A 144,179-nucleotide genomic window follows, 5' to 3' on the forward strand; every position below is an offset into this window, starting at 1 on the left:
GCTAGCAGCGGCTACATCCGAGGCTAGCAGCGGCTACATCCGTGGCTGGCGGCGGAGGCATCGGTGGAGGCGGTTCATCCAGGCCGAGGCATCGGTGGCGGCGATACATCCAGGCCCGAGGCGTCGGCTACATCCGAGGTTAACAGCGGCTACGTCCGAGGCTAGCAGCGGAGGCATCGGTGGAGGCGGTTCATTCAGGCCCGAGGCATCGGTGGCGGCGATACATCCAGGCCCGAGGCGTCGGCTACATCCGCGGCTAGCAGCGGCTACATCCAGGGCTGGCGGCGGCTACGACCGTGGCTGGGGCGGCTGTGAACGAGGTTAGCAACGGGGAGGGTTGGGGTGCGGCTACCGGACCTGTGGTGGTGGAGGCTACTGGTGAGAATTGTTTTTGTAATCAATAGTGGCCATACTGAGCCACGACAGTCGGCATGGCACCACCCAGGAAAACAGATAAACTCGAGGAAGATATAGAGGAGATAAAGACCTCATTAAACCATATATCAAAAGACATGTCTAATCTAGACAAACTGATGGTGGAAATTAAAGAACTCCAAAATCTGGTTAAAGAGAAGGACAAGATCATTAAGAAACTTGAGCAACGTGTAGATGAACTTGAACAATTTACTAGAAAAGATGACGTTATAATATCTGGACTAGAAACAAGGCATCGGACATATGCAAGGGTGGTGGATTCTGGTGGAGCCAGTGGGGAGGATGCACCACCTGAAGAAAGACAATCATTGGAACAACAAGTTACAAACTTTTATATCAATAAGGTGTTGTCATCCATCAAGACACAATATCAGACTGTTATACTATTCCAACTAAAGATAGAAAAAATAAACTATCTAACATTGTTATACGATTTACAAGCAGAAAATATAAATATGAGTTATTAAGACAGGCAAAGAATTTGAAAGGAACGAGTGTCTATATAAATGAGCATCTAACAAAAAAAAATGCAGATATTGCTAGGGAAGCAAGACTACTAAGAAAAAAAACATATTGTTGCTACATGGGTCAGAAATTGTAGGGTGTGGATTAGAGTGAAAGAAGGAACAAACGGTATACAAATCAAAAACATGGAGGACCTTACGAAATACAGACCTGAATAGACAATCAAATATAACATCTGTTGGTAATTGGACCAACAAAAATCAGATCAAACATGGAAACAGAGGATAAAATATATGACATAGACACTAATATTGATGAAAGTATATTGACTTAAAAACGATTGGTTGTGAGTATTATACGGTAGAACAGCTGAATAGTGAAAAAATTGCAGAAGATACCCTGTCACTCATACATATAAACAGTCGAAGCTTGTATTGTAAAATGTCACAAATAAAAGATTATTTAAATCAGTTTAAAAATAGATTTAGTATTGTTGCAATCACTGAATCTTGGCTTAAAGATGATCTCATGGATGAAGTTCAAATGGAGGGATATGAGCTGTATTTTGTAAACAGAAGATATAAAAAAGGCGGTGGTGGTGGTATTGCTCTGTGTACAAAAACAGATCTGATGTGTACAATTGTTGAAGAAATGACAATTATGAATGATGTCATAGAAATTGTAACAGTGGAACTTGTACATGAAACATCTAAGAATTTTAATTAGTTGTGTATACAGAGCACCAGATTTTTGTGTGTGAAATTTACAGATAAAATAATTGAATTATTCCATCAAATTAAAAACAAAACGCTTTTTATGTGGGGACTTTATATTAACATAGAAAGCTCCAGCTGCCAAAGATTAAGTGATTTTGTGAATACAATGTATAGTTTGGGGTTATTCCCCTTGATAACAAAACCAACCAGAATTACATCGCAAAGTGCAACGGTAATTGATAATATATTTACAAACAGAACAGATGAAATTATCAAGAATGGGATCTTCATGACAGATATTAGCGACCATTTACCAATTTTTTCAATATTTAAATATAAAAATAGGTACAACAAAAAACTGATATAAACTTTAAAAGAGATAAGTCAGTAAAAGCCTTAGAGGCATTAAAATATGACCTTAAAAATCAAAACTGGGAAGAAGTTTATGTCAGTGATGTTAATGTAGCATATAACTCATTTATGAAAATATTGATGAAATCATACAATAAAAATTGTAAATTAATTGAAATTAGTAGAAAAGAGTAAATAAACCATGGCTGACAAAGGGAAAAAAAATGCTTGTGCAAAGAAAAACTATTTATACAGGTGCTTTTTAAAATTGCAAACAAAGGAATCAGAACATAAATACAAAAAATATAAAAATAAACTATTAACAATAATTAGGAAACAAAAAAAAGATTATTACAGTGAAAAACTAAATAAGAGTAAAGATAATATGAGGGTAACATGGGGAATTATAAAAAGTGTGATTGATAGTGATGGAACGAAAGAAACTATTCCAAATTACTTTAAGGAAAATAAAGAGATATATGATAAAGAAGTTGCAAATGGGTTTAATGATTATTTTTCAAATGTAGGGTCAAGTCTGGTGGGAAATAAACCAATAATAGAAGATAAATTATGTACATTGGTAAATACGGTCAATAGTATTTTCCTGGACAATGTGGAAAAAGATGAAATAAGAAATATTGTAAAAAACTGTGTAAGCAAAAGATCAACTGACCATGAAGATTTAGACATGATGACTGTAAAAAGTATAATAGAAATTGTTATTGAACCATTTACTTATATTTGTAATCTGTCTCTGTCAACTGGGGTTTTTCCAGATGAAATGAAAATTGCTAAGGTAGTCCCATTATATAAAAATGGAGACAAACATAATTTTTCTAATTACAGGCCAGTATCATTGCTTCCACAGTTTTCTAAAAGTATGGAAAAAGTTTTTGTAACAAGATTGGATACATTTATTGAGAAACATCATATTTTAAATAATGCTCAGTATGGATTCAGAACAAAACATTCGACAGCTATGGCAATTATGGAACTAATAGAGAAAATATCAACAACAATAGATAATAAGGATTATTTTGTAAGTATTTTTATTGACCTGAAAAAGGCTTTTGATGTTATAGACCACTCAAGATTGCTCCACAAGTTACAACAATATGGAATAAGAGGTGTTGCACATCAGTTTGTAAAAAGCTACTTAGAAAATAGAAAACAGTTTGTTCAGATAAATAATACCAAATCAGAATTGTGTAACATTATTTATGGAGTACCACAAGGATCGGTACTTGGACCCAAACTGTTTATTTTGTATATCAATGATTTTGTGAATGTATCCAATGTGCTTGGCAGCATTTTATTTGCTGATGATACAACGCTGTTTTACTCTGGATCAGATATACAGGAAGTAGCACAAGTGATAAATACAGAGTTGGAAAAAGTTAAACATTGGTTTGATATAAACAGATTGTCACTAAATATTAATAAGACAAATTTCATATTGTTTAATGATAGAGCGAAAGAAAATAATGTGTCATTACAAATAGATGGAATGGATATACAAAGGGTAAAAAGAAATTGAAATTGTTAGGAGTCAGATGATGAAGATCTTACATGGAAGTCACACATAAATTACATAAAAGGAAAAATAGCGAAAGCCATTGCTGTTTTGCATAAAGTAAAATATTCATTAAAGTAGTATGGTTTATTAACATGTACAATTCATTGATTGTCCCATATTTAACTTACTGTGTAGAAATCTGGGGATCAACATATACAACCTCATACAACCTTTATTTATTTTGCAGAAAAGAGCTTTTAAAAGTGATTAGTAACAGTGGTTTTAGAGATCCCATCTAATCCATTGTTTATTAGTATAGGGGTACTTAATATTCATGATTTAGTTGATTTGAAAATATTACAACGATTTGTACCAAGTTAATAAAAATACTTTACCAACAAACATTCAAATATGTTTTGAAAAAAGAGTAAGTAGTTATAAATTGAAAGGAATAGAAGGTCTTTAAAAACCAAGATTTAGAACCAAAGTAAAGGAAAGGAGTATTGCAGTAAATGGTGTCAAATTATGGAACAATCTTAATAAGAAATTAAAGAATTAGGTCACTTAAATTATTTAAAAAACATATAAATTAGATGTATTAAGTAAGTATGAAACTATGAAGTAAGTCAGTGGGCCTGCAAGAAAGTCAAAAAAAAAAAAAGTAAACTGTTAATAATGTTTGGAGTGTCTTAAGTTTAAATATAACCTGTCAGTGATGTAATCTATTAATTAATGGTCATAATTATGGAAATGGGTCCAGTGGTATGTGACAAGTTAAAGAAATGCAATCTGTTAAATAATGTTGACTATGATGCTGTATATTGAAAGATTGTATTGTTAAAAGGGGCAGAAATCATAAGACTTGTTCTTCTTTCTGCTCCTTTTCATTCTGGTATTGTGGTGCTTTTGTTTTTTGCTTTTTTTTGCTTTTTGTTTTTTTTTTTTTTTTTTTTGCTTTTCTGTTTTTCTTTTAAATGAATGAAATAAATATTAAAAAGAAAAAAAAAAAAGAAAAGAATTAAACCTTACGTACCGGCCTATGTTCTGCATTCTCAGGAGGAAGGATTATTATGTGTTCCTAAGGTTAAACAAAAGTCTGCAGGTCATAAAGCTTTCTCCTACCATCTGCCTGTTCTGTGGAAAAGTCAACCTGCTGAAATAAAACAGTCTGACTCTCTGGAGTCATTCAAGTCCAGATTAAACACCCATCAGTTTTCCCTTCCATAGGAATAATATACAGTGCATCCAGAAATGATTCACAGTGCTTCACTTATCCCACATTTTATCTTATAGCCTTATTCCAAAATGGAGTAAATTCATTTCTTCCCTCAAAATTCTACTCACAACACCCTGTAACGACATGATATACAAGGTCTGTTAGAAAAGTATCGGACCTTTTTTTTTTTCAAAAACCTGATGGATTTGAATCACGTGTGCTTGCATGAGCCAACCTTGAACCTTTGTGCGCATGCGTGAATTTTTTCACGCCTGTCAATTGCGTCATTTGCTGGCAAGCAGCCTTTGTGTGAGGTCATGTGTAGTGCTCTCGTTGGATTTTCATTGCAAGGAAAATGACGGAAGGACTGGAGCAGTGCCACATCAAATTTTGCCAGAAACTGGGCGACAGCCAGGTGGAAACCATTCGGAAGATTCAGACGGCTTTCGGTGACTTTTCAGTTGTGTGACTATCCGAGAAATTGTGGAAGAGGTGGGCATGTCACAGCATGTCCTGTGAGACTTCAACACAAAGGTGCTTTTGCTCCGCCGTCAGCAGCTTCGGCACGACTTTCACTGTCACTCTTTTCATGGCCAAATCTTCTGTCACAGTGGAATGTGCCAAAAAAGTGCTGATGTCCACCTCTTCTGCAATTTCTTGGATAGTCTCACAACGGTCCCGCATCATCACAGCGTTCACTTTGGAAATTATCTGGTCATTTCTGCATGTTGATGGACGACCGGAGAGCGGCCACTCTCCACCGTTGCGCGGCCGTCTTTAAACCGTTGTACCACTCCTTAATCTGTTTGATGCCCATAGGATCATCACCGAAATTTTGGCAAATAATAAACTAAAAAATCATATGTACATAACGGTATTCACACCATTGCTCAATATTTTGTTGGCAGCAATTACAGCCTCAAGTCATCTTGAACATGATACCACAAGCTTGGCACATCTGTCTTTGAGCAGGTTTACCCATCCTCTTTGCAGAACTTTCAAGCTCATCAGTTGGATGGGGAGTGTTAAGGACCCGGATCATTGTTAAACTTTAACTAGTGCCATTGCCATGGGCATCGATGGGCTGTAGTTTGGGTAGTGGTTTTTTAAAATAGGGAGCTGACACTTTTCAATGGTGGTAATAAATTATGCAAAATTCTATGATTTGGAATGCCATGTGAGTCCAGAATGTAATTATCAACGCCCATTTTTCCATGTTATGTAATTTCTCAAAACCATTAGTCCCATCAATGTTCCATTTTGGCAGTGTTCATCCTTGGACCCAAAATACAAAAGAATACCAAATGGCAAATGTCAGCTCTCCCAGTATGTCCCATGTTAGAAGGTACGCACATGCGCACACACACACACACACACACACACACACACACACCACACACACACACACACACACACACACACACACACACATGCATACAAGTGCACAGAAGCAAAATGGCTTTTAACATATATTGATGATTTACTGTCCCCCACTGGAATGGTGTGTGTTTCCAGAATGTAATTTTCAACGTCCATTGTTCACTGTTGTTAGCTAATATCCATAGTTTCTCAAAAATGCTTGTCGTATCAACTTTCAACTTGATGTGCTGCCAAATGGCTGACTGGACTGTGCTGTGATCAAACACAGGAAGTAGCGTGGCAGTGCTGAGATTCAACAGAGTTCTCATTTTGACTCAGAGGGGAATAACTCCAAAGTCTGCTTTTAAACATTCTTTACAAGACATTAAATGTGTGATGCTAGATTTATTGCTCTGGTTTGCCTGAAATTAAGTGCATGCCCAGGGCACCATGTCCCAGTAACAACTGATTTTTGGAGTGAACAGTGTTTTGGTTTATGTTTTTTCAAAATACCTCTTACACATGATATTAAAGGACAAGGTACTATATATATATTATATATATATATTATATAATATATATATTATATATATATCTATATATATATATAAAACTTCAGTCATATTGAAGCACTATTAATAATTAAGCCTCTGTGTGCCATATTTAGCTTTGAGGAGAGTAATAAATAATTTTTGGAAAAGTTAGTTTTGGAAATGAATCTAGGTATGAGCATGAGCATAACAGCCATTCTGGTAGGTAAAAAAAATGCACTGCATATTCAAAATAGAATCAAAATTATGCTAAAACTGACTTTGTAATCATCAGTATATTACTGGTACATAACATCCAAAAAATCAGACCAGCATGGTGTATTTTATTTTATTTATGTGTGTTATTTCTACCTGGTTCTTTTTTTTATGTAAAATTCTGCCCCTTACCAAAACCCAAACCATTGAATTCCTCATTTTGAGTTTATTCAAGGTCACATTAGAAACCAGGCCCAGGACCCTCAAAGACAGCATCCATCTTGTGAAAAGGCCCCTAAAATGAGTCATACAACACTTTTTATACCTTGTGGGTGTTAACATAGGTGTGGTTTAGTCTCACATTTCTAATGTTACTGGCTCTCACCAACAGGGGGAGCTCTCCCTGTGTCTGAAACTTGGACAGATGATAGAGTAAAACTTAACATATTTCTCAGAACTTCCAAACAAATAACACAAATACTTAATAGCTAACATAAAACAAAGAATTAGCACAGATTTTATCTAGCATGTGTTTATTTTTTCAAACATACCAAATTTCATCAATCTGCTTCAAAGATACTTGCGGTCAGCATGTTTGCTGTGGATATCATGCATAGTAACTTGTCATGATATAATGTCAGAATGTCACAAACAATGTATGTTTTAAGTAATAAATAACATGCAAGAACATATAATGTATACATGCATACACTATGCAGCTTTAAGATTCCTGTAGACCTCTTTGAGTTCAATTCTCACAGGTGAACAGAGCAGTCAGATGCTTGATTCATAGCATGTACAAAGAAAAACTGTGCAAAAGTGTGTTACGAGTCTCAGATTAGACACTTTGGGTGTCTTGTCAGTTGTCTCAGTCTCTGCTCTTACTGCGGTGAGTGATGTCCCTATGAAGGAGACTTTTTACTCGCAGCTTCCCTCTGTGATTGATGACTGCCCCAGAGGCAACACTCCTTTGGTCATGGGTGATTTAAATGGGATCACACACACTGACAGGGCTGGTTAAGACACTCGTATTGATCCCTACAGATCTGGAAACCATGGTTAAAATGGCTCAGTGCTATTTGACTCTGCAAAATGTTAGGGGCAATGGACAGCTGGATGCTAGTTTCAGCATACAGAGTGGCACTGGCACATGATATTCCAACATTGATGGTGTAGCTAAGGAGATCAGTCATGTTCTTGTTGGAAAATGCTTGAAATTCCTCCAAAAATGCAATGTGTATGTATGTGCAAGGTTTTGTGAACTCTCACCACAAACTTGTATCTTCTCTGATGATTCGCTTTTGCAAACAAGAGCCTGAAAGGTGGCAGGGATTACACAAGTGTCCACAATCACAGAAGGAGATGTTTCTTCTTAGAGAACATTCGGAATATCATCTAAAGAGGTCATAGGGCATGACTTGGTGAAAACTCCAGGGTGTATAGTGAGTTGCAAAATCAGACTGTGATTACGCTGAGGGTAGCTCTGCAATCTATGGACCTTATAATCCTACAAACTAATCAAGGTTATATTAATTTCAATTTAATTTATTTACTTTATATAGCACCAAATCACAACAAAGCTCCTCAAGGTGCTTCACACAAGTAAGGTCTAACCTTACCAACCCTTAGAGCAAGCACACAGGCGACAGTGGTAAGGAAAAACTCCCTCTGATGATATGAGGAAGAAACCTCAAGCAGACCAGACTCAAAGGGGTGGCCCACTGCTTAGGCCATTCTACCAAAAAGATTTAAAAATTGTTGTGTTCTGTATTATAAAGAATTATAATATATTGGGGGTTATTGAGCCACTCGTTGGATCTGTTTGCTACAGCAGAGTCTGTCCCGTGTCCGCCACAGAAATCATCCAATCCAGCACATGATCTAGCCGCATCTCGGACAGAGAGATGCAACTATTATTTTTAAATAGACGTATGGAAATAAAGTAGACATTATAATGGACTTGTTTGATAAAATGGAAAAGTAGGAGGAAATTCAGCATAAAAGGTTTCAGCCAAGATATATTTAAATTGTGTCTGCAACTGTATACAAATGAATTATTTTACAGTATTTCTGACTGCACAGAGAGGATCCTAGTGGTTGTTTATTCCACCTGACAGCAAAAAGTACTGCAGACAATGGGAGCACCTTTATTTGTCTACTGTGACAGTCAAATTTATGACTGTGACAGATTGAGGTGTTTCACTCAAAATTCATTGTGCATGATAACACTGGTCTAGCTGACAGTTAAACAAGCATATACATTACCCCTCAGACTATGGTAAACATTAACTGTTCATGAAGCAATATGGAAAATTTCTACAGTAAGATTGACCTTTGATTGTCTTTCTTGTTATTACTTTTGATAAACTACAAAACAACTTTGGTAACAATTAGGTACATAACATAAATGTTAGTGTGCTCACAAGCAGATCTTATGTCAAAAATAGTAATAGCTTTTAGTAACCTTGACCTTTAACCTTCTGACTCTACACTGAATGCAAAGTAAGTAAAAAAACACAACAAACTTTGTTGCCTTGACCTTTTAAGTTTGTGACCACCCAATCGGTGGCACTCATGGAGTCAGACTAGCTAACATATGGCAACTTGTGTAATAACCGGTTATGTACAGCACAGATTAATGCATTGGAGTGGTGCTGCATACCCTGCACACACATAACACTGCACTATAAGAAATGATACACTGTTAATCAGTTCCTAATGGGTGACAATTTACAGATTGTTTTTTTTTTGTTTGTTTGTTTGTTTGTTTTTAAGTACAGTGATGTTATTTCAAAATGTTTTAGTAATGTCTTTATGTGGTACAAATAACATGATAAAGACAAATGAGTATCTGTCTGGTTAATAGAAGCTTTGGATTGCTTATCTGGCCCTATTGGTTGCAAATGTGTTTTCTGACTACATCTGGACTTGCTGTATCTGTTTTAAAAATGAACCATTTTGATACACTCACCCAAGGACTATCCTAACCAATGTGGTGAAACTGATCATTTCTGTATATTGTACAATGGCACGCAGACACAAACACACAATTAAGATATGCTGTTGCCTCAGGTAACTATCACACTCATGCACACTTTTGGTAAAGTAAAGAAATACTTCCAGTGACCATGAGTTTTGATTTTCTGAGCCCAAATTGATGAGTCCTTGATGCTAAGATAACCCATATATATATATATATATATATATATATATATATATATATTCTGAAATTTGCGATGGAAATGGTCAACCTGTTTGTTTGTTTTTTGTTGCTGTTGCTGTTGTTGTTGTTTTTTTTGTGTTTTGGGAATGCAGGGATGTTACCTAAAATAGAGAACAGGTGGGCAGAGGGTGCACAAGATGGCACAGTGGCAGATCTTGATAGAAGGGTGTTTTGCTGAACAACCCAGGATGGGACGTTGGAGGGGGCAGCATGAAGCACCAAAAAAACCAAAACAAAACAACAAAAACAAAAGCAGCTGCTATAATTTGTTGTTTTCAATCATTCATTCGCATGTCAAGTTCATCCAGATTATGTCATGGTGTATGGAGTGGGTGTACTTTTTGCACACACCTCTGCTTGCTGCTGACTGAGAAGGCATCATCTATGGTGGCTACTCATTGAGGATGCGCTTCACAGAAACATTCCTGGGGAAAAGGGAGAGAAAATATGCACAGCTAATCTCCTGTTGGCAACTGCAATGCACCATTTTCAAGTTGTGCCACCATCTTGAAACTGAGGCTTCCGGTGAGGGAGCCTCTCGCTCGTGTGTTTAGTGTCACTAGAAACAGCTTGTTATGATGCCTCACGGAGTGGCTGACCGATCGAAGCTGGACGCCAGTTAAACGATGTCACCGAAAGTAAACGTAAGTCCATATTCCTTATTTTGTTTTGGCTTCAGTGTCCTTCGTTAGTACCGTGTGACCGGGGCTTTACATTCGTTGCTAGGAAAGTTCAATGACCAAAATACCAACATTCTGGGCGCAAAGAACATGTTTTCAATATTATTTGATTTCTTTGTGCGAATGACATCATTATTCAAGCATTCAAAAGCCTATTCCTACCTCCACACAACTCCAAACATCGATGAGAAAGTTTCTTGGCAGTTCTTGTTGTTGAATGAAACTGCATCTCCCTAACCGGAAAGAGTTGTGACATCATCACACATGCACGTAGGCGCTGCTCTAGCGATAACTTGAAAATCATACATTGCGAGTGCCATAGTTGCCGAGGTTGGGGACAGGCCGGTAGATCTACCTCATATTTTATGTGCAGAATATGAGAACAGATGTCACGTGCTATGTTTTCTATACTTTTAAATTGTCCGCACATCAGCAGCGCACCAAAGGTTTTGCCATTTTTAATTATTCTGATGCAAGTACAAAGTGCAATCATCTTTCCCTCAATCCTGACTAGTCTCCCAGTTCCTGCTGCTAAAAAACATCCCCACAGCATGATGCTGCCACCACTATGCTTCATCCAAACATGACGCCTGGCATTCACACCAAAGAGTTCAATCTTTTTTCCAAAGAGTTCAATCCTTTTTTCTCATCAGACAGGAAAACTTTGTATTTCATGGTCTGAAAGTTTTCACCTTTTGGCAAATTCCAGGTGGGCTGTCATGTGCATTTTACTAAGGAGTGGCTTCTGTGTGGCCACTCTACCATACAGGCATGATTGGTAGATTGCTACACAGATGGTTTTCCTTCTGGAAAGTTCTCCTTTATCCACTTAGGAATGCTGGAGCTCTGACAGAGTAACCATTGGGTACTTGGTCACCTCCCTGACTAAGACCCTTCTCCCTGATCACGCAGTTTAGATGGGCGACCAACTCTAGGAAGAGTCCTGGTGGATCTGAACATTTTCCATTTAGGAATGATGGAGGCCACTGTGCTCATCTGGACATTCAAAACAGTAGAAGTGTGTCTGTACCCTTCCTTGGATTTGTGCCTTGAGAAAATCCTGTCTTGGAGGTCAACAGACAATTCCTTTGACTTCATGCTTGGTTTGTGCTCTGATTTACATTGTCAGCTGTGGGACATTATATGTAGACAGGTGTGTACCTTTCCAAATCATGTTCAAATCAACTGCATTTACCCCAGGTGGACTCCATTTCAGCTTTTGAAACATCTCAAGATGATCAGTGGAAACAGGATGCACCTGAGCTCAATTTTGAGCTTCATGGCAAAGGCTGTGGATATTTATGTACATGTGATTTCTTAGGTTTGTATTATTATTATTATTAGTACTAGTAGTATCATTGTTATTATTAATCACTATTATTATTAATATTAATAACAATAAGAATAAATTCGCTAAATTCTCAAACTTTTTTCACATTTTCTTTATGGGGTGTTATGTGGAGAATTGTGAGGAAAAAAAATAATTTCATTCATTTTGGAATAAGGCTGTAACAAAACTAAATGTCAAAAAAGTGAAATGCAGTAAATACTTTTCGGATGCACTGTACATATATGTGTGTGTGTGTGTGTGTGTGTGTGTGTGTGTGTGTGTGTGTGTGTGTGTGTGTGTGTGTGTGTGTGTGTGTGTGTGTGTGTGTGTGTGTGTGATGGGGGTGTTCGCCCAGGGCATCATCCAAGCTACAATCACCTCTGTGATGGCAATATGCCTGTAGCGTTCCTTGAAAAGGGATGTGTGCAGTCTGAATACATACTGTATGAAAGTACAAATCCATTTTATATACAAAGAATGAATTTGATTCCACTGGCATCCTGTCCAGGGTCTACCCCACTTCTTGCCCATTGAGCGCTGGGATAGACTCCAGCTCCCTTGTAACCCTTAAGTACATCCGCCAAGGACGTAATAAAATCATTGGCAATTATCTGTCTGTCTGTTAGCAAAAAGTAAGTCCCTTCGGCTGCTCCCTTGTTTGCACTCGGGGTCGCCACAGCAAATCCAAGGTGGATCTGCATGTTGAATTGGCACAGGTTTTACGCCGGATGCCCTTCCTGATGCAACTCCACATTACATGGAGAAATGTGGCAGGGGTGGGATTTGAGCCCGGAGCCTTCTGAACTGAAACCAAGCGCATTAACCACTTGGCCACCACCCCTGTTAGCAAGATTACATCAAAACTACTGCATGAATTTTGACAAAATTTTCAACACAAATACAGTAGATATTAGGCAATGGAAGCCTCCCTTAAATTTTGGAGGTGATCCAGATCTGGATTCTGGATCTAGTTTCACTTTGTATAGGCTTTGAAGGATTATGTCAAAAGTACTTCACTGATTCTCATCAAATTTTCACCAAGCATAAATATTAGGGCATAGAACATTCCATTCAGTTTTGGAGATGATCCAGTTCCAAATCCAGATTCTTGATCAGGATTTCGCTTCATATATGCACTGAAGGATTACGTCAAAACTACTTCATGGTCAGGGAAGATAGTATAAGGTCATGTGTTGTGAAATTTCCACTAAGATGTTAATATGGTTTTTATTGATTATGTATTTGTATTTTAATTTTGATATATTATGCGGTTGTTTTTTATGCATGGGTGGTACAGTATGTGTCAGATGTGTTGTTGTGTAGCAGGCAAATTTCTCCTTAGGCAGACAAAGACACTTTGACTTTGGAATTCTCACCAGATTTGCACCACAGATAGATATTAGGGCATGGAAGACTCCACTGAATTTTGGAGGTGATCCGGATCTGGATTCGGATTCTGGATCAAGATTTCCCTTTTTATAGGCTGTGGGAGCATTTCTTCAAAATTACTTCATGGATTCTCACCAAATTTTCACCACATATTAGGCATGGAAGACTCATGTGAATTCTGGAGGTAATCTGGATCCAGATTCTGGATCAAGATTTCACTTTATATAGGCTTTGAAGGATTACATCAAAACTACTTCACAGATTCTCACCAAATTTGCACGGCAGATATACATTAGGATATGGAAGACTCCACTGCAGAAATCTCTGACTGCGCTTTTTGGAATAAGTGAGTATCAACAATGAATGAATGAATGACTTTGAATCAATTTCAACAATTCATTCACATCCACAGAAAACCTAAGCAAGGCTTTTGTATCCAGATAAGATAGACTAATAATAATAATAATAATAATAATAAAATAACAGAAAGGACGAGTTGAGCAATAAACACTGCTGAGCAGCTGTGGCTTCAGAGCCAGGCAGTATCACAGATTTAACTTACAAATTATAGGAGACTTAGTCCAAAGGGGCAAGAAGGGCAAGTGCAAATCAAGCTTCACTGCAGGAAGTGAAGGGAAAAGTCCGGCCTGGGTTTCTCCTCTCTTGCTATCGCCTGTTTTTTTTTGTTTTTTTTTTTGCCAGAGGGAAGCCCTGCCTTCTGTCCCCTATGAGACACAGAGTGGTCTATAGTGACCTCTTCATCAAGGAGCAGCACTGACCTAACCGCCAGCTAAAGATGTCCCAGACTGCACAGCCTCACACAGGGAGGGAATCTCCAACTGAGTGATGTCAGTCTGAAAATGAAGATGTCCTTACATGCGTGTTTAAACGCTCACACAAAATGATCTGCAGGGTGAACACATTCCATTTTAAACATCAAAAGCATAAGCATCAAAGCCCACATGTATTTCATTGATGACCCCAAAAAGTGTTTATTAGTTTATTGATACTTTTATGCTATGAAATATTGATTTGAGATGATTTTATTTTTGTTATTATTATTATTATTATGATTATTATTAATTTCTTTTGGAAACCTATTTGGACAAGTTGTTCTCATTGTATGACACTGTCATATGGGCATAAAAGTCCAGCCAGCCCAGTCTCATCCATAATGTACTTTTCGACAAACTGCTGTGAGACTGGGTTGGTCCAGCTCCATCCTCTGTGACACGCTGTACAAGTTATAATTCACCCTCAGACTTTCATAGAGATATTGTATAGACACCTCTCACATAAATACAGTCTCCTCTTGCATACCTATGCTGCAGCTTTATGGTGGAGTCACATGCATATATTACTCTCTCATATTGATACATTCCTCTCTCACATGCATATTATTTTCTCTCATAGATCCAGTGAAGTGGGGCTGTTCTTTAACCCAGATTTGTTCATCTCCTCAGTAGCCTGCAATAACCTGTGATGGAATGGTGTCCCATCTAGGAGTAGACTCATCCGCACCATGCACTGCTCCACATGGGACACCAGTGTCATCACAGTAAACCGCAATAGACTGGTGACCCATCTAGGGGGAGTTATAGACTCTCATACACTTCACACTACGGTATGAGGGTATAAGCACAGGCACCAGTGGGCCTCAGGATCTATGAAGAGCTACTTCTTATTCTCTCTCTCTTTTTATGTGTTTATTTATTACATTTTGTTAGTCTGATTATCAGAAGAATGCCCCTTAGAGACATGAATACTTTCCATGTAGTGTGAAGTCACATTCATAAAATGTGCCAAATCAACATGCAGATCAGATATGGCTCTGCTGTAATGCCCCCTAGTTAAAAAGGGGGAAGTCAAAAGAACATAGTATCTCTTAGGAACATAAATGGTTTTAAAAAATAGGCGGAGAATAAGACTGGGAAAATAAAGGAATACAAAGGAATAAGAATAGGAAGAATGCAAGGAGAAGTGTTGCAGTCTTTGAGTGACATTTCTCTTGCAATATGGGGACGTATGACCCATGAAGCATGTGTACATGCACATCTCAGCCCCATCATCCCACCTTAAGATAAAATGATGTTAATTTTTCTGTAAACCACGTCTCTTATTTGATTACTTGTGGAACTGGGGGGGAGGGGGGGGGGGGGAATGAGCTTAAATACGATTATGGAAAAAAAATACTGTTGGAATTTATTATCAATAAATAAGGAACACGTTTTTATTTCTGCTTAACTTCCTTATGGTATTCAAGGACAAACGCCCCCAATAGTACACACACATACACACTTTTTGCACATTTACTTTAGCGCAAAGAATGTCTGAAAGATTACAATGTCTGTTGTTCACTTATTGTTTTTTGGCAAAAAAAATGACTTTGGGGAAGTCGGGCGTTTAATATAAAATTCCCTGCACTTGGCACTTTGTGAATAAGACAGTGACAGGCACACGGGGGGAAGGGCTCACACTCATTGATTCCGTCTCCGTCAATGTGCACATTTCTTACCCAAATTACCGTCATCTAGCTCACTCCGTTTACGCGCGGCGCGCGCCGTCACCTGTTTGATCCGGAAACAACGTTCCTCTGGACCAGGTGTGCGAACCAAATCCGTGACTGAGCAGAAACGTATGAATACGTGAGACGAAGCCCCTCTCTCGGTTTGTGCGCGTCGGCACGTGTTGGCTACGCGTGCCTGAAGAGAGAAAGATGCTCAGCGCGCACGGGAGATAATGGGAAGAGAGAGTGTGTGTGCGTTTCTTTCAAACGTAATAAACACCTGCAGCGTGAGAGACGGAGTACCCCCAAATAGATATACTTGAATATGGGCTAAACCCACGTGATCCACATTACTAATCGCGCACATTTGCTTCCATCACGCGTGAGGAGAGAACGCATCCACGCGGCGGGGGAAACGTTACACTGCAGACTAGAGTGACGTGATTCTGCTCATTCTGGCTGCTCTGCTCTGAAAATAAACCCCCACCCCCTTAAAAAAAACAACTCCTGGTAGATATACTCCGAAATCAACAGCTGGATTTTATCACCCCCCCCCCTTTTTTTTTGGGGGGGTGGGGGGGTGGGGAACATTTAATCACGCTTTGCAGTAATCAGTCATAAAAGAACGCCCTTCTTTCCGCTCCTGTCCATCCCGCTGACGCTGAAAATGTCCTCTGATTTGTAGTTGAAGTCAAAATACGCATCTGACCACGAAGATATACGGCTATCATCACACACACACACACACACACACACACACACACACACACACACACACACACACACACACACACACACACACACACACACACACACACACACACACACCCCGCCCACCTCCCCATCCGATCTCCCCCCCTCCCCCCCTTGCAGATGCACGCAGCTCCGCGCTCCTCGGCGTTCTGCGCGCAGTCTGAAGTAGCACGGCTGTAAGCGGCGCAATATTTGGCTCCAAAACAGGGACACGGCGCTGCTGTCTCCATGCGAAACGTGGGCATTTAAGAGACGGTGAGCCACTCCGGCGGGATTTGATCGCAGAGATGATGCTTTTTTTCCATCCATTTTTGGACGTATCTTCCAGTAGTTAGGTCGTTTTGTGCGTTTCTCTCTCTCTCTCTCTCTCTCTCTCTCTCTCTCTGTCGCTCCAGCGTGAGTATTTACAGCGCGTTTAATCGTCCTACAGCCGCGTCGATGTCACTAAATAGCAGGCAGGAATCTGAAGAGGGTGGGGGGGAAAAGAGGTTGAAAATACAAGCGCTTTTTTTCTTCTTCTTCTTTTCCAGAGAGGATTAGGGTGACAGCAAAGGAAGTTAAATTGTGCTGCATATAAAATGGGCGGGCTGCTCGTTCTATCAGACTGACCATTTTTTAAACGGAACGCTGCGCGCTTCAGAGAAACGCATCCTGCACCGTTACAAAAAAAAAAAAAAAAAAAAGCGATTGGATTGCCATTTTATAACGCGCAGGTCACATGAGTTAGTTTAGATTTTTCGATGCTGGCGGACTGAGAGAGTTCCACTCGCCACATCACCGCAAGTGGAGAGAGAGAAGGAGAGATCGAGAGGAGAAAGAGAGCGAGAGAGGGAGAGGGAGAGAGACCTGCGCATATCGTCAGCAGCCGCTTCTTTTGCCTCCAGCGAAAATTCGTCAGATCTGAGATCACACAGGATTTTTTTCCTCATTCAGCCCGCCTAGAGGAAAAAAATATATATATTGTTAGGAGGAGAAAAAAAAAGTTTGAGGATAAAGGCGGTGGAGATCGAATATTCGTTGGCGCAGCTGCTGTAAGTAATTTTCTCCATCATTTCCTCGCCTTAAAAAAAGGAGGGGGGGTAACAACGCGGTTTCGACAGGGTTGCTTTCTGTTGCTGGACACCGCTAGAATCGTAGATGAGTTTTATATGAGAGGCGGGGAGGTTTGCCATCGAAATTAGGAGCGATTTTCGGTTATTTTCCAGCGGATAGGAACAGCCGTACGGTTTCAGGACCGCGGACAGCGCTCTCTTGTTAAAGCGGCGTTCACCGCGCACGGATCGGACGCCTGTTCTAAGAGCTTGTCAGGTGCATGATATCTTTTTTATTTTAATGTAAACCACTCTAAATATAATCACGGAGGGTTTGGGGTGACATTTCCACTGACTAACTTAAAAAGTGTGCTCGTGCTGGATTTTCTTCTCCATTCGTTAATCTGCAGCATCCCAGCTTGATCAAATCCGTGTCAAGCGGAGGATTTCATTTTATTCCAAACACAGCGTTCGTCCTCTGCACACAGTGCACCTTGGGAACACACCAGCAAGTAGCAGAGGGATCTGTTCTTTGTAAGATGCATGCTTTTATCCTTAAAAAATAGTAATACTCATAAAATTATGCTTTTCACAAAGTAATTCTTCCACAAGGGGAAATTAATAAAATGCACCATGAGGATTTTGGTTTGCATTGTCATACTTTATGGCCCGGTTGACATCATAGCTGGATGGAGTGATTGCTCTTCTTCTATTCGGGGGATTTGGTGTGATCTTGCGGGTGCAGCCACATCTCACATTGCAGGGATTTGGAGAGGAGGTTGTGCACAGGTGCTCCAAGCCAGCACAGGTTGTTACGCGATGATGCTTCTTTGCTTCATCATTTCTTGCACATTTGGCCTTGTGTGTCATTTCAATCTGCCTATTTCGCAGTTATGTTTGCTCTTCTTCTATTCGGGGGATTTGGTGTGATCTTGCGGGTGCAGCCACATGTCACATTGCAGGGATTTGGAGAGGAGGTGGTGCACAGGTGCTCCAAGCCAGTACAGGTTGTTACGCGATGATGCTTCTTTGCTTCATCATTTCTTGCACATTTGGCCTTGTGTGTCATTTCAATCTGCCTATTTCGCAGTTATGTTTCCGATAATGTGACACCACTCACAATGATGATGTAAAATCTTTAAAGGGGTGTGTGTGTGTGTCAGCTGACATATGTGCAGGGAAGGGCCATTTGCTTTAATGCATGATTTCCCACTGAATGTGATGGATGTGTGAAAGAGCTGAACCTTTGCTCTGGCTCACGCCACTTTCACCCCACACATGTTGACACTGGAGGTGGAGATGTACAATGCAGAGACACTAACTATGATTTGATAATAATCTCCATTCTCTTTTTTGTGACCTCCAGCGGTGAAAGGTCCTCATATTGCAGCTATGTGTGGACGGAGCAGGACGGCCTTTCTGTGTCTGTGGGCTTACTTGCTTGTCACCAGCTGTGTATATGGTGCGAAAAGGTGAGAATAAACTATATAAGTGCATTTGTGCACTCCAAAACAAGAATGTACTACTCATTTTAAAATTTAATGTAGCAATTTGCATGGATCTTTTTAAAACTAATTCCAACTCAGCCACTACTGAGTAAATGTCAAGACAATTATCGTCAGACTCAAATTTAGCACAGCATTTATTTAAGTGGTCAAAGCACTTGATTTGCTTTGTCCTCTACAAGGTTATTTAAGTTCAACCAAATTAATTAAAGAGTTTTGATGTTATTTGATAGCCAAAGTACTTGCTTATATGTTATTCTAACTTCTTTATTTTACATCCTTTCTTTTCAGAAATGTCCATGCAATTTGTTACCATAGTTTTGTGATTTTTATTTTATTTTTGTTAATTTTACTTCTATTACATCAGAAACAAGTACATATTGCAATTCCAGGTTTCTGTTTATTTAAAACCCATTTCCAACCTATGTCCAACTGTTTTTTCAAAAATAATTCAAGTTATAAAATGGAACCCAATGAAGCACCTTTTTTAGAGAGCGAATGGATAGCGTGGATGGATATGTTCACAAAACATGAACACACATTTTGTTTTACACGTGTGTGTGGTAGTGTGAGCATAAAAATTGCAGTTGCAGTCAAGGTGAAATGGTATAAGACAACAAATACATGTTTCACACATTTTTTGGAAAAAAAAAATGCTGATTAAACCCCCCCCCCCAAAAAAAACCCCTCAAAAATACATTTGAATCTTTTATGCATTTTTGCTGAAAAAGGACTATTTAATTTCTCATTGCTTGCCACCTACTTGATCAGCAGGTTAGCAAATGTAAATCAGCAAGGCAGCAGAGCAGCCGAAGGGCCCACCCAGATGTACACCACCTGAGCCACCCGGATATTCTCCCATTTCTTTCCATCTTTTGGAACACTTTGTTTGGTTGCACAGAGCCTGTCCACGGAGATTCTAAGTGGGCTGTCCCACCATAACACCTCAGCACTTGCAATTGCTCAGACGTAAAAAAAAAAAAAAAAAGTGCAGCACGCAGAGGAAATAAGGAGCCAAAGTCGCCACCATCCAATGTACTAGAGTGCCACTTGGGCAGCACAGTGGCTTAGTGCTTAACACTGTTACCTCACAACGAGAAGGTCATGGGTTTGATTCCCACATGTGACCTTTCTGTGTGGAGTTTGCATGTTCTTCCTGTGTTTTTGTGGGTTTCCTCTGGGTTTTCCAATTTCTTTCCACATTTACAAACATGCAAGTTAGGTGAATTGGAAACTTTATAATTGCCCAGGTCTCCCTTGTAAAAGAGGTCTCAATCTCAATGGGACTAACCTGGTTAAATGAAAAATTGTTTTTGGGTGACTAACCTTGTGGAACAGCACTAAATTAGCATGATATCATTATATCAACTCTCTGTTCTGAGATAATACAGTATTTGCTGCTGCACACACTAACATGTGTTGTGCACTTTGGGGTGTGACCTAAAGAGAAAAGAAGTGGAGCAAAAGAGATGATCACGTGGTTGAGTTGAAGGTCGAAGCAGATATTTGCATACGGCGAAACACCGCAGTCTTTGACACAGAGCCTAAAATATTCAAGCACGTGCACATAAACCACAGCTGCACAGTGCTAAAAGTACAAAGCTGAAGCAGTTTTATACGACACAACACTACTTGAGCTCTCTTCCCCACTATGGTTCTTAAGAGTCTCTGAAGAAAACTAAAGGGATGAAGCTTTTCGGTGCGGCTGAATAATTCAGGAGAACCGTCACATTGCTAGTCGCAGGGGACGGTCAGGCTTTGCTTCTCTCTCGGTGACAGCAGCCGTACTGTACACCACAAAATGTGCATATTGCACGTCCACAAGATGTGTGATGAAAGTCGTTATAATGATGCACCGCACACTCATTTAATTTTACTAATTAGCCATGAGCGGGGCTTCATTTCGTGATGCGCTGATGAGCAAATGGAGGGTTTGAGTTACTGCGTTTCATGTACTGTAAGTTAAAAGAAGTGTAAAAAAAAATACTGATGGCTTCACTGAGGAACTGTCACTACAAGCTGCAAGGCAATTATCATCCAGAGATTTAATGTACACCCCCCCCCCCCCCCCGATGTCAAGCACAGAATGTGCTCCGTCACACGCACCTTGGGGAATTTCAAACGAGATATGGTAATCAGAAAGACCTCGTGCTCCTCTACAGCATGTTTCCAACAAAATAAATTGCCTTATAATTAGATATTCAAGTATGACAAAAAAAATAGAGAGAGAGAGAGAGTGTGAGCGGCACTGTTGCTGTTATGTTGACCTGTAGATGGAGATGGTGCACAATGTTTTATGAGAAAGTGGCCCCGAGCTGATAAACACGTGGATTCTCTCACAGCAGCTTCTCTCTTTCTTCATTTTCTTTCCATAACATTCAGCTGAGAGCCCATCGCATCACTTCCACCCCCTCTGTCTCACCTCACACATTTCCCCACTTCACCCTGAAACTATGCATCAGAACAGATCTGTGTGTTTTACAATAACATCGACTACAATTGAGCATTTAGTCGTTTCCATGCTTTTGTTGCGCCTGCTGATTTGCTTTGGTCTTGTGAGCAAACAGCCACATAAATTAGAAGGTGTGTTGTGCGATGTTTATCCTTTCATTCATTCACATTCACCGGCTTTAACACAGCTTGGACATTCACAGGAGAACATGATCAAATTATTTTAGCAAATTGAGATACGTTTCTACAGGAAATAATGTTGCCTGGATGGTGCAGATCAACACTGAAAGACTACCAAGGTGGAAAAAAAACCAAGTCTGTTTACACTGATAATGGAAAAAACAAACAACCAAAAAAACTGCCAGTAACTGGGAAATAATGTGTTTTGTGCGGTAAAATACATACAAGCAACTTGGAGGCTTATTGTGTGTACAGACCAGGCGTTTGGGTTTTTAAGCAATAGGGCATATGCTGTATTGCTTTTTTTTTCCATTTTTGATGCTCTGTCTGCTTCTTACCCTGTGTGCTGCTATACAATGTTGTTGGAACTTCAATTTCCCTGAGGAAGTCTTCCCAAGGGATCTAATCTAATCTATGAAAATCAGTCAATATTTGGCCATGATAATACCTATACTGAAGAAAAATGAATGACATCATCAAGCTCATATCAACACCAAGCTGTAACTCGATCTGAGCATCTCATCAGTAACATCGGGGCCCCCAGGGAACTCTGCTATCCCCCTTCCTTTTCACAACACTGCAGACTTTAAGTACTGCACTGAGTCCTGCCATCTACAGAGTTTTACTGATGACACATTCAGCATGTGGAAAATGGTCGGGAGGATGAGTGTAGGGACCTGGTTGACCAGTTTTGAAGTAGCATGGAGAGAATCACCTGCATCTGACTGTGGCAAAGGTAAAGTAGATGATGGTAGATTTCAGGAGGAACAAGGCCCCGCCTTCTCCAGTCTTGTATGTGGACATAATCCTATCATAAAAATATCTGAGCATCTACCTTGACAATAAACTGGAGTGGTCTACGAACACAGAGGCCATTTACAAGAAGGGCCTGAGCCAGCTTTACATGAGGAGGCTCAGGTCCTTTAATGTATGTAACAGGATGTGTCCATCCTGTTACATACATTATGCTTGCAACAACAGGAATGTTGCATTATACTTTGCTGTGTTTTGCTGGGGTGCAGGCATCAATGCAAAGGATGCCAGCAGACTGAATAAACTGATCAAAAAAGCAGGATCTGTTGTTGGTTCCAAGCTTGCCAACCTGGAGGAGGTGGTTGAGGACAGTATGCTGGCTAAACTGCTGGCAGTTAAGGACAATGCCTCCCACCCACTCCATAAGACAGTAAGAGCAGTTTCAGCAACATACTCATACAGCTACGCTAAGGGCCCTGTTCCACTGGCGTTTAGGAGGATTTGCGTATGGATTGCACACAAAATTGGCCCATATTCCCCAAACATCCGCAATATCCATGTAACATGCCTGTATGAGTCGGCCGTCATCCGAACACGCCCTTGATCATCCACAGAGGCACGCATGTCCGCAGCCAGGATTTTTGAGCTGTTCAAAAATATGGATGTGGATAATATCCGCCTTACATACTCCATATATACTCAATTCATACACAATACATACTCACTCTATGCGCTGTGTACCTGCCATTAACCGCTGATATCCGCAACTGACGGGGATTTGCGGCTTGGCAGTGGACCGGGACAGTGTGTAAAACAGATATATTGTGTGCCCATCACGTCCACATCACAAACTAAAATATGTTGTAGCGAATGCATACAGATTGGCCACAAATAAAGCATTTTTATTACATCTGCTTTGCAGCTGATTTGCGGACAATCTGTGAATGCATAACAAACACGTCACGTAAACCCAAAGTACTATATGTGGCAGAAAGCGACATACCTGCCAGTCCAGCTGTGTAAATCCACAAAGACGTAATAGCTGCTGCAATCCAGGACTTTTATTTAACACCAACAAAAGGAAGAGTTGCTGTTTAGCCACAACTCATGCTGAAGCCTGTTTTCTGTGACACTCTCAAAAAAAAACCAACAAAAAAAACACTGTCTCACACCCCCAGCGGCTTCCCCCCTCCCACTCCCCAAACTCATGAGCAGTTAACCCTCGCATGACAAAATGAACATTGACTCTGTGATCAACTTGTCCAAGTCCAGCAAATGCTCCAGAGGCTGTATTGTTGGTGTGAATAGTGATGCCGAAAGGCCCGAGTGCGCTTCTTTTATAAGATAAGATAAGAAAAGCCTTTATTCATCCCTCAATGGGGAAATTTCAGTGTCACATCGCAGCATAGAACAGTAGGAATAGACAGAAGGGCATGCAATAAAACAAACAAGTATCTCTTAAAAAACAAGAACTAAAAAAAGCACTGAGTGCCAGTTAAAGCTAAGGCTACCATGACCGCAATGCAGATGCTGTGCACGCACAACACGTGCGTGATGCATTCATAATACACCCATAATACTGCCGTGATAATCTCAATGTGTCGGATCAGTTTCCTCACTACATGCGTTATATAACCGTGATTGTTCATCATATATTCACTATATATTATTAATATATCCATAATTCATAGTGGGACATTTGTCATTTTTTGCCATTTTGTAGCGGATGACAACGAACGCCCGCAATTTGTATACTCAATTCATGCGTAATTAATCCTCTGCCCAGTGGGACAGGGCCCTAAATCTCGTTCGTGCCCGGAGATCGTTCTTGTCCAGTGCCACCAGATTCTTTAATATAGCTGCCTCTGCTAGACCTGTGGTCACTGAAGTGGACTAAAAAGCTTATACTATTTTTCTGTTGCACCCCACATAACGATACCCCTGAATACATGCCTTATAACATCATTGCACCTTAATTAATGTGCACTTTTCAACCATGACATCAGATCCACTGCACTTTCGGTGTGTTTCGGTTTTTCTTATTGTTTGATTTTTTTTTTTTTTTTTTTTTTTGAGGTACCTGGCTGTTATGACAACTAAAATTTCCATTTGGGGATCTATCTATCCATCTATAATTGGACTGCATTTATATAGCACTTTTGCATCTGCATCAGAAGCTCAAAACACTTTACAGTTATGCATCACATTCACCCATTCACACAGACACACTCATACGCCAGTGTTAGGGTGCTGCCATGCAAGACACTCAATACACACCCGGAGCAACTCAGGGATTAAGAACCTTGCCCAAGAGCCCTTAGTGATTTTCTGCTCTGACTGGGTTTTGAACCAAGGATCCTCTGGTCTGAAACCCAACACTTAACCTCTAGACCATCACCTCATCCATCTATCTATCTATCTAACTGTCAATCGGTCTGTCTGTCTGTCTGTGATGCTGGAAGTCTTAGTTTTAGAGTTATTGTGTCTTTAAGCTGTACACCACACTCACGATCACTAAGGTGCCAGAAAAATAAGCCCAATGAATTTGAAGAAGAATTTTCTGCAGCCCTAGATCCATGCAATTTTTTTCTAATATATTTTTTAACCAAGCTTTCAGTCAAACGACCTTCAACAGGGCATTGCACTTAGAGTGAGCACTGGAGAAAAAGAGTTATCATCTGAAAAAAAATGTTGATATACTCACTGACTCAGACTACTGGCGTACAAGCTATGCTAGACACATGGAAGAAGCAAAAGTGAATCAATTTACAATTTAAAATGGGCAACACAGAGGATTAGAGGTTAGCACTGTTGTGTCAGTGCAAGAAGGTCATGGGTTCAATTCCCACCTGTGGCCTTTCTATGTGGAGTTTGCATGTTCTCCCCAGCTAATGATAATGTGGGTTATATATACACATTGTGGTGCATTTATTTTCATATCCAAGTAGGTTTAGTCTTGAGGGCTGGGTTGTTAACTGGACTTGTATAGTTCCTTAAAGACATTTCACCCATCATCCAGATACTTTTCATATGAACGTTTCACGACAATATCTTGAGTGTAGACTGTTAGCTTCAATTCAGGATATTTAGCAGAAATACCACATGAAATATTTAGGAATTACAACCATTTTTATCCACAGTCACCAACCGCAATAAAATATGAACATTTTCAATTGAGTGAATATGTTTTGGACTTCATTTTCATCACTCATTAATAAATACAAACACTGGTACTGTGTGATGAGCAGCCATGGCACTCTGTGCACACCTGATGCCATCAGATCTTATAAGTGAAATGTATGTACAACTGTTTCTGTTGTGGTGGTGCACAAAGGCAGAATTACAAGGAAACAAATGTGTCACTAATTACTTATGGACCAGGCTGCAGTTTGGCTCATTTGAGAAGGTGTGAACATGTATGTGTTCTCTGGTGTGAACTGGACAAATAAACAATTCTCCTGATAAGGTGGAGCCCAGTCAAAATGGAGAATTCAAACCAAAGCATCGGTTCAAATTTCTGACTCAAATGTAAATTACAGACATTGAAAAATAGTCTGCACAGCTTGCTCTGCTATGAAAAAAACACTCAGGAATCATAGTTTGGCATAGGACCATGGTGCAAATTATATATATATATATATATATATATATATATATATATATATATATATATATATATATATATATATATATATATATGTGAAGTGGCTGTTACTTTCTTAGAATGAAAATATTCTAGTAGAAAAAAAATATCAGTTTGCCTCATCTCATTCAGCAATCCATTCTGGAGATATTGCATTAGTCCCAGTTCCAATAGTGCAGCAGATAAGTGAATATTTACTGAAGGATCCTTCAAATGGTGATGCAAGCACCAAATTTGGCACACACACTCCTTAGACATTACTCTTTTAAAAATGCCGGGTACCCACGTGAACTTTCAATAGGCAGCCAAGAAGGGGTCAATTGAAGTATTACACAGGGGTCAAAATTTAAAAATGCTCCAATCATATTGAAACATATTCCATATTATTTGTCTGATCATAACGATTCCAAAAAGGTATAGTTTGGACTATCTGTGAATGAATGTTCCGGAGTTATGGGGTAAAAACAGCAAGAACAGTGACAAAGGTCAATTTCAATTTGTACAGGGGTCAAAAGTTAAAGTTGGTCCAATTTTGGTAAAAAGTGATGCAAATTATTAGTTGGGTGAATACGGTTTTAAAAAGGAATAGTTTACATCATGTATCATGCTTAGTTATCATGTTACAGGGTAGCATATGTCACATGTCATAGAATCCAATGGATGCTGATATTGTTTAAGCTTTACTTTGCAAACCAAGCACGCAGCACAGTCAAAACTATTCAATTTATTAATCCTATTAGCTCAACCAGTAATTTGCACCACTTTTTACCAAAATTGGAGCAACTTTAACTTTTGACCCCTGTACAAACTGAAATTGACCTTTCTCAGTGTTGCTTGCTGTTTTTACCCCATAACTCCAGACCATTCATTCACAGATAGTCCAAACTATACCTTTTTGGAATCTTTATGATCAGACAAATAATATGGAATACCTTTCAATATGATTGGAGCATTTTTAAATTTTGACCCCTGTGTAATACTTCAATTGACCCCTTCTTGGCCACCTATTGAAAGTTCACGTGGGGACCCGGCATTTTTAAAAGAGTAATGTCTAAGGAGTATGTGTGCCAAATTTGGTGCTTGCATCACCATTTGAAGCATTTTTTTTTTCAGTTATCTGCTGCACTGCAAAAAGGACTCAGTTTATAGGAGCAAATGCCTAACCTACAGGGACTTCTATCTTTTCCATTAATTCAAAAGTGAGAAACATGTTGTCCCCATAGCAAATGATATTTAATCATGTGATACTTACATTTTCCAAGCACATCTATACTGGTTTTAGTTACACACACAGTGAGATGGATGTAAATGGGGGTGGGTCACGAAATGTTGCAGGCAAGTCAGACAGTCAAGTATATAGAAATATTTATGTAAGACATAATTTAACAATATTCTATGAGTATGAGAAATGTGTTGTTATATTTACTTTTGCTGGTGCAGGTAAAAAGGGATATGCACATATATTGACTCCCAAAACTTTTATTTTCACCTGTTTTCGGGGATTCTACATCTTAATTAGGGTGTCAGGACCGCAGTGAAATTTGGTCAGATGACCACAACTTTTAACATCTTGCAACAATGAAGAAAAAAAAAGGTGCACCTAGCGACCAGCACCTTACATGTTTGATATCGAGTCATGCAATTTAATGCTTTGCACTTGTGATAAATGAGGCACTGACACTTGATCAAGTCCCTCCAAAACAGAAATGCTTTATCCTTGACATTCACACAACCCTCCGATTATGCTTATTTCACATGAGTTTAAAGAGTAGATGACACCAAATAATGTACACAAATAATCACTAAAAATTATGAAATGATGATTTTAAAATCCTGAACAATAAACATCGATAAGTGCACAGGTGAAGGATAAACAACAGCTGTCTGAAGCCTGCGCTCTATTTCAGCCCTCAGACGCGGCTATATTGTTACTTCATCATCACCAGAATGAAACCTGCTGATTCAAGCCCAGATCAATTGTAAATATGGTGGAGGTTGAGCTGTTTTCAGACATTTTTTTTTCTTAGTGTGGAGGTTTTTTAAAGTCCAGTCTGAAGGTTGTTGTGAAGAAGCTGTCAGGGACACAGCCTCATGGCTTTTAGCCTTAAATAGATGACAATGAGGGAGAGTAAACCTTGGAGCAAGACCTTCAGTCTGACAACAGTGAGTTCAGAACACTGAATGGTGATTATAAAAGAAATCGTTATACTGTATATAATGCAGGTGATTTCGGCATGCAGGTGGAAATGATCTTTTTTTTTTGCCAGCTTTTTGGTCGTAATCAACTGATTAAAAAAAAAGTTTAAGTGATAAGGAAGTGTGGATTTTTTATTTGTTTTTTTTTTTGTTTTTTCTTAGAAACAGGTACAGTACATACATAATCTGAAAAACGACATGAGGGACTGAAAATATCAAGTATTTTTTTAAATAAATCTTGTTTTCTTATCTTCTCCCTATGCTACATTAGTAGTATAACATGTTAATATGAAATATTAAAACCATTCACACAAGGAGTAAATATATAGTCTTACCTGTCTGTTTCAGTGAAATCATCTGCACAGACAGATGAAAGTGTATCCACATTTGGAAAATGGCATCTGAAAATAATTTAATTCCTTGTCCTGGCTGAAGAAAAGTCCATCTGTGACAGCAGCAGCTGGTGTCTTGTTGCTGGTTCGAGTTTCTGCTGTATCAATCTAGTGACGGGTGCAATCCATTGATTTTGGTGTCTGTGGGTGCTGGTTCGAGTCTCTGCTGTGAGCGGAGCCTCATCTTCCTTCATTGTGCCGCTTTGTGCTGCAAGTTGAAAGACACCAGTACCTCACTCATTAACATAAGCATCAGTGGAATTCTCTTAACAAGTGATGAAATTATCTCATGATCCACAAACAAAAAAAGGAAAAATATAATAATGTGAAAATACTCAGTTTTGCCTCCATGTGGAGTGGAGAAGCCGCACAACACCGTGCATGCGCACTCATCAATATAAGTGTTCCACATACCAATCAAAAGGGTTCCAGAATTAACTGTTCTGACACGTATAATATCATGCAGCACCGACCCGACCACTCGGTGGAAACGGGGCTGTCAGTAGCCTGTAAAAATCCATAAATGAATCCATAAGTTCAGGGGGCTGTTAAGATAATGGTTCTCATGCTGATCTTACTTCCTTCTTTTTCTCCAATGTCATGACCTGCCCGGAAGTTCCTGGTTTTTAGTGGCGCACAGTTCAAAATCCATATATTTTTCTCTTCAGTAACTGTGCACCAGGAAAGTTATTAATTTCAAACTGTTTAATTTTAGCTTTAAATACTTAAAAAAACAATACATATCATGTCACCTACACTTTAAAACTGTTTGAATCAAAGAGTTATGACCATGAGTTTGATCTTTCAAGCCATAGGTGTATCATTAAGCATTTCCTCAGAATAGGCATTCTAAGGCCCAATCCCAATGTTCTCCCTATGCGCTACCACTTCTTTTTTCCTTCCATTTTTCACATTCATGTGAATGAAGTACAGTCACATAAATTTGGCCTAAATATCCCCTAGATATAAGCATTGAGCTCAGCAGGGGTGGTGGCCAAGCGGTTAAGTGCAGTTGATTCCATTGTGGAAGGCTCCTGATTCAATCCCACTCTTGCCCACTTTCTGTGTAATATCGAGCAGCATCAGGATGGGCATCTGGTATAAAACACATGCCACATCATCATGCCTATCACATGTGGTGACCCCAAGTGAAACAAGGGGGCAGCCAAAGGGATTTACTGTACAAGGATTGAGCACAGATTTTGAGCTTCACTCTGAATGATTGCCCCAGGTTTATTCTAAATCTGATCAAAATTGTTTGACTTATTTTTTTAACACAAGGTCAGGCAGCTACAGTAGTGTTCAGAATAATAGTAGTGCTATGTGACAAAAAAGATTAATCCAGGTTTTGAGTATATTTCTTAATATTACATGGGAAACAAGGTAGCAGTAGATTCAGTAGATTCTCACAAATCCAACAAGACCAAGCATTCATGATATGCACACTCTTAAGGCTATGAAATTGGGCTATTAGTAAAAAAAAGTAGAAAAGGGGGTGTTCACAATAATAGTAGCATCTGCTGTTGACACTACAAACTCAAAACTATTATGTTCAAACTGCTTTTTTAGCAATACTGTGAATCACTAAACTAGTATTTAGTTGTATAACCACAGTTTTTCATGATTTCTTCACATCTGCGAGGCATTAATTTTGTTGGTTTGGAACCAAGATTTTGCTTGTTTACTAGTGTGCTTGGAGTCATTGTCTTGTTGAAACACCCATTTCAAAGGCATGTCCTCTTCAGCATAAGGCAACATGACCTCTTCAAGTATTTTGACATATCCAAACTGATCCATGATTCCTGGTATGCGATATATAGGCCCAACACCATAGTAGGAGAAACATGCCCATATCATGATGCTTGCACCACCATGCGTCACTGTCTTTACTGTGAACTGTGGCTTGAATTCAGAGTTTGGGGGTCATCTCACAAACTTTCTGCGGCCCTTGGACCCAAAAAGAACAATTTTACTCTCATCAGTCCACAAAATATTCCTCCATTTCTCTTTAGGCCAGTTGATGTGTTCTTTGGCAAATTGTAACCTCTTCTGCATGTCTTTTATTTAACAGACAGCCTTTGCCATTCTGGTTATTCTTCTATCCAGTTTGATGGTTGTTTTCCATTTTCTTCCACGCTTCTCTGGTTTATTTGTCCATTTTAAAGCATTGGAGATCATTATAGATGAACAGCCTATAATTTTTTGCACCTGTGTATAGGTTTTGCCCTCTCCAGTCAACTTTTTAATCAAACTACGCTGTTCTTCTGAACAATGTCTTGAACATCCCATTTTCCTCAGGCTTTCAAAGAGAAAAGCATGTTCAACAAGGTGCTGACTTCATCCTTAAATAGGGAACACCTGATTCAGACCTGTTTGTTCCACAAAATTGACGAACTCACTGACTGAATGCCACACTACTGTTATTGTGAACACCCCTTTTTCTACTTTTTTTTACTAATAGCCCAATTTCATAGCCTTAAGAGTGTGCATATCATGAATGCTTGGTCTTGTTGGATTTGTGTGAATCTACTGAATCTACTGGTACATTGTTTCCCATGTAACAATAAGAAATATACTCAAAACCTGGATTAATCTTTCTAGTCACATAGCACTACTATTATTCTGAACACTACTGTACATGTGCAGAGAAGAGTTTTCACAAGTCTGTAGTATAGCTTCATGTTAAAAAAAAAGAATAAATAAGTATAAAAGATGGTCAGATGGCATCCAGTATTGCTCAGAAATTAATCATATAATGACGTCATCTAAACACCACAAAACTGATGTCAAGTGATGACATCCTAGTGGCATTATGATATAATATCATTTGTGTGTCATTTTGTAAGTAAGTAAGTAAGTAAGCTTTATTTATAAAGCGCCTTTCACAGACCAGGGTCACAAAGCGCTGCACATGGCATACAAAAATAATCTAAAAATAACATACGAAAACAATAAAATACAATATTAGGCTAAAAAGCTAACTTAAAGAAATGCGTCTTTAGTTGCCTTCTAAAAGTATCTATACAATCCAGAGAACGAAGGGCACAGGGCAGCTCATTCCAGAGGCTAGGCGCCACCGCTTTAAAAGATCTGTCCCCGCGAGTTTTAAAACGGGTCCGAGGAACCATCAACAGGTTCTGATTGGACAACCTGAGGCTCCTGGAGGAAGCATAAGGCTGGATCAGGTCCCTGATGTACTCCGGTGCCTGTCCATGCAGAGCTCTAAAAGTCAGTACCAGGATTTTGTAATGAATCCTGTAGGAGACAGGCAGCCAATGCAAAGTATTAAGAATAGGAGTAATATGGTCCCTCCTGCGGGTGCGGGTAAGCAGGCGCGCAGCAGAATTTTGCACAACCTGCAGGCGGGCCAACTCCTTCTTATTCAGGCAGGTGAAGAGACTGTTACAATAATCCAAACGCGATGAGAGGAACGCATGAACAATCATCTCAAGCTCTTTTAAAGTCACCATCTTACGGAGCTTAGAGATGTTCCGAATTTGGAAAAAACAGTTCTTAACCAGGTAATTTGTGTGCTGCCCAAAGACATTCCTCCATCCAAAATGACACCCAGGTTACGCAGGCTGCTTTTGACCGTACAGCTTAGGCTACCGAGATGCTGCTTAATTCCAGGTGCAGCACTATCTGGTGCTACAATCAGAGTCTCAGTCTTATTGGAATTTAACTGCAGACTGTTCTCAGTGAGCCATTCCTTAATTTTGGCCAAACAATTTGTGAGAGAGCAGAGTTTCTGTGGCTCAGTTGTCTTAAAAGAGCAGTCCAGCTGCAGATCATCAGCATACAAATGATAGGACACATCACTGAACTGCTGGATCAGCTTGCTGAGAGGAAGGAGATACAACGAGAACAAAACAGGTCCCAAGACCGATCCCTGTGGCACACCCCACAGAAGATCTGCAGATTCCGACACTGCATTGCCCGCCGTCACACTAAAAGTTCTACCAGTCAGGTAAGAGGTAAACCACTCTAAAACACAACCTGACATTCCAACCAAATCCTGCAATCTGTTTATCAGAATGCCATGGTCAACGGTATCAAACGCTGAAGACAGATCAAACAGAACCAGCACAAAACATTTGCCAGTGTCAGCTGCCATCATCATGTCACTAGACACCTTCAACAGGGCTGTTTCAGTAGAATGAAACTCACGGTACCCAGATTGAAAAGTGTCATGGATGTTGTTAGCCTGCAAAAACAATCTCAATTGAGCACAGACTACCTTTTCCAAGACTTTGGCCAAGAAAGGGGTTTTAGATATTGGCCTAAAGTTCTTGAGCTCTGTAGAATCCAATCCAGCTTTCTTTAACTGTGGTTCCACAATGGCATGTTTAAAATAACAGGGAAACACACCACTCAACAAAGATATATTAAACATTTTAGCAATGTAGGGTCCGATGGAGTCAAATACATTCACAAACAGTTTAAACGGAAGAACATCCAAAATTGTAGATCATGCTGTGATATTCATGCATGACATCCAGCAGGCATCATGAAGATGTTACAAGATTGTTGGTTGTTAGGACATTTTTCAACAAATAAAATGATAGGGCATGGTGAAATGTAGTCTTGGGTGCATCATTCCTGTAGGAATAAAAAAGTTTAAATCAATTGGCAGGAATATTGTAGATACTCTAGATGGGCAAGGATCTATTAATATTAGCCCAGCAAACACAGTGTGTAAAAACAAAGCTGAATGTTAGAAGTGGTGTAACGTTTCTATACAACATTATTCTTTAGGCTCTGAGCAATGTTGCTGCAGAGTTGACCAAGTGTATACCAAAGGTATACATGTTCAGCTAATTATGAACCATCCCTCCCAATCATGAGCTGATGTGGGACAGTGGTAAGAAATTTGACTAATGTGTGCAAGAACCACAGTTCAGGCTTGGGTGGAGATATGGAAACCTCCCTTGACCTTCAAGGTCAGTAAACATGTCTTTCAATATATGTGAGTAAAAACAGTACTTGCTCAGTATTTTCTGGTAAAATATTCATTCCACTTAGTCATCCTGCAGTGCTGTAGCAAGGCTGCTGAGATTCTACAGAATTATGTTGTGACAAAATCACTTTCTGACATACTCGTTACTAAAAATTGATGTTTTGTCAGCATTGAGTTGTTTGCTGGTATAGCCAAATACGGGTCAATGAAGGATTACACAGGAGTAAAAGCAAACATCATGTTGAAAAATATACAACATTATTTGTCTGCTCATTGACAGTCCAAAGAGGTATAGTTTGGTCTATATATGAATTAATTTTCTGGGGTAAATACACAAAATATGGTAATATTGGCTGATTTCATTATACAGGTGCAAAAAATATTAATTGTTCCAATCCTTAGGCTGAGGTAACAGGATAAAAAAAAGAAAAAAGAAAAAAAAATAGTTAGCACCATTTGATTGACGTGATGACATATGTCATGCAATCCAGTAAACATTGATTTTGTTTGTCTGTTACTTTGATGATCAAGCATTTCAAACAAATGTTCTGTTGGATCACTTTTACAAATTTCAAGCAACTTTCAATTTTTACCCCTTTATCAACAAAAATTAGCATTTTTTTTAACCCCATAACTCCAAAACCTTCCATCATAAATAGCCCTAGGTATCAAATTTTGGTAAGGATTTTTTTTTTTTTTTTTTTTTTTACAATCGGTACTTTAATATCAGTCTTTAATATTGTATTGTTGTTAATTATTGGAATGGATTTTGTTTTGAATTGCTTGAAGATAACTGTAAACTTTGGAGCAACACAACTTTTTGTTTCTTTGTTGTGTTCTTTTTTTCAAGCTTAGGCTTGTTGCTTTGGAACTGAATACAGTAAGTAGTTACTGCAAAAAGGAACATGGACAAGACAGAAGGGGGACATTGTTTTTAATTTTCTCCACAATTAACGTCCAGTGGATGCAATTTATGCTTCCTGCCTTTGGATGTAATCCGCTCCCCAGGCTTGAACAAAACAGATTAATTATTGTTTTGAATTTGATTAGGTCTAACCTCGAACGCTTGACATAAAACCCAAATTGCTCACCACAGTTTCTGTGGTTTAAAAGCATTCTGGCAGAGAGAAGAGTGGTTCTGAATTAAAGGAGATGTGCATTAACCCTTTTAACCAAATCCGTGTGTGACGAGGATGGAGCGTCCTGATTCAGAAAGCAAAATGTTTAGCAGCTCACATTCAAAACTCTGTGATCTGAGACAGTCCCATGGCTGTGAAAGCGAACTGTGTCTAAAACTGCTTTATTTATCAGTATCCTCATCATTTCACATTGATGTTCTTCAGCCGTATGCTCTGCTGCCATTATGCCCACCTGCTTGCTGTGTCTTTTCTTGTGTTTTAATGCCTCATAATTGAAGGTCTCAATGATCACTCCCTCTTCTTGCAGCCATTCAGACAACAGAAAAAAAAACCTTACCATTTTTCAAGAACATCTGCCACCAGCATTAAAAAGAGTGAGAGGTTGTGCTCAGTTGTGGTTTTCATGTAATTATTACCAACTCAAACATGAAGTGTGCACATGCTGCAGCCTACATGCATGCACTGGATTCAGTTATGTATGCACACACATCACCTTGACGCACAGTGTAATTAGCCTGTTTCCTTGGGATGTGTTCAGATATTAACACTGGGTCAGGGTTCAAACTATACCCCCATTGGGTTCTTGGTGTATTCCTGAAGTATGGATGGGTCCAGGGGTGGATGCAGGAGTGGTGCCATAGGGGCACTGGCCCCAGTTGCAATCTGATTGGATCCTGAAGGGTCCCTGGCCTCTCAAAGTGGCAATAAATTCTTATGTATTGTAAATTTAATATGTGACTCGCACTCTGGGGCAGGAGGTGGTGGTAATGCATCTGTAAGATGGTTATCAGCCACAGCAAAACAAGACAAAGATCATAATCAGGTACAATATCTGAAATGCACATATGCTGTGTTCCATTTGCCTTGTAAAATGCATTTCATGACTTAGTGATGCCATGCCCATGTTAACTATGTTAAATTTTCCACACAGCACTGTAAGTTAGGGAAAAATGGACACTTGTAAGATATTGGAGTGTCTTGCTACAAAAATATGTGGACATTAGTGTTTTAATTTACTGTTTGGTTTGAAGCCAGTCAGTGCTGCTAACATCTAATAGGTTAGCCAATATTAAAATGGCAGTTGAGAAACAACAAATTCTGTGGTATTACAGACATGAATACACCATAGGAAGATATTCACAGACAGCATTAGCACAGTACTGTGTGTACAATTTAATCAACTGGACACAAAAACAACCAAAGTATAGGAAAAACAGTAAAAACTACAGCTTTCACTACTTTGATGCTCAGAGCAGCCATCTTGGATTGTGACCATGGGGTATGTTGTGTTCAAACCAGTTGATGAGATGGAAGTCCCACCTCAGACTACAACTGGGATGGACCAAGACTTTTTAACACTTCAGCTGATGTTCACATGCTGGCCTGTGTTGTGGGTGTGTATTTAATTAAAAAAAATTTATCTTTGAATAATTGAAGCACTGAACATATTGTTTTCTATGCATCACAGTTGAAATAATTATGAAAATTGTTGACTCTTGATGTAGCATGCTTTATTAAATTGCACAGACTCTTTCAACGATGAACAATTTGCAACATCTATATTATAATAGCCAAGTGCCCTCTGTGTGTGTGTGTGTGTGTGTGTGTGTGTGTGTGTGTGTGTGTGTGTGTGTGTGTGTGTGTGTGTGTGTGTGTGTGTGTGTGTACATGTGTATGACTTTGATCATGGAGAAACTGGGGAGAGCTGACATTTGCCGTTTGGTGTGTTTATGTATTTTGGGTCACGGATGAATGCTGTGGAAACAGAAAGATGATAGGACTAAAATGTTTTGAAAAAAATAGTGATAGGAGCTAACACAGTGAACAATGGACATTGTGCTGCAATGCACCATAGTTCATTTTAAATGTTGTTATTGTGGTTCATGTTAGTTTAACAGTGGTGTTAGTGTTATTGATTTATTGTGTTTTTGTAGTTCAACTGGTTTAGTCAGTTTAGCTGTGTCATGTTGCTGTTACCATGAGTAAGAACTGTAGTGTGTTTGATATCTTTCACCACCGTATCCATTTGTGGGTGTGTAAAAATAAAAGCACCTTCTTGTGACAGAAAAGAGAAAAGCTAAAAAGCTCTGCATGCATGCATGGGTGCCTGTGTGCATATAACTTTGATTATGGACAAAGTGGGGAGAGCTGACATTTTTCGTTTGTTATGCTTACGTATTTTGGGTCAAGGATGAACACCGCCAAAACACAACATTGATAGGACTAATATTTTTTGATAAACTACAGTTATTAGCTAACACTGAAAAATGGACATTGACTCACATGCCATTCCAGAAGAGGGCAGTAAGTCATGTATATATTATAAGTGTGCATGCATGATTTTATTTAGTAAGTTCAATATAAGTATATAATATAATTGTAAATATGTAAAAAAAAAATACATGGATGACACAAGGAATTGAAAACACTTATTTCCATTGACAAAATAGAAGCAATAATAATAATAAAATAATAATAATAGTAGTGTGTGTGTATATGATAACAAGAACCTAAACATTTTTAAAATACATTAAGACAGTAAATTAACATTAAAAAGTACATAATTAACTGGAAATAAAAGGGTTGGGTTCTTCTTCTAAAAACTGTTAAGGTCTAAGGTTCTAAAAACATTCTGGACTCACACGGCATTCCAATTCATTATAGAAACATTGCATAATCTATTACCACCCTTGAAAAATGTCAGATACCTATTGTATAAACACTACCTAATCTAGAGCCTGTGAATCCCCATTGGCAACACACTACTACTCGTATGTCATGTAACAATGTATCTCTTATCAAATCTGAAAGTGCAGCCAATGGCAAAGGAATAACTGATAAAAATTAGAACTGCTTGGATGGATGTTTGATATATTCCTGGCCTCTCTGTGTAAAATGTGGCCCTGTAATCCCCCCCCCCCCCCAACTTTTCAAAATCCGAGATGCACCACTGCTTGGAAGCATTTTGTTTCATATTGTTCAAAGAGCACATTCAGCAATGCCTATGTTGACAAAAAGAACATACAGTGGTTGAAATAATGTACTGTTCTGTTCTCAAACTTGGACTTGCACCTCTCCATGCCTTTATATTTATTGCAGTAGGTGCTCCCTGGCACAGTCGGATGTCACTCCTAACCAGTGGCATGATTATTCATTTTGTAGCATTTTTGTAGCATTTTTCTAAAACCTGGTGGTCATGCAGCATGATTTGTAAATTAGCAACAATGAGAAATGTGTCAGTGTCATTCAGCCTTTGACAGAACTTTATGCAGTTTTCTTATTGTTCTTGCAACATGATTCATCTACACTAACTACAGAGTGCATATTCTCCTTTTATGTCTAATACATGATTCACGGTTCAGTTTGTTCTGCAGGTTTGAGATTGAGCATTGACTCTAAAACTTTTTTTTTTTTTCCCTCACACCAGCTCTGCACAGAATGGAGCACCAGGTGAACAGAAAGATAACACAACAGTGTTCACTAAGATCTTAGACAGTCTTCTGGATGGCTATGACAATCGCCTCAGGCCAGGACTGGGAGGTCAGTAAGTCATTGAACACATTTTGTCTTTTCTTTTTGAATCCTTGTTTGTTGTGCATAAGCAAACAAAATCCAAGTGACTCCTGCAGCAACAACTATTACTTTCAAAGCTGAATAGAAAAAGCAGAATTTTCCTGAATCTTTTGGAGTTGGATTTCCTTTTAATGTGAAGTTTTTGTGTAATGACTTACACCAATTTGTTAGCAGGGATACTTACAAACAAATGCATTGACAAGAGAAGATCTTTATAGGACATTGTGTCTGATATGGCTTGAAATTCCCCCAAAACTTTCTGATTTCAAAGCAAGGGCACAAACTGCTTGGCCCCCAAAAACAGGGGTTGTAACCTAAAATAGGATCTATTCAAATGTGAGGTTGATATTCAAAAATGGTGAACAGGTAGCTGAGGGGATAAGGAGCTGGCCTGCCAATATGTCGACCTGGTTTCAAATCCCACTATTGTTACCTGTCTGTGTCCTGTACAAGACACTTAATCCACATTGTTTCAGTCCACCCAGCAGTAAATGAGTACTGGCCTTGGCTGGGGAAGTAACCTGCATCAGACAGGTGACCAGTATATGGATTCGTGTCCACTTGACACTGCGGAATCCGTAGCTAAGCATGACACCACCTGATCTCAAGGGTATATATGATTTCAAAGGGAGGACATAGGGACAGAAATTGTAAAGAGTGATGCATTGATATGCACTGGAATGAATGTTATTCCAGTTGAAGAAATAATGGCTTTTCTTTACTAGCTGTACTAATGCAATAGTGAATTTTCATGAAATGAGTAGATATAATATGACACTGGATGTCAGAAATGTGAGCTCACACTGATTCTGTCAGGGACTGTTCTTTGAAAATGAGAAAAGAAATACAGTCTGCAGCTTGAAAGAAAGAGACAAGGGGTTTGAGCTGGTTTGTGAAGGACACTGAGGATCACCTTGTGCAATGCATGAGCCGTCAAACAGACAGAAAAGGAAAGTTAAATAACCAAAGGGAAGAAATAATGGATTATGATGGGTATCATTTATAAATCATGCCGTCATATTTCAGTTTGAGACTCACAAAGGATGAAGCCTGTCTGGCTCACACTGTCTGCCAGCCACTGCTTGAAAATGAATCTGCAGTAGACCCATTTTAGCTCGCAGTAGTATCTTAACAGAGTGACATATTTTCATTAATACCACAAATATGCTAATTTATGAAGAGACTGGACCAGTATCCAGGTAATGAGGCAGACGCCGGAGCCAATACTAGCAGAAATGATTACCGACATTCAGAATGGGTGTTTTTCATTGGCTGTTTTTGGTGATGTGTAAGTATGTCTAACTGTTAAAACTAATGGACTGAATGCACCAGAAGCTTCAGCCAGGTGGTCCTGTCTTAACAGGTAGTTAGGGGCTAACGAATGGCACTGATAGTCACTAACTCTGCCAATTTCCTGCTTCAACAGAGCGTGTAACTGAAGTCAAGACTGACATTTTTGTGACTAGTATTGGGCCAGTTTCAGACCATGACATGGTAAGAGTCATTTTTGCTTCTAGAAATGTCAATGGTTTCCCCCATGTCCCTGTCCCTCCACCCCTAGCTGTGTCCTCTAACCTTTCTGGACGCAGCAGTCTCTGAGCAGTAAAACATTTATTAATTTGATGACTTATTCCATTAAATCAGTCTTAATGAAGCTGTCAAATGGGTGCACAGCTCTTAATCCTGTTCTATAAATGCCACTCGCGATTGTGAACGTGAATCTACATTACTGTCATATGGATGCTGACATGTGCAGTGTGCGATAATCCAAATTAGAATTTCAACCTATAAGCATCTTGGAGGAAAAAAAGAACGTCTGAATGTGCACTTTACTTCGTGATCATTCCTCTTACAATTTTTTTTGTGGAAAAAAGAGAAAATGTCAAGAAATTATTTTAATCAATTAAATTAAGTTTGACCAAATAAAACACAAAAACAATTTGGAATAAATATTATGTGTTTAGTTAATATGGATCAACATATTTAATTTGTGTGTTACCACTTGAATCAGTTTGAAGTTCAAATTTTCATGCTCTCTGTTGTAAATGTTCAGTTTTTCCAATGGAAAATATTTGTGCTTCTGACAGTTGTCACTGATTGTGGAAGTGTGCTGCACATTTTTGGAATTGGGATGAGGTTCAAAGCTAATGTCTCAGCTTGCCTTGCACATTGCTTTCTATCAAATGGTTTATGGTTGGGATTTGTGTTCTCTAAAATGCACAAAAAGTCATGAAACTGGAACACCACTTCTGGAATTGTGTGAAATTTCAAGACCTTTTGTGCATTTCAGAGAAGTTACGCCATAACCCTGAATTTGTACACTTCTGGATGTTTTGCAACATTGGGAATATGCTAGGATCCAGACCTTTTGTGATTGTGATACTGTAAGGGGAAGAAATATGAACAACAACAAAAAAAGTAAACTAGTAATTCAAGTTATCTTTGTCTTTTCTAAACATAAAACTTCATAAATGATATTTTCATGAAATGCATAGAGTGAAAAAAGGGCTAGCTCAGGTTATTCTCTGTTTTAATATTGATCTCTGTAATAAAGAAGAGCTCTGGATGTACACTGAGTTGTTTTGGAATATTCATGAAAGCTTTTAATATTCAGTTTGCATCAGTGAAGTAGGAATAATTCAAAACAGTACCATGGATGACCGGTGGCCTCAATCCCAAGACCACCTCACCTACATTTTCTTCTCATAAATGTTAAATAATAGAAGTAAAATTAAACAAAAGTAACTGTTGATATTGTATGTTTTGGTTTGAGGCTGCATTTACACATAAAGACGACAAGTCACGAATGCCACGAAGTACACATTCTTGGCCGCTGATCATGAATATGATGATTCGGGGCAGATGCGTCAGGTGTCCTCAGGAACTGCTGCAAACTGTTACCACATGTTACGATTAATGGCACGTGTTGCCAGTACAACCATTACGCATGGTCAAGAATAGTGTTCAGCGTTGTTGTGCACTATTGTGCATAACAGCATATCGTTAGGTTCTGTCACGTTGTGAACGAGATGAATTGTCTCCACACACACACCCATATTCATCCAACCGAATTCAGATCGCTCCAGTTTTTCAGAAGAACTTTGTGACTGCATGCGTAGTTGGGCTCTGTGCCATGGAGTGGCGCAGAGAGGAGGAGGAGGACAGAGCCAGATGTGTGGCTTCATGCGGCTGTCGTCTCGCGCGTTTTCCCAAACATCAGGCACATGCAGCAGGTGGAACACCTGCAGGAGCGCGCTGAAGACCACTGAAATTAGACTTTTAGCCGACTTGGTGTCAGCAATCAAACTGAATGTGATGCAGCAGGGTTTAATTGTGCACGTGCTTCTTCCTCCGCCAGACTGGAGGAGGTGCAGAGATGTCTGGCTGCACGTGGGTCTCCTCTCACTCCTCTGGTTGCTCACACTCATTCTCCCGCTAATCGATTACAACAGCAGGTGGAACACCTGCAGGAGTCTCCTGAGGAGCTTCAGCGGGAACTGTGGAACGACATTTGGAGCCGAGTTTAATTGTGCGCACGTGACAGAAAACTAATTCGTCGTGGCGCGCAGTGAAATGTGATGCTGCGTTACAAGTCGTGTCAAAACTTGACAGTTTCCGTGTCACTTCGTAATAACGCGTGACAGTTTGGGCTCCAAGAACCATCACAGGAACCACTACGAACGTTGTCACATTCTATTAAGGATCAATACTCATCAAGACGGATCAATACGCTCAATTGCGATCTCCACGACGTGAGACGGAATGAGGGTGCTGTGTGACATTCGTGGAAGATTTTTTGACAGGCAAAAACATGCTCCACGAATATCAAGAATATCACGCACAAACACGCACTATTAAGAAACCTATTCAGATGCGCTAAGTCACATTAAGAATGTCAGGAATGTGTCACGAATGACAGAAAAATGACATTTGTAACGCGTCTTGGTTATGTGTAAACGCACCTTAATATTGGATTAGCAACAAGAAAACAATACATTCAAGCAAAAGTACGTTTACCACTCAAGTGTTTAAAAAAGTCAAATTATGTGCTAAAAATATTTGTTTGCACACACTACCATAGCAGTGGGTTAATCATCTGATCTTTGCATTGTGCACAGAAAGCCAATTAAATTCACTCTAATATTCTCCTTTCCTATATAGCTCTGATTTATATGTTTGTGCTTTCATTGACATCATCTTAGTTAATTGCACTGGCTGACACACAGGTCAGACCTGTTTTGCTCTACCGCAGAGGCAAGAAAGAACAACAGAAGAACATATTCTCCATCTGCAGGCATTCTGTGGCCTCTTCTATTACCTTGAAGGTCTTATTGAGCTCAAACTAATTACTCCATATAGACGGAGACAGAAAATGGACTAAAAACAGATCGAGCTGTAATTTTTTAAGAGACTCTTTTAACTCTGCCAGGCAGCCATGTGGAACCATTAAATTCAGCTTACAGCTACAGTCATTAGCTGGCTTCAGAATCAAATGCCCATGTAATTTTACATCCAGTAATTCATTTTTTTGTGTGTGTGTCCAGTGTAACCAGTGTAATTCTGATTTGAGACTGAAGAAGTTCTTTCACAGTGATTGTTTTACTGTTGAATTTAGTATATATATATATATATATATATATATATATATATATATATATATATATATATATATATATATATATATATATATATATATAAGCCAAAGTGTGACATAACCATCAAAATTTAAAAATGGTCTTTTTTGTGAAATGTTATCATTTTAGGTATGGTTATATATCAGAGTTTCAATATTTCTATTGGTCTCGGTTCAGTCATTGCTAGAAATGATCATTGCATATATACTATAATATGGTTGAGCGTAACGCTTGCGACAACAGTTGGAGGTATCTTCTTTGGTCTACAGAATTTGTTCCTGGTATTATTGAACAAGTAATATAATTATTCTATTGAAGCAGAGTAGGAGATATAGCTAAGGTTTTGACACAAATAAATCAAGGACTTATTCTCAGCGTTACACTTTTGACAGTTTTACCTTGTTTAGAAACATGATGTGTTTTTCTAGGAAATGACATTTCTACCTTTACAAAAATGTATTACTGTGTGTTAGTATGAAGCACAAACAAACAAACTGACAAAATACAAGATTATTTCTTTAACCTTCAACTTTAAATGAAAAAGTGCTATTTTTGGGGGTAAATTTCATGCATATCTCTGGAACCATGCGGAATTTTTCCATGAAATTTTCAGTACCTGTCAAAGAGAATATAGGCAACTCACAGATAAATCTGGATGGTGCTAAATAAAATAATGGCTTGTTCATGACAAATGCAATGCAAATCAGCAGTTAGGCTTCATTATTTTTGAACTATATATTTAACAGTGGCAGAAAAATGCATATCCAACATCTGCTGGATTGCTCAAAGCCTTTAACTTGATGAGACAGTACCCAGAAAGAAAGTGGGCCAGGGCTACCATTAGAAAGAAAGTCAACGTGACACAAGGGAGAGAGGGGAAAAACAAAATGAGAACATAAAAATGGTTAAACAAACTAGGTTATCAGTTTGGATTACTCAGCATGGCTGAGAATAATACATAAAAGAAACGATATACAGTTAGGTGAATTTTTCCTTCATCTTGCTCCCTTCATGATTCTTGTGTTGTTTCTTTCTTTCTGCCGTCTCTTTTATTGTTCTCAACACACTGCCATCCACCTCCAGGAGTACACCATTGATGTTTTCTTCAGACAGAGCTGGAAGGATGAAAGGTTAAAGTTCACAGGCCCCATGGCTGTGCTGCGCCTCAACAACCTGATGGCCAGCAAGATCTGGACCCCTGACACCTTCTTCCACAATGGCAAAAAGTCAGTGGCCCACAACATGACAATGCCAAACAAGCTGCTCCGAATTACAGAGGAGGGCACCCTGCTGTATACCATGAGGTAGGCTGTTATCATGCACAACAGCAGTGCAACAAAAGAAGCAGAGATTAAAAAAATTGTTGAGGCTTAGAGCCCCTTCACACATAACACAAAAGACACAGAAACTGGAAGAAAATCTGCAAACTAAACATGAAATGGGGAACCACAAACCACCCACCTGCTGTCGTGAGGGATGCAGGGTCACACAGGCGGGCAAGACACACTGGCAACAGTTCAGTACACACTCTTACACGTGCACAAACACAGTGTGAGCAGCTGGAATGTGTTGCACCACATCACGCCGGTGATGTGGAGAAAAAAAAAAAACAACAGCTGGAACATGTTGCACCACATCGTGCCACTGATGTGGAGGAAAATAAAATAAAAAACAGCTGTATAATTAGTGAAAAACACTAGGTTGATATAAATAATAAATTAAAAGTAGACACAATACAGAACTCTGCGGTTAAATAACCCTGGTTAAACAAAAAAATAAATGCCGTTCGTAGGATTCGAACCTGCAGTTTACAAAAGCTCAGATTAACAGATGGAAACTTTACCACTGCGCTACAATCACTATCTTATTTTTTATTCTTTTTCCCCCCCGTCTGCATATATAGTAATGGTAAGTGCCACACTGGCAGAACCATTTATGAACATTAATACGCATATATGCAGTTTATTCTTGCAAGACAGAAGGTATGTAGTGCATGAGTGAATGTGGTGTGTGCGTGACCTCCATCTGCCCTTCCCGATCAGCCTACAACATCCTACTCAAAGCCAAACGACAGCTTCTATCAGGAAGGGCCGACCACCAAAACAACACAAAGACAGACAAGAACGAGAGACAAGTGGTGAAGACAACAACTGTGACATGAAACACCAAGGAGATGGGGCCCCAACCATACAACATACCATGACAAACAACCACACATGAACAAACAGTGACAGCAACAGTGTGTGGTCTAATTAGTGAGCATCCATACTCTAATCCAGAACACCGTAGTGTTAATCCTCTTAAGAGCACCCAAAAACCAAATTGTGGTGACGGCCACAAACACGGGACCATCCACACACACAGACCCAGATCACAGCTAAATATCCGACCACTACTGTGGCTGGTGTGTTGGGCCAAGACAAGCGTACAGAACCTTACCATATGACATGGACCACTCTGGCATGTCAGAAGCCACGTGGCCAGCCCCGAGCGATGACAGAAGTGGGTCCAGGACGCAGGGCCCCGGGGGAGCCAGGAGAAAAGGGGCAGCAGAAGGGCCAGGAAAGGCAGCCCCCGTAGCCACCGGGCAGCATAGCAAACCCACAGGGGAGTGGCCCAACGGCACCGGAATGCACCCCCGACACCACCCCCCCACCCCCCCACACAGGTCACAGAGAGCCGCCCCAAACTCGAGGGAAGCAGACAGGGCGCCGGCATGGGCCCACCAATAGGGGGAGCCCCAGAACCACGCCACCCGGGCCACGGCCCCCGAGGGCGGGAGCGAGCAGTGGCAAGGATGGAGAGCAAAGGAGTCACCGCAACCAAATCCAAAGCACAAGATAGGGACCACTGAGTCACAGGAGGGCTGGGGCCAGCCCCCAGACAAGAGACAAAGCGAGGCCCGACCCTGGGGCCAGGAAGACCACAAGGCCCCTAGACAGCCAGGCCCCCCAGCACAGCCAGCAGTGCTCCCCAAGCCCCCCTCACCCCCCAACCTACCTCCACCCTGGATCCCACCCCCGCCACCAAAGCCCATGACCAGGAGACTGCCCTAGCAAGACCCATCCCGCAGAGACCACGAACCCCCATCCCCCCAGCAGCCGCTGGCCACCCAATGCCAACACCCGTGCCTCACCGCCACCACCCACACCCACAACAGGCCAGGGGACCATGGCAGAACCGGTGAGGCAGACCAACCTACCCCAGAGCCCCAGACATCCACAGCCACCCAGGGCCAACCCCATGTGCCACACTCACACTACCTATCAACCCCACCATAGTTGTTACAATTAATCTCCCTTGCTGTGTATGACCCCCTAAGTGTGCAAAGATAAAGTGTTTCATTAAAAGCAGGGCAAGAGACAATCACTATCTTATAACAGGAGCGTAAAATGCCTAAAATCAACAAGGAGATAAACTTTATTTAAAGAGTTAGAAGCACTGTAATAACTGATAAAACGGCATTCATTACGGCATATTTTTGGTGATACGTGACTGAAAGTGGTATATTTTTGGCACTGTTGGCTTTTCATATTGTCATAGTCCTGAGGCAGGCGTGTTTTGCTGGACACGTGTGTTGGGGTGGACACGGGTGACATTCAGACCGCCTGCTGTGTGATCTGACAGTCCATTTCACATGGAGGTGCCTGCCGAGGTGTGCTGTGTGCGGCCGCTGTAGCCCAGCTGTGTTCGCTCAGACGTGGCTTTCTGTAAATACATATCAGCATGTCATGCAAGTGTGCTCTCTCTGTGTTTGTGTGTGTGTGTGTGGGGGGGGCGATACACACACATGGCACGTGTGTTGCTTTGCAACTCCACACCTGTGGGGGCACTTAGACAAATTTCACAGCCAGCTTGAAAGTGATCACCTGCTCTCTATTTTTTTCGCTGACAGCGTGAATGGCCACACATTTTCTAAGTGTTCAGCGAGTGGTGTTGGATGTTCGTGTGTGACAGCTGGAATTTGGCCAACACCTGCCGTGAGAGGGATCGAATGGGCTCTCTGTCTTCCAGCCGCTGGTGTGCGTGAATAGTTGTAGTGACAGGTGTATGAGGTAATGGAGGCAGCTGGGATTTTTCACAAATGGCATGCAATTCCTCCTTTGTGAGCTAGTCAGCTTCAATTGTGTTATGTGTGAAGGGGCCCTTAGAAGAGGTTAAGAAAAGCCCTTTTTACTGATGTGTTTCACTTGTGGAACAGATGAAGTTATATCTTGAATTAAATATTTATTGAGTGATATTTATTGATAACTTCAATGGTCACCTGCTGTGTCCAAATCTCCACATAAATTTAAAGAATGTGTGTGACACAGTGTGTGTGTGTGTACATATATATATATATACACACACACACACACACACACACACACACACACACACACACACACACACACACGGACACCTGCCTTCAGTACAAGAGTGAGAGGCATATAAATAGAGTCATAACAGCTTGGACATCACCTGTGTTAAGAAGATCCATGTCAGTTTTTGGGGAATCAAGACATACATACATGGACAAGGACTGACAAAATGGAAATGTTGGAATGCCACTATGACAGCAAACTCAATGAGAGTGATTACATGCAATGCATGTGGGAACTATGAATTAGCAGAAGACCAACATCTACATTGACACAAAGCACCTCTTAGCTCAGTGTTCTACCATCAGTTGAAGAATGCTGTGACTGAAACTGGAGATCTGGAGGCCACAGCAAATAGAGCAGACCCTGATAGAAGAGAGTTATGCTAAGGAACTGGATGATGCTATGGCTGATGCAACTACTGAGCTGAGGATGAAGATTGTGGGCTATCAGAAGAGATGTGTGCAAATATTAATACTGCTCTACTCACCATCCCCACTATTATATTCATTCTTTTTCTTTACCCACTTACTCCATTTAAGAGTCACTGGGGTGCTAGAGCCTACCCCAACAGACATAGTGGGAGTGGCAGTGTCACATATAGGCAAACAAACTCATTCACACCCATACATACACCTATGGTCCATTTACAGTTACAGTTCACGTATCCTGCATGTCTTTTTGGAAGTGGGAGGAAGCCAGAGCACCTGGAGGGAACCCATGCAAACATGGGGAGAACATGCATACAGTACACATAAGTGCCCAGGTGGGAAGCAATCCCTGAACCTTTTTGCTGTGATGCAACAGTGTTCACCACTCAAGCCATTGTGCTGCCAATCCCCACTACCAGTTTGAAAGGAACCCCTGCCACAGGAATCCTAGAAACATTTGGCTATAACATGAAGAATGTATGCTGAGAGAGCCCCCTTAAGGAGAAGAAGATTGGAAGCCTAAATCAGGAAAGCCTACGAGGATGTTAGATGGCAAACAGAGGTACAGGGTGCCATAATAAGAGAAAAGTCTTGTATGGATAAAAGGTAGAACAAGATGCTCTAGATATGGCCAAACCAAGGTTCCTAGGTCTGGCTACAAGGCTGAAGAGATATGCCAGAGAAGCAGAAGCCAAGCAAAGAAATGTCTGTTATCTAATGACCCATCCAGGGTGCAGTCCCAGTTGTAATTAAAAATTGGTAGCACAACGACAGATCCACCCAGAGCTGAGTCTTAGCAATACTGGAAGAACATCTGGGAGAAAGAGGCATCACACAACAGTAATGCCATTTGGCTGGTGGACATAAGAAGCACATCACAACAACCTCCAAGAACAATAACCAATTGACATCATGAAGGAAGACATCCAACGTGTCTCAGGAATGAAGAGCTGGGCAGCACTGGGACCAGATATGAGTCACACCTACTGGCTGAAGATGCTAACAGCACTCCATGAGCACCTGACAGCACAAATAGTTGGCCTACTAACAGCAGATACTCACACAAACTGACCAACAAAGGGCAGAACAATTCTGATGATAAAGGATCCTCAAAAGGGTACAACACCCTCAAACTACTGGCAAATTATCTGCCTCTCCACCACATGGAGGCTCCTCTCAGGCATCATAGCAACCAAGCTGAGTAGGCACATGAGCAAAACATGAGCACAGATCAGAAGGGCATTGGAAACATACGAGAGCATCAAAGCTACTGGTTGATATAGCAGTATACCAGGACTCTAAGACCAGGCAGACCAACATGAGTATAACCTGGATTGACAACAAGAAAGCCTATCGCACAATGCCCCACTCATGGATACTGGAGTGTGTGTGGCACTGTTCAAGGCAAACAGTGAACTGATAACCTTTATCAGGAACTCAGTGGGACTGTGGGAGTTGTAACTGGAGGCCAACTCCAAGGCAGTTGCACAAGTCACCATCAAGTGTGTAATATACCAAGGTGATGCACGGCCCCTGCTGCTATTCTGCGTAGGCCTCAACCCCCATTGCCCCTTCAACCAGCCAGGTCATCATAAAGAGCAGATGTGGATATCCATTCAGGACTGGAGTAATGATCACCAAGAGTGAGCGAGACATTGATCCACTTCACCAGGAACTACAGTGAAGATACTGGGATGCCATTCAGACTGGATAAGTGTGGCCAAATGGTGGCAAAGAAAGGGAAGGTGAACCAAAATGGGGGATAGAGTTGCCAGACGGCAGGATACCAAACATATTTGACAGCTACAAGTACCTGGTAAATCCCACACGCCAACAGGAATGATGATGAAGATGCAAGGTCAAGCACAGCCAAATACCTTCAGAAGGTAAGACAGGTGCTACAAAGCCAGCTCAATGGTAGGAATATAACATTAATATATGACCAGTCATCAGATAGCCAGCTGGAATAATATGTTGGCCACAGGAGGAGACTGATGCAACTGATGACAAGACACAAAAACTCCTCACAATGCATCCAAAGTCCAGCACCCTGAGGATCTATGAGAAACAGAAGGAGGGAGGGCAAGGATAAGTGAGTGTCACAGCCACAATCCAGGATGAGACAAGGAGCACCCATGAATACATCAGAAAGATTGTTACCAGAGACCAGCTGCAAACTGTGTCTCAGACAGCTTTAGACAGAAGGTAATAACCTTCTGTCTAAAGACAGAAGAAAAAAGGAGGTTTGAGAAAAAGGAGGAGGAGGTATCATGGACCAAGCAACATGCATGCAATGTACCATCTACAGACAGAGGAAGTAGCTGACATTAAGATGTCCAACCAGTGACTAGAAAAGGCCAGCCTCAAGGACACCACAGAGGCTCTGATCATGGCAGCAGAAGAACAAGACCTAAGCACCAGATCCGAAGGAGACAGGAGTCTACCACAGCAAGCAGGACCCAAATTGCAGACTGTGCCCCAGAGATAGTCCAGCACATAGTAGCAAGATGTAAGATAGTAGAAAGATTTATATGTGGTTTGCTTTGGAGATTTAGTTTGGCATTTTTATCTCCCCATTTTTCCTACTTTTATGTTGTTCAGGAAAAATTGCCTTGCTCTCTTTTGATTTATCACTTTGGGGATGTTGGGACACGGTTGCAAGCAGGAACAAAAGGTGTTCGACCTGTATGAGCCATATGGCAGGTTCAACATTTACTTAACAGAGGTCGCATACGAGTTATTCACACTTACGTAATTTATGACAAATCTTGTTATTAATTTAAGATATATCTTGTTACATTACACTTAGTAATAAGTTGTGTTGTGAATAAACATCTGGAGGGTAGGTTGGCAGGGTGCGGCACAGGAGCCAGATTGTTTGCACATTAAAAAAATTCCTGCACACACTGGCATTTATTAATACAAAGAATGTTCTGAGACACTCTACTGTCACACATACCAGTTGAAAGTGTTCAATCAATCAGTCAATCAATCAATTTTTTTATATAGCGCCAAATCACAACAAACAGTTGCCCCAAGGCGCTTTATATTGTAAGGCAAGGCCATACAATAATTATGTAAAACCCCAATGGTCAAAACGACCCCCTGTGAGCAAGCACTTGGCTACAGTGGGAAGGAAAAACTCCCTTTTAACAGGAAGAAACCTCCAGCAGAACCAGGCTCAGGGAGGGGCAGTCTTCTGCTGGGACTGGTTGGGGCTGAGGGAGAGAACCAGGAAAAAGACATGCTGTGGAGGGGAGCAGAGATCGATCACTAATGATTAAATGCAGAGTGATGCATACAGAGCAAAAAGAGAAAGAAACAGTGCATCATGGGAACCCCCCAGCAGTCTACGTCTATAGCAGCATAACTAAGGGATGGTTCAGGGTCACCTGATCCAGCCCTAACTATAAGCTTTAGCAAAAAGGAAAGTTTTAAGCCTAATCTTAAAAGTAGAGAGGGTGTCTGTCTCCCTGATCTGAATTGGGAGCTGGTTCCACAGGAGAGGAGCCTGAAAGCTGAAGGCTCTGCCTCCCATTCTACTCTTACAAACCCTAGGAACTACAAGTAAGCCTGCAGTCTGAGAGCGAAGCGCTCTATTGGGGTGATATGGTACTACGAGGTCCCTAAGATAAGATGGGACCTGATTATTCAAAACCTTATAAGTAAGAAGAAGAATTTTAAATTCTATTCTAGAATTAACAGGAAGCCAATGAAGAGAGGCCAATATGGGTGAGATATGCTCTCTCCTTCTAGTCCCCGTCAGTACTCTAGCTGCAGCATTTTGAATTAACTGAAGGCTTTTTAGGGAACTTTTAGGACAACCTGATAATAATGAATTACAATAGTCCAGCCTAGAGGAAATAAATGCATGAATTAGTTTTTCAGCATCACTCTGAGACAAGACCTTTCTGATTTTAGAGATATTGCGTAAATGCAAAAAAACAGTCCTACATATTTGTTTAATATGCGCTTTGAATGACATATCCTGATCAAAAATGACTCCAACATTTCTCACAGTATTACTAGAGGTCAGGGTAATGCCATCCAGAGTAAGGATCTGGTTAGACACCATGTTTCTAAGATTTGTGGGGCCAAGTACAATAACTTCAGTTTTATCTGAGTTTAAAAGCAGGAAATTAGAGGTCATCCATGTCTTTATGTCTGTAAGACAATCCTGCAGTTTAGCTAATTGGTGTGTGTCCTCTGGCTTCATGGATAGATAAAGCTGGGTATCATCTGCGTAACAATGAAAATTTAAGCAATACCGTCTAATAATACTACCTAAGGGAAGCATGTATAAAGTGAATAAAATTGGTCCTAGCACAGAACCTTGTGGAACTCCATAATTAACTTTAGTCTGTGAAGAAGATTCCCCATTTACATGAACAAATTGTAATCTATTAGACAAATATGATTCAAACCACCGCAGCGCAGTGCCTTTAATACCTATGGCATGCTCTAATCTCTGTAATAAAATTTTATGGTCAACAGTATCAAAAGCAGCACTGAGGTCTAACAGAACAAGCACAGAGATCAGTCCACTGTCCGAGGCCATAAGAAGATCATTTGTAACCTTCACTAATGCTGTTTCTCTACTATGATGAATTCTAAAACCTGACTGAAACTCAAATAGACCATTCCTCTGCAGATGATCAGTTAGCTGTTTTACAACTACCCTTTCAAGAATTTTTGAGAGAAAAGGAAGGTTGGAGATTGGCCTATAATTAGCTAAGATAGCTGGGTCAAATGATGGCTTTATAAGTACTGGTTTAATTACTGCCACCTTACAAGCCTGTGGTACATAGCCAACTAACAAAGATAGATTCCAGTGTTGAGAGTTAATCCAGGGTGATGTAATAAAGAGGAAAATGTAAAAAAAGCAACAGATCCAATCTAGTGTTTTATGTTCCAACAAGTCAGTTTTACTATATTTACTTCCACCAAAGTTGGGCAGAGATTATGTTTTCATCCCTGCTTGTTTGTTTGTCTGTTTGTGAACAGCCTGTAACCCACAATTTTTCATTTATCGTTATGACATTTTTGCAGAGGATTCTTATCCTGACAAGCAAGAACTGATTAAATTTTCAAGGTGATGGGCCAAAGGTCAAAGTCAGGAAAAATCTTAGAATACTGAGAAACACCTAGCCTTTAACACTGAATCATTTTTTAAAAGTTCGTAACTGTCAAAAAAGATTTGTTCATCTCTGACTGTTATGCACAAGTAGGATTGTATCCTTGATCGACTGAAAAGTTTTATCCAGATCTGATCTGGATTACAGATTTTGTGGCCATTTAAATTTAACATTTAACCCCATTTAATGCATATTTAACATTATATCTTAACCAAACATGCCACAATCACACTCATATTTGTACATGAGGTGCAAACTGACACTCGCTATCACATGACAAAGTTTGAGCCTGATCTGATTCGGATTGTGGAGTTTGTGGACATTTTAATTTAATATTGAAATGCCTATTTGGTGTACATTTTGCATTACATCTGAATCAAAAGTGCCGCAATCAATCTAATTTTTTCTCTTATGGATTTATCTACACCACCAAAATTGGATGGAGGTTACAATTTTATGCCTGCTTGTCTATGCATGCGACTGTGTCTTTTGAGCAAGAACACAGTGTGAGTAGCTGCACCACATCACGCCGCTGATGTGGAGAACAATAAAATAAAAACCAGCTGTATAAATTGTGAATATCACTTGGTTAATATAAATAATACATAAAAGTGGATGCAATACAGAACCCCGAGGTTAAAAAAATGTCACTCACGGGATTCGAACCCGTAAGCTCTGATTACCAGATGGAAACTTTACACTGAGCAACCATCGCTGTCCTGTGAAAGGTGTGGGAAAATACCTGATATCAAGAAGGACATTGATGTATTTAAAAAAAATAAAACCACACACCATATAAAAACACTGCATTTCATTGAATCCCTCATATCAAGCGGGCAATACAAGTATGATCTGTCTGTTCCTCTGTAGATGATCCATGTCACAGACGTACAGTCATGAAATGGCATGAATGAGAAGCAGTGTGCTCTTATCATGTCCACATCTAGTGGCGGCGTGTCCAGCCCGACATGCATGTCTTGTGGACGGCCTGCCACAGGACTGACACTGCATCATGTGGAACCGAGCTCACGTGGGTCACATGACATTCAGATCGCCACAGCGCGTTATGATCTGACAGTCCAGATGACCTGGGGTAACCTGTCGATGTGTGCGCGTGCTTGCTGCAGCCCATTGCAACAGCGATATATGTTTTTCATGTATGTCCATGTTATGACAGCAAGCAGACACACGCGCGTCACAGAGGGCAGTTGGTAGTTCATGTCCATCCAAAGACGGTACGTGTTCCCCATCCATGATGTCCAGATCCACAGATCTCCACAGTTGCTCCTGTGTGTGGCCACACCCCCTGTCAGTGGTCACATCTAATTTAGCTTATGAAAAGTGACTTCTAGCAGGACTTTGACCTTGAAGATTTCTTCCAAGCTAAAAATTTTGTGGAAGTGGAAACTAGTGTTCATGGAGGTTTTCACACTATAAGCGTAATGTGCTTTGGCATTTTGTTTGTATCTTTTATTATGAAATGATATGAAGCTTGAGATGAGGTGTAAAAATCATTACAGTGTTTCATGCTGATTGAGCTGCAGTGTCAGTCCTGATGGTCATTGCTGTCACAGATATGCAGAGTTGTTCAGTATTGGCTGAAGTGCAGGACCTTAAGCAGGGAGTGGTGTTGGGTGTTGTTGCCAAAATTATATGTTTTACATGTATTTTTGAAATTATCAGTTGACCTGTCTAAATTCCCCAACTAATCCTAAGAATATGAATAATACCAGATAAATTTTTCAAATGGTTTCCAGGTGCCAGTCTCTAACAGCTTCTGAAAAAATTCTGATGGAAAAAAGTCCAAATCATTCCGCCATTTCCAGACAATGAAAATCCGACGAGGGGGCGGGACCACTCCTTCCACAAGGAGTGCTCACAGGCGAATGATGTCACCGACAGGCGTGGAAAAACTCACGCATGCGCACAAGGGGTCAAGCTTGTCTGACGTAAAAACATATGAATCAAATCCATATAGTTTTAGAAAAAAATAAAAAGGACCGTTACTTTATTGACAGACCTCGTATCTATCTGTGGTGCAAATATGGTGATGAGCTCGGAGTCGAGCCGCTGCTGCTCCACGTCGAAAGGAGTCACTTGAGGTGGCTCAGGCATCTTTTCCGGATGCCCCCTGGACGCCATGTCGGAGAGGTGTTCCGGGCATGTCCCATTAGGAGGAGGCCCCGGGGAAGACCCAGGACACGCTGGAGGGACTACATCTCTCAGCTGGATTGGGAACGCCTTGGGGTTCCCCCGGAGGAGCTGGGGGAGGTGTGTGTGGATCGGGAGGTCTGGGCAGCTTTGCCTGAGCTGCTGCCCCCGCGACCCGACTCCGGATAAAGTGGAAGAAAATGGATGGATGGATGGATAGTTTTGATGTAATCTTTCAAAGCCAATATAAGGTGAAATCTTCATTCAGAATCCCGATCCGGATCTGGATCACCTCCAAAATTCAGTGCAGTCTTCCATGCCCTAATATCTATCTGTTGTGCAAATTTGGTGAGAATCTGCAAAGTAGTTTTGATGTAAGCCTTCAAAGGGTATATAAAGTAAAATCTGGATCCAGATATGGATCACCTCCAAAATTCAGTGGAGTCTTCCATGCCCTAATATCTATCTGTTGTGCAAATTTGGTGAGAATCTGCAAAGTAGTTTTGACGTAAACCTTCAAAGGGTATATAAAGTGAAATCTTGAGCCAGAATCTGGATCCAGATATGGATCACCTCCAAAATTCAGAGGAGTCTTCCACGCCCTAATATCTATTTGTGTGCAAATTTGGTAAGAATCTGTGAAGTAGTTTTGACATAATGCTTAAAAGTCGATAAAGTGAAATCTTGAGCCAGAATCTGGATCTGGATCACCTCCAAAATTCAGTGGAGTCTTCCATGCCCTAATATGTATCTGTGGTGCAAATTTGGTGAGAATCCATGAAGTAGTTTTGACATAATCCTTCAAAACCTATGGAAAATTTAATCTTGATCCAGAATCTGGATCCAGCTTTAGACACACAGATAGACAGACACTGATTTCATTATGTCCTTGGCAGATGTAATAAACTGAATCGAAGTTTAAGAACACACCTTTATGTGCCATGGGCATATTTGTTGAAAAATGAGCTGTGAGTCTGCTCTCTGTACTGAGATGTTGACACATGTTTCTTAAATGGAATGGGAGTTGACAAGCCCATTGGTTGCCTTAATGTTTTGCCTGAAACCAGTTCATAAATAATTAAGATACTAAACACAGCATGTAGCACCGTGGCTTTGTGGTTAGCACTGTTGCCTCACAGTGAGAAGGTCCCAGATTTGCTTCTGACCTGGACCTTAATTTTTGTGGAGTTTGCATGTTCTCCCAGTGTTTGCATGGGTTTCCTCCTGGTGTTTTGCCTTCATCTCACTTCCAAAGATAGGCAGATAAGATGAACTGGAAACTTTTAATTGAACGTAGGTGTGAGTGAAGGTGAATGACCCTGCAATGGACTGGCAGCCTGTCCAGGGCGTATCCTGCCTCTCGCCTAATAAATGCTGAGCTAGGCTCTAGCCCGTCCCTCCGTGACCCTTATTTGGCATAAACAGGAGTAGATGGATGAATGAATGAATAAATCAATAGTAATGTACAGTAATGGAAATAGCAATGTGGAGTTGGAAATCCCCAAAATGATCTTTAGATGCATTGATCAACAAGATATGACCTCCATGGCCACAAGAACACCTTTAACAACTATTCCACCTGACTTAATACAGCATAGGGCAATATTATACAAGATGGTTTACTTTTCTTTTAGCAATTTATAAGGAAATATTGCAATATTACAAGTAGTATTTCAATAAGGCTTAAAATACAATATTTTGTGGTCACAACTGATTACAGATGCACCTGCTGATTTGGACAATGCTCATGATGAGAAAACCTTGGCTCTGTGTCTGCAATAGGTCCTATAAATAGGTGCAGTTTTGCACAGCGATTGTGATGATTACTGTTTGGTACTGTTGGAGCTGAAAATAACAGTCACTAAGTACCTTTGTGATTGCTTGTTGAATTAATGATGCTATAGGTGCATTAAAAAAATCATCTACATGTGTAACTATCATTACTGTGTAAGGATGTCATGAAATTCAGCACAGATGTACTGTATGTATTCTCTTCTGTTCTTTTTGTTGAGCAATTGCTGAAACAAGACAGATGGCTTCAAATGAAATGTTTAAAAAAACGTAATTACATGTGTTTCTACTTCCATACATGCAGTAGGAGTGAAAATCAGGCTCAGAGTATGTGTATATAATTTATGAATGACTAAGGTTTATTAAAAAAGCTGAACTTTTTATATGTACAGTTTTATAAAACTTGAAAAATGTCAGCTACCTTATTTAAAAAAAAAAAAAAACATTACCCAAACTAGAGTCCGTGCATCCCCATGGGCAACACGCTATTTTTTTTTATTTTTTTGCATGTCTTGCTGGCAGGGGGAGGGTGCCGAGGTGGAGCCCATATTGAATGAATGAATGAATGAATGAATGAATTTATTTATTTATTTGGCACACACAGATCCAGAACAAAAAAAAAAAAAAAAAATTACAAAGAAAGAAAGAAAGAATTAAAGAAAGAAAGAAAGAAAATAATCCATCAATGCATATTGTTGTCACAGATGTGCACAATGAGGGATGGATGGGAGATTAGTGTGTCACGGGTGAGTTCACATGTTGTTTTTCACCCAGCTGTCAGAAAATAGAAGCCCAAAGCTCAGGCAAGTGAAGCATTTCTGTTTGTTTGAGGAAAAATTGCACCGTTTTGACAGTGCTCGGGACTGAGATGCCAAAAAAAACTGTCACACCACATGTTCCTCATGTCTCACTGTATTGTTTGTCTGTTTCACTTTTCATTTTCATCCTTTTGTTCTGTTTTTTTCCCCACCACAAAATGTCCATTTCTTTCTGCTGTATTTTTCTTATCCACTATGCTTGTCTGTCTGGATCTTTCTAGGCTTACGGTCAGAGCAGAATGCCCCATGCACCTGGAAGATTTTCCAATGGATGCTCATGCTTGTCCACTCAAGTTTGGCAGCTGTAAGTGGCCTTGTTGCACACACCTGTGCCTGCACACAGACTATGACAAATATATTTCACTCAGTGCTCATGACCAAATTCAAGTGGAAATGCCACCGTTGCAGTGATCCCTGATACGGGGTGACGGTGTGGTACCAGCTGTTCACCCAAAGGATCTGGCCCTTCTAATCCCACATTAAACCCAGCCAAGACCCCTAGTGGGCATGCACAGAGCAGACCTGTGTTTATGTCAGGCAGCAGCCTCTCTGTAATATGTCCAAAGTAGCACAACAGCTCCAGACGACTGATAGCTATTCACCTTTTTCAGCCCCACCCACTTTTACAACAGAGGCATTTCCGTTTTGGCTTAGGAGTGGTGTTTTCAATATAGAAAAAATGGAAGTCATTACATGGGTAGAAACAAAAACCTTTTTGAAAAGCTCAAAGGGATTGACTCTGGCTCACCCATGGGTCATAACAGAGTGGGAAGATGACATGAAAAAGTGGCCCTCGATTATGTATGCTGATATTTTTATTACTTTGTGTTGTCACTCGGCGTGGACGGTTTGGCTATGAGGAACTACGAGCTTCGCGGCGCTTTGCTCGTATTAAAGCAATGAAGCCTATCAGTATCTCCTTGAATCAAGTTAACCCTCTGGGGCCAATGCCGTCATATACAACGGCTGGGAGCAAGCTTTACTAAATTATAAATAATTTTTTTAATGATATGATATAGAAACCTAATTTTTGCTGAAAAGTTAACTCTGCGGACTTTTGATCCACCGTTGGCCATCTTTGTACTCCTCATAGAAGCTGTGTGATGACGTGCACAATGTGAGTGTCCAATCGGAATTGGTTCACCCTCACATGGTTTTCCAAAATCCAATTGTAGGGCAGATTTACCTCACGTGATAAACCAAAGATTGTTTTCAGGAATGATATTTTACTAGTTGGCCCGTTTGAATAGCCCCCTAGCTCCTCCAATGCACCCTGCACCATTACGCACGGCGAAAGTGAAAACAGACGGAGAGCCTCGCATGACAGTCTCACCTGCTCAAACAAAGAATGTGTAACTATCAGGATTGCTCCACTAGTTTGCATTTGAATGTTACTGGATTACTCTGTGGCTCTCTCCCTCTGGTGTAGAGCACTGTTTACCATATCAATGAGGTGAGGGAGAGGGGCTGCTCCTCAGACTGGAGCATAAACGCATAGACCATTTTGTATATATTATTCAAAATGTGCATTTGTTTTTGTTGTTTGAACATTTTTGTTGTACAGTCTTTCACACAAGACCTCAAATTACCTTTATAAAGTGTCAAAACTGTTGTTTATGATAGTTTGCTGTGTGTTTTGAATAAATGTGTGTGGAAAATTGTTTTTCGCTTTACTTTCCTTTATTTTTGATTGTAAACCTTTATTACACTTATAAAACACAACAAAAGCCTATATATTACGAAAGAACAGGTTGTCCTGAAAAAAGAGACATAAAACGTGATGTGGGATGCAGGGAGAGCTGTTAAGAGCAATAATAACACATTTATGCCAGGCGAGTGAACTTTCCAAAAAATGCCCTCAGACCCCAGAGGGTTAAAATACTACCCGACAAGCAGTAGCACCGTAATGCCAAGATTATGTAACGTTAATATGTAATACGTATGGTGTTATTTCATGCAGTGCTTGGTTGTATCAAACTCCAGAAAATGAGTAAATTAGATAGCAGCTGACACTACAAACACAGCTTACCCATTTGTCTCACTAGGATCCACCGTGGGTTCTTCAATGGAGCGTTATAGTCCAACCATTTCTCTGGGTAAGGATGCAGTGGTGTGGGTTTTATCTCCACAAAATGAAAAGACAAGACATTGGGACATTTGGGTGGATTTTTTCAAATTCAGCCACCACAACAGATCCTCATCTTTCTATGGAGGAGGGAACAAGTTAAATGCTGGTCCACAGCACTCAGATTTCTCCTTCAAAACATCGTTCTGAAAGTGACAGTTTCCTCTTCTTCCAGTTGTTGTGGCACCCATGAACTGAACAATTAATGCTGCTCATGTTTGGACATTTCTAGCGTACTATGTTCCAACATAGCTAATCATCAGATGCAGTGGCAAACCGGAAGTTGCTTGCCAAAATGGAGCTGCTCACCCTGACTTTCTGAACAAGGTGAATAGCTACTCTGCACGAGTGAAGGCTTAATGAGAAAGAGAGAATGACGGGAGCTGGACATGAGATTGGTTAGCGATAAGGGGTAGAAAGCAAGCTCTGTAGTACAGTGAAAACAGGTATATACTGTAAGTGGACTGTGTTCACAGGGATGCACAGTGTGAGTGAGAGAAGCAGCACTCAGCCTCCTTTAAATTGAACTCACTCTCTAAATATTTCAGTGCACGGCTTTTCACCGTGCTGCAGTCTGCAGTCAACACATCCTTTTCTCTGCAGTTGTTGAGCCACGTCGCAGCTCTGACAGGTCGGTTCACTGCAAGGAAGGAAAGACTGACTTGGCTGTTTTGAGGTCACGCAGTGTTGCTGGTTTGTTGCATGTTTGTTTCTTGTAAGTCGCAAGGTAATTTGAAGTGACGTGGCGTGACGAGACATGACACATTTTGAGATGAGACAACAAAACACAAGGCAGGATATGTTCAAAGAACCCTAAAGAGATGAGAATATGATAATGCGGCATGACAAGGTGAACCAAAAAGGATTTTGTGCTTAAATTGCCAACAAGATAAGAAATGTAGAACTGAGATAAATAGATAGGAGACAAAATCAGAGATGACAAGTCAAGATGACAGTAAATGAAATAAAGGAAGAAGGATTCTGAGGACCAGAGTGGGAGGATTCATCCTTTTTTTTTCTTTTCACCTGGCATCATTGGTGAAAATATATCATGCAGAGTAACAAACCACCAACAGCAAAATGTTTCATAACCTTTTGCTCCATTTGTTCTTGCCAGATGCTTACACTCGAGCAGAGGTGGTGTATGTGTGGACCAGAGGGGCAGCCCAATCTGTGGTGGTGGCAGAGGATGGCTCCAGATTAAACCAGTATGATCTGATGGGGCAGAGTGTGGATTCTGGTGTGGTGCAGTCCAGCACAGGTAGGTTTCAAATAGCTATACATATGTTATAACTGATATTATATAATGCAAAATGCCAACATGAAAATGACACTTAAAACGAGCAGATCTGTGCATATTTTGTCTTCTATGTCTCCAGTAATGTCATTAAAATCATCAATTACCAAACATACTATATATTTTATTGTAACAAACCCTGATCCTGATACTTATCTGCGCAGGATATAAATTATTGACAGGTTAAATGTATTTCAGCAGAATATGGTTTTAGCATTCTAGCAAATAAATGGTCTGCATTTATAGAGTTATTTTCCATCACGACACACTGGGAGCAACTAGGGGATTAAAGACCTCAACAAAATCGCTAAGGCCCTTAGCGATTTTCTGATCTGGCTGGGTTTTGAACCAAGGATTCTCTGGTCTGAAGTCCAATGCTTAACCACTAGACCGTCACCTCCCCAATTACATAAATCAAAATAACTAATAATAATAAAAGGAAGTGATGCATAATCCACTTCCAGATTTTCATATACACCAAGGTTTTGTGGGATTTTCTTGATTGTGTGTGTCCAATCTACTAATTTGAAAGAACATATAAAAATATCCAGAATACACATCCAAACCCTTTTCAAAACCATAGTAGAGGTTTTCAACACATACATTATATCATTCCATGAAATTCTGAGGTGATTGTGTGTTGAATTATTTATGAGGGAAATTGTTTGAGTTTTAGTTTAGTTTTGTTTTGTTTTATGAGAGATTCTTTTAAGTATGTGTGTGTGAGCACCGAATAAAAATTCATCCATTCATTCAAATGTCGTAATAAATGCCTCATATCTCAATCTTAAAGAAAGTCAACTTAACTGAAAGTCAACTTATCTAGTATCGAGATCTGGGTCATTAAATTTAATTGTCTGTTCATTCCAGAAAGTTTCATAATACATAATCTGAAATTCTTTTTGAGAAACTGGTGTTAATATGAAAAACTATTCCATCCTGGAGCATAGAAGATAGTTAAATTTGATCGAAATTACACACCTGAACACAAATAAACAACATTAAAGTGACATTTCTTCATAACATATTGTAGATCACTCCACCGTCATGATCTGTGTTGAAAACATTAATTTTCCACTTATCTAAGAACATATAGACAAACTATTATGCATGGTGAGGTATTTTTTGTATTTTTTTGTAAATACCCATCCGAAAACAAGATCACTATGTAGTTAGCCCTTGACCTAGCTCACTGTAAAATGTCACAGACTGTAGAAGGAAACTATCTGAACCTGTTACTTTTGGCATCTGCATCAGCTCATCTCATCTCCATCAGCTTGTAACTTCACAGTGTTCTAGATTCACTATTTCCCCACTGAATGATGCATCTTTTTCTACATCTTCTTTTTGGCCCACTGACAGTGGCAAAAAATTTGTGACTCCATAAAATGGGTGACCTCTTTACAACCACGATACTGTTTCCTTAGGCTGAAAGTGATACTCAAAGTACCTGTATCCATCAGTTTATGCAAAAGCCAATGCGGATCATCTTTTTTTTATTTCCAGAAAGCCTTAAAAATCCTTCTATCCAGCTTTAAACCTTCATTCTGCCCCACAGCTGTGTAATATCTTGTCTGTAAGTGGCTTTGAATGTGCTGATGAAATGGATCATGCCTGGTCATTGAGTTTGTCGGCAAATGACACCAACAACTGTGCCAATAAATCTCCACTACAATAAACCTGCAGCCCAAAACACCATAAACCCTGCAGAAAATCACTTCATGCTGCATGGGTTTCTGGAGTAAATGTCATATGATATTACAGTTCCAAAGCATAACTACAGATCACCACTTAAAGCTTTGGACTTACTATACATTTTGTCAATATCCCTTCATTTTCCTTGACTGTTTCCTCTGTTCCCTCCACTGACCACAGGAGAGTATGTCGTAATGACAACCCACTTCCACCTGAAGAGGAAAATTGGTTATTTTGTGATCCAAACGTACCTGCCATGCATCATGACAGTCATCCTCTCCCAGGTGTCGTTCTGGCTCAACAGAGAGTCTGTTCCTGCCAGGACTGTGTTCGGTGAGTCTGGTGGTGTCTTCACTTCTAAACGCTGTTTCTTCAAGAAATAAATATGGCCATCTGATCTTACAAAATTAAGATTATGATGAGATTTGTGGCTTTCATGTTGGAATAGTATAGTGCCTTTCATCCATAGAATTCTGTAATAATTATAAGCATTAATTATTACTTTTATTATAAAATTTAATAAACTGCCTTGAGCAAATTTCCCAGAGTAAAAGTGCCATACTTCCCACTGACTTTTATATCACATGGATGCTGAGTACAGACGTTTAAAACAGCGGCATGCCAATACCAGCCTTTTTCTGAAACAACATGGACTGTGGGGCTGCAACCTAGGGTTATTTTTGTCATAGATAAATATAAATTTATTTTAAAAATTCTAAGAATTGAATTACTCAAATATATATAAAGAATTACCATTCTCAAATGTATTATACTTCATTCTTAAAAAATAAAATAAAAATCAGAGTTCACGTTCATGACATCAATGTAATGATAAGATACATACATTTCAATATGTATTGAAATGTAGCTCCCAATTCAGATCAGGGAGACAGATACCCTCTCTACTTTTAAGATTAGGCTTAAAACTTTCCTTTTCGCTAAGGCTTATAGTTAGGGCTGGATCGGGTGACCCTGGACCATCCCTTGGTTATGTTGCTTTAGACGTAGACTGTGTTTCATAATTATTGTATGGCCTTGCCTTGCAATGTGGAGCGCCTTGGGGCAACTGTTTGTTGTGATTTGGCGCTATACAAGAAAAAAGTTGAAGTTGATTTCAGGTTTATTAACATTTTAATGTTATAAAGGAATGATAATACACTCCTAAAAAAGATCAAATGTGTCGAAAATGTGGTATAAACAATAACATCTGGCATTATGTATTATTTTGCTTTATGGCAGCTGTCCCATATTATTAAATAATAGCGTAACTAGTGCCCATACTATGTGGAACCATTGCTTGTGCAAAAGTGAAACTAAATGTACAGTATGTCCATTATGAGGTTAAAGAAATAAAGTTCACCTTGGTTTTACTGTGCCCCAAGTTGTTCATTGTTAATATGAAATTCCTGTAAACTGGAGCCTCCTGCAAATAGGGATGCATGAGAAAACTTTAGAATTCACTGGATTAGTGAAGAAACAAACAAACAAAACAAAACAAAAAAAAAACAAAAACAAACAAAAAAAAACACTATGTTAATTCCTCATTATTTCATTTATGATGACAAAATGCTATACTTTGATGTATCTCTGCTTTCCAAATGTAAGGATTTCCTGATTTTTATCCATTTTATATCACTGCACATTAAATAACTTTGTGGTTTACACAGTCAGTCAGCAAAACAACTCATTTAATGTGTTATATTGGACCCTCAAATGCTGTCACGTGTTTATGGAATGAGATAAAACTGTTCACAGTAATCAAGAATGACAATAATGATTAGTGGCAGCCTTCCATGCAAATATCAGATCATGTAAGAAATTTAATTATTCCAATATTTAATTTAATTTGATGAGAAAATAGTGTTACAAGTTCATTTAAAGTGTAGGTTAAACCCTTCATTAAGCATGATGGTGCAACACTATTTTATTATGGCAGAGAATGAATTAAATCTTGTACAGAGGCATTTTTAACTGATGTTATTTGAAAATTATTATATTTAAAATGGAACAATTATTGTTTGCTATGTGGCATGTCTCTTAGAATAAACTTTATGTGAATAATACAAAATTCTGGTTTTGGACTTCTGATCACTTTCTAATAGTGTGGTTTTGGATTGAGTAGAAGTGTTGCGGAATGAGAAACAACGTCTTTGTCCACAGCAATGACTGAGAGTGCAACTATTCGGACAAAACTAAATTTATTCAGTCACTCATTTCTGCAATGTGCTACACCATATTTTAATGACCTGTAATGCCTGGAGTCAAAATTATTTATTTACGAAGTAGCTCCATATTGGGAACAGAAATATAATCCATTAAATTATTTATTTATTTATTTATTTATTTAATAAAAAGGTGCTTCTACACTTTTAATGAATGATTGATCTCATTTTGATGGATTTTGTAATGGCTTTATTTAACATCAGTGGAGACAGATGGTTCTCTGAAATGGAGAAAAGCATTTACTATCATCCTTAAGTGCCATGTTTCTTCTGTTTTACATAACACTTAAATAGTTTGTAGTCATTTGATTGGTGGACTGTATGTCACACGTCATACATGTTGAAAGATGGAATGCTCTATTCTATTCATCTGTATGACAACAGCCAAGTGGCCTCTGTGTGTGTATGTATATGGCTTTGATCACGGAGAAATTGGGAAGAGCTGACATTTGACATGCTAATGTATTTTTTGGGTTAAGGATGAAAGTGGCACAACCAGAAAGTCAATAGGATTAATATTTTGGGAGAATTTAGAGATATTAGCTAACACCAGTGAACAATGGACATTGTGCTGTAATGCATCATTGGAGTTTGGGGTTTTAAATGTTGTTATTGTGGTGCATGTTAGTTTAACAGTGTTGTTAGTGTTATTGATTTATTGCGTTTTTCTAGTTCATTTGGTTTAGTCAATTCAGTTAAGTGTCATGTTGGATTCGCTATCACATGACATGCATTATTTGTCTCATTGTATGGGTGACATCACCAGTGTGCATTTCTGGACTATTTCGCTATACTGCACAGCTCCATTAGCTTTTTGTAAAAAATGTTTCCATGATTTTGGGAGGCTAAAGCCAGTAGCCATAGTGTTTGTGGGAACATCTTTATTTACTGAAGAAGCTCTTTTTCACTGGATATGAAAAAGAAGACTTGTGTTTCCAAGCACTCGGCTGAGATCCTCAGGGCTCTTGCTCTGCTCAGCAGTTTGTTGGCAGCTCACCTGCCGGATGCAGTGACCTGCTAGTCAGACACAAGGCCTACTCCGCCCCCTGTTCTCGGCTTCATGTAAATCAAACTTCAAATGACACAGATCTATTTAGGTGTCATAAAAAATAAATAATGAATATTTTCCATTTGTGCAATGGAAATAACATTTTCATTCATTCAAAGACAGAATGTTTCATTCAACTTGGCTGATGCCTCACTATCTTTCAACACATGCAATCATTCTATTCTGTTCTATTTTAATCTGCTCTATTCTTTTCACAACAAAGTTTAGAGTAAGGAGCCTGAATGCAGACACATTGTCCTCTGTGTGTTGACTGCATGTGTATCTATACGTGTGTGTGGGTCTGCTGCGTAGGTATGTCACAGTAATGTCTTATATAATACAGCCCAAAAGGAAAGCTCTTGTTTGTCTGCAGCATGTCCTGTAGCAGCAAAACACAGCAACAGAAAAAATGTCCTTGAGTTACTTCACTCCATCCCTGTTCTTCATTCTCTGTCTCTCTGTGTTTCCACCTCTTTCTCTCACTCTTTCCCCGTGGAAGCTGCTATCTTCCTGGAACCACTGCTTTCAGAGCTTTCCCGGAAATATTACACAGGGACCATATTTTCTTCCACTACAGTATCCAGCAGGTTTTACCACCTCCATGTGATGTTTTTGGCTTGTGTGTGTGTGTGTGTGTGTGTGCATGGAACTATGAGAGTACCTGTGGTGCTTGTCACGTGTTCCCAAGAAATGAGGATGGCCTAAATTAGATTTGAGCAACTATCTGGGGCATGTGTGTCCCTCATGCTCTTCTTGCTGATTCTGCTCCCTGGGATTAAATACATGCAAATCATATGGATGCACACACACACATGCACGGAGGATGTTTTCATCATTATGTTGATGCACGCAAACAAAAGGTGCCCTTCAATGTTGGCATAGAAATGCAGCACACAGGGAATTTGAATTTGTATTCTTTGAAAAGTATTAAAATTGATAGAATTTTAACTCCTATCAGATCTTGAATACCAAACTGCCTGTCTTTCAGTAATTACAAACAATTTTAAATGTATGGAAATCTGGAGCACTGAGTAAAGACAGAGCCACCAAATATATATTTTTCCATCCTGCTCTGTTATTTTTTTTATACTGTGCTTCAGTGCAGCTGAATTTGCAATTAGTTTTTTTCTTATATTACATTTTCATATTTATTTTGGCAGTGGATGGCCATAAAATAGGTCTATGATGCTACCACTTATACAGGCAAATAAAAGCCCACATGCTACACAGCTTCACTTCAGTCGAATTGTCCGTCACAGTTGTTTTTGTCTGACACAGTAAAGATAATTGGTGCAAGCCTGTGAGCCCTTCAGGCAGACAAACTGCTCCGTGCACACTGACATGCCTCACTCCACGTAATTACCATACATTTACCACAGACTTCCTATTGTCTACATGATCTACTAAACACTCCCTCCAAACTGGGCAGGCTATTTAAGGCACAAATTTCCAAGCTGTCCCCCGTCTATCATACGGCACCACTAATGCATCCATCTCACTTCTGCTACTCAGCCCCACCTCCACCCCAACATCTACCTGTGGAGTCCAATTGGGGAAATGTGTGTATCTGATCATCACTTCCCAATATCACAAGCAAGCATCTGTGGGGAGTGATGAGGTTGGATCTCAGATATTACACTCAAACTATGTTCTGTTGCTGCAATAAATATATTTTAAATGTGAGTTGTCTGACTGAAATACAGGTTAAGATCAACAGCTGAGCTGCATTTGAAGGCTATATTTAGACATTTCAAAATACAAAAGGGAAGAGAGAGAGTACATTTCTTAACGAAGGCTAGCATCTCACTGACGCACAACTGGTGGAGAGGAAGCAGAGATGCAACATTGCGTGAAAACGGGAAAAGACAATGACTTTCTCATGTGGAATCTCACTGAACTGTTCTCCCTGACACGTGTGTGCATAGAGGCTGATTGTGAGCGGAATGCCATATGGAGTGGCGGTAAAAATTACGGCCACAAATCTCAACCAGTCTGATGTTTTCTGTATTTACAAGTACTTACATAGCCATTTGGATGAACAGTGAAACATTTTGGGAAAAAAAAAAAAAAAAAAAAAAAATCAAGCAGTCCAGCTGATTTGACAAATGTTCCAAAGGCTCAGAGTAATGCTTTAAAGGGACAAAATCATGTCAAAGCATTTATGTCAGAATAGTAATTTGATGATCCCACATGGCACGTACACCTAATGATATTTTTGAAATAATCTCCATTTTAGTAAACAGGAGGCTTTTGTCACTCTAATAAACACCCTCAACATGGCACTGGCAGCAGCCATTGTTTTTTTTGAATGAATGAATGAATGAATTTATTCAGCACGCACATAAACAAAACAAAATACCAACATAAACTCTTACTAACATACATAAAAAACAAACAAAAGAAAAATACAACAATAACTCAGTTTCTCAAATTAGGTGCAGCCGAAAGGGCATGGGCTGAAGCAAAAGGTTGTAAACGCCCACCCCGTACACCGTACACCCGTTACCATCCACAGTTAAATACACTCAAATAAGATAGAAATCAGAAAATAACATAACTAAACAGAATAGAACAATTTCATATTTACATTTTACATTTACATTTTATATCTACATTAGAATATAGTTAGGTACTAACAATTGTATCAATGGCATTCCATTATTTTCAATTCATTTAAAGTTTAACACATTTTTACCTTCTAAGCAATTACAAATAGTCTTGCACCCTGATCATTACTGACATAATGTCATACACCAAGTACTGTTCAATGTCTATGCAATCGTCTACACTTCTTACTAACTCTATTAACATTTTTACTCGTTTGTGTACTGTGCTAACATAATTTCTTTATATTTCTTTTTGAACTTATAAATGTTTCCACACAATTTAATGTGGTTATCCAAATGATTCCATAATTTAACTCCACATACCGACACACACCAACTTTTCAGAGTAGTTCTTACATAATTTACTATAAAGTTACCACATCCCCTCAATCCATACTGTCCTTCTCTCTTACAGAACAGTTTCTGTATATTACATGGCAGTTCATTTTTATTGGCTTTAAACATTAGTAATGCAGTATAAAACTTTACCAAATCAGTCATTTTTAATAATTTTGACCTGATAAACAATTCATTTGTGTGGTCTAGATATCCTACTTTATGCAAAATTCTAACTGCGCGTTTTTGTAATATAACGAGGGGATGAAGTGAACTCTTATAGTTGTTACCCCATACTTCTATACAGTAAGTTAAATAAGGCAAAATCAATGTACAATATAACACTCGAAGGGCATCATGCTCCAACAAATATTTAACTTTATTAATAACTGCGAGACTTTTGGAAACTTTACTCTGTATATATCTAATGTGCTTTTTCCAACTTATTTTTTCATCTATTATTACACCAAGAAATTTACATTCTGATAGTCTTTCAATTTGAACACCATTTATACATATCTTTATCTCAGAGTTTACTTTGTAATTTCCGAAAAACATTATTTTAATTTTATCTAGATTTAAAGATAATTTATTTGTGTCCATCCAACTTTTTAGTTTATTCAATTCCTCATTAATAATACGGGTAAGTTCACTATAATTTTCATTTGCATAAAATATGTTTGTGTCATCCGCAAATAAAATCATTCTCATCACTTTGGATATATTAAATATGTCATTTATATATAAATTAAATAACTTTGCTCCCAAAATTGAACCTTGGGGTACTCCGCATAAAATCTCCAAGTTATTTGATGTAAACTCACCCATTTTCACAAACTGCTTTCTCTCCGTTAAGTAACTCTGTATCCATTGCAGTGCAACTCCCCTAACACCATACATTTCTAATTTTTTAATCAAAATTGAATGATTAAGAGTATCAAAAGCTTTCTTTAAGTCTATAAAAATGCCAACTTCATATTTATTTCTCTCTATAGCATTGGTTATCTCCTCTATGGTTTCAATTACTGCCATTGAAGTGGACCGCTTACTCCTAAAACCATCTTGGCATTCATTAAGAATTTCATACTTTCCAATAAATGACTCTAATCTATTATCATATAGCTTTTCCAAAATTTTAGAGAATTGTGGGAGTAAAGAAACTGGTCTATAGTTTGTAAAAATGTGTTTATCTCCACTTTTAAATAGAGGGACAACTTTAGCCATTTTCATTTTGCTTGGAAATGTTCCCGTTATAAAAGATAAATTACAAATATATACAAGTGGTTTGACAATACTTTCTATTACTTTTTTAACCAGTATCATATTAATATCTTGAAAATCAGTTGAAGATTTACTTTTAAATTTTCTAACAATAGTAATAATTTCAAGTTCATCTACAGGAGAGAGAAAAAATGAATTTCTATTTCTCTTAATAAGTATTGGAGAATCAGGACCTTTACCAGAAATTTTATTGGCCAAATCCGGGCCAATATTAACAAAAAATCATTAAAATGATTTACAGTTTCACTCATCTCATAGTTATCTTTATCCTTCTCAATAAAATAATCTGGATATATCGTTTTTCTCCTTCCATCTTGCATAAGATCTTTTAATATTTCCCAAACCTTTTTTGTATCACATTTATTCCTTTCCAGTTGTTTTCTATAATATAATTTTTTACTAGTTCTTAATAGCTCTGTTAGTTTATTCTTATATAGCTTATATTTTCTTTCAGCTTCCTTAGTTTTCAATTTAATAAATATTTTGTAAAGACTATTTTTCATTCTACAAGCATTCTGTAGACTTTTGGTCATCCAAGGACGTTCCACAAATCTTTTTTTACAACTATATTTCTTAATTGGACAGTGTGTGTCATATAATTCCATAAATATCTCCATAAACTTACTATAAGCCCTGTCCACCTCTTTCTCACAATGAATTAAGTTCCAATCCTGGGAATTTAAATCATTGTTCAGGGATTTAATTGCTTCCTCCGAACAAACCCGTTTATAGATGTGTTTTTTCCCTCTACAATCTGTAATTTTGTTGTTATATATACTAAACACTGGTAGATGGTCCGATATATCACAGACCATTAGGCCGCCTGTAATGTCATTCATAGTGCTATTTGTGAAGATGTTATCAATTAAAGTGGAACTGTGATCTGTTACCCTGCTAGGTCTAGTTATAGTTGGATAAAGGCTCATGCCAAACATCATATTAAGAAAATCATTAGTCCATTTGTGCTTTGTGTGATTTAGTATATCTATATTAAAATCTCCACATATAAACATAGTTTTATTTTCCTTCTTTGAAAATATTTTTCCTACACAGTCAATGAATAATTCTACATCAGTTCCTGGAGACCGATACAAACAACTCACAATTACATTTCTCTCCGTATCATTATGGATTTCAATTGTAACAACTTCTAAAACATTATCTATAGCCAGAGTCATATCCTCTACTAATTTAAACCTAATGCTATTATGAATATATAGTGCCACTCCTCCACCTATTTTATTTTTCCTATTAACATACTTAAGTTCATATTCTTGTATTTCAAAGTCAATACCTTTGTCCTCATTAAACCAAGTTTCTGACAAAGCAATTATACTAAATGGATGTGCAAACTGCTGTATATATTCTTTGATAACATTAAAATTAGCATACATACTTCTACAGTTAAAGTGGATAATTGACAGTTTTTCCTTCATTGTCATAGCATGTAGAAAATCATCAACAGTATAATATTTAGAATCAACATTAAATGTAGAGTAAAAAGTATTATCCGGGTCTAGTTCATTTTCTAAGTCTTGAAAATTATAATCAGTATATGAAAATAGATTCAGTTGCTCCAAATGCATTGTCCTTTGATATAATTCTGAATCTGTACTCATCTTTTTTTTTTAAATAAAAATGAATTCTATACTATTAGTAATAATCGATCAAGAATTACCATCTCTTGATTCATCTTTGTCTTTGTGTTCATCAAAGGCTCAAAATTCACCAGTAACTAAATCTCTAGTAGTAGCAGTAGTAGTAGTAGTAGTAGTAGACGTCCCCTCATAAATATCTAAGTCACTGAGGTTCTTAACCACCAACACCTTAGCCTCCTCCGGTGACCCACTGAGCTTAATAAAGACTTTACAGTTATTTACCCAAGTGCTTTGGATCTTTTTTAGTTTCCTCAGGTGTCTGGCTTTTCTGGCAATTTCGGCATTTTTCCGTGTCAGGTGATCGTTCATATAGACATTAGTACCTTTCAGTTTTCTTCCTTGTTTAATTAAGGTAATCTTTTTCTTGAGATTTGAAAAATGTAATATCAGGGCTGGCACGTCGTCTCGTCTTCTTCTCGGTAATGTGTGACAGGCTTCCAAATCACTTACATCCAGTGAAATATCGTGCACATTGAGAAAGGCTGCTACCTGTTGCTCAATAGAGCCTGACTCTTCCTCACTGGGCTCATTCTGTTTGTTATTCGCAATCACCGCATGAGCATACGACCTGGGTTTGATCTTAAACCCCGTGATTACAATATCTTTCATTCTTGTATATTGTTCCAACTCATCAACTTTCCTTTCAAGCTCTGTGGTCCTCCTGTTCTTTTCCTTATTTTCTTCTCGTAATTGCTTCACTTCATCCAGAAGCGCAATGATTCTCTTTTGGTCCTGACGGATTAAAGCAACATCTTCCGTTAAAGTATCAAGTGACTTTCTGATTTTGTCACACTCCTCCAAAGAAAGGTTTCTCTTTGATGGCATCTTTGGACACAAATAGTTTGTTTGCTAACCTACTTCTCGGCTAACTCAGTAGCTGGCTCACCGCTATTGCCTGCGTCGGGCCTGGTGGATGATGGCTCGCCTCTGTAGCTTGCTTCGGGCCTGTCGGTAGCTGCTCGCCGCTGTAGTCTGCGTCGGGCCTGGTGGATGATCGCTCGCAGCTGTAGCCTACGTCGGGCCTGGTGGATGATGGCTCACTGCTGTAGCCTGCGTCGGGCCTGGTGGATGATGGCTCGCTGCTGTAGCCTGCGTCGGGCCTGGTGGATGATGGCTCACCGCTGTCGCCTACGTCGGGCCTGGTGGATGATGGCTCGCCTCTGTAGCTTGCTTCGGGCCTGTCGGTAGCTGCTCGCCGCTGTAGCCTGCGTCGGGCCTGGTGGATGATGGCTCGCTGCTGTAGCCTGCGTCGGGCCTGGTGGATAATGGCTCGCTGCTGTAGCCTGCATCGGGCCTGGTGGATAATGGCTCGCTGCTGTAGCCTGCGTTGGGCCTGGTGGATGATGGCTCGCCTCTATAGCTTGCTTCGGGCCTGTCGGTAGCTGCTCGCCGCTGTAGCCTGCGTCGGGCCTGGTGGATGATGGCTCGCTGCTGTAGCCTGCGTCGGGCCTGGTGGATGATGGCTCGCTGCTGTAGCCTGCGTCGGACCTGGTGGATGATGGCTCGCTGCTGTAGCCTGCGTCGGGCCTGGTGGATGATGGCTCGCTGCTGTGTTGCTGACTTCTCACTGTTCCTAAACAAGCTGTGCCAAAATATGATGGAGCATGAGGTCTTGGTTCCAGATAGTTCAATGCCCCATTCACTAAAAGCCATGACTGGCAAGCACACCAAATTGTGTGTGTGTGTGTGTGTAGCCAGATTATTAAACTGTGAGTTACGCCCACTCTGTTAGATTGGCACATGCAGCTGTCAAGCTTGCTTTTGACAGGCTGTAGGGGCGGCAAAACATAATGACACAGCAGCAAAATACTCCATGGGCTAGACCGTCTCATATCAGAACTGTTTGTTCCATCTTGTGCTGTCTGTGACATCCTGAATCCTCAAGAGTTTTGTGGTACACAGCTCTTGGAAGGGTGCAGAAACTGAAATGGAACACAACCAGTGTTAACAAATTGTGAACCAAATATTGAGTTGAGTATTTCAAAGAAAATGATGAGATTATTAATAACATGGATGATGTGGTCAATAAATGTATTTTTTTTTTTTTTGGTAAGTTTTGGACCTACATAAGTTAGTTGAAGAAATTCCTGACTTGCAGACATCTAATGTTGATCTGTTAGAAAGAAATCCATATTCTGTATGTAGGGTTTAGCTGGATACTCGTTTCACATGCGTATCCGGTACGGATGAAGCATTTTTGACGAGCACGAGTATGATACCAGTAATACTCATTAATATCTGTGCTTGTGCTGAAGGAAAATCCTGATTGGGTAACGACTGTCTTCACGCTCTGTGATTAGCCAGACACACACAGCACCTGCCCCTCCCTACACAGACATGTCTCTGCACCCAGACCTCACTCTCACACACACACAGACAGGAACTGATCTCTCCTTCTGTGCTTGGCTTGACTCTACCTCACGTTGCTCTCTCAGTACTCCTTAGGTTTTCTTCAATTTGCCTCTATTTCGGTTTGTATGGTATTTAAAGTTACTTGGTGAAGTTGTTTCATAACGTACGCGGTGCATTTGACAAGACAGAGCTGAAAACGGCTTGTTTCGCATCGGTCACTGTCTTCACTCCGGTCTATTTTTTTTTTTTTTTTTTTTTTTTTTTAACCGTTTGTTTGCACTTAGTTTGGTGACATAAAGTCAGTTGGAAAACTTTGCTCGTACTGAATGCGGTGCTTTTGAGAAGAATTCTGTGAACAAGGCTGACATATTATTTCCCTGTTTGCCATCACTGGATGTTTGCATGAATCACCAAGTTCACACAGATCATTAAAAAATAAACAGTCTCAGAACAACCTCTCTCTCTCTCCCTCTCACTCAGTCACACACACATACACATGCACACGCACACACATGCACACGCACACACGCACACACACACACACACACACACACACACACACACACACCTTAATCAACATTGTTTAATTTTGTGTGGAAAAAAAATGCCAAGAATGTTAGGTAGGAAAAATAAATAAATAATTGAAAAAAAAAATCACAGTTGATCATGAAAAAAAAAAAATAATAATAATAAAAGAAAGTTGTGTTGAGTATGGCAATTCTTGTTCATACATACTTAGTAGTTCATAATTTCCTATTACTTTGAATGTCAATTCTGAGGCTGTTCTGTAAATAGTTTTCAAATAAACAATAAATATAGCAACTTCTGATCAATCCATATCAGTTTCATGCTTAAAATAATGTACTGATTTAGGCCCCACCCATTTCCAGTAAAAATCAGTAAATAAATAAATCCCACCCAATAGAATTAAACATCCAGTGATTATAACAATATAGATATGAAAATATTTTTAAAAAAGGTAATATTGGTATTTTTAAACAACTAACATCCTTTTAATCTTTCATTTCAAACTGGTTATTTTCCTAATAGCATGAAAACATCCAAAGTTATTCCACTGTGCAACACTGAAGACGTACAACCACTTTACAAGTTATAGACCTGTCTCTCTGCTCCCACAATTCTCAAAAAAAAAAAAAAAAAAATTCAATTACACACGTGAATTTAATTGATAAGCACACTTTACTTTCTGACAGTTAATTTGGATTCAGAAGATTGCAAGTCTTAACAGGATTCAGTGAAGAAATCACAAAATCCATAGACAAAAAGAAATATGCTGTTGGTTGTATTTATTGATTTTAAACGAGGCTTTTGACAAAATAATTCATGATATGTTACTTCATAAAATTGGAACTTTATGGGATTAGGGCGATAGCTCTCAAATGGATTGGAAGTGACCTCAGGAAAAGGAGACAGTTTGTGAAAATGGGGGCATATCAATCAAGATGTTTAGACATTGTCTGTGGTGTCTCCCAGTGGTCAGTGTTAGGCCCGCAACTTTTCATAATCTACATTAATAACCTAAGTAAAGGCACAGTCATTTTAAAATTTGACAAAATTAAATAATGGTTTGATTTGAATATGTTATCACAAAATTACATTTATGATGTTTGGCAGTAGTGGAATTAATATTCAGGTGCAGATAAATATACAGGATGTAAACACAGAAATAGTATATGAAACAAAATCCCTTGGAGTGATGGTAGATGACAAAATCTACGGGAAACCACTCATTAATTACATCTATGCTAAATTATCTAGATGTATTGCAGTTATGTCAAAAGCAAAGCATTTCTTGGATAACAAATCACTTGTGTTCTATGTTGTTCACTGATTTTACCTTATCTAACCGACTGTTCAGATGTCTGAGGGTAAAACTTAGTTCTCTACATTCACTCTTAATACTGCAAAACAGAGCCATTCAAATTGTTTACAATGTTACATTTTGGGATCATAGTAATGCATTATTTTTAACATCTAAAATACTAAAACACTATGACATTAGTGAATTGCAAACAACACTGTTAATGTTTAAAGTCAGTTAAAATTTATTACATAGGAACTTACTGGCAATGTTTTACAACATAGATGGGGGATATGGTTTGAGGGTAACACTGAATTTTAAGACCCACAATATTCCAACCACAATGAAAAGGTTTACAACATCAAGCAATGGAGTTAAACTTTGGAATGGTTTGAATTGGGAACTAAAACAATGTCCAAACATCATCCAGCTTAAAAACAAATACAAGCAGATTATTTTTGAAAGGTACAGGGCACAACTAATTCTTCAGTACAACACAATATGTGCATATATATATATATATATATATATATATATATATATATATATATATATATATATATATATATATATATATATATACACACACAGTGAGGAAAATAAGTATTTGAACACCCTGCAATTTTGCAAGTTCTCTTACTTAGAAATCATGGAGGGGTCGGACGTTTTCAACTTAGGTGCATGTCCACTGTGAGAGACATAATCTAAAAAAAAAAAAAAAAAAATCAGGAAATCACAATGTATGATTTTTTAATAATTTGTATGTTACAGCTGTAAATAAGTATTTGAACCCCTACCAACCAGCAAGAATTCTGGCTCACAGAGACCTGTACATTTTTCTTTAAGAAGCCCTCTTATTCTGCACTCTTTACCTGTATTAATTGCACCTGTTTGAACTTGTTACCTGTATAAAAGACACCCGTTCACACACTCAATCAATCAGACTCCAAACTGTCCACCATAGCCAAGAACAAAGAGCTGTCTAAGGACACCAGGGACAAAACTGTAGACGTGCACAAGGCTGGGATGGACTACAGGACAACAGCAAGCAGCTTGGTAGAAGACAACAACTGTTACGATTATTTATTAGAAAGTAGAAGAAACACAAGATGACTGTCAGTCTCCGTCAGTCTGGGATTCCATGCAAGATCTCACTTTTTCTGAGAAAGCTCAGAACTAAACAGGAGGACCTGGTCAATGACCTGAAGAGAGCTGGGACCACAGTCACAAAGATTACATTAGTAACACATGATGCTGTCATGGTTTAAAATCCTGCAGGGCAGCAAGGTCCCCCTGCTCAAGCCAGCACATGTCCAGACCTGTTTGATGTTCACCAGTGATGATCTGGATGATCCAGAGGAGGCATGGGAGAAGGTCATGTGGTCAGATGAGACCAGAATAGAGCTTTTTGGAATCAACTCCACTTACCATGTTTAGAGGATGAGAACAACCCCAAGAAAACCATCCCAACCATGAAGCATGGGGGTGGAAACATCATACTCTGGGGGTGCTGTTCTGCAAAGGGGACAGGACGACTGCACCATATTGAAGGGAGGATGGATGGGGTCATGTATTGTGAGATTTTGGCAAACGACCTCCTTCCCTCAGTAAGAGCATTGACGATGGGTCATGGCTGGGTCTTCCAGCATGACAATGACCCCAATCACATAGCCAGGGCAACTAAGGAGGGGCTCCATAAGAAGCATTTCAAGGTCCTGGAGTGGCCTGGCCAGTCTCCAGACCTGAAATCAATAGAAAATCTTTGGAGGGAGCTGAAACTCCAAACCTGAAAGATTTGGAGAAGATCTGTATGGAGGAGTGGACCAAAATCCCTGCTGCAGTGTGTGCAAACCTGGTGAAAAACTACAGGAAACGTTTGACCTCTGTAATTGCAAACAAAGGCTACTGTACCAAATATTAACATTGATTTTCACAGGTGTTCAAATACTTATTTGCAGCAGTAACATACAAATAAATTATTATAAAATCATACTTTGTGATTTCCGGATTATTATTATTTTTTTAGATTATGTCTCTCACAGTGGACATGCACCTAAGATGAAAATTTCAGACCCTCCACTGTGTGTGTGTGTGTGTATATATATATATTAAGTCCCTCCGGCTGCTCCCTTGTTTTGCACTCGGGTTCGCCACAGCAAATCCAAGATGGATCTGCATGTTGAATTACATGGAGAAATGTGGCAGGGGTGGGATTTGAACCAGGAACCTTCTGCACTGAAACCAAGTGCATTAACCACTTGGCCACCAACCCTGCACGCACGCACACACGCGCACACACACACACACACACACACACACACACATATATTATCTTTTTAGATAACTTTAAAAACCATTATCAGAGTAATTATCTTCCGATGAATTACCGTCCAATAACTTTTAGACAAATAATGTACTAAACTAAGCTGAACAGTGAAAAACATTTTTAAAATTTTTAAGCTGTTGAGACCTACCTGTTAAAAGTTTCCTAATAGGCATGTTGTTCTATCCTCTGTAAGCAAAGGAGAACTGGTGACCAAAAAAAAGTCATTTCCTTTAACACCATACTAATATAATCGCAATGTCACGAAGTCATCCAGAGGCATACATGTTTAACTTATGGTTCAAATTTTAACCACTCATTTTAGACAAGTTATTTAAAATTATTGTCATGTCTGAAGTTTATAAAGTGAAAATATCAGACATATGTTTTCGTTTTAAAGTAATGTGCTAATTTTTAAGGTTTTGTGAGCACATGCTGTGCCAGGCAGCAATGCATTATGGGTAGCATAAGGTAATCTCAGACGTTCACGACAGGACAAATGCATTTCAGACACTCTGTTCAGGGTCCACATATAACAGCATTAAACTCTAGTGCCTAAAACTCTTGTGAATATATTCTCTGGGTTTATAGACGTATTTGCGTTTGTTAAATTCCATGCATCTTAAATGTAGCAGACACGGATTATCTGGAATTTTGTTTTACATTTTTTCAAGGCCGCTACTGCCATCTACTGGCCAGGAGTGTTCATGGCAGTATTAAACATCTGGGTACATGGCTGCTCTCAAAGTGTTGGTATTGTCCATTGTCCAGGCACTTTTTGTGCGCATATATGTTAACTTTGTATTCTAAAACTATGGTTAGAAGTAATTCTGACTCCTTATCGGTCCACACGAATGAGGCTGGCACCATGTTTTTAGTTTTTGTGGAAGTGACGACAAGAGAATAAGGCTCCTGATTGGATAGAATTTTAATCAGTATCGCCACCCAAAGTTTTGGCAGACTAATTACAACACATTTATACGGTTCGATGTGGATGGATTTTTTTTTTAAACGACATAGTGTGGATGAAGTTTTTTCCCCAAACCGAAAGGGTAAGATATTCGGTTTTACAAATACCTGACAATGTGTGTACATGGCCTTACGTCTGTGAAAGGCACTATATAAATAAATTTACTTACTTACTTACTAATATTGAGTGCACGTTTTACAACATCATAAAAAGTTTTAAAACATGCAATTGCGATGACACTTCCAGGGCTCCGTAAAAATGCCTGTTTTTACAAATAAAAATGGAATATTTTATAAAGCACATTTATCTTTAAACCAGGGGTGGGCAACCTGTTCCAGAAAGAGCCATGAGGGTGCAGGTTTCCGTTGCAGCCACTGACTCCACCAGGTGATTTTACTGATTAATATCACTTTGAGCAGATGGAATCAGTTAATCAGTAAAATCACCTGGTGGAGTCAGTGGCTGCAATGAAAACCTGCACCCTCATGGCTCTTTCTGGAACAGGTTGCCCACCCCTGCTTTAAACCAACACATGACACACGTCACATTAACGTGTTGGTTTACATAATGGATTACTGAACCAATCACTGTTTAGCACTTTTACCCAGAATGCTTTGCAGTCTGTGTTTGTTACAAAACCTCAGAATTAGTGCCTTATTCAACATTAAAAGATATATGTTATATTTTAACTTTGTACAAATGACAGAATTGACATTAATGGAGTTATTCTATCAGTATTTTCAAAAAACCATAAGTTAGTATGACTTTATTTTTCAAGAGCAAATATCCCATAGACAACACCGCAATTTATCGGTTATCTGTAACTTCCGATACATTTTTGGGTGGTTTATCGGTTTATCTATATCGAATTATTTTCTGTTATCAAAGTTAATTTTTTGGTTATCTGTGCCAACCACTGTGTGTGTATATATATATATATATATATATATATATATATTTTTTTTTTTTTTTTTTTTTTTTTTTTTTGTGCAATTTTGCATGCTTTTTTTTAACAGCACATTGTGTTCTGCATCCTTACCAGGCGGGCCGGCCATGCACCGGTTGGCATCACCGCGATTGCCTCACTGCCTCCAATGTGCTTACTGAGTCTGTGGGCTTGGTAAGTACAGCAGCGGGCCACTCACACCACCCTCCTGTCTGCTGTGCAGAGCTGTGCCAAATCTGGCAACAGGTCCAGAGACTACGCTCGCTGTTTTGATGCGGATGTTGACCGCAGCCACAAAGCTCTGTGGTCACCAAGAGAGGACTTGGATTCTTTGCAGGTCCCGCATCCATACCTCCGGAGGCAGTGAGCGAAGGGAGAGTTCTGCGTGTGTCTGTTTATAATCTTCACCCCCAGAAGAAAAAAAGAGAGTGTTTACACAGGAGAGAAATTGAGAAAATGTTAATGCCTGTTTGAGAAAAGTGTATAAAGTGTGTAGTGAGGGGTTTTACAGCCTTAAAACATCTATTATAATTGCAAACAATAGCCCTGACTACTTCACGGATTTCGCTTATCGCGGGTTAATTTTAGAATGTAACTCCCGTGATAAACGAGGGATCACTGTGTATCTATCTATATATATATATATATATATATATATATATATATATATATATATATATATATATATATATATATATATATATACGTGTGTGTGTGTACATGGATATGAAGGTATATGTGTTTGTATTTGTTATATTACTTATTACAATTACATATTATATAAAACTGTAAATATTATAAATATTTATTGAGTCCATTAATGAAGAAGTCAATTATATAATGTTGAAGTGGGCAGGGGTGTGTTGTTATGAACATTTAAAATACAAGAAAGAAAGGGGTAGTACTTAATAAGCATTTCTGCTTCTTCCAGCTCCTTCTTGAGCATGTTTCTTTAATTTCTTTTTTAATTAATACTATGTGTTATTTTTGTTGTTTTAGTTTTCAAGTCTTTTTCACATTGTGCATGTTTGAAATAATTAAGTAATTAAATAATACAGGTACATTTATCCATTAAACATGACCTACCCTTGTAGGACATGTTAAATTTGTTTTAACCTTGAAACTTAAAGTTCCTGTGGCCAGCCTTGCAAGAGTCTTCTACCAACCTTTGACCTTTTTACATAAGTTTGAGGTCACAAGTAGCTTATCTCAACCAATTTACATTAACTTTCACCCATCAACTGGTTCATAGCACATATAGATTGATTCGAGGGACCATATGTAAATGGACTTCAAAATGATAAATGGACTGCATTTATATAGCACTTTTCCATCTGCATCAGATGCTCAAAGCACTTTACAAATCATGCCTCACATTCACCCCGTTGTGAGGGTGCTGCCATACAAGGCACTCACTGCACACCGGGAGCAACTAGGGGATTAAGGACCTTGCCCAAGGGCCCTTAGTGATTTTTCAGTCAGGCTGGGATTTGAACTGAGGATATTCTGGTCTCAAGCCCAAGGCCTTAATCACTGGACCATCACTTCCCCCAAATACAAATATAGTCATATCTTTTTCTTTAAAATCCTTTTATCATGTGTAATGTGAATTGATATGTTAGTGCTGTAGTGCTAACACTGTTTGCTGTGTACAGCATGTGCAGCAGTAGTGTGTTAGTACCTGCTAGTTTTATATTGAATGTACTCATACATTCAAACAGTATGATGTGTTGCATACAGATGCCACACATTTCTAGACAGTTTTGGAGCACGTACAGTATACAGTAATACTTGGTGTATTGCAGTTGCACACTAAATTCATTCTGCAACCAAAAATCTCAAATTAATCAACTTCTCTTTTGCAGAACTGAAAAATGCAGCACTTCTAAAATTACATTTGCTGCATTTGCACAAATGCAGTGCTATTTGTTCCTCCCGCAGACACCTATTCGCAGCTTGGTTCTTGCTCGTTTTTGTTTTGAAACACAGTTGCAGTGCATTAAATAGTGATGTTAAGAACAAAAATATACGGGCAGTAATAGTAATTGAATGTCATAATATGACCCAGATTTTCTTTCCACCACAGATATCCAAATCTGTCATGGAACATGCACAAATGTACTGGAATCTTATTTAAATGACATTATTTGACTAGGAAGCGGAGCCTGTGGACTAAATCTTTTCCGAAAGCCTGCCCTGTAGATGAATAGGCAATTTAAAAACACAGCAGTGGGTAGAGTTATCTTATTTATCACTGAGCAGATAAAGAGGCTGATTAGTTTAAAGTCAGTTCACTGTACAGGAAAACTGTTGGCAATTTATATGTTTCCAGTCCAAATGAAACCAAAAAGAGACAACATCTGATGGTGGATTGTCTTTTGTCTGCATGGCTGATTCACTGTGAGCTGTCAGGGACAGCACAGCTCTGATTAGCTCCTCTCACTTGTTGTTGTTATTGGTTCTTCCAGGATGCTGTATAATGTATATGCTCATTAAGAAATAACAAGGTGTATGATGGAGTGTGTGTGTATAGGATGCTGGTTGTGCAGGTTACACACATGGAAATGTTTGTTTTTACTATTAATGATCAAACGGTTTATCTGCCACCCACCTGTGTTTGACGACTTGATTTTATTTATTTATTTTTTTTTTTGGTCAGGTTGTGAGGGGCATAATCAAAAAGCATGTTTTCAGCCCACCGAATGTTGGGCTTCAGCTAGTTTTGAGGTCATTATATAGGAAGAGTTTAAGTGTCTGTTAGAGGTTAAGCAAGTGTCTCACAGGGTGATGAGTATGAAGTTGGAATCTGAAGTGGTGATGATGAATGTCATCTGTGCATATGCCCCACAGGTAGATTGCGAGGTAAAGGAAAAAGAAGATTTCTGGAGTGCGTTAGATGAGGTGGTGGAGAGTGTGCCCAAGCCTGAAAGAGTAGTGATAGAAGCACACTTCAATGGGTATGTTTGACGAAGTGAACAGAGGTGATGACGAAGTAATGGGTAGATATGGTATCAAGGACAGGAATGTGGAAGGGCAGATGGTAGTTGGTTTTCCATAAAGGATGGAAATGGCTATGGTAAACATATACTTTAAGAAACAGGACAGACACAGGTTGACATATAAAGTGGAGGAAGGTGCACACAGGTGGACTACATTCTGTGTGGGAGATGCAAGTTAAAGAAATTTGAGACTGGGAGGTGGTGGCAGGAGAGAGTGTAGCTAGACAGCACAGGATTATGGTCTGTAGGATGACTTTAGAGGTGAAGAAGAAGAGAGTGAAAGCACAACAAAGGATCAGATGGTGGAAGCTGAAGAAGGAAGACTGTTGTGTGAAATTCACTGAGCAGGGGAGAGAGGCATAGGATGGAGGGGAAGCAGTACTGGACAACTGGAAAAGTACTGCAGATGTGGTGAGGGAGACAGCTAGGAAGGTACTGGATGTGACATCTGGAAAGCAGAAGGAAGACAAGGAGACTTGGTGGTGGAATGAAGATGTCCAGGAAAGCATAAGAAGACAGAGGTTGGCAAAAAGAATTGGGATAGTCGGAGAGATGAACAAAGTACACAGGAGGACATGTGGCGTAAGGCAAAAAGAGAAGTGGCAAAAGCTAAGGAAATGGAATTTATTGAGCTGTCCAAGAAGTTAAATAGTAAGGAAGGAGAAAAGGACTTGTACCGATTGGCTAGACAAAGGGACAGAGCAGGGAAGGAAGTGCAGCAGGTTTGTTGTAAAAGATTGCAGATGGCAATGTGCTGACAAGTGGGGTTAGGTGGAGATGATGTGAAGAGAGTAAATCAGGAAATGCAAAAGTTTATTAAGGATGAAGTGGGGGCAGCTATGAAGAGGATGAAGAGTGGAAAGGCAGTTGGTCCAGATGAGATTCCAATGGAGGCATGAAAATGTCTTGGAGAGATGGTAGTGGAGTTTCAAATGAGATTGTTTAATAAAATCTTGGAAAGTGAGTGGATGCCTGTGGTGTGGAGACAAAGTGTGCTGGATGCTGTTTTCAAGAACAAGGGTGATGTGCAGAGCTGCAGTAATAGAAAGGTATAAAGTTGATCAGCCATAGCATGAAGTTACGGGAAAGAGTAGTAGAAGCGTAGCTTAGAAAACAGGTGAAGATCTGAACTCCAGCTTTTGTGGCTTCTGTTATTCTTCTCTACAAGAGTCAAGACAGAAGTCATACGACCAGAGCAAGAATTTTAGCTGAGGAAGCTTCTGTGATTTGAAGTGAAATGTCCTCGCGTCAAGCAACCCAGTTCAGTCGAAGATTCAAGCTTCTCTACTATGGAAGCCACCTGGACAACTGAGAGCCTTCACAGAAACATCTGTGACCAGCACTATGGATTCATGCCAAAAAAAGAGCACAATGATGTAATGTTTGCCCTGAGAATATTGATGGAGAAGTATAGCGAAAGCCAGAAAGAGTTACATTGTGTGTTGGTGGATCTAGAGAAAACTTATGACAGAGAAGTATGTGAGGGTAGTGCAGGACATGTACATGGATAGTGTGACAGCAGTGACATGTGTGGTAGGAATGACAGACTCATTCAAGGTGGAGGTGGGATTACACCAAGGATCAACACTGACTCCTTTCTTGATTGCAATGGTGATGGACGGGTTGACTGATGAGATCAGACAGGAGTTTCCATGGACTATGATGCTTGAAGATGATATTGGGATCTGTAGTGAGAGTGGAGAGCAGGTTGAGCCTAGCCTGGAAAGGTGGAGATATGCTCTGGAGAGCAGGGCAATGAAAGTCAGTAGGAGTAACATTGTGTACATGTTTGTGAATGAGACGGTGGAATAGTGCGGTTACAAGGAGTAGAAGTGGTGAAAGTACATGAGTTTAAATACTTTGGGTCAACTGTCCAAAGTAATGGACAGTTTGGTAAAGAGGTGAAGAAGAGAGTGCAGGCAGGGTGGAGTGAGTGGAGAAAAGTGGCAGAAGTGATCTGACCAAAGAATATCTGCAAGAGTGAAGGGGAAAGTTTACAAGACAATAGTGAGACCAGCTATGTTGTATGACTTAGAGACGGTGGTACTCACAAGACAGGAGGCAGAGCTGGAGGTAGCAGTTGAAGATGTTGTGATTGTCTTTGGGAGTGACGAGAATGCACAGGATTTGGAATGAACATATCAGAGGGACAGCTCAGGTGGGACGGTTCGGAGACAAAGTCAGAGAAGTGAGTGCTCTAGTTTGGGTCCATTGGTTTCCCCAGAGGGAAATGTCACTGCAAATCAATACAGTGTTTTTCTCCTTCATTCTGTAGTGAAAGGTTTTTCTTCTGATGGCAGAGAGGGCTGTGTCCTCAACCACAGAGTGTGAGAGCTAACCAAATGCTTTGAAGAGAATAACAATGATTTCAGTTACATTTTTCTGAGTCCCTCTGGGCCATGTTTATAAATGATCTGAGCATTATGCACGCAAAATATTATTATTATTATTATTATTATTATTATTATTATTATTATTATTATTATTATTATTATTATTATTATTATTATGTGACAAATGAAATAATTTAGAATTCATTATTTAGTTTTCTTACAGACCTCGTAGATTGTGACTTTTGAGAGGTTGGGATGGACCAGTAGTCTGCCGGTGTGGTGGATGTGTAAACATGCAGCACCAGCCCATACACTCTGACCTTACCTGACTTCATTATATGCCCTCATAAGATGATGGCATATATATATATATATATATATATATATATATATATATATATATATGTGTATATGTGTATATGTGTATATGTGTATATGTGTATATGTTATATGTGGCAGGCATTGATCATGTACAGTGGGTGTCAACAGCGTACAATCAAACCGAAAGTGCCGCTGTGCCTCCCCGTGGTCTCATTTGTAGTAATGTGTCATAGAGCACGTCAGGCACAGAGCTGAATAGATCTCACCGCTGTAATATACATATTATTACCTGATTACCATCTAAACTCTGTAGGAGGTTTGACATGGAACTGTATTGCCAGGCCATGACAACATGACAAGATTACTCACCTCCAACATGGTACGAACTCCGTGCAGAGGATCCAAACCGAGTCTGTAGTGAAAAGCCTCTCACCAGGCTGCTATGTGCTGCAAATAACCACACAAAAATTAAATCCCATGTCATAATTAGGGATGGGTATTATTAAGATTTTATCGATATTTATACCATTATCGATTCCGCTTATTGATCCGATTCCTTATCGATTACCTTATCGATACCTCTTGTGAATTTTTTGTGTACTAAAAGTGGACTTTACAGTTTTTCTATGTCAGCGGGTCAAAGAGCTTTTTCTGATCATGCACCCGTTCTGTGGAATGGTCTTCCTGCAACTGTGAGGCAGTCGGAGTCCGTGGACATTTTTAGGTCAAGACTTAAAACCTATTTTTATTCTCTTTCTTATGAATAGTTTTTATTTTGTTATCTGTTTTATTCTTTTACTTCTGTTTTGAATTATGTATTAGAATTTTTTATTTATTTATTTATTAAAGTTTTTTTATGTTGAACTGTTCTGTGTGAGTGTAGAGTTTAAGGCCAACTTTTTTTTTAGTTATCCTTTGAGTGAGTAAATGTTTCATTTCACATTGACCCACTGAGTCTGCCCCCACTGATTGCCATACTTGATTGATGGCATCCTTACTCAGAACACTCTGAGACAAGTCTCTGCCCTGATCCAGACAGAGACAAACAGCATCACCATCTCTGTGACAGCTCACTCTGCGTCAGAGTGATTTACATGTTTCTGTGTTTTAATTTATTAGGGGCTCAGATTAGGTGAAACTGTTCAATTAACGGAATGAACTATCAGTCAGTTTAAAGATGGAACTGTCATCTCGAATAACTCACTGTCAGAAATGATAATAACTCCAAAAATGACTTGTTAGAGGTCATGCCTCCATCAAGGCCAAACGTCTTCAGATTTTTCTAGTTTCACTCAGTTTGCTCATTTTTGAGCAATCCTGCAAATACTTCCAAAAACAGATTTGGATAGGAGTTAAAAAACTCTCAATGTTCACTACGTCACTTTTTGTGATAGTATGCCTGTTACATATAATGAGTGTAAGCAGTCATTTATTTGTTATAATTAGCAGTGGTCATTTGACAAGATTACTTCTAGGCCTTAACATTTTTTAATCTAATTCTCAAAAGTGTGTGACATAAAATATATAGAATATACTGGGTAGAACCTGGAATACAACACTTTACCATGATCTTTATTGACATTTTTATGTATGTATTTTTCGGAGTATAAGACCCACTGGTGTATTTGCTGTTTCACAGTTGTGAATCTCACGCTGCCTCGTGGTCCGTGAGAGATCAGTTTCAGCAGAGTTCTTGTTTAGGGCACAATATAAACAAACATCGTGAAGTTTGGACGACAAGACAACATTGGGGCACAGCAGAAGATCATCACTAAGTGATCTTCTAGATAACCCTCTCAACTTGGGGGAACGTGCCATCATCTTAATCGCTTGTGAACTCACTGACTCGATACTATCAACATCCTCTTTAGCCATTGTTTACATGGCTTTGAAATGACAGAACTCTACTGGCACTGCAGTGCATTCTGGGAACTGCAGGGGGCCGCCAGGGGGGTTATGGGAAATGTTAAAGTAGCAAATACGCCGCACCTGTTAAAAATGTAAAAAAAAAAACATTAAATTTTTTCCTCCTCTTGAGGAGGAAAAACCCATATATAAGATACATTGGAGTATAAGTTGCACCTTTTCCTAAATTATCAACTTGTTAATTTAGGATTTTGTGCATGGTTGAAGTGTACTTTTTATTATTGCCATTTATTCTTTTTATTAGTGTTAATTTTGTTTAGTGATTTGATTTCTGGGAAAGACCAATATAAATAGTCATTATAGTTATTGAATAATAATAATGTATTGTTTTTTTTAGTATATAAATTGCACCAGAGTATAAATCGCAGGACCTCCCAATCTAGTAAACAAAAACTCTGCCTATACTGTGGAAAATATGTTAAAATTTGTTTGTTTGCCTTCTCCTTCCAGGTCATTTGGTTAATTTCCAGCAAACTTAATATGTCAATGAAGATCAACCCCAGAACTGCCCTTAAATGGATTGTCTTGGTGAAAGTCAAGATCATTTGGTGTCAAAGGTTAAAATCTTTGGGGCTGTAAATTTAAATGTTTAACTCAGATTTGCACAAAATATGGGACACCTTTTGGAGGTCGTTCCAGAAGTGCACATCAAGGTCAGTCATTGGAGACAAGGTCATGTCTGTCTGTCTGTCTGTCTGTTTGCTTGCTTACCCTGCCCATGTCTTTTTGCTGGTTTCAACCAAACTTGGTGTGTCAATGATGGTTCACCCAGAAATTACCTTTAAACAAATCATGTTGGCAACGGTCAAGGTCAAGGAATTTGATTTTGAACATGATTTGGACCAAATATGGCACATATGTATGTGGATGCTAGCACTGTCTTTGCCAGGACAGCCAGCAGTCAAATATTTGGGGGAAGGTCAATGTGATGCCTCATTTCCACAGCACTTACTGTCTTCATGTCCAGATGTACTCCTACCTAATTTAGTGAAACTTAATTAAGCTAATTGCAGAATACATCTCCTCTGAAATATATGCTGTTATAAGACAATTTTTATATTCATACACTTAGTGTCCTTGAGGATAAACTACACTGTTCCCATTTCAGAAATCAGCTTCCTGCAGAATGATTTAGTTGTGATGTCCTCTGGTTTGTTTGGCACTCACAGTAAATGGACAGAATTTGCAGCAGGGGTGGTGGCCAAGTGCTTAGTGCACTTGGTTTCAGTGCAGAAGGTTCCTGGTTCAAACCCCACCCCTGTCACATTTCTCCATACAATGTGGAGTTGTACCAGAAGGGCATCCAGTGTGAAACTTGTGCCAATTCAACATGCAGGCCTCGGATTTGCTGTGGCGACCCTGAGTGCAAACAAGGGAGCAGCCAAATAGACTGATAGTAAATGGACAGAAGTGACATTTTAGGTGCTGGAGGTGGATAAGCTGAGGTTCCTGAGGTGTAGTTAGGCAGTCATTTGTGATGCTTTGCTGATTGCCCTGTGCAGCCTCAACACATTGACTTGTGTAATTGTGCAATCCAATGCTGGTACTGTATGCCCCAGCCTAAGTGCATGACAATTGTCCTTTTTTATATGGATTTTCCACATTTCATGTTATATAGACTTCTTCCCAAATGGAGTAAAATCATTTTTGCCCTCAAAATCCTACTCACAACAACCCATAATAACAACATGAAAAAAAAATATATTCTGAATTTTTTGCAAATTCATGAAAAAAAACAAAAAACTAAGAAATCACATGCACATAAGTATTCATACTTTTTGATCAGTATTTTGTTGATGCACCTTTGGCAGCAATTACAGCCTCAGCTCTCTTTGAATATGATGCCACAAGCTTGGTGCACCTATCTTTGGGCAGTTTTGCCCATTCCTCTTTGCAGCACCTCTGAAGTTCCATCAGGTTGGATCGGGAGCATCTGCATTTGCAGATCTCTCCAGAGATGTTCAGTTGGATTCATGTCTGGGCTCTGGCTGGGCCACTCAAATACATTCACAGAGTTGTCCCGAAGCCACACCTTCGATATCTTTGTTGTGTGCTTAAGGTCATTGTCCTGCTGAAAGATAAACCGCCACCGCAGCCTGAATGCACTTCTACAGTGATTGCTCAGTGAGGGCTCAGATGAGGGCCAGCTCTAGGAAGAGTTCTAGTGGATCTGAACTTCTTCCATTTGCAGATGATGGAGGCCACTGTGCTCATTGTGACCTTCAAAGCACCAGAAATGTTTCTGTACCCTTCCCGAGATTTGTGCCTTGAAACAACCCTGCTTTGGAGATCTAGATAATTAAATGGAAAATGGTAAATGGACTGCATTTATGTAGCGCTTTTCCATCTGCATCAGATGCTCAAAGCGCTTTACACATCAATGCCTCGCATTCACCCCGATTTGAGGCTGCTGTCATGCAAGGCGCTCACTACACACCGGGAGCAACTAGGGGATTAAGGACCTTGCCCAAGGACCCTTAGTGATTTTCCAGTCAGGCTAGGATTTGAACTGAGGATCCTCTGGTCTCAAGCCCAATGCTTAACCACTAGACCATCGCCTCCCCATAATTCCTTTGACTTCATGCTTGGTTTGACCAATCACATGAATTTACACCAAGTGGACTACAATTAAACTGTAGAAACATCTCAAGGATAATTAGTGGAAACACAATGCACCTGACCTCAATTTTGAACTTCATGACAAAAGCTGTGAATACTTATGTACACTAGGGATGTGAACCTCATCACTGGCAATGATTTGATACACATCTTGATAGACTACCAGCGATACAATACATATAGCGATACGTGATGATACTGACGATATGATACGATTACCCCTGTTCCCAATTCGATGCGATTTGATATGTATTTGATGGCAATTTAATTCCTCACAATGCGATACAATGTGATACAATGTGATACAATGTGATTCAACATGATGCAAATAACTTATACCAAAAAAATAATAGGAAATAAGCTGCAATTCAGTATGGTACTATGGTATTCTTCTGATTCTATTAGAGGCAGAGAATTTGTTTTACTCCTTATAAGCACCAAATTTACCAGATTCAACATTAAGGAAGAGGAATCAGTTCCCTCATATTTGGAACCTGTTTCATCACACTGTCAGAACATACACAGTACAATAAACAGTAAGACAACGTCACTCTCAATGAGTCACTTATAGTGAGTCACTCAGTGAGAGAGTACCGCCTTGGCAAAAGTAATTTGAGATACTTTTCTCACCAGTTTTGCTGAGTTAGGGGGTGGAGCAGCAGCCATGGCATTCTTTCCAAATGACCTGCGTCTTGTGAAATTTCCAATCTTTTTTAAAAAAAAAGCCAAAATAATTCCAAACGCCTGATTTAAATGTTTAAGGTGCATCAAAAATCTCAGAAATCTGCTTGTGCCATTGTCGAAGGCCTCCATTTTTTTATAGATTTGTTACGGTTGAAATGTGCTTTGCTTCCAGGCTTCCGTCCATGGTGGATTCAGTGTGCATCAGAAAAAATCAACACAAGCACGCAATGACCGATCCATTGCGATTTCATCCGGCAATTGAATCGATGCTTACTGAATGAATCGATACACTTGCATCGCGCATGTTTGTATCTAGGTACCGATTTGTACTGACTAATCTCCACATCCCTAATGTACTCGTGATTTTTTTAAGGAGTTATTTTTTATAATAAATGTGCAAAAATCTAAAAAAAAAATAAATAAATAAATAAATAACTGAATTGAATCCATTTTGGAATAAAGCTGTAACATAGCAAAATGTGAAGCACTGTGGATACTTTCAGGATGTACTGTATGTACAGTATGATTCTTGATAAGTGGTTAGAGACAAGCCAACAAACAAACAGACATACAAGTGTGATGAATCACTGTAAGCACCCCATTGCATTGAACCACAATCTTGGAAGGTTTGGATAGGTTTTATTACCCCCCCCCCCCCCCCCCCCCAAAAAAAAAAAAAAAATCAATTGCACCAGCAGCTCAGGAAAATATGGCAGACGGGAATGGCTGGTCAAACTCACGCTCAGGTTCATTGCACAGCAATCAGTCCTAATTAGCCTCAACTTCAATGAGGTGTAGGGTCATGTTTAGTACATGATAATCATTAAAGATGTACCCTCCACTTATCCGAGGAGACAGACATAAAATATAGCAGATAACAGTTCTTTTAAGGGTAGTCAGTGGACTTGGCCATGAACATGAAATGAGTTTAATAAGCAGGAGGTTTCATACCATTGAGTGTATATAGCAGGCATAATGAGAAGTCTGGAATGGCAGCTGGGTTTGATAATGTGAAGTCAAAAAACAGTACAACACAAGATCAATCCATGCAAATCACAAGATACAAGGCAAAAATAAAGCTCCAGCTCAAGTAAATGGAATAGAAGTGATGTTTTCAGTGCTGGAGGTGGATAGGGTGATGTTCTTTAGATGTACTTAGAATGGACTGTGTGTTTCTTGAATTGACTGTGCAGCTACAGTACAGCAGACACATTGCAAGGTCAGTAACGTGGAGGCATAGAACGCAACACAGAAAGGTGGGAACTAATACAATCCAATGACATGGAAACATTTTCATGGATGTTATATGCATATCAGTTTATTAAGGAAGTGTGCATACATGCAAGGTGAACAACAGTCAAAACGTGAACCATGACAATAAGGTTGAAATATGACCTCGTTTGTTGAGATAATGATGAAAATCAAAGACGTCCTTGTATTTTGTGCTGAGAAACCACTTTTTTGTCAGGGAAGGCGGCAGAGGGAAATGATGTAAACTTGAAAAGTTGGGGATTGCAGTCAGTTTGCCGTGCCTGGAGCAATTTATTTTCTGCAAACTACCGGAGAAGGGTGTATGGACAGATATGCATCCCCCCAGTCGTGTATTTGAACGTTTTGCTGACGTGTTACTCGCAAACTTCTTTTGGCCTAAGGCAGCAGTGATTCCCCTCCCACCTTTAGATTATCTACCTTGCCATTCATCACCTTTGATCTTAAATTTAATTTTCTCCATCCTCCCCACTTTTGCCTTCTTTCTCAGTAACTTGACATTATTTCCATCTCCCCATGCGTATATGTGCATATTGTTCGCATGAGCCTGCAAACAGAAGCAAAAACCTTGTTATGAAGATATGTATCATATAAATCAGATGTCAGTGCTTCTGCACACTGAGCTAAATTGAGTGGAAGGGACTCCCAAGAATTGAGTTACAGCACTATTAATCCAGTTAGAACTTTCCAGATCAGTGATTTTGTTCATTAACAGCACTTCAAGTCTTCAAGTCTATTAGTCCCGACACGTCAAATAGAATCATTTAAACAAACTCCAGAGTCATGTCTTAATGAATCAAAGTGATACCGTGTTAAATGATTCCTAACTAATACCATCACTAAATCGACACAAGAGAATAGTGTCTAGAAATTCAATCACATCTTTACAGTCAAAAATGTGAACAACATATGTTCTAACATGCGTCAGTGTGCATCAGCAGCAAAACAACTATTTATAACAGTGAGACATAAAGCATCACTCAGAGCCTTGTGCTGATAAGATGTTGGAGGATTTGGTGAGGCTTGTTTCCATGACAACGGAACTTGTCAAACATGGTAAAATATTTATGATTCCAAGTAGTTGGCAGTTTTGTGACGAGTTGTGTAACACCCAGTGGTGCCGCTGCAGCCGCCACAAAATGGACTAATTTAAGTACCTGCAAAAACAAAAACACAAAAACCTGAAGATATGTTGCCATGATTAATTTTATTCATCCATTTGTCCTCAAACACATCCTTAAATATTCACATTGATGTGCCTCCCATGTGTGTTTTTGGGTTTCTGGTCACTCCCCCGTACCCACAGTTGCCTTTTCAATGGCTATTCATATGCCTTGCCTGTAGCTCTCTAGTACAGTTTGCAGGGCAGAACTAGTGCATGTGAAGTCCCTCTTGTTTTTATGTTCCGGCCAAAAGTGATCAGGGGAAAAAATGACTTTTCTCTGGCTGTTGTCCAACACAGAAAGTGTCTGTGAAGGCCTCATGAGCAGCAATATCTCTGTCTCTCTTGCTCATCTTGAGTCGATATGCTCAAAAAAAAAAAAAAAAAAAAAGATGGTAATTTCCACAATAATTCCCAGTTCACCCATGCTGTAAATGGGTATCAGCTTTGATTTGTCTCTTCCATGGTGAGTTGTAGACTCTTATTGACTCCACGCTACAGTATCTAGGGATAAGAACCGCCACGATGAGCCTTGCAGCCTGTATAGGACTTATTGGGCTTCTGTAATAAATCCATGAAAGTGTATCCATACCTTGTCCACCACATTGCTGTGCTATGTATAATACTGCATGTTCTCTAACTGTTAGCCGTAACATCCCAAAATCTTTTTGAACGAGGTTATAGATGCTTTTCTACTGCTTTTCTATGTTAGGCATAAGTAGTTATAACTGGTTATATTTTATTTGATTTCTTGTTTTTATGCACAAGGTGAAATTGCAAATGATGTAAAAGTTTTAATTTGGCTTTTATGTTGTTGTTTTTTTTTTTTATTCAAATTGTTGTTCAGTACTTTGATGTTTTAAAGGGCAATATAAATGAATCTATTATTATTCATATTACTAGTAGTAGTAGTAGTATGAAGCCTTCTTTTTTTAATTGCAGTGTTCTGTTGGCCACTAACACCACTGATGCTTGTTCTAAATAGCTATGGTATATTGTCACAGAGTCCATAATACTTAGAAATTAAGCAGAAAATTCTTAGAATGAAAAAGAAGTGTAATAATAATTTTAAAACATGTATAAATTTAAAAATAAAAAAAAACAGAGCCTGCCGCACATGCAAGAATTTAACTTGATCAACTTTTCTGCTTCAAATCGACACAAACACACCCAAAAAGCTCCACAAAGCAATCAAAGTGCAATCAACACACAAGTTTCTGCCTGGATGATTTTTACTGACTTGGTTATCCACCTGGATGGTTGCCATCCTTGATTCAAGGCTGTTCTGTGGTAGTGTGGATGTGGTGAAGGGGAGCACCAGTAAATGCACCTAGGAGTGACTATTTTTAAAATCATTGCAAATAAATTAGTAAGCCATAAAAATATAGCTACCTTGTGAATAAAATCATTTATAAATTTATTGTTGTTGCCTGTTGTTCAAAGTCAACACGGTTCATCCAGTACAGTTCAACACTGGGATTTGACACAGCTTTTACACCAGCTGCCCTTTTGAGTACAACTCCAACTCTACATAAAAAAAAAAAAAAAATCATCACTAATGTGAATAAATAAACTTGCTAATCGCTGCTGACCAGATAGATATAACAATGTTCAAGTTGTATGTTGCACTGACTTGTCTGTTAGCAAAAGTCCTCTCAGGAACAATCTCTTTTTGTTTTATTGGTACTTCCGTTGTGTTGCGGAGTGTTGCAACGCATCTTTGCTTTTCGGTGTCTTGTCTGAATTTGCAGTAGACATATTATCAATTTAAATTGTTATATGTGCTGCAGTTTGTTTGTGTTCTCTGTTTTCAAGTATTTTTTTATTTGCTTGTTGATTTGTTTTGAATTGCAATATCCAGGATTTTCATGTATCCCATAATCCCTTGCGTGCCAGAGAGTCACTGCAGTCAAAACAACATAGAGAATCCACATGATGACAATTGTAAATGAATATTATACTACAAAAATGTAATTGTTTATGCATTTCATCACATTAATAAGAGACTTGTTAAAACAATTATAACGAATAATCCGTGTCTGCTATGTTTAATCTGCGTGGAATTTAATAAACACAAACCGAATTTCAAACATGTTACATTTATTAGTCTGGAACAAAGAGGACAAACACTGTTGTAAAGAACAATAATCAAGACGTTAAAGAGCAAACTTCACTTTCCCCCAGAACGACATGATCAGGAAGCGAACGTAGCTCACAGCAGCTCCCATTGAAAATAACGGAGAGACAGCCTGTGATTCTCACATGTTTACATAAAACAAACGCAATAACAATGTCTATAAACCCAGAGAATATATTCATTAGAGTTTTAGGCACAATCTAAAAATAGTTTTGTTGCGATGTTAATGGTGTTGTCCGTGTGCAACGGTTAAAGTGCAGCGTGATCAGAGCGTATCAGTGCAGTTCTCAATGTTACTGAGATCTCGCAGCGCGGTGACCTCTCCGAAGTTTTGCGGGATTTGAAACTTGAAAAGGGCGGATATTTGATGATGCAACTACTTGTTGAATTGACGCTGCGGTTTTAGCTTTTTTGTATTTCTAAGTCTTTTCTGCAGTTGCTACATAATACAACCCATGGCAAAAATTATGGAATCACCGGCCTCGGAGGATGTTCATTCAGTTGTTTAATTTTGTAGAAAAAAAGCAGATCACAGACATGACACAAAACTAAAGTCATTTCAAATGGCAACTTTCTGGCTTTAAGAAACACTATAAGAAATCAAGAAAAAAAAGATTGTGGCAGTCAGTAACGGTTACTTTTTTAGACCAAGCAGAGGAAAAAAATATGGAATCACTCAATTCTGAGGAATAAATTATGGAATCACCCTGTAAATTTTCATCCCCCAAATTAACACCTGCATCACATCAGATCTGCTTGTTAGTCTGCATCTAAAAAGGAGTGAACACACCTTGGAGAGCTGTTGCACCAAGTGGACTGACATGAATCATGGCTCCAACATGAGAGATGTCAATTGAAACAAAGGAGAGGATTATCAAACTCTTAAAGGAGAGTAAATCATCACGCAATGTTGCAAAAGATGTTGGTTGTTCACAGTCAGCTGTGTCTAAACTCTGGACCAAATACAAACAACATGGGAAGGTTATAAAAGGCAAACATACTGGTAGACCAAGGAAGACATCAAAGCGTCAAGACAGAAAACTCAAAGCAATATGTCTCAAAAATCGAAAAATGTACAACAAAACAAATGAGGAACGAATGGGAGTATGTGACCGAACTGTAAGAAACCGCCTAAAGGAAATGGGATTTACATACAGAAAAGCTAAACAAAAGGCATCATTAACACCTAAACAGAAAAAAACAAGGTTACAATGGGCTAAGGAAAAGCAATTGTGGACTGTGGATGACTGGATGAAAGTCATATTCAGTGATGAATCTCGAATCTGCATTGGGCAAGGTGATGATGCTGGAACTTTTGTTTGGTGCCGTTCCAATGAGATTTATAAAGATGACTGCCTGAAGAGAACATGTAAATTTCCACAGTCATTGATGATATGGGGCTGCATGTCTGGTAAAGGCACTGGGGAGATGGCTGTCATTACATCATCAATAAATGCACAAGTTTATGTTGATATTTTGGACAATTGAAAGGATGTTTGGGGATGATGAAATCATTTTTCAAGATGATAATGCATCTTGCCATAGAGCAAAAACTGCAAAAACATTCCTTGCAAAAAGACACATAGGGTCAATGTCATGACATAGGGTCAGTGTCAATGAGCAGATCTGATTTAATGCAGGTATTAATTTGGGGGATGAAAATTTACAGGGTGATTCCATAATTTTTTCCTCAGAATTGAGTGATTCCATATTTTTTTCCTCTGCTTGGTCTAAAAAAGTAACCGTTACTGACTGCCACAATCTTTTTTTCTTGATTTCTTATAGCGTTTCTTAAAGCCAGAAAGTTGCCATTTGAAATGACTTTAGTTTTGTGTCATGTCTGTGATCTGCTTTTTTTCTACAAAATTAAACAACTGAATGAACATCCTCTGAGGCCGGTGATTCCATAATTTTTGCCACGGGTTGTATATGTTGAAATAATTCTCAGAGAGGACAGTAATAAAAGCTGAGCCAACATAGAGCTGTATGTCTTTTTAAAAACTACAAAGTGTTATGCTTCCTGAGTAATCTTCCTGCTTTTCAATGGAACCATTCTTATCACTGGATGATGACAACACCAGTGGTATGCCCTTTGAAGTTTTAGTAGCAAACCTGCATTCAAATAAACAAAGCTTGCATTATATTATGATAAAATAAATCCACTGCCTGTGATATGTAATAAAAGAACCTGCAGTGAAAGGGTTGGCCAAGCATTTCAAAATTAAATAAGAGCTGAATAAAAGAAACACTACCCTACTTAGTTGTTATTCTCTATGGAGTTAAAATGAAATATATTACTTCTCATGCTGTGAACTTACAATGCAGTTCCATTAAATCTGCAAAAGGTGTCTTATTCATGTTTGAGCTAATAATCAATCACTGATTCAGCTCTGGCTAATGAGCACGTAATCTTGCTTTGTACTTCTTGTCAAAGCAGTAAACCAAAAGCATGTGAAAAGAGCCAGACGATCAGATTTCCACAGTATGATTCACCATTTACACTTCATTAGATCTGAGGAGGAACTAAAAGGGTGTACAAAATAGATAAATCCTAATCTATCATATAGTTGCTCAAAATTAATAGTTAATTCACATTTTTAAAGACAAATTTGTTTATTTCTAACTGAATTTGGAAATTCAGAGCTGCCAATTGCAAAATTAAGTGTTTTTTTTTTTGTTTGTTTGTTTTTTTAAAGAGATGTCTCAATACTAAGTAAACAGAAAAGAGGAACCACAGGTGCACAACAATCTTCTCCTGTCTTTGATGAAAATCACATAATGTTTTCATAAAAAACATATAACTATCAAAATCTAATGCAGACAGTGAAGAAAATATGATTCACAATAAAGCATTTATTTTCTTTTACTTTTTTCCTGTTATTATGTCCACTCTGAGTAATAGACTTTCTTTGTCATAATTGAGTTAAAAAGGGAGTGAGAGCGATCTATTTATTTGTTTATTGTCTGATATTAAGTCCTTCATGAAACTTTTTGTGTTTTGTGGTGGTAAGTGGAAATGAATGTGTTCACACGACTGGTCCTGCCAAGGAAGCTAGGTTTTCAACTGAACCTACTGGTTTATCTTCTGGATCATGCAAACTCTAATGACCTGAATTTAATCAAAGATGCTGTGGAGGCTGTCTCTCCAAAAAGGAGAAAAAATGGGGTTTTGTTCCGTTGTGGTTTTATGGCAGATGATGTGCAGCTGTTGAACTGTGCGAGTTGTTTGTGCATCTCAAGCTATTTTCTAAATTTTCACATATTATGGATGTTATGTCTGTGGAAAATATTTCCAAAGACATTTTCAATTTTTTATATGTAAATAACTCATTAATGTACAAACTCAGAAATCTATAAAAAGTGATATTCTAAAAATGATGGTGGTAATGATGATGATCATGATAATGATAGGGTAGTGGCCAAGAGGTTAGTGCCCTTATTCCAGTGGAAGAGTGGAAAGGTTCCCTATTCAAGACTAACCCTGCCCATTTTCCATGCAACGTAGAGTTTCAAAAGGAAAGGCATAAAACGTTTGCCAAATCAACATGTAGATGTGTCTTGTATCTGCTGTGGTGACCCCAGGTGCAAAATGGAGAAGCCATAATAATAACAATAATAATAATAATAATAATAATAAGAGCAAAGCGTTGCAAAGCTCACTCATGGTACAGGGCATCCTAAACAGGAAGTGCCAATTTTCATATCCGCATTAAAACAGGAAATGTTTAAATGTCAAACACTTCCTGGATTGACACACGAGATCCCATGGACTCTCGGGGGAACTCAGAGGCAAACTCACACTCAAACAGGAAGTGCCAATTTATCAGTCACAGTGAAACAGGAAATGTTCAAATGTCAAACGCTTTTGTGGCATGGGTGGAGCTAGAGTGGAGGCTGGGGTTGCACTGAAAGACTTGCATTTTCAAATCAGTGAGTCAAATTGACTGCTAGGTTCCTTCAACTGACCCCTACCTGGCTGCCTCTTGAAAATTCAAGTGGCCAATCAGTTTTTTTTTAAAGAGTTCATGTTTATGGATTATTTGTGCCAAATTTGATGTTTGCACAACCTGGTCTCATGGCAAGTCGTGATTCAGCACCACGAAATATACAGTAATCTATTGGTTTGTGATATTGTGACGAAAAGCGCCTCATTTTCATCACGGCAGCACAAATTCATTCAAATTCATTCCATGATGGCTGCACAAAATTAAAAGTGAAGCGGGGGGTGTCGGGGGTAGTTTTGGTTAGGGAGGGGGGAAAGAGTAAGATTAGGCTATGGTTAAGGTTAGGGTTGGGGGTAGGAGTAGGGTTAGGAATAGTGAGTTAAAAAAACCCTGTCACGGTACGAAAAAAAGAACCGTGAGACTGCGCTTGTTTGTATCACCATTTGCAGGATTCCACTCTAAATATTCTCTTATCTGCTGCACTATATATGAGATGTAAGATGCTGCTCCTCAGTGTTTCTCATTTGCCCTCAAAAGTATTGGAACACTTGGTATTTCACACATTTTAATTTGTTTATTCATTTCAAATACATTTTTTTTCTAAAATTATCTTCCTTAACTCAAACTGAAAGCAAATCTCGATATAAATTAATTAAAAATATAAAATCCAGCTTCCTGATGAAGTGGTGTAGAGGAGGATTTTCTTAAAAAGAAGACCTGAAAGTTCAGCTACAAACTGACAGAAAGTACATTTGAGATGAAAGCCTAGATTTGATGTTTTGGTGAAAGAAACTTTTGTATTTCTTCATAACTGATGTAAATAAAGTCCAAGACATATTCAGTGAATTGGAAATGTTCATGTTTCCATCCCCTGACTTGTCTAAAGAAAACCGCCAATAAAACTGATTATTATTTACAGGTTTTATCATGTTTTAGAGATTTTCTTTCAGTTTGAGGATGATAATTTTAGGAATTTTAATTCTTTTTTTTTTTGTATTTCTAGTATTTAAAATGGCATAATCAAATTAAAATGTGTGAAATTCCAAGTGTTCCAATACTTTTGGAGGGCACAGTATCTTATGATGAGTGCAAAATGAGTGTGGTATTATTACTGTTTTGTTTAAAAATGTTTAATTTTCACTGTTGCTGCACTTTGCATCAAATCATACTCCTATCGTATATCATACTGAAGCTGAAGGGTTTTAGTCATGCTCATGCTCCCAAGAACCATTTTACTGAAAAAAGTCTGAAGGACCCAAAGGACATGGTTAGATGGTGAGGAGCTTTTCCAAGTATGTGAGAAGCAAATAAAGAAAAATGCTTAAAAAGGTGCGGGGTCTTGTTTTTTTTTTGTTTTGTTTTTTGCCATGCTAATGCTCCCCTGAAGCATTTACTCAAAATAAAGTCTGAAGAACCTAAATGACATGGTGAGATGCTGACGAGCTTCGCTCATTCATGTCCGCAACATATGCATATTATTATTATTATTATTATTAATAATAATAATAATAATAATAATAATAATAATAATAATAATAATAATAATATTAATAAACAGGCCTTTATTGTCATTGTACATATACGTACATACATACAATGAAATTTGTCCTCTGCATTTAATCCATCTCTAGGAGCAGTGGGCAGCCACAGTCCGATGCCTGGGGACCAACTCCAGATATATAGACTCTGCGTTGATCAAGGGCAGAGAAAGGAGCAGACCCTAAATAAGCATGTTTTTGATTTGGGGGGGGGGGATCAGAGTACCCAGAGGAAACCCATGGCAGACACTGTGAAAACATGCAAACTCCACACAGAAAGGGCGGGAACTGATCCCACAACCTTCTTACTGTGATGCATCACTGCTAACCACTAAACCATTTTGCTGTGATGAGGACGAGTGTGATGATGATGATGATGATGATGGGGCACGAAGTGTGTGTACATGTGTATTTGCACATAAATATCTGTATAACCACAGTCTGTGCATGGGAGGGCCCTCACTATAATTTCTGTACCAGCCAGCTGTTCCTCATGCCACACTTGAGGCTTAATTTTGTAGATTGTTTGCAGCTTCTGCTGTTATTTGGTGAGTAAACATCAGCAGTGGTGTGTTCTGTGATGAGTACCATGGTGTTTGAGCTACTCAGGCCCATATTTTTAATGTAGTTTGTCATGTTTAGTGCTTTGGCATTTGTTGACATATGTGATTGGTGCTTTGTATGTCACATGACATGGATGATTTGTCCCATTTGTGCTGCATTGCATTTACAGTGCAATTTGGTTCCATTTAGAGTCCAAATTTTGTTCCATACGTTTGATACCATTGCACTCTGCACACACACACACACACACACACACACACACACACACACATACACACCTGTACATGCACATACACGCACGTGCACATGTACACATGTACATGCCTCATTGAATGGTATGTTCCAGCTTTCACCTCATGAAATATTTGTACCATTGAACTCATAAACATTATTTGTATACTATTCATAAAAGAAACTACCTTATATGTATATGCAAATTTTATAAGCAGCTTGTATAAGAAATTAACTAGGATACCACCACAACATGTTACAATCAAAAAATATAAAAAGCACACTGGCCATTGGTTCAGATTTTTAGGGGACAACAACATCAGGTTCACATGAGAGGATATAAGAAATAACAGTTTGCCTTTTCTGGAATGTGATCTTCACATAAATGAGGAGAGGAGTTTGCACAATGGGGTCTACAGGAACCCCCCAAACACACACACACACACAGACCACTACCTTCTTTTTGAGTCCCACCACCCACTGGAACACAAGCTTGTTATCTGAACCCTGCAATGGTCCAACAAAAAGAACACCGCCACCTGAAGGAGGCTGTTGAAGCTTGTGGATTTCCAAACTGGAACTTTGTAAAAACAGCTACAAGAGCCAGAAAAATGCTATCACTATGGGTGATGAATGTGCCTTGAATTTCTGTGTTTTTCAAACCCATCAACACCATCAAACAGAGACAAGTTCACACCAAAGACTGCACACCACACACCCACAAAAGCAATCTGGTGTATGTGGTTCAGTGCAGCAAGGAATGTAATGAGCTCTTCATTGCAGAAACCAAATAGCCAACTTAAAAAACAAATGGTGCAACACAGGAGGACCAATTGCTCTGGTCAGGACTCTGCCATGGACTTTTATGGGAAGGCGAAAGAACACACCTTTGAAGACAAAATATTAATATTTTAGACAGGAAATATCGTTGGTTTGAAATGTGTCAATTGACTAAACCTTGTCCAGATGGATGGGGGATACGTCCTCTCTGCCATATATAAACTAAAAGACCATTCTCACCTTTCCTCTGAAGGCCATGTCACACCATGACAGTTCACGGAAACATATGTTGAGCTGATACAAATTTTGGAATTATGTTTGTTCTTGTCCTGCAAAAGTCCTTTTCCCATCCACAAAATGAGTTCCTTGTCACCTGATGTCTGTTTATCAAAATTTTGTGTATGCTCAAAATACTGAGCGGACATCAGCTTCCCTACTGCCTACACATTTATTGACCATTTTGTCCTCTATTATTAACTTGTATGATACTCATATGTTTATATCCTATGACTGTCTGATGTTTCAGACTGGGCATCTGACTGGCCAAAGCTCTGGAGCAAGGTGTGAATTTTGCATGAGCGGAGAGAGGACCCAAAGCAGCTGTTCCAGTTCAGACTGCGGAAAAAGACAGCACGGTTTTTGTGTGGTTGAATTATTTATTTATTTATTTTTTATTGTTATCTGGACCTCAGAGTGCCTGGCAGATTCTCTTGGTGACAAGCTGCCACTGAGTTGTTGATACTTATCCACATTTCAGACCTCAGCAAATCCTGCTCAAATCCAGCTTTCGGCAGCATGCATATTTGCCTTGAAACTGGAAAAATCTATCTGTTGTATGCAGCTTTCTGTACTGCAAGTGGAAATGTGATGCCATTTGTCCACCAGAACACCAAATTTAGTGGAGAAAGATACATTTTGTGAGTTTGCCACTGGACAAAATATTTAAATATGTAACTAATCAGTTTGCGCTATCCATCATGGTGTGACACAGGCATGATGAAGCAAAGAACTGGGGCACCTCACACCTGAACTCAAGTGAACTCTGGCAACCAACGACTGTTAACGCCTTGCTTTACATTAATTTCACATCAGGAGACAAAAGTTTGAGTCCCTCACTACTGTAACTCTCACATCCAAAGACATGCAGGTTAGGTGAATTGGAAACATAGTAGAGAAGCTTGAATCTTCGACTGGACTGGGTTGCTTGACGTGAGGACGTTTCGCTTCAAATCGCAGAAGCTTCCTCAGCTAAAATTCTTGCTCTGGTAGTCTTACTTCCGTCTTGACTCTTGTAGAGAAGAATAAAACAGAAGCCAACAAAAGCTGGAGTTTTTAACCTAACCAGACCCCTCCTACCGAGAGGCCGACTGCTACAGACTAGTGACTAAAGTAGAGAAGCTTGAATCTTCGACTGGACTGGGTTGCTTAACGTGAGGATGTTGCGCTTCAAATGGCAGAAGCTTCCTCAAGCTAAAATTCTTGCTCTGGTGGTCTGACTTCTGTCTTGCCTCTTGTAGAGAAGAATAATCAAGAAGTCACAAAAGCTGGAGTTTTAAACCTAACCAGACCCCTCCTACCGAGAGGCAGACTGCTATAGGCTGGTGACTAAACAATAGCTCTAATTAGAACCTATTGTGCTCTAGTTAGCACCCTCCTAATGACAGGGCAGCTGTCCCTCTCCTGATGGCTCCCTTGACGACTCTGCTGATGACGTGAATGACTCATTACCATGAACAAAAGACTGAAACTGCTTTGAACTGAGTACCCCATTGTAAACAGGGGACAAAGCGTGTCTGAGACCCCCTCCCCGGTTAAGGCTGGGTTTCAACTGTTTTACAAAGAATCCTTCCTTGACACCTCTCTCAAACCATTTCTTCTCTCTGGCTAAGATTTTAACTTCCTTGTCCTCAAACGTGTGGTTAGTGTCTTTCAGGTGGAGATGAACTGCAGACTGAGGTCCACTGGCGCCCTCTCTGTGGTGCTGGTATAGCCTTTTGTGTAAAGGTTGCTTAGTCGCACCTATGTAGTGTTCATTACAGTTTTCCTGACATCTGATAGAATACACTACATTGCTCTGTTTGTAACTAGGGATCCTGTCCTTAGGATGAACTAATTTCTGTCTCAAGGTGTTAACCAGTTTAAAGTAAACTGGGATTTTGTGCTGTCTGAAGATCCTCTGTAGTTTTTCCCCTACTCCTGCTAAATAAGGGAGAGACACTCCTCTTATTCTTGTCTCCCTCTCCTGTCTATCTGGTCTCTTTGTTTTCTGGGACTTCTGCACTTTGTCCAGGGACCATTGTGGGTACCCACATACTGTGAGGGCTTTCCATACAAGTTGTTGTTCTTTAGCCCTTCCCTCTGCAGTTGTGGGCACCTGTAGGGCTCTGTGTTGAAGAGTCCTGATTACCCCAAGCTTGTCTTCAAGGGGGTGGTTTGAGCCAAAGAGCAGATATTGGTCAGTGTGAGTGGGTTTTCTGTAAACCCCTGTCTGGAGCTGGCTGTTCTCAGTCCAGTCTCAGTCCAAGAAGGCTAAATGGTGTTTCTGGCATCCTCACGTGTGAACTTGATATTGGAATCCACCGAGTTGATGTGTTTTGTAAAGTCCTCGACCTCCTGTTGATTGATTTTAACCCATGTGTCATCGACATATCTGAACCAGTGACTGGGAGAGATGCCCGTGAAAGACGTCAAGGCTGTCTTCTCCACTCGCTCCATGTACAGATTGGCCACAATGGGGGACACCGGAGACCCCATCGCACAACCATGGATCTGCCTGTAGTAATTCCCCCTAAACAGGAAATACGTGGTGTTAAGACAGATCTCCAAGAGTTGGCAGATGTGGTCTTGTGTGAGTTTGGTCCTTTCAAGTAGAGACACACTGTCCAGCAGTCTCTGCCTCACAGCTGAGATGGCCTCAGTGGTGGGGATGCAGGTGAACAACGATGTCACATCACATGACACCATAGTTTCATCTGCCTCCAGCTGCAGGTCCTTGATCTTGTTCACAAAATCTTGTGTGTTCTCCACATGGTGGTCTGAGTTACCCACTAGAAGAGCCAAAATCCACTTGAGGTGCTTGGCCAAATTGTATGTGATGGAATCTGTGATACATACAATAGGCCTGAGTGGCACATCCTGTTTGTGGATTTTGGGCAGTCCATAGATGCATGGAGTGGCGTCCCCCGGGTACAGTCTGTAGTATGTCTGCCTGTCGATGAGTCCCTTTTTCTCCAGGTTTTGGAGGTAGCTAATGACTTTCTTCTTATAGCCACTCGTGGGGTCTCTCTTCAGATGTTCGTATGTACTGGAGTCACTGAGCAAGTTGTTCAGGACCACCGTGCATCTGCCTTTATCTGCTGGTGGGATAAGGATGCTTTGGTCCTTCTGCAGTGTCCTTCTTCTGTGACCCTTAATTGGAGTAAGCGGGTACAGATATTGGAAAAATGGATGGATGAATGGTCCCAAGATATTCCATATTGTATGTGGTCAGTTTCATTTAATTTATTAATATACATCAATTCCTGCATTTAAGGCTTGTAACACATTCCAAAAAAGTTGGGATGCTATTTGTAGTGTTGCCATTCCTTCTCCCAACACTTAAAAGACAGATTGGCACTGGAGATGAAGATCCAAGAGATGAAGTGTTTCAGGCATTATTTTCTACCATTCTTCCTCCAAGGACATCCTAAGGTGAGGAAATTCTCCACACATTCTCTACTGTGGACAAGTCAAGACTGCAGGCAGCTCAGTCCAGTGTCTGTACCCCATTCTTCTACAGCTATGCCTTTGGAATGTGTGCAATATGTGGTTTTTAACTGTCTTGTTGAAAAATACATGGATGTCCCTGGAAAAGATCAAAGCAAAATATGTTGCTTTAAAATTTCAGTGTGCTTTTCTGCATAATGTTGCTGTCACAGAAGTGTAAATTACCCCTCCCAAGGACACAGCCACAACCCCATTCATCACAGACTTTTTGGATTTTGGACTTATTGCTGATAACAGTCTGGGTGGCCCTTTTTTGTCATTGGTCCCGAGTACCCATAGTCCATTTCTTCTTCTTCTTCAAAAAAAAAAAACATTTGGAATACTGATTCTTCCCTCTAGAGTGCACATGTCCACAGTGTGATGGTGCACAGTAAAGTATTACATGGCATTTGTGAATGTAACTCAAAATTGTAGTGCTTAATAAAGTTTCCCACTTGCTTATATGGTTATATCAGCTATTGATGCATGGTGGTTTTTGATGCAATGTTGTCTGACTGATAGATCATGTGTGTTTAGCCTAGGCTTGCACTTTTGCCCCTTATGCACTGAAATCCCTTGGATTCCTTGAATCATTTAATGATTTTTTTATGGATGGTAGAGAGAGAAATGTGTCCAACCTTTCTTTGAGGAATATTGTGTTTAGACATTTCAATAATTTGCTCATGCATTTGTTGAGAAACTGGAGATCCTCTACTCATCTTTGCTCCTCAGTGACTCAGCCTTTCGAGGATACCATTTTTGTACCAAATCATGATTGCAATCATCTGTTTAAAATAACATCATTTATATATTTATGAGGTATCTTATAAAACTAATTGGCAGTTTTATAAAAAAAAATATATATATATATGGATTTGAATGACATGCGATTACACCAATCATGCTTGAACCCTCGTGCACATGTGTGACTTTTTTCACGCGTGTCGGTGACGTCATTTCCCTGTGGGCAGGCTTTGAGTGAGCACTGGTCCAGCCCTCTTGGCTGAATTCCTTTGTCTCAGACGCTGCTCGAGACGGCGCGCGTTGCTTTATCAAAATTTTTTCAGGACCTGTGAGGGATATCCGAGTGGACACTATTCGAGAAATTCAGCTGGTTTTCTGTGAAAATTTTAACGGCTGATGAGAGATTATAGGGTGTTTCTGTCGCTTTAAGGACTTCCCATGGAGCGGGACGTCGCGCAGTGCTCCCAGGCGACATCGTCTGGCTGTTTCGAGCTGAAATCATCCTAATTTAAGGCTCTGTTGATCCAGGACATCGTCATAGAACAGAGAAGATTCAGAAGAGGCTGGCATGAGGAGTTTATGCGGACATTCCACTGTTAAAGGAAATAACGTGCGTGCAAATTCGCCGAGTCGTTTCCGTGACGACGCCGCAAATCTGTGTGCGCTGCGACAGGAAAAACACCTCCGTGTTGAAAACCATTTGTAAAATTCAGGCGGCTTTTGATGGCTTTCAACAAGTGAGTAACTGAGAAATTAACAGTTGAGCATGTTCCAACTTGCCCGTTAAGTTTTCCAACAGAGGTGTTTTTCCTGTCGTGACCCCCCGCGGTCGGGTCCGGCACGACATGCGACTCTGCCCACACGTTCTTTCATTACAAAATGACCTTTAACAGTGGAATGTCCGCATAAACTCCTCATGCCGACTTCTTCTGAAAGTTCTCTGTTCTCTGACAACTTACTGGGTGAACAGAGCCTGAAATGTGGAAGTTTTCAACTTGAAACAGCGAGATGCTGCCTCAAAGTGCAGATTGCCATCAGGTGCCATGGGCCGTACTTAAAGCGACACTACCAGACCAAAATCTCTCATCAGCCGTTAAAATTTTCAACGAAAACCAGCTGAATTTATCGAATGGTGTCCACTCAGTTGTGCCTTACAGTTTTTGAAAAAAAATTTATCAAACAAAGCAGCAGTCTCTGAGCCATTCCTAAACAATGAAAAAACGACGAGAGGGTGGGCGACTCCTCACTCAAAGACTGCCCACAGGCGAATGACGTAACTGACAGGCGTGAAAAAACTCTCGCATGCCCACGAGGGTTCAAGCATGTCTGATGTAATCACATGTGATTCAAATCCATATGGTTTTTGAAAAAAATAATAAGGTCGGATACTTTTCTAATAGACCTCGTATCTCATTACTAGCCGTAAATTGCCCCAGTCTCAACTTTTTGCAGACCTGAAATTCAGAGATGTACAACTATGTACAGTATATTAACAAATGAAATGACATTGACCACACAAAACATGAAATACCTTGGGTTCATACTCTCTGAATGCCAGAATCAGTGAGATTTCTTTTCTTTTTCATTTTCCTGATTGTCCCAACCTTTTCCGATTTCAAGTTGCATAAGAAACAATCTTTTTTCCAGTGTCTCTATAAGGTGGTACATAAGGACAAATAAGGTGCTCCTAGCTCATGTCGTATATTGCTGCTCTGGAACGTTCTAATACTTGAAATAGATAAATACTTATACAGCCATCGCAAGCATTGTACCCTATAGATGGTTTGATTCCTTATCCGATTTGTATTCTGAAACACAACTGAGACATTTACTTTTAAACAGGTTGGCTGTGGTATAAGTAAGTAATTATAGCTGCTGCTTCATCTGTGGCTTGACCAAACTTCATATATCCCCATGCAGGAGTGACCACTGTCCTGACCATGACCACACTCAGTATCAGTGCCAGGAACTCTCTCCCTAAAGTGGCCTATGCCACAGCTATGGATTGGTTCATTGCCGTCTGCTACGCTTTCGTGTTCTCAGCCCTCATCGAGTTTGCCACAGTCAACTACTTCACCAAGAGGGGCTATGCCTGGGATGGAAAAAGTGTGGTGCCAGAGAAGGTATTTGTTTTTGTATCTTTCTTTTCCTCTCTCTTTGTTGTCTGACTGCCTTGTACACTTGATGGGTGACTGTATTCCATTCAGTTTATTCTCTCCATGGCTGATACAAAGCCCCTAATCCCTGTTTTGTTTCATCCAGGCTAGATTACTGCAATGCCTCATTTGTTGGCCATATGTTTGCAGTAAAACACTGCAAATTTTCATTTTTTAAAGCAGCAATTTTAACTAAAGCAAGTCTGCATTGCATTCTTTTATTGGCTCCATGTCCATGTTGGATCAAACTTGAATGTTGTTAACAACATTCAGTTTAAAATACTAAAAGGATGTGGCTGATTATTGGCAGTTCCAATAAAGCCTGGTTTAAAATGTTATGCTATGCAGTCCCACAATGCAGATCTCCTTTATACATCTGAAACAAAAATAAATCAGACTATAAGGAATTTTCTTTTGAATTATTTGCCTGCAGACAAAATAAGTCATTTTGTTTTTGGTGTCAGTTAGCTTTGTTCTTTTCCCAATAGATATTAAAACCCTTTAAATCAAATTTGCTATATTGATCTTTATTGAAACAAATGACAAAACCAAGATTTGACAGTATAGTAATTGTTTGATTTCAGTTTACACAAGTAAATTCATGACTTATCAATATTTCCTCTGTTACTATATTTGCAGCTCTCATTTATGACCAGTATAGCCTTTCTACATCTGCAATTATACGTGACTGTTGAATTTAAAAATAGTATTCATATGGCCTGCCTTTTCAAAGAGTCTTTCAATTTAATCCAGGACATTTAGCACTTAACATCTGAGGGAAGTGAACCTGGCAGCGAATATTCAATTGCTGTCTCAACCTCATCTCACAAATATAATGAAACTGTTGAAACACGGCAGAACATTAATAGTTTAGTGCTCCTCTTCTGCACCACTGACCTCCATGCTGCAGTTTGCAGCATCTCCAATCGCTTAAGTGGTCTGCAGTTGTTTGTAAAAAATCAAAAGACTCGGAATAAAGCCCTTACTTCTTTGCAATGGAAGGAATGAGCTGAGGTGGTTCAGGCATCTAGTGAAGATGTGCCCTAGCTGTCTCCCATGGGAGGATTTCCAAGCACATCCAACTGGAAAGAGGCCTCGGGATACTGGATTATATCTCCTAGCTGATTTGGGAACAACTCAGGATTTGCAAAGAGGAGTTAGAAGGCCTGGGTGAGGATGATGAAGTGTGGGGTGAACTGCTTAGTTTGCTGCACCGTGACCCAGACCCAAATAAGCATCAGGAATTGAATGAATGAATGAAATGTGGTACAAACTCACTAAGGGGAAGAATGATACCCCCCTTAAGTGACTTGTTTCAGAAACTGTTGTGCAGCCTGAAAAACCACATGATCACATGACAACAAGAATATTAAAACACTTTCCCCAACACACACACACACAGACACACACACTATAATAATTATGAATCTGATCTGTTGGTATCTGCGCTATTTCAGGCTGTAAGTTGAACATTGCCAGTTATGTTTGTTAGTAACTCTTAATACTTATTTCCCTCTCAAAAAAAAAAAAAAAAAAAACCACAAAACAAAAAACAAAAAACAGCAAAAGAAGAAGAAGGAGTCACTCCTGAAGAAGAACAACACGACAGCTTACCCAGCTGCCACAGCTACAGCCTTCGCCCCCAATATTGCCAGGGACCCTGGATTGGCCACAATTGCCAAAAGTGCACCACCACCCCCAACTGAGCCCAAGGAGGAGCCAAAGCCCAAACCTCCAGAGGCCAAGAAGACCTTTAACAGTGTGAGCAAGATTGACAGGATTGCCAGAATAGCTTTCCCTTTGCTCTTTGGAACCTTTAACTTGGTCTATTGGGCGACCTACTTGAATAAGAAGCCCAAATTACAGGGGGTCAATCCACACTAATCCATGTTTCATTTCTTTTAATTGATACCTGTAATTACTTCTTTTTTCTTTCTTATTCCTCTTTAAAAAAAAAAAAGAAAGTGTTTCATTTCAGACAAACATGGTGTTCATGCCTGTTTGAACTCTCGGTTGTTGCATCGCTTCTATGTTTCAACTGAATTTTGAAAAGTTTGAAAAACGAAACAAAATAGAGAAAATGTATGATAATAATGCAGAATACTGAAGTGGTTTTGATTGGGATGGTTATGATGATCCTATAAAAATGCTACTATAATTATATTGCTGACAGAATGCTATTCTATGTCTACACATCACCCAAAATTATCCAGGGGCTTGGTTTTTGTGTTTATTTACTTATTTATGTATGTATTTATTTATTTATTATTTACTAATTAAATCACAGACATGATGAAAGATGCCTGTATACTGTATGCATGGGCAGGACAGTCTATTGACTTATTTATTTATGTTTTTTATTTGATTGACTGAAGGCTTTGTTCAGTTGATGTGACCTGAAAAAGTGGAGTCTGTCAAAATATCTTCCATTGTCTGTAGATGTTCTGTGAGGTTAATTACATCATTTTAAAAACTCTGTTAGGGTTTCTGCAATAGCAATAAAATGTCTCAGTGGACACATCATGTACTTAAGGAATGAAAAAAATTCATTACCTTCAAAACAATTATAATTTCCCTAGCTTTGTAAATATTAAGTGATAGAGATGTCAATATATTATGTTTAAGCTTTGCGGAGTGTTACAAAAAGGTTTTATTATCAAAAACATTGAAATCTTTTATTTATTTTTATGTGTTTTTACTTTAAAAATAATGGTCTGAATCACACTTGAGTTAGTTGCTTGGAAAGTAAACGATCCATGCAAAGCTGTTTTTGTTCAATTAACAGCTCCAGCAAAAGCGATTATAAATGGGATCGGCTAGAACTGAGTGAGAATGTAAAAATTATTGTAAATCCTGGAGTGCATTTTACACTGGGAAATGAAGCACTTGTCCTGAGCTTTCTTTGACTTTTTATTCATTTATTTGGTTTTTGGTTTTTATGGAAGAGACACCAGACCTTCAGTTGTGAGTCCTCGTTTGTCAAAATCCCACAAGGTACACTTAGCATCATGTAAGTATGGGCGGGGCACACTAAAAAGGAAAAGTGCCTTTTCCATTCTCAGAGCTATAGCTGGAACAGCGACCACTTTGTTGATCAATGGCGCATCTGTATCTTCCATGCCACTGTGTCCCCTGTTTGCCATAGTCCTATCTCCATTCAGTTGAAAATTGAGATACAACACTCAGAAAGTACCAGCTGCACTGCCTTCAGTATCGCGTGCCCATTTGGACTCATTTGTTGCTGGTTGTTGGTAAGCAACAGCAAGAGACGAGGAGAGAGACAGAGCGAGAGGGTGGACGTTGAGTTGAAGTGACACTGTAGTCTTATGATAGCCGGCACTGTGTTTTTGCACAGAGGACATGTCTTATAGTTCTATGACTGCGATGAAGATGAATATATTTTTGTAGCATAATGTCAGTCCCACTTCAAAGACAAAAAAGATAAATGTCACAAGAATGCTTTTGAGTTTGCGCGCTCTTTCTTCTTTAACCAAACACTTTAAGCCCCATTTCCACATACACAATGCGGACCACGACTGTCCATGAACACACCACATCAAAGTTGTTGTGATGTATCTTGTCCACATACTGTACAAAACTTAAAACACAAGACTTCTTTAGAGGGGCACTATGACCTTATTCCAACAGAGTAGATTATTCATCACAGTTAACCCAAGAACCAACATAATTTAGCATGACACTATCAAGACTCCAGTAAGATTGAATATGATGGAGCTACGAGGAACCAGTGTCTGTTAGGCCATACAGTTTGTCATAAAAGTACCATGACAACTGGTCCAGAACCCTGACTGGACATGAAATTCCAAGAATGCCAAGGACTGCCTTCAGGGCGGAAAGACAAGGCAAGGATGAGTAATCATCACCAGTGTCTCTAGTGATTGGGGCAATCGTCATTGATTTAAATATAGCCCCCATGTCTTCTTGTAGTTAGTTCACTGATGTTTCTAACCTTCAAGCAACCAAGTGGGGTTGTTTATGACCCTAGCCAAATATTTATATGTACTGTTGTGATATTTTAAATTGGAAAAATGACTACTTGTCCAACATCTTTTCATATTTATTTTATTTGTTTTCCTGGTAAGTGTCCAAGTGGGGTGATGGTAATGGAAAGTTGTGTAGTCATTTATGATTGCAGAAATATGTGTTGTTTTGTTTGTTTGTTCATTTAACATTACAGGTTACATTACAGGTTTTGATTTTATCATTTAAAAAATATGATATTCTAACATTTTAGAATATCTGTCAGAGATAATGGAAGCAGTGTAGATCTGATAAACACAAATAGAGTGAAAAAATGTTTAAAATATATCTTGGTAATTTTAGTTGCTAAAATTGCTTGGTTGCTTGAGGGTTAAATTTGAAAATTGCAGTTGGTGGTAAACTGTTCCATTCATTTTTAATATGAATGGAATGATAGAATGTACCATCATGATTATCAAGAGTACCTAAGACACCAAGACTATCCCCCAGGACAGGTCACAATTTGACCATCTTGTTGGTGTTGTGGTCAAACATCATGTTTGTGGGAACGGGGTTTTTAAAGAGATGCTTCTTTGGTGATGTGCCTCATGAAGTTTTCCAAACAGTCCATTTGAAATTATGTTAATGTAGCAATATTCATGAGCAAGGGCTTTATTTTAGGACCTGAACCTGGCACTCAGTCTTGGGGCGATGTCTGTTGTAGCTTTACACTGATCCCTTTTCCATCTGGTAAACTCCCTGTTCATCCATCAGACTCATGACAATCTGTGTTTGGATTCTGAAGTCAGTCATCTACAAAACCTTACTCCACAATATGAGGGTACTAGTTTTTAATGTTTTTTTTTTTTCTTCTTCTTCTTTTCGGATACTGGACAGGCACATTCAAACCCTGCAGACATCTGTGTGTGTTTGTGTGCTGGGGTGAAAGGGTCATACCACCGTCGTAGGGACAGGAGAGACAGATTGGTGGCTGTTGCTTTTGTTTTTCTTTGCTTTTTCATTATGATGAAACTCATCCCCTCCCCCCCAAAAAAGCAAGAAGATTGCAGCCACTCTATCTACAATCAGATGGTCAAGAAATGGTGAGGATCAGGGTGAAGAGTTGTACAAAAGATTTATCAACTCTAAAACTATTGTATTTATGTTTATTGTCATGAAGAAAATAAATCTATATACATATGTAAAATACCTAATGCATACAGCATTTGATTCTATTAATGAAGATATTAGCTAAGATGATGATGAATATTGTTTGTATTCTCAACCTATTGTTATGCATTTTGCACATTTAGAAGAACATTATGTTTATGTAGTCAGCTTTGTGCTATGCAAGGACAGCTTTCAATCACATCAGTGACCATATCTTCTGATCATTGTGTTTCAGACTTACAAGCTATTCTAGAAAAATAAATAAAATGCTAAAAAAGCTTACATCAACTGTGCACCCATTAGTTTTTTTTTTTTCTCAAATACAATTTTGAGAGAGGATGACATGAAGAAAACAGCAGATTAACTATTTTGTTTGGATGTGTCAGCGATTAAAGGGGGAAAAAGGCTTTCATTGTTGATTGCACCTTTTCTCCAGAGACATGCAATAAAGTGACTGAACTGAAAACTGGGAGCCAAGCTGTAACAGGATCACTTTGTTATGAATTATATTTCTGTTCTGCATTTCAACTTGGTGTCATTGCCACGATGGAGGCAGGTGAAAATGTTGTTTTGCTAAATGAATTAATTTGTTTGTCTTTTGCTTCCCAAAGCTTAATGATATTATGGTGAGCATCAATGTGTGCTGACTTTAACATACAAAAAGTATCTGATACAATTTTCTGATATATTTCATGTCTTTGATGACAAGTCCCCATTGCAGACTCCTAACATAATTAAATATCAGAACATTTACTGAAAGAAAAAAAAAAAAAAAAAACTGATCTGGATATAACTGAATGTTAAATATGATCATGAGCTTCCAACCTTTACCTTCACACTCATATGCAGAGCATATGTGTAGTATATAAAGTGCTCATCTGTCATTTATTTCATTATGTTTGACAGTTCTCAGCAGCACTTGCTTTTCAACATCAATTCTTTGTTTTTGTTTTTTTTTTGTTGTTGTTTTTTGTTATTCCTAGATACCTACTGGAGTTTTTTGTTGTATTTTTATCAAACAAATATCTACTGATTTTCACTGAAGTGTAAAAAGAATACAGAGTAAAATAACCAAATTTTCTAAAGCACAACAGTTGATTAGGGGTAGAAAAAAAGTGGGCGATTGTATGCATATCCATGAAAATACACACACACACACACACACACACACACACACACATATATATATATATATATATATATATATATATATATATATATATATATATATATACACACACACGCACACATATGATACATACAGTACACAAGAATGTTTGGGTGGCACTACTGACCAATGGTTCTGATGGATGTAGATGACAAGGTAAATCTTCTGTAAATGTTTTCTCTTTTTTTCTTTTGGTTCTGATATGGCCCTGTAGAATCTGATTCTCTGCATTAGTCTTTAAATAAAAAGAAAAGAAACACAATTCAGAGTAAGTCACATTATTGAGTTTTATTGCATTTCTAACATAAACATGGGATTTGTAACAGCACAAATTATTAAATCAATGGCAAATTGGGACTCTTAGAGTTGTGTATATGTTGTTGTATGATGGCATCATACAACTATCAGTCTTCTATGTATATCAATGTATCTATGAATATCTTGTTAAGGCAGTGGCTCTGTGGGTTAAGGTATTGGACTACACCTGTCTACACTTCGTGTGCATTCTCCCAGTCCACCAGATATGAATGGTTGCTTTAACTGGGTGAGTAACCTGTCTTGTACTGGTGTACCATCTAGTGGAAGTTGTTGACTCTCATTGACATCAATGGAATGTCTCAGGACTTATATGTGACTTAAGCATCTATTGCTAGAGAATTAAAGAGCTAGAGAAGCTAATTGATAGGCCTGATAAACTACATAAAACTTCAAGTCTGTATGTCTTCAGAAGATAAAAGCAGAGTCTGGTACTAATTCCATCATCTGCTATGAATACTAATAATTTGATCAAATTATTCCATGCAACAGGCCCAACCATGCTTACATAGCAAGATTGTACATAATGTAATGTCACCCAAATAATACAAAAAAATGCTACAAATTGACATTTTTCCAATTTTATATGATTTGAAATTTCAAAATTCCACCTTTAACCTCCTAAGACCCGGAGGTTCTCATGAAACAACACTTAGTTTATGGACTAGACAACCAAAAATGTCATGTCCACATATGTGGATGCCGGGCCCTAGGAGGTTAAGATTTCTCCTTGAAGATACGAGGCACATGTGATGTTGCTCCAAGAAGTCTTTACTTTGATTCTGCTTGAAAACAGGGACAATGCAACTCTGATACTGATAGGAAAAGGTGTCCTTCAGTGTGTAAATATGTCTCATCGGTGCATTGTGGCTTACTGTTCAAATAAGAAAGAATGATAGGCAGAATATCAGCATTACACCCAACGTTGGAGAACTAAAAAAATTATCTGTATTTGGAGAGGGCATTTTTTCTGAGGATTATTTTGTGCAAGGGTCCATGCTTTTTTTATGAAAAGGGAATAAACATGATGTGAAAATGCATGTTAAAGCCCCCGTCACACATAGCAGGAATGTGGAGGAACCATGCCTGACACGGCAAATATTGGCATAATCCGAAGCAGTCGGGAGGAAAAAAGGCGTGGTCAGCCATGTCAGAACGCATCTGGAGTACCTTGCCCACACCTGCATGATGGCATCTAAAGCGTATGTAGAGAACAGGTCGATATCACAGACTGCTGTCAGACCGCCATAAAAGGCGCTGCACACTGTCCGATGTCCAAACATCTGGATGGCATACATGGGACCGGACTGGGAGCGAGCACTGTGTTTCTCACGCACACGTGTGCGCATGTGCATAGCACACCTGCACTTCACGCACATGTGTGGGGCTCCAATTATCACTCACCCGTGTGTCTGTGTCTCTCTGTGTGTGTGTGTGTGTGTGTGTGTGTGTGTGTGTGTGTGTGTGTGTGTGTGTGTGTGTGTGTGTGTGTGTGTGTGTGTGTGTGTGTGTGTGTGTGTGTGTGTGTGTGTGTATGCATAATGCTGTATGGGCCACTAAGCATGCGTGGGGCTTCACTGAAAGTTGACTGACAGTTGGCAGCTATCCCCTGTGTCAGACACAGTGCCTTTTTAGGGAACTTTCTTTTTTCTTTTGTGCTCACTTCAGAGGCACAACACAACTGTGGACACTGTGATAGTTGGATTACCATATGGGATTATTATTATTATTATTTTTTATTATTATTTTGGGTCAGAACATTTTAACCACAGGCTGCTGGTTTCCACTCCACGTCCACGTCTGCACTGTGAAGCACTCCTGGATCATTGTTGGAGGTGAGATTCATGTTTATTAATTCTGTAATGGCCTGGCACAACAGTTCCATGTCATATCTCCTACAGAGTTAGAAGGTGATCATTTATTACAGTGTGAGATCCGTTCAGCTTTGAGCCTGATGCATGGAATGATGCGTTACTGCACACCACAGAGAGGCACATCTGCCTGTGTTATGATGGAGACAGTCACATTATTTACGTCGCACATGGGAAGCAATGGAAAAATATCTGTACTGTAAGGTCTACTGTGGATATAACAGCCTGTTCAGATGTGCAGCGGCGTGCACACAGTTGCGCATGGAGCTTTCAGTTTTATAGCCGCTGTTCACATTCACTGTACATGATAATAACAATCCAAAATTATTATCATGATGAAGCATGTCACATTTCAACCATTCCTTTGTGCTCCAGGGGGTGGACATTATCATACGTGGCATGTATCCCTCGTATGTGCTCAAATCCTTTTGGATCCCATTTTGACGCCATTGGAATATGTAAATTGCAGTCAGATGGTCAGATGAGGAAGTCACTAGTAAATTATTTACATTTCCAATACACTTTTTTTTTAGTAGGTGTATTCTGTTGACAAACAGGAACCCAACCCCCACCCCCGAATGACAAAGGCCAGATCTGGACACATATTATTATGCACGCACTTCTACCTTACAGACATGCTGGGCTGTGACTTAGACAGTGAAATTCAGTGACCAGGTGAGAGAGAGACACTGGATGGAGGAGAAGCAATTTTGGAAAATTGGAGAAGTACTGCAGATGTGGTGAGGGAGACAGCTAGGAAGGTACTGGGTGTGATATCTGGACAGTGGACAGAAGGCAAGGTGACTTTGTAGTGGAACGAAGATGTCCAGGAAAGCATAAGGAGAAAGAGGTCGGTGCAGGATTAGGAATGAACATATCAGTAAGACAGCTCAGGTCAGACGGATTGGAGACAAAGTCAGAGAGGTGAGATTGAAATGGTTTGGACATGTGCAGATTAGGGACCCAGGTTATATAGGAAAAAGGATGTTGAGGATGGGGCCACCAGGCAGGAGGAGAAGAGGGAGGCCAAAGAGGAGTTTTATGGATGTGTTAAGGGAGGACATGCAGGTGGTTGGTGTGACAGAGGAAGACACAGAAGACAGGATGAGATGGAAACGATTAATTTGCTGTGGTGACCCCTAACGGGAGCAGCCGAAAGGAAACAATACACTAAATGTTTGAGTTTGTAAAGAAAAATGCAGACACTGCATTTTTTGAACAGCCTAATATTCCTTTTGCTTCACTTTCTGTAATAACACACTTGATATTTTTTTTCTTCGTGTTTTGATGTGGAACAAAATGTGCCACATTACCAATCCATTTATGTGTATGAAATTAAAAGCAATTTAATTGGAATACACAACCATAAACTGGTGTTACTTTCAACAGGAGTAATTTGATATCCTGTATATGTCAGTTCTCCTTATTTTAGATGAATAATATGTAACACACACTCTACAACGTCTTTTCAAATGCAATATGGAGTCATGACAACCAATCCAAACGTAGCAGGCTCCTAAAAGACATACTGACATATTGATGCAGCTTACTTATTATGAATATTACTTCTTCTTGACTCAGTGAAGTGAGTTTTATACATATATATATATATATATATATATATATATATATATATATATATATATATATATATATATATATATATATATATATATATATATATCATTTTATTTTTTTCTGTTTTATTCCTCAAGCAAATTTAAGCAGCATTTCTTTCCATGCTTTGAAGGGATTCAAACCTGCTGCTTTGTTGAATATGCAGAGATAAGCAGCTTTGTAGTACTCCTCCTTCCACAACGCTGGACATCAAAAAACTTAAACAGGATCATACTTTTCTTCTTATATTCTGTTGAATTTTGTTCTTTTTTCTATTTATATTTATTTGTTTAATTTGAACTTTTTGTCTGCTTTTCATTCAGCGTTGCAAGTCTTTCAAGCACAATAGTGCTGCATGTGCACAGATCTGACCAGTGAACAAAGAATGTCAGTAAAAATTTGTATGATAATGACCATTAAATCAAAATCAGTGTAAGCATTTGATTCTGCTGACTCTGCTGGCCTCTGAAGCATCATTGCCTTCCTACACAGAGATATTGCTAATGCTGTATGTCTGTGGAGAGGACAGAATCATTTAATTTTTCTATGTGAAAAATGGCATTTGTCTGACATTTGTTCTGGCTTCTACACGACTAAGTCTTTGCATGGACTTGACGTTAGGTAGGGTTGTGGAAACCAGTAGCTTTGATATCTTTGTTGGTGAGCAAGTGTTTACTCACCTAGACTTTGTGGATGATGCTGTGATCTTTGCAGAATCAATGGATACCCTGGTTGCAGTGTTTCAGATGTTGAGCGAGGAACCAAAGTGTTTGGGTTTGCGATTGTCCTGATTCAAGACTAAGCTCTAGGCTGTTAATGACAGCCTCAAAATGCCTATAAGAAGTGTATCTGCATGCCATGAAAGTATCAAACTAGTAAAGACATCAAAAGATCTTGCTGGTAACATACATGTTTTTGGGTCACTCAGATTGAGAGACACATGGGAAGAGCTCATGGAGACATGAAGTTGCTTGACACAGATGATTGGAGGTATCAAGTGTTAGGGAATGGGTGCTTACTGTCTTACTGCATTTTTCAGACTTGGAAAACCTAATAGTTATAACCTAAGGTCACAACTATTTAATTCAGTTCATTTATATACTGCCATATCACAGCATTGTTGGCCCAAGGTGTTTCCCAAAGGTAATATATAACCTTGCCAACCCCTCACAGAATAAGCACATGGGCAGCAGTGGTAAGGAAAAACTCCCTTGTGCATTTTCTTATTGTAGGAAGAAACCTCAAGCACACCAGACTCAGAGGGGTGACCATCTGCTTTGGCCACATTACCTATCACAAAAATCAATAAAGTACAACAGAAAAATGTCCAACATGCCAAACAGAGATGAGTATCAAGAATCCAGACAATGCGACAAAGGTCCTGGACCCAGGAAAAGTGCCTATTGTCTAAATCTGACAGTTCTGAAAGTCTCCCAGACTCCAAAAAGCAGTCCCCATTCAGCTACATATGCCCACCATCATCCAATAAAGATAAGTCCTACAACTGTATGTCTTTGCTACTATGTCTCTTCAGAGGATCCTTGGGTCTGTGTGGTTTGACTTTTTGTCAAACAGGCAGTTACACAGAGAAACTAAGATGAGGAGTATCACTTGCATTGTGAGGGAATGTCAACTACATCTTTGATGTCTGTTTGTCTTTGCATGATCCAGCATGCACGTGCCTCAGTCTTGAGGACCCCAGCATCTGGAGAAACCCATAGTTTGTGCTGGCTGGACTAGGTAGATCATTACTTTCGAAAAATGAGATTTATAAATTGTCTGCTTGAGTGGTGCCTTCCAGGACCTAAAGAAGCTCCATACTATGGTGGATATTGTGACATGCAGCACCACTTCATGCTCCTAAACCTGACCTGAACATCAGAAGGAGTATTATTATGATTGTTAATTATAGTCCTCATCAGTTAATAGGCTGTTGATGAACCACTTGACTGATATCTTTATATTTCTCTGAGCTTTCTCTTCTTCACTGGCTGCCTTTGTTCTCAGCCTCCTCCTCCACCTCCACCACATCTTCTCCCACCCTGCCATGAATTTTCAGGTGCACGGGAACGTGTTCTTCTTTCTTTAAAGCGTGTAAGCTGCCAAGCACTGACTCTGTTATGTAATGAAGCTGCTTCGTGCTGGCAGAAGAGCAGAGACAAGATGGTCTTTCTCTCTGTCTCTGCCTGGTTCTCCTCCTCCCTTTCTCCCTGTCTGTCCCTTTTTCCTTATCATCCATAGATTGTTTTTCCTGGGATTCATGAAACCATGTCCCATTCAGCATTAAGAGCAGGGTGAATTCTGCACTCTGTGTTTTTAATCTCAAAATGACACACTGTTTTCACTTCAGTTGCAGTTTTAGACACTCATTTGAATTTCAGAAAAACATTTCTTGGTTAGGTGACAAGGTTGCCAACATGACATTTTCTTTTTTCGTCTTAAGGCAAACATAGGCATATTCACCAAGAAACTCCATTTAGAAGGGGACTTACCTATCTGTCCATTCAGCCAATCCCTGAATCAGTTATATGTTATTTTGTTTGAATGGTCATATATGCATTACAGTGAAGGGCCACTTACATATACATGCAAATACATTATAATTAAATGTGCTATATTCTACAGAAAATTAACATTCTATTGCACTGAACTGAAAACAATAAAAACATTACTCTTTAATCTTCTCAATGGTAATTTATTGATTTCAATAGAGCTTATCAATTGTCATGGCAGGTTAAAACAAACTGAGTGTGGGCCAAATGCGGTGCTGCCTTACTTGATTTCACTCCAATTCAAGCAAATATTTCCACATTAAAATCAAATCAGAAGAATTTATCAAGTTACACTGGCAGTTGTAGTACACAAAATGGTCCAGACATTCATGTCTTGAGCTCCATGTTCTTCAACACATTCCCTGGCCAAATCGATCCTGAAACTGTGCAGTGTATTTTCTGTCTACTCCGGGGTCTCCTCCCTGAAAATACAGCACGGTGATCTGATTCAGGTCTGGGCTCTGGATGGGCCACTCAAGCACATTCACAGAGTTGTCCTGAAGCCACTCCTTTTATATCTTGGCTGTGTGTTTAGTGCCATTGCCTTACTGAAACATGAACTGTCACCACAGTTTGAGGTCAAGAGCGCTCTGGAGCAGGTTTTCATCCAGGATGTCTCTGTACATTACTCATTCATCTTTCCCTCAATCTTGCCTAGTCTCCCAGTTACTGTTGTGTGGGCCGCCAGAAGAGGAGGTACTGCTGGCCCACCACCAAAGGGCGCCCTGCCTGAAGTGCGGGCTTCAGGCACAAGAGGGCGCTGCCGCCACGGACACAGCCGGGAGTGACAGCTGTCACTCATTAATTCCTGACAGCTGTCACACATTCTTCATCATCACACTCCATAAAGACCAGACGTCATCTCCACCTCATCGCCGAGATATCATACTTCATTGGAGGTAATATCCTCAGCCTTTGTGGAAATATTGAGAATCTGTTTATTGTGAGTGTTTGCAGGAGTTCCGGTCCTTTTGTGGAGGCTGTGCAATACGGCACTCTTTTTCCTCTGAGGACGCGCTGCAAGTATTGAGTGACAGGTGGAGGTGGCTGTTATGTGTCGGACGCAGCTCGGAGAACCGACCAGCGTTTGAAGGACCCAGTATGAAATAAGCAGAGCACGGTTCAAAGGCTAACTGAATTTAATACATAACAGTGATAATATAATAAAAAGGTTCGGTCTGGCGTGGTGCGCTCCCAGCAGCACTAACGGTCCGGAGCCAGAAGCTGTTTCGGACCCAAGGACCCCGCCGACACCCCCCAGGTGGCCGCAACAACCGAGTCTGTGAAAGAAGGAACCATTATGTGAGTCCACACTCTACACACAGAACACTTAAAGGTGTACAAACAGCAAACACTTCCTGGCTTGATTACTGATCAGCTTCCCAACCTGCAGGCATGGAACATCCCGTTCACAAAACTCCACTGCAGTGGAAGCTGATACATGACTAACAAACAGCTCAATACAATAAGGTGTGAGGGACACCACATTTACTGACTGTATAACTGTTAGTCACAAAATCTAACGTACCTCAGGAAGTGTGCTGACGAGCGTGAAACCTCACCCCCTCCTCTTTCACAGACTGTGCATCAAACCTGGACGTTCTCAGCATCCGCTGTTGATGAGATGGCTCCCGAGACGACGATCTCACCCGTCTGGTCACAAGGTCGAGTCTCTGGCAAATACACACTGTGCACTCCAGTCTTAAATGCCAACATGTTCCAATCCATCCAGATGCACTACAGCTGTGAGTCCTGACGAGTCGCAGGTGATCAGGGTGAGGTCCTGACAGCCTCAGCAACACAGCCACTCAGTCCCAAATCCAAACGCACGCCACCTGGGAGGAAAACCAAAAAACAGAAACAAACCGGCAGCCCGGCCCCCCCAGCCATATAACAGGTGGCATTCCCACCGCTGTTGTTACTGGGTGTACACACACCCACACTTGACTGTCTTTGTTCTTCGCCAGCAGTACCAGATCCGACAGTCGGGGACGGTGATCACCTGGGAATTCGGGACTTGGCGGCTCCAGTATTCACCAGGTTCTGTGGGGGCGGAAATCGTGTGGTTCCGGCTCTTCTCAGGACAGACGTCTTCTATCCTCGAGCCTGCCCACACGTCACCTTTGTAATTTGACTGTAATTATATTCTGAGATTGTCTGTATGTTCGTTGTGCACGTTTCACAACATTAAATTGTTACCTTTTGGCTCATCTATTGACCGTTCATTTGCGCCCCCTGTTGTGGGTCCGTGTCACTACACTTTCACAACAGTTACTGCCACTGAAAAACATCCCCACAGCATGATGCTGCCACCGCCATGGTTCACTGTAGGGATGTTCCTTCAAACATGACACCTGGCATTCATGTCAGAATTCAATCAGTCTCATCAAACCAGAGATTTTTGTTTTGTTCTGTTTCTTATGGTCTGAGAGTCCTTCAGGTGGCTTTTGGCAAATTCCAGGCAGGATGCCATGTGCCATTTACTAAGGAGTGGCTTCCATCTGGCCACTCTACTGTGCAGGGCTGATTAGTGGATTGTTGCAGGGATGGTTGTCCTTCTGGAAGGTTCTCTTCTCTCCACAGAGGAATGCAGGAGCTCTGACAGAGTGACCATCAGGTCACCTTCTTTTCTAAGGTCATCCTCCCCTGATCGCTCAGTTTAGACAGGTGGCCAGGTCTGGCAAGAGTCCTGGTGCATCCAAATGTCTTGCATGTATGGATTATGGAGGCAACTGCATTCATTGGGACCATCAAAGCAGCAGAAATGTTTCTTCACCCTTCCCCAGATTTGCACCTTGGGGCAGTCCTCTCTCGGCTTGGTTTGTGCTCTTTCACACACACTATCAACTGCAGGACCTTATATGTAGACAGGTGTGTGCCTTTTCAAATCAACTGAATTTACCCCAAGTGGTCTGCAATTAACCTGTAGAAACATCTAAAGGATGATCAGTGGAAACAGCATGCACCTGAGGATGAACTTGAGCTCTATTTTGAGCTTCATGGCAAAGGCTGTGAATATTTATGTGCACGTGATCTCTTTTACAAAATCTAAAACAAAAACAAACAAAAAAAAACCTTTTCACATTGTCATTATGGGGTATTGTGTGTTGAATTGTTTTGGAAAAAAAAGAACTTAATCTATTTTGAAATATAGTCCATGGGCCAAGCAGATTTTCTGTGCCACTTAAAGGGGATGAAACGCCACTTAGAATTCAGGTCCATGTACCTACACAAAAATGTAGTTTCCCTCTGGCAGATCCCGGGCAGTCGGGAAAGCAGGCTGACTGGGTGACTGTGAGGAGGAAGCGTAGCCCTAAACAGAAGCCCCGTGTACACCGCCAACCCGTTCACATCTCTAACCGTTTTTCCCCACTCGACTCTGGTTATTGGCGACTCTGTTTTGAGAAATGTGAAGTTAGCGACACCAGCAACCATAGTCAATTGTCTTCCGGGGGCCAGAGCAGGCGACATCGAAGGACATTTGAAATTGCTGGCTAAGGCTAAGCGTAAATTTGGTAAGATTGTAATTCACGTCGGCAGTAATGACACTCGGTTACGCCAATCGGAGGTCACTAAAATTAACATTAAATCGGTCTGTAACTTTGCAAAAACAATGTTGGACTCTGTTGTTTTCTCTGGGCCCCTCCCCAATCAGACCGGGAGTGACATGTTTAGCCGCATGTTCTCCTTGAATTGCTGGCTGTCTGAGTGGTGTCCAAAAAATGAGGTGGGCTTCATGTTATGTGTCGGACGCAGCTCGGAGAACCGACCAGCGTTTGAAGGACCCAGTATGAAATAAGCAGAGCACGGTACAAAGGCTAACTGAATTTAATACATAACAGTGAAAATGTGATAACAAAAAGATGCGGCCTGGCGTGGTGCGCTCCCAGCAGCGCTAACGGTCCGGAGCCAGAAGCTGTTTCGGACCCAAGGACCCCGCCGACACCCTCCAGGTGGCCGCAACAACCGAGTCTGTGAAAAAAGGAACCATTATGTGAGTCCACACTCTACACACAGAACACTTAAAGGTGTACAAACAGCAAACACTTCCTGGCTTGATTACTGATCAGCTTCCCAACCTGCAGGCATGGAACATCCCGTTCACAAAACTCCACCGCAGTGGAAGCTGATACATGACTAACATACAGCTCAATACAATAAGGTGTGAGGGACACCACATTTACTGACTGTGTAACTGTTAGTCACAAAATCCAACGTACCTCAGGAAGTGTGCTGACGAGCGTGAGACCTCACCCCCTCCTCTTTCACAGACCGAGCATCAAACCTGGACATTCTCAGCGTCCGCTGCTGATGAGATGGCTCCCGAGACGACGATCTCACCCGTCTGGTCACAAGGTCGAGTCTCTGGCAAATACACACTGTGCACTCCAGTCTTAAATGCCAACATGCTCCAATCCATCCAGATGCACCTCAGCTGTGAGTCCTGACGAGTCGCAGGTGATCAGGGTGAGGTCCTGACAGCCTCAGCAACACAGCCACTCAGTCCCAAATGCACGCCACCTGGGAGGAAAACAAACAGACAAACAAACCGGCAGCCAGGCCCCCCCAGCCATATAACAGTACCCCACCCTCACGGGAAGCCTCCCGGTGACCACACACACCTGGCCCAGGAGAAACACCCCCCTCCAGGGACCATGGCTGGAAACCGCATCTGCGTTCGTCCTCCAACAGACTGGTTGAACTGGCTGCATCTTTGCCCTTGTTTGACAGTCTCAGCACAGGTGTGGCCAGGAGTTCCTACACCTGTGCGGTCAGCCTTTAACCAAACACGTGTGATTAGTCATAACACAAAACAACCAAAACACCCCCCCCCCCCCGCCCCAGGGGACCGTCCCATCAAACCCCAGGGAAGGGGAGAAAAGAAAAACAACCCACATGTAAACTCACAAACAAAAATGCCAAAATACCCCCCCTCCTCCCCCCCAAACGACACGCAGGGACCAACACCCCCCAGAGGGCCACCCGCCAGCTCCAGGAGTAATAACCACGGCCGAGGTCCCTCTGGGATCCACCGTCACCCACGGGGACTACCAGCGCCCCCCAGAGGACCACTCGTCAACCTCAGGAGACGCCTCCCCTCACGACCAATGGACCCAGCCCCGGCCGTCCACGGCTAGATGGACCCAACGCCTTTTCCCCCCCAGAGGACACCACAGTCAAACCCTGAGGGCGGAAACTGGGGGAGGGAAAACAAAAAAAAACCCAAACCCCCCCCCCCCCCCCTCCCGGGTGCAGAGGCCACCTGGGAAACGCCCAGCACAACCTAACTGCACCCCTCCAGCAATGCCGACACTACGGCATATCCCCGCTGGAGTCAGAGGAGAAGAGAGGGCACAACAAAAAACAAAGAGAAAAAAACAACCCAAATACCACCCCATCACCCCCCAGGGGACCGCTCCATCTAACCCTGGGGATGTGAAACAAAAAGAAACAAAAGAAAAGAAAAAAAAAACAGACCAACACACAGTTGTTTGGGTCCCCGTTTTTCTTTTTTTTTTTTTTTTTTTGTGTTTGTTCTTGGTTAGCAAAGGCTACAGGGTCACACCCCCAGACAAATAGTGGACAACAAAGAAGAAAAGCCCACACAAAAACCAACTCAAAAAACACCCACACAAAATGAACTAACACAAAACAAATCAGTGAGTTATACCGTCAAGCTCAACCAAATGGAACACACCTGTTCCTACTCCAGAGCTTGACGGTACCGTGATTCAGTCACCACAAGGGGGAACCAGAGTGCTAAAAATGAAAAAACCCCTTGGGCGACAGAAAAAAACAAACAAGCTGCTTTTGTGTGCGCAGCTGAGTGCAACACACAACCAAAATGTGCTCAACTAAATAACGCCGGAGCTGATACAACAGACGCAGTAGTTACCTTTCTCCGGGAAAACGGGGCTATGACTGTAACACAGGAAGCCCAGCGACCCGTGCTAACAGAGCTCCGCCGTGCGCGTGAACCCATTACAAACGCACTCTTGCAGCTCCCGTTTAAACCTCTTATCCGGTCGGAGTGTGACGCGAAGCCGTCGCCAGTCACACTCCACCACGACCCACGGATAAGGCACAAACACAGGAACACGGCTGCAAGAGAGCACAAATCAGTATCCAGTAATGGGTCTCAAACACGCACCTTCCGGGCGGAGAGCCCCGCAACTGATCCGGATAACCACTGAACGTCTGCTGCCGCCTTCCCGGCGCGTTACCGTCTCTGCTAACGCTGGGTCCGTGATGTTTGGCCAGAGACTACTGTTATGTGTCGGACGCAGCTCGGAGAACCGACCAGCGTTTGAAGGACCCAGTATGAAATAAGCAGAGCACGGTACAAAGGCTAACTGAATTTAATACATAACAGTGAAAATGTGATAACAAAAAGATGCGGCCTGGCGTGGTGCGCTCCCAGCAGCGCTAACGGTCCGGAGCCAGAAGCTGTTTCGGACCCAAGGACCCCGCCGACACCCTCCAGGTGGCCGCAACAACCGAGTCTGTGAAAAAAGGAACCATTATGTGAGTCCACACTCTACACACAGAACACTTAAAGGTGTACAAACAGCAAACACTTCCTGGCTTGATTACTGATCAGCTTCCCAACCTGCAGGCATGGAACATCCCGTTCACAAAACTCCACCGCAGTGGAAGCTGATACATGACTAACATACAGCTCAATACAATAAGGTGTGAGGGACACCACATTTACTGACTGTGTAACTGTTAGTCACAAAATCCAACGTACCTCAGGAAGTGTGCTGACGAGCGTGAGACCTCACCCCCTCCTCTTTCACAGACCGAGCATCAAACCTGGACATTCTCAGCGTCCGCTGCTGATGAGATGGCTCCCGAGACGACGATCTCACCCGTCTGGTCACAAGGTCGAGTCTCTGGCAAATACACACTGTGCACTCCAGTCTTAAATGCCAACATGCTCCAATCCATCCAGATGCACCTCAGCTGTGAGTCCTGACGAGTCGCAGGTGATCAGGGTGAGGTCCTGACAGCCTCAGCAACACAGCCACTCAGTCCCAAACGCACGCCACCTGGGAGGAAAACCAAAAAACAGAAACAAACCGGCAGCCCGGCCCCCCCAGCCATATAACAGGTGGCATTCCCACCGCTGTTGTTACTGGGTGTACACACACCCACACTTGACTGTCTTTGTTCTTCGCCAGCAGTACCAGATCCGACAGTCGGGGACGGTGATCACCTGGGAATTCGGGACTTGGCGGCTCCAGTATTCACCAGGTTCTGTGGGGGCGGAAATCGTGTGGTTCCGGCTCTTCTCAGGACAGACGTCTTCTATCCTCGAGCCTGCCCACACGTCACCTTTGTAATTTGACTGTAATTATATTCTGAGATTGTCTGTATGTTCGTTGTGCACGTTTCACAACATTAAATTGTTACCTTTTGGCTCATCTATTGACCGTTCATTTGCGCCCCCTGTTGTGGGTCCGTGTCACTACACTTTCACAACAGTTACTGCCACTGATAAACATCCCCACAGCATGATGCTGCCACCGCCATGGTTCACTGTAGGGATGTTCCTTCAAACATGACACCTGGCATTCATGTCAGAATTCAATCAGTCTCATCAAACCAGAGATTTTTGTTTTGTTCTGTTTCTTATGGTCTGAGAGTCCTTCAGGTGGCTTTTGGCAAATTCCAGGCAGGATGCCATGTGCCATTTACTAAGGAGTGGCTTCCATCTGGCCACTCTACTGTGCAGGGCTGATTAGTGGATTGTTGCAGGGATGGTTGTCCTTCTGGAAGGTTCTCTTCTCTCCACAGAGGAATGCAGGAGCTCTGACAGAGTGACCATCAGGTCACCTTCTTTTCTAAGGTCATCCTCCCCTGATCGCTCAGTTTAGACAGGTGGCCAGGTCTGGCAAGAGTCCTGGTGCATCCAAATGTCTTGCATGTATGGATTATGGAGGCAACTGCATTCATTGGGACCATCAAAGCAGCAGAAATGTTTCTTCACCCTTCCCCAGATTTGCACCTTGGGGCAGTCCTCTCTCGGCTTGGTTTGTGCTTTTTCACACACACTATCAACTGCAGGACCTTATATGTAGACAGGTGTGTGCCTTTTCAAATCAACTGAATTTACCCCAAGTGGTCTGCAATTAACCTGTAGAAACATCTAAAGGATGATCAGTGGAAACAGCATGCACCTGAGGATGAACTTGAGCTCTATTTTGAGCTTCATGGCAAAGGCTGTGAATATTTATGTGCACGTGATCTCTTTTACAAAATCTAAAACAAAAACAAACAAAAAAAAACCTTTTCACATTGTCATTATGGGGTATTGTGTGTTGAATTGTTTTGGAAAAAAAAGAACTTAATCTATTTTGAAATATAGTCCATGGGCCAAGCAGATTTTCTGTGCCACTTAAAGGGGATGAAACGCCACTTAGAATTCAGGTCCATGTACCTACACAAAAATGTAGTTTCCCTCTGGCAGATCCCGGGCAGTCGGGAAAGCAGGCTGACTGGGTGACTGTGAGGAGGAAGCGTAGCCCTAAACAGAAGCCCCGTGTACACTGCCAACCCGTTCACATCTCTAACCGTTTTTCCCCACTCGACGATACACTCGCCGAGGATCAAACTCTGGTTATTGGCGACTCTGTTTTGAGAAATGTGAAGTTAGCGACACCAGCAACCATAGTCAATTGTCTTCCGGGGGCCAGAGCAGGCGACATCGAAGGACATTTGAAATTGCTGGCTAAGGCTAAGCGTAAATTTGGTAAGATTGTAATTCACGTCGGCAGTAATGACACTCGGTTACGCCAATCGGAGGTCACTAAAATTAACATTAAATCGGTCTGTAACTTTGCAAAAACAATGTTGGACTCTGTTGTTTTCTCTGGGCCCCTCCCCAATCAGACCGGGAGTGACATGTTTAGCCGCATGTTCTCCTTGAATTGCTGGCTGTCTGAGTGGTGTCCAAAAAATGAGGTGGGCTTCATGTTATGTGTCGGACGCAGCTCGGAGAACCGACCAGCGTTTGAAGGACCCAGTATGAAATAAGCAGAGCACGGTACAAAGGCTAACTGAATTTAATACATAACAGTGAAAATGTGATAACAAAAAGATGCGGCCTGGCGTGGTGCGCTCCCAGCAGCGCTAACGGTCCGGAGCCAGAAGCTGTTTCGGACCCAAGGACCCCGCCGACACCCTCCAGGTGGCCGCAACAACCGAGTCTGTGAAAAAAGGAACCATTATGTGAGTCCACACTCTACACACAGAACACTTAAAGGTGTACAAACAGCAAACACTTCCTGGCTTGATTACTGATCAGCTTCCCAACCTGCAGGCATGGAACATCCCGTTCACAAAACTCCACCGCAGTGGAAGCTGATACATGACTAACATACAGCTCAATACAATAAGGTGTGAGGGACACCACATTTACTGACTGTGTAACTGTTAGTCACAAAATCCAACGTACCTCAGGAAGTGTGCTGACGAGCGTGAGACCTCACCCCCTCCTCTTTCACAGACCGAGCATCAAACCTGGACATTCTCAGCGTCCGCTGCTGATGAGATGGCTCCCGAGACGACGATCTCACCCGTCTGGTCACAAGGTCGAGTCTCTGGCAAATACACACTGTGCACTCCAGTCTTAAATGCCAACATGCTCCAATCCATCCAGATGCACCTCAGCTGTGAGTCCTGACGAGTCGCAGGTGATCAGGGTGAGGTCCTGACAGCCTCAGCAACACAGCCACTCAGTCCCAAATGCACGCCACCTGGGAGGAAAACAAACAGACAAACAAACCGGCAGCCAGGCCCCCCCCAGCCATATAACACTTCATAGATAATTGGCAAAGCTTCTGGGGAAAACCTGGTCTTGTTAGGAGAGACGGCATCCATCCCACTTTAGATGGAGCAGCTCTCATTTCTAGAAATCTGGCCAATTTTCTTGGATCCTCCAAACTGTGACTGTCCAGCGTTGGGACTAGGAGGCAGAGCTGTGGTCTTATACACCTCTCTGCAGCTTCTCTCCCCCTGCCATCCCCTCATTACCCCATCCCCGTAGAGACGGTGCCTGCTCCCAGACCACCAATAACCAGCAAAAATCTATTAAAGCATAAAAATTCAAAAAGAAAAAATAATATAGCACCTTCAATTGCACCACAGACTAAAACAGTTAAATGTGGTCTATTAAACATTAGGTCTCTCTCTTCTAAGTCCCTGTTGGTAAATGATATAATAATTGATCAACGTATTGATTTATTCTGCCTAACAGAAACCTGGTTACAGCAGGATGAATATGTTAGTATAAATGAGTCAACACCCCCGAGTCACACTAACTGTCAGAATGCTCGTAGCACGGGCCGTGGCGGAGGATTAGCAGCAATCTTCCATTCCAGCTTATTAATTAATCAAAAACCTAGACAGAGCTTTAATTCATTTGAAAGCTTGACTCTTAGTCTTGTCCATCCAAATTGGAAGTCCCAAAAACCAGTTTTATTTGTTATTATCTATCGTCCACCTGTGAATTTTCAGACCTTTTGTCTGACTTAGTGCTTAGCTCAGATAAGATAATTATAGTGGGCGATTTTAACATCCACACAGATGCTGAGAATGACAGCCTCAACACTGCATTTAATCTATTATTAGACTCTATCGGCTTTGCTCAAAAAGTAAATGAGTCCACCCACCACTTTAATCATATCTTAGATCTTGTTCTGACTTATGGTATGGAAATAGAAGACTTAACAGTATTCCCTGAAAACTCCCTTCTGTCTGATCATTTTTTAATAACATTTACATTTACCCTGATGGACTACCCTGCAGTGGGGAATAAGTTTCATTACACTAGAAGTCTTTCAGAAAGCGCTGTAACTAGGTTTAAGGATATGATTCCTTCTTTATGTTCTCTAATGTCATATACCAACACAGAGCAGAGTAGCTACCTAAACTCTGTAAGGGAGTTAGAGTATCTCGTCAATAGTTTTACATCCTCTTTGAAGACAGCTTTGGATGCTGTAGCTCCTCTGAAAAAGAGAGCTTTAAATCAGAAGTGTCTGACTCCGTGGTATAACTCACAAACTCGTAGCTTAAAGCAGATAACCCGTAAGTTGGAGAGGAAATGGCGTCTCACTAATTTAGAAGATCTTCACTTAGCCTGGAAAAAGAGTTTGTTGCTCTATAAAAAAGCCCTCCGTAAAGCTAGGACATCTTTCTACTCATCACTAATTGAAGAAAATAAGAATAACCTCAGGTTTCTTTTCAGCACTGTAGCCAGGCTGACAAAGAGTCAGAGCTCTATTGAGCTGAGTATTCCATTAACTTTAACTAGTAATGACTTCATGACTTTCTTTGCTAACAAAATTTTGACTATTAGAGAAAAAATTACTCATAACCATCCCAAAGATGTATTGTTATCTTTGGCTGCTTTCAGTGATGCCGGTATTTGGTTAGACTCTTTCTCTCCGATTGTTCTGTCTGAGTTATTTTCATTAGTTACTTCATCCAAACCATCAACATGTTTATTAGACCCCATTCCTGCCAGGCTGCTCAAGGAAGTCCTACCATTATTTAATGCTTCAATCTTAAATATGATCAATCTATCTTTGTTAGTTGGTTATGTACCACAGGCCTTTAAGGTGGCAGTAATTAAACCATTACTTAAAAAGCCATCACTTGACCCAGCTATCTTAGCTAATTATAGGCCAATCTCCAACCTTCCTTTTCTCTCAAAGATTCTTGAGAGGGTAGTTGTAAAACAGCTAACTGATCACCTGCAGAGGAATGGTCTATTTGAAGAGTTTCAGTCAGGTTTTAGAATTCATCATAGTACAGAAACAGCATTAGTGAAGGTTACAAATGATCTTCTTATGGCTTCGGACAGTGGACTTATCTCTATGCTTGTTCTGTTGGACCTCAGTGCTGCTTTTGATACTGTTGACCATAAAATTTTATTACAGAGATTAGAGCATGTCATAGGTATTAAAGGCACTGCGCTGCGGTGGTTTGAATCATATTTGTCTAATAGATTACAGTTTGTTCATGTAAATGGGGAATCTTCTTCACAGACTAAAGTTAATTATGGAGTTCCACAAGGTTCTGTGCTAGGACCAATTTTATTCACTTTATACATGCTTCCCTTAGGCAGTATTATTAGACGGTATTGCTTAAATTTTCATTGTTACGCAGATGATACCCAGCTTTATCTATCCATGAAGCCAGAGGATACACACCAATTAGCTAAACTGCAGGATTGTCTTACAGACATAAAGACATGGATGACCTCTAATTTCCTGCTTTTAAACTCAGATAAAACTGAAGTTATTGTACTTGGCCCCACAAATCTTAGAAGCATGGTGTCTAACCAGATCGTTACTCTGGATGGCATTTCCCTGATCTCTAGTAATACTGTGAGAAATCTTGGAGTCATTTTTGATCAGGATATGTCATTCAAAGCGCATATTAAACAAATATGTAGGACTGCCTTTTTGCATTTACGCAATATCTCTAAAATCAGAAAGGTCTTGTCTCAGAGTGATGCTGAAAAACTAATTCATGCATTTATTTCCTCTAGGCTGGACTATTGTAATTCATTATTATCAGGTTGTCCTAAAAGTTCCCTAAAAAGCCTTCAGTTGGTTCAGAATGCTGCAGCTAGAGTACTGACGGGGACTAGCAGGAGAGAGCATATCTCACCCGTGTTGGCCTCTCTTCATTGGCTTCCTGTTAATTCTAGAATAGAATTTAAAATTCTTCTTCTTACTTATAAGGTTTTGAATAATCAGGTCCCATCTTATCTTAGGGACCTCGTAGTACCATATTACCCCATTAGAGCGCTTCGCTCTCAGACTGCGGGCTTACTTGTAGTTCCTAGGGTTTGTAAGAGTAGAATGGGAGGCAGAGCCTTCAGCTTTCAGGCTCCTCTCCTGTGGAACCAGCTCCCAATTCAGATCAGGGAGACAGATACCCTCTCTACTTTTAAGATTAGGCTTAAAACTTTCCTTTTCGCTAAGGCTTATAGTTAGGGCTGGATCGGGTGACCCTGGACCATCCCTTGGTTATGCTGCTTTAGACGTAGATTGTGGGGGGGTTCCCATGATGCACTGTTTCTTTCTCTTTTTGCTCCGTATGCATCACTCTGCATTTAATCATTAGTGATCGATCTCTGCCCCCCTTCACGGCATGTCTTTTTCCTGGTTTTTTCCCTCAGCCCCAACCAGTCTCAGCAGAAGACTGCCCCTCCCTGAGCCTGGTTCTGCTGGAGGTTTCTTCCTGTTAAAAGGGAGTGTTTCCTTCCCACTGTGGCCAAGTGCTTGCTCATAGGGGGTCGTTTTGACCGTTGGGGTTTTTCATAATTATTGTATGGCCTTGCCTTACAATATGGAGCGCCTTGGGGCAACTGTTTGTTGTGATTTGGTGCTATATAAGAAAAAAGTTGATTGATTGAAGTTGAAATGTATGCTAGCCATCTCAGGGTGGTAGATATAGCCAGGTAGGGGTCAATGAAGAATTACACAGAGGTCAAAATTTAAAAATGCTCCAATCATATTGAGAAATATGTTGCATTATTTGTCTGAACATAATGATTCCCAAAAGGTATAGTTTGGACCATCTATGACTGAATGTTCTGGAGTTATGGGGTAAAAAACACAAATGGTGACAAAGGTTAGTTTCAGTTTCTACAGAGGTCAAAGTTAAAGTTGCTCCAGTTTTGATAAGAAGTGATGCAAATTGGCAATTAGCATTTTTAAAAGAAATAGTTTTCACCATTTGTCATGCTTAATTATCAATTTACACATGAACATGTCACCTGTCATAGAATCCAATGTGCGTCAACCTTATTCAATGGTTACTTTGCAAACCAAGCATTCAACATGGTCAAAACTATCCCATTTATTTTATTTCAACCAATAATTTACTTTTTTTTTACTAAAATTGTATCAACTTTAACTTTTTGACCCATGTACTGTTGTGTGGGCCGCCAGAAGAGGAGGTACTGCTGGCCCACCACCAGAGGGCGCCCTGCCTGAAGTGCGGGCTTCAGGCACGAGAGGGCGCTGCCGCCACGGACACAGCCGGGGGTGACAGCTGTCACTCATTATCTCTTGACAGCTGTCACCCGTTACAGACAATATTTTTGCTTGTGCTATTTTTGCAGTTGGGTTTCTGTGAGTGCTTGTAGCTGAGGCTGAGTTGGGACTGACGCCTTCTCACCCCAACGTTTGATAAGTACACTTACAACTGCACATGCCAGCTTTCTGAATGAGAGGTGGAGGTGGAATATCCACCATAAGTGCTAATGGGTGTTCATACACCCACATCTGATTGTTTCTGCTCCTCGCCAGCAGTACCAGATCCGACACGCGGAGACGGTGGCCACCTGGGGACTCGGAACTTGGCAGCTCCAGTATTTTACAGGTTCGGTGGCAGAGGAAATCGTGTGGTTCCGGTTCTTCTCAGGACAGACGTCTTCTATCCTTGAGCCTGCCCACACGACACCTTTGTTAATTGATTTTTGTACATATTCTGTAATCTGCTGTGTTGAGTTGTGCTATTCACAACAGTAAAGGGTTCATATTTGACTTCCTCCATTGTCCGTTCAATTACGCCCCCTGTTGTGGGTCCGTGTCACCACACTTTCACAACAGGATATATCGACCAGCGTCATGGATCCCGAGGGGCATCACCCGGCTGTTGAACAGCCAATGGAAGAGCAGGGTGCACAGGCATCTGCAGGAGGTGTGATTGGTGAGTTGCAGCAAATCCTCACCGCCTTTACTGCTCGGTTGGATCAGATGACCGAGCAAAACGTCATCCTTAACCACAGGATGGAGGCTCTCACCGCACAGGTGGAAGCGCGCGCTCAGGGCGCTGCTGCAGCTTCTCCTCCTGCCGATCTTGTGCAGGATATCGACGTTCCACTGGTCGTTCAACGACCCCTCCCACCATCCCCTGAAGCATACATAAGCCCCCCAGAGCCGTACGGGGGTTGTGTGGAGATGTGCGTGGACTTTCTTATGCAGTGTTCGCTCGTCTTTGCACAACGTCCCGTGATGTACGCGTCTGATGCTAGTAAAGTAGCTTATGTGATTAACCTGCTTCGAGGAGAGGCACGCGCTTGGGCTACGGCGCTTTGGGAGCAAACTTAATGGCTCCTTCTCACGTATGCTGGGTTTGTGAGGGAGTTCAAAACAGTGTTTGATCACCCTAATAGAGGAGAGACCGCTTCGACAGTGCTGCTGTCAATGAGACAGGGGCGTCGGAGCGCAGCCACTTATGCAGTCGACTTCCACATCGCGGCTGCGAGATCCGGCTGGAATAATGCTGCGCTCCGCGCCGCCTTCATAAACGGACTGTCGTCGGTCCTGAAGGAGCATCTGGTGGCTAGGGATGAACCGCAGGATTTAGATGGGCTTATCGATCTCGTTATACGGCTAGACAATCGGTTGGAGGAACGCCATCGGGAACGGGACGAAGGGCGTGGCCGGGCACGCGCCGTCCCTCTCCCTTCCAGTTCCGAAAGGGTTCCGCCCTCCCCACGCTCCACGGCCTCTACACTCCGTGTGGCTACAGCTCCCCCTGCTGATGAAGCTATGGACACGAGCAGGGCCACATTTAGACCACCTAATAGACAAAGGAGGCTGGCCCGTGGGGCGTGCTTTGTCTGCGGCTCAATTGAGCATCAATTGAGAGACTGACCCGAGCGGTAAAACACCAGCGCCTTCCCCTAGAAACTGGGCTTAGGGTGGGCCAAGACATTCACGTGGGACACACACGTATTTCCACACGACTCCCACTTACAATCCTTAGCGGGGATTTAACCCTTCAGGCCCCAGCACTGGTGGACACGGGGTCAGAAGGGAATCTGCTAGACAGCAGATGGGCCAGAGAGGTAGGGCTCCCTCTGGTGGGAGGAGATTGAGTTTTTTGTGACTCTTTCTACCTCCCGCATGATTTTGGGGTTCCCGTGGATGTTAAAACACAATCCCCGGATTGATTGGCCATCCGGGGTAGTGGTGCAGTGGAGCGAGACCTGCCATCGGGTGTGTTTAGGATCTTCGGTTCCTCCCGGTTCACAGGCTAAGGAGGAGATCAAAATCCCTCCCAATCTGTCAACGGTGCCGGTTAAGTACCAAGATCTTGTTGACGTTTTCAGCAAGGATCTGGCACTCACCCTTCCCCTGCACCGTCTGTACGATTGCGCCATTGATTTGATTCCAGGAGTGGAGTTCCCATCGAGCAGGCTGTACAACCTCTCACGACCTGAGTGCGAATCAAAGGAGACCTACATCCGGGACTCGTGAGCTGCCGGGCTGATCCGGAACTCCACCTCCCCGATGGGAGCAGGTTTCTTTTTTGTGGGCAAGAAAGATGGCGGACTTCGTCCATGCATTGATTACAGGGGGCTGAACGAGATCACGGTTCGCAACCGATACCCATTGCCCTTATTAGATTCGGTGTTCACCCCCCTGCATGGAGCCAAGCTATTTACCAAATTGGACCTTAGAAATGCATACCACCTGGTTCAGGTCCGGAAGTGAGACGAGTGGAAGACGGCATTTAACACCCTGTTGGGTCACTTTGAGTACTTGGTCATGCCGTTCGGCCTCACTAACGCCCCCGCGACATTCCAAGCTTTGGTTAATGACGTCTTGCGGGACTTCCTGCACCGATTCGTCTTCGTATATCTGGACGATATACTTATCTTTTCTCCGGACCCTGAGACCCATGTCCGACATGTACGTCAGGTTCTGCAGCGGTTGTTGGAGAACCGGCTGTTTGTGAAGGGCGAGAAGTGCGAGTTCCACCGCACTTCTTTGTCCTTCCTGGGGTTTATCATCTCCTCCAACTCCATCGCCCCTGATCCGGCCAAGGTTGCAGTGGTGAGAGATTGGCCCCAACCAACAAGCCGTAGGAAGCTGCAACAGTTCCTCGGCTTCGCAAATTTCTACAGGAGGTTCATTAAGGGCTACAGTCAGGTAGTTAGCCCCCTGACAGCCCTGACCTCTCCAAAAGTCCCCTTCACCTGGTCGGATTGGTGCAGTGCCGCGTTCAAGGAGTTGAAACGGCGGTTCTCGACTGCACCCGTTCTGGTGCAGCCCGATCCTAGCCGCCAGTTTGTGGTTGAAGTGGATGCCTCTGACTCAGGGATAGGAGCCGTGCTATCCCAGAGCGGAGAGACGATACGGTTCTTCATCCGTGTGCCTATTTTTCCCGCAGGTTGACCCCGGCAGAACGGAACTATGACGTGGGCAATCGGGAGCTCCTTGTGGTGAAAGAGGCTCTTGAGGAGTGGAGACACCTGTTGGAGGGAGCGTCTGTGCCTTTCACGGTTTTCACTGACCATCGGAACCTGGAGTATATCAGGACCGCCAAGCGGCTGAACCCCAGGCAAGCCCACTGGTCACTGTTCTTCGGGCGTTTTGACTTCCGAATCACCTACCACCCCGGGACCAAGAACCAGAGATTGGATGCCTTGTCCCGGGTGCATGAAGATGAAGTCAAGACTGAGCTGTCGGATACACCAGAGCCCATCATTCCGGAGTCCACTATCGTGGCCACCCTCACCTGGGACGTGGAGAAGACCGTCCGGGAGGCCCTGGCACGGAGCCTGGACCCCGGAACTGGGCCGAAGAACAAGCTCTATGTCCCACCAGAGGTTAGAGCTAGTGTCTTGGATTTCTGTCATGGTTCTAAGCTCTCCTGTCATCCGGGGGTGCAAACGACTGTGGCAGTGATCCGGCAGCGCTTCTGGTGGGCGTCCCTGGAGGCCGACGTTCGGGAATATATCCAGACCTGCACCACCTGTGCCAGGGGCAAGGCAGACCACCAGAAGGCACAGGGACTTCTTCAGCCACTTCCTGTGCCTCATCGCCCCTGGTCCCACATCGGTCTGGATTTTGTCACGGGCCTCCCGCCGTCCCAGGGCATGACGACCATCTTCACGATAGTGGACCGATTCTCCAAGGCGGCCCACTTCGTGGCCCTCCCGAAGCTCCCCACGGCCCAGGAGACTGCAGACCTCCTGGTCCACCACGTCATCCGTCTGCATGGGATACCTACCGACATCGTCTCTGATCGTGGTCCCCAGTTTTCCTCACACGTCTGGAGGAGCTTCTGCCGGGAACTCGGGGCCACTTTGAGCCTCTCGTCCGGGTACCACCTGCAGACCAATGGACAGGCAGAACGGGCCAATCAGGAATTGGAGCAAGCCCTGCGCTGTGTGACGTCCGCACACCTGATGGCCTGGAGTGAACATCTGGCCTGGATCGAGTATGCGCATAACAGCCAGGTGTCCTCTGCCACCGGCCTCTCCCCATTTGAGGTGTGTTTGGGGTATCAGCCCCCATTGTTTCCCGTGGTGGAAGGAGAGGTCGGTGTGCCCTCGGTCCAGGCCCACCTGCGGAAGTGCCGTCGGGTGTGGCGCTCTGCCGTTCTGCCTTGTTAAAGGCCCGGACAAGGGCGAAGACCCATGCAGACCACCGGCGGTCCCCGGCCCCTGCTTACCAGCCCGGGCAGGAGGTGTGGCTATCCACAAAGGACATCCCCCTCCAGGTGGACTCTCCGAAGCTCAAGGACAGGTACATTGGACCATACAAAATCCTCAAAATCCTCAGTCCTGCCACAGGGGTCCTGTACTGCTGGCCCACCACCAGAGGGCGCCCTGCCTGAAGTGCGGCTGCCGCCACGGACACAGCCGGGGGTGACAGCTGTCACTCATTATCTTTTGACAGCTGTCACCCATCTACACTTCATCATCTCACTCCATAAAGACCGGACGTCATCTCCACCTCGTTGCCGAGATATCATTTACCTAAGGAGGTAAATTCTCAGCCATTGTGATTGTCTGTTACAGACAATATTTTTGCTTGTGCTACTTTTGCAGTTGGGTTTCTGTGAGTGCTTGTAGCTGAGGCTGAGTTGGGACTGACGCCTTCTCACCCAAATGTTTGATAAGTACACTTACAACTGCACGTGCCAGCTTTCTGAATGAGAGGTGGAGGTGGAATATCCACCATAAGTGTTACTGGGTGTTCATACACCCACATCTGATTGTTTCTGCTCCTCGCCAGCAGTACCAGATCCGACACGCGGAGACGGTGGCCACCTGGGGACTCGGAACTTGGCGGCTCCAGTATTTTCCAGGTTCGGTGGCGGAGGAAATCGTGTGGTTCCGGTTCTTCTCAGGACAGACGTATTCTATCCTCGAGCCTGCCCACACGACACCTTTGTTAATTGATTTTTGTACATATTCTGTAATCTGCTGTGTTGAGTTGTGCTATTCACAACAGTAAAGGGTTCATATTTGACTTCCTCCATTGTCCGTTCAATTACGCCCGCAGTTGTGGGTCCGTGTCACCACACTTTCAGAACATGTACAATCTGAAACTGACCTTTGTCACAATTTTTGCTGTTTTTATCTCATAACTCCAAAACATTCAGTCATGGTTATTCCAAACTCTACGTTTATGGAATCATTATGATCAGACAAATAATGTTATATTTTTCAACATGATTGGAGCATTTTTTAATTTTTATCTCTGTGTAACCCTTCATTGACCCCTACCTGGCTACAGCTACCACCCTGGGATGGCTATGATACATTTTGGTAGGCCATGGTACACTGAGGCTGGATTGTAAGTGTCCCCTTAAGTGGTACTGATTAAGTCAAAATTGATGACTGGCTCATGGACTAATAAGGCTGTAACATAACAAAATGTGATAAAACTCCAGTGCTGTAAATTTGGAGATATTGACTGAAACTGAACACTTTTGTGTTCTGCTACTTTGTTTGGAGATAAACAAAACCAGCTCTTCTGCTGACTGAACCGTGTTAGTGTGTTGGGATTTGGATAAGTAGGATATTGGCAGTTTTGCTTTCAACATTTAAAGCTGGACAGTTTATAATTTGTCGAGAACATATATCGATGTGCTTTTTATGGCAAATTTCTCAAGGTACAGATATAAAAAACAGCCAGCTGGCAGAAGAAAAACTATGGCAACTGGGGAATAATAAATGCCAAAAATCATGAGTCTGTTCAGTAAAGTGAAGGGGCCTCTAGGGGCTTTTGGTGAAAGCTGATTATGGTCAAATTCATATGAGACACACTGACATAGAATGTTCACAGTGCAAATGCAAGTGAGTGACACTGTGGGTTAATGGTTAACGCTGTTGCCTCACATTAAACAGGTCTTGGGATCACTTCCTACATGGTCCTTTCTGTGTGGAGTTTGCATGTTCTCCCTGTGTCTGCCCAGGTTTACTCCCACAGTCTTCTTTGCTTGTTTAGGACCTTTCTCTGCCCTTGACCAAGGCAGCCTCTCTATAGCCCCATCCACATGGAGATGGGTTCAACTGTATCAGAAAAAGTTTTGTGTCATGTACATGTTTTGTCCACACACAACTGGCATTTTCGAAAGCTGAAAATGCTACTTTTTGAAAATGGGTCCCAGAGTGGATACACTGGATTCATGTTTTCATGTAGATAACCGAAATAGAACTTTCCTCAAGTGATCATGTCAAAGCCCCACCTCTCAAACATACTTTTTTTTTGTCTTGGTGGATCATTAATGGGATTTATTTTTGTCAGTAGCAGAATGCCGAAGAGATAAAGAATAGCTGTGATGTACACTGATCATGAATAAAGGAACCCTTGTGACAAATAAAATAATCACAGCAAAGACTTTCAGCTTTTCTTCTTCTCATTGGTGGGACAAAGCAGTGGTTTCCTCTGGCTCAGGCTGAGAAAACCAACTGGAGCAGACAAACACCAAGCAACTTCTTCCTTTAATCACAAGCAATTTTCATGATAAGGAATTAAAGTGTTTCCAGATTTTGCCTTCCAAAACAAGGGCATCTTATGTGGATAGCAACAGTTTTCGCCAGACTGTGATGATGAATCCAGCTGAAAGGATGCAACAGTTCAAATTAAGACTTTATGTTCATACTGGGTGGCACTTTGTAAAGGTTAACTTTTGCTGGTACATTGATTAGCTCTTTACAGCAGATAAGGGCCCTGTCCCACTGGCGTTTAGGAGGATTTGCGTATGGATTGCGCACAAAATTGGCTCATATTCGCTTAACATCCGCAGTATACGTGAAACATGCTTGTATGAGTCGGCCGACACCCGCACACATCCGTAATTATCTGCAGAGGCACGTTCTTCCGTTGCCAGAATTTTTGAGCTGCACAAAATTTTGGCTGCGGTTGACATCCACCTTACATACTCCATACATACTCAATACATACACAATACATAATTTATGTGCTATATATTCGCCATCATCTGCTGATATCTGCAAGTGACAGGGATTTGTAGCTTGGCAGCGGACTGGGACAGTGTGTAAAACGGATATTTTGCATGCCCATCATGTCAACATCACAAACTAAAATAAGTTGTAGCGACTGCATACAGATTGGCCACAAATAAAGCATTTTTATTACGTCTGCTTTGCATCTGATTTGTGGTGGATGCAAATCAGATGCGCTGTGTTCACAGCTGGATGCCTTTCTTTGTTCTACCGGCTGCCACGCGCTCTGCACTGGATGCTGCCTATATAAAATAATTATTTCATGGCAGATTAATAATCATTTTATTCTGCAAATTGCCTGTTCAAAACGGCTCTAATCATCTCCTGCATCACAGAGGAAGCTGCAGCTGGGCCATTCGTGCGCACGTGCACGCACGTGCGAATTGCTCCAGCTGCAGAAAGCATTTTGAGCCGTCTAAACAGTTGCGTGTTTTTTCCTTCTTGTCTGCAGCTGTTACAGTATTTATTCCTATGTTTATAACAGATTTAACTTCTTGTTATAATTGTTCAGACAAGCTTGCATTCTGGTGCGATCCGCTGACGTCACCA

General features: G+C 40.6%; 2 protein-coding genes across 3 annotated transcripts; both read left to right on the forward strand.

Moving 5' to 3' along the window:
• Positions 1-16,810: 16,810 nt before the first annotated feature.
• gabra1 (gamma-aminobutyric acid type A receptor subunit alpha1) lies at positions 16,811-112,873 on the forward strand. 2 transcript variants are annotated; one of them, XM_034178009.1, is made up of 10 exons: positions 16,811-16,940; positions 19,083-19,188; positions 38,360-38,472; positions 39,932-39,999; positions 44,223-44,443; positions 58,048-58,130; positions 61,069-61,212; positions 63,124-63,276; positions 109,423-109,625; positions 111,222-112,873. In XM_034178009.1, the coding sequence occupies exons 2-10, from the start codon at positions 19,109-19,111 to the stop codon at positions 111,540-111,542; spliced, it is 1,386 nt and encodes a 461-aa protein (XP_034033900.1). In that variant the 5' UTR covers positions 16,811-16,940; positions 19,083-19,108; the 3' UTR covers positions 111,543-112,873. The 2 variants fall into 2 exon arrangements, with proteins under 2 accessions (XP_034033900.1, XP_034033901.1); XM_034178010.1 differs by lacking the exon at positions 16,811-16,940 and adding an exon at positions 17,429-17,716.
• Positions 112,874-134,445: 21,572 nt separating this feature from the next.
• On the forward strand, positions 134,446-135,342 carry LOC117517888 (the record flags this gene model as incomplete). The annotated part of the gene is made up of 1 exon (XM_034179028.1): positions 134,446-135,342. A coding segment is annotated over one exon (897 nt), but the record flags the coding sequence as incomplete, so codon positions are not given.
• Between the last annotated feature and the right edge of the window lie 8,837 nt (positions 135,343-144,179).

This window comes from Thalassophryne amazonica, chromosome 9 (genome assembly GCF_902500255.1).
Source record: "Thalassophryne amazonica chromosome 9, fThaAma1.1, whole genome shotgun sequence".
Lineage (NCBI taxonomy): Eukaryota > Metazoa > Chordata > Actinopteri > Batrachoidiformes > Batrachoididae > Thalassophryne > Thalassophryne amazonica.

Bases quoted from the DNA above. Each gene is read 5' to 3' on its own strand.
- gabra1 (XM_034178009.1), top strand. From the start codon at position 19,109: ATGTGTGGACGGAGCAGGACGGCCTTTCTGTGTCTGTGGGCTTACTTG. The intron at 38,473-39,931 runs GTCAGTAAGTCA...CTGCTTCAACAG, and splicing joins CCTCAGGCCAGGACTGGGAG to AGCGTGTAACTGAAGTCAAG. The intron at 58,131-61,068 runs GTAAGTGGCCTT...TGTTCTTGCCAG, and splicing joins TCCACTCAAGTTTGGCAGCT to ATGCTTACACTCGAGCAGAG.